General features: G+C 43.5%; 11 protein-coding genes across 18 annotated transcripts in view; 4 read left to right on the top strand and 7 right to left on the bottom strand.

Moving 5' to 3' along the window:
* The window catches only part of LOC120040733 (speckle-type POZ protein), a 100,582-nt gene extending 95,853 nt beyond the window's left edge, over positions 1-4,729 (bottom strand). The window contains exon 1 of the mRNA XM_038985783.1: positions 4,684-4,729. The gene's annotated coding sequence lies outside the window, so the exon portion shown is untranslated. The remainder of the gene's footprint in view (positions 1-4,683) is intronic.
* Positions 4,730-27,048: 22,319 nt separating this feature from the next.
* Positions 27,049-32,327, bottom strand: LOC120040720 (cytochrome c oxidase subunit NDUFA4-like). The gene is made up of 4 exons (XM_038985774.1): positions 32,175-32,327; positions 28,490-28,575; positions 28,243-28,303; positions 27,049-27,306 (listed from the first exon to the last, which is right to left on the bottom strand). The coding sequence occupies exons 1-4, from the start codon at positions 32,214-32,216 to the stop codon at positions 27,250-27,252; spliced, it is 246 nt and encodes an 81-aa protein (XP_038841702.1). The 5' UTR covers positions 32,217-32,327; the 3' UTR covers positions 27,049-27,249.
* A 3,831-nt stretch (positions 32,328-36,158) lies between these two features.
* LOC120040704 (solute carrier family 35 member B1-like) lies at positions 36,159-41,606 on the bottom strand. Its single transcript, XM_038985773.1, has 9 exons — positions 41,013-41,606; positions 40,390-40,493; positions 40,105-40,235; positions 39,971-40,001; positions 38,920-39,077; positions 38,657-38,783; positions 37,909-38,015; positions 37,537-37,690; positions 36,159-37,231 (listed from the first exon to the last, which is right to left on the bottom strand). The coding sequence occupies exons 1-9, from the start codon at positions 41,132-41,134 to the stop codon at positions 37,179-37,181; spliced, it is 987 nt and encodes a 328-aa protein (XP_038841701.1). The 5' UTR covers positions 41,135-41,606; the 3' UTR covers positions 36,159-37,178.
* Positions 41,607-50,304: 8,698 nt separating this feature from the next.
* Positions 50,305-53,940, bottom strand: LOC120044670 (protein FAM117A-like). The gene is made up of 7 exons (XM_038989345.1): positions 53,492-53,940; positions 52,702-52,797; positions 52,342-52,455; positions 51,742-51,849; positions 51,385-51,568; positions 51,143-51,296; positions 50,305-51,062 (listed from the first exon to the last, which is right to left on the bottom strand). The coding sequence occupies exons 1-7, from the start codon at positions 53,495-53,497 to the stop codon at positions 50,801-50,803; spliced, it is 924 nt and encodes a 307-aa protein (XP_038845273.1). The 5' UTR covers positions 53,498-53,940; the 3' UTR covers positions 50,305-50,800.
* A 7,258-nt stretch (positions 53,941-61,198) lies between these two features.
* On the bottom strand, positions 61,199-64,442 carry LOC120044069 (glycoprotein-N-acetylgalactosamine 3-beta-galactosyltransferase 1-like). The gene is made up of 4 exons (XM_038988657.1): positions 64,349-64,442; positions 63,961-64,243; positions 61,444-61,858; positions 61,199-61,339 (listed from the first exon to the last, which is right to left on the bottom strand). The coding sequence occupies exons 1-4, from the start codon at positions 64,440-64,442 to the stop codon at positions 61,199-61,201; spliced, it is 933 nt and encodes a 310-aa protein (XP_038844585.1).
* A 2,960-nt stretch (positions 64,443-67,402) lies between these two features.
* Positions 67,403-80,696, bottom strand: LOC120044669 (RUN domain-containing protein 3A-like). Its single transcript, XM_038989344.1, has 11 exons — positions 80,560-80,696; positions 71,635-71,750; positions 71,192-71,325; positions 70,965-71,050; positions 70,772-70,861; positions 70,602-70,682; positions 70,306-70,471; positions 68,789-68,946; positions 68,530-68,649; positions 67,995-68,086; positions 67,403-67,687 (listed from the first exon to the last, which is right to left on the bottom strand). Exons 1-11 carry the CDS (start codon positions 80,664-80,666, stop codon positions 67,545-67,547), a joined length of 1,293 nt encoding a protein of 430 aa, XP_038845272.1. The 5' UTR covers positions 80,667-80,696; the 3' UTR covers positions 67,403-67,544.
* Positions 80,697-81,208: 512 nt separating this feature from the next.
* LOC120044667 (E3 ubiquitin-protein ligase RNF113A-like) lies at positions 81,209-84,048 on the top strand. Of its 2 annotated transcripts, none has more exons than XM_038989343.1 (10): positions 81,209-81,328; positions 81,636-81,715; positions 81,803-81,901; positions 82,053-82,160; positions 82,317-82,426; positions 82,525-82,631; positions 82,759-82,848; positions 82,964-83,054; positions 83,145-83,251; positions 83,871-84,048. In XM_038989343.1, the coding sequence occupies exons 1-10, from the start codon at positions 81,226-81,228 to the stop codon at positions 83,936-83,938; spliced, it is 963 nt and encodes a 320-aa protein (XP_038845271.1). In that variant the 5' UTR covers positions 81,209-81,225; the 3' UTR covers positions 83,939-84,048. The 2 variants fall into 2 exon arrangements, with proteins under 2 accessions (XP_038845271.1, XP_038845270.1); XM_038989342.1 differs by having other exon boundaries at positions 82,961-83,054.
* A 25-nt stretch (positions 84,049-84,073) lies between these two features.
* Positions 84,074-92,458, bottom strand: LOC120040680 (STE20-related kinase adapter protein alpha-like). Of its 3 annotated transcripts, XM_038985757.1 has the most exons (12): positions 92,370-92,407; positions 91,967-92,046; positions 91,741-91,798; positions 87,035-87,137; positions 86,787-86,908; positions 86,403-86,511; positions 86,084-86,207; positions 85,837-86,008; positions 85,631-85,735; positions 85,266-85,516; positions 85,129-85,171; positions 84,074-85,052 (listed from the first exon to the last, which is right to left on the bottom strand). In XM_038985757.1, exons 4-12 carry the CDS (start codon positions 87,084-87,086, stop codon positions 84,897-84,899), a joined length of 1,134 nt encoding a protein of 377 aa, XP_038841685.1. In that variant the 5' UTR covers positions 87,087-87,137; positions 91,741-91,798; positions 91,967-92,046; positions 92,370-92,407; the 3' UTR covers positions 84,074-84,896. The 3 variants fall into 3 exon arrangements, with proteins under 3 accessions (XP_038841685.1, XP_038841683.1, XP_038841693.1); XM_038985755.1 differs by lacking the exon at positions 91,741-91,798 and having other exon boundaries at positions 92,370-92,458; XM_038985765.1 differs by lacking the exons at positions 85,129-85,171; positions 91,741-91,798 and having other exon boundaries at positions 84,893-85,052; positions 92,370-92,458.
* Positions 92,459-92,540: 82 nt separating this feature from the next.
* LOC120040651 (ATP-dependent RNA helicase DDX42-like) lies at positions 92,541-99,645 on the top strand. Of its 3 annotated transcripts, XM_038985742.1 has the most exons (18): positions 92,541-92,624; positions 93,057-93,302; positions 93,440-93,587; positions 93,739-93,800; positions 94,296-94,332; positions 94,946-95,098; positions 95,216-95,320; positions 95,468-95,587; positions 95,691-95,867; positions 95,960-96,088; positions 96,207-96,306; positions 96,423-96,470; positions 96,564-96,661; positions 96,826-97,102; positions 97,288-97,514; positions 97,617-97,727; positions 97,850-97,948; positions 98,064-98,732. In XM_038985742.1, exons 2-18 carry the CDS (start codon positions 93,064-93,066, stop codon positions 98,730-98,732), a joined length of 2,799 nt encoding a protein of 932 aa, XP_038841670.1. In that variant the 5' UTR covers positions 92,541-92,624; positions 93,057-93,063. The 3 variants fall into 3 exon arrangements, with proteins under 3 accessions (XP_038841670.1, XP_038841677.1, XP_038841671.1); XM_038985743.1 differs by lacking the exon at positions 92,541-92,624 and having other exon boundaries at positions 93,064-93,302; positions 98,064-99,645; XM_038985749.1 differs by lacking the exons at positions 93,739-93,800; positions 94,296-94,332 and having other exon boundaries at positions 98,064-99,645.
* Positions 99,646-109,670: 10,025 nt separating this feature from the next.
* Positions 109,671-123,910, top strand: LOC120040630 (LIM domain-containing protein 2-like). Of its 3 annotated transcripts, none has more exons than XM_038985722.1 (4): positions 109,671-109,840; positions 119,554-119,598; positions 119,938-120,074; positions 120,153-123,910. In XM_038985722.1, exons 1-4 carry the CDS (start codon positions 109,838-109,840, stop codon positions 120,310-120,312), a joined length of 345 nt encoding a protein of 114 aa, XP_038841650.1. In that variant the 5' UTR covers positions 109,671-109,837; the 3' UTR covers positions 120,313-123,910. The 3 variants fall into 3 exon arrangements, with proteins under 3 accessions (XP_038841650.1, XP_038841659.1, XP_038841642.1); XM_038985714.1 differs by lacking the exon at positions 109,671-109,840 and adding an exon at positions 117,031-119,456; XM_038985731.1 differs by lacking the exon at positions 119,554-119,598 and having other exon boundaries at positions 109,672-109,840.
* Positions 123,911-131,269: 7,359 nt separating this feature from the next.
* LOC120044068 (mitogen-activated protein kinase kinase kinase 3-like) overlaps positions 131,270-140,481 on the top strand; it is a 13,780-nt gene continuing 4,568 nt past the window's right edge. The window contains exons 1-13 of the mRNA XM_038988656.1: positions 131,270-131,440; positions 131,602-131,642; positions 132,065-132,164; positions 132,408-132,521; positions 132,741-132,879; positions 133,834-133,964; positions 134,068-134,141; positions 136,515-136,588; positions 137,639-137,734; positions 137,900-138,061; positions 138,290-138,438; positions 139,951-140,082; positions 140,222-140,351. Of these exons, the coding sequence (XP_038844584.1) occupies positions 131,270-131,440; positions 131,602-131,642; positions 132,065-132,164; positions 132,408-132,521; positions 132,741-132,879; positions 133,834-133,964; positions 134,068-134,141; positions 136,515-136,588; positions 137,639-137,734; positions 137,900-138,061; positions 138,290-138,438; positions 139,951-140,082; positions 140,222-140,351 (1,513 nt within the window). The remainder of the gene's footprint in view (positions 131,441-131,601; positions 131,643-132,064; positions 132,165-132,407; positions 132,522-132,740; positions 132,880-133,833; positions 133,965-134,067; positions 134,142-136,514; positions 136,589-137,638; positions 137,735-137,899; positions 138,062-138,289; positions 138,439-139,950; positions 140,083-140,221; positions 140,352-140,481) is intronic.

Below are 140,481 nucleotides of genomic sequence, written 5' to 3'. Positions count from 1 at the left end.
TTAAACATAGCTTGGAATTAATTGCAAAGACATTGACAACTCTGTATTTGTAGTTATCGGCAGTCACAGAGAGACAGATAAACCATTTGATTCTGTTTAGCGGAGATCTTCTGTGTTTAAAATGACGTGGGAGGGCATCTAACGGCGCACTTAGCTGTTCTACGAGTGGTCTGAGGCAAGCATTAAATTCCAAGCATTTTCAAGTGCAACGTTAATAATGATGGTTTGCGGAAAAAGCTTGGATTTAACTTCTTACGCCTGAGATCGGCTGAGATCCCGTTAACGGGATCGACTTGACAACAGCCAGTGAAAGCGCAGGGCACCAAATTCAAACAGAAATCTCATAATTACAATTCCTCAAACATACAAGTATTATACACCATTTTAAAGATAAAGTTGTTGTTAATCCCACCACAGTGTCCGATTTCAAAAAGGCTTTACGACGAAAGCATACCACGCGATTATGTTAGGTCAGTACCGAGTCACAGAAAAACACAGCCATTTTTCCAGCCAAAGAGAGGAGTCACAAAAAGCAGAAATAGAGATAAAATGAATCACTAACCTTTGATGATCTTCATCAGATGACACTCATAGGACTTCATGCGTGTTTTGTTCGATAAAGTTCATATTCATATCCAAAAATCTTAGTTTACATTGGCGCGTTGTGTTCAGTAATGTTTTGCCTCCAAAACATCCGGTGATTTTGCAGAGAGCCACATCAATTTACAGACATACTCATAATAAACATTTATAAAAGATACAAGTGCTTTACATGGAACTTTAGATAAACTTCTCCTTAGTGCAACCGCTGTGTCAGATTTCCAAAAAAACTTTACGGAAAAAGCACACCATACAATAATCTGAGTACGGCGCTCAGACACAAAAACAAGCCATACAGGTACCCGCCATGTTGTGGAGTCAACAAGTCAGAAATAGCATTATAAATATTCACTTACCTTTGATGATCTTCATCAGAATGCATTCCCAGGAATCCCAGTTCCACAATAAATGTTTTATGTCCAAATCAATCAATCAAATTTATTTTATATAGCCCTTCGTACATCAGCTAATATCTCAAAGTGCTGTACAGAAACCCAGCCTAAAACCCTAAACAGCAAGCAATACAGGTGTAGAAGCAAGGTGGCTAAGAAAAACTCCCTAGAAAGGCCAAAACCTAGGAAGAAACCTAGAGAAGAACCAGGCTATGAGGGGTGGCCAGTCCTCTTCTGGCTGTGCCGGGTGGAGATTATAACAGAACATGGCCAAGATGTTCAAATGTTCATAAATGACCAGCATGGTCAAATAATAATAATCACAGAAATCGAGGGTGTAGCAAGTCAGCACCTCAGGAGTAAATGTCAGTTGGCTTTTCATAGGCGATCATTAAGAGTATCTCTACCGCTCCTGCGGTCTCTAGAGAGTTGAAAACAGCAGGTTTACCTCCAAATACCTCCTTTTTGTTCGCGCGTTTAGTTAAAAAATCCAAATTCGCGCAGGCCAGACGAAAAGTCAAAAAATTCCATTACAGTTCGTAGAAACATGTTAAACGATGTATAGAATCAATCGTTATGATGTTTTTAACATAAATCTTAAATAATGTTTCAACCAGAGAATTCCTTTGTCTTTAGAAACTAAAAGGAACACAGCTACCTCTCACGGGGGTGCGCCTGAGACCCCTGACTCAATCAGCTCTCATTCCCTCATCCTTCACAGTGGAAGCATCAAACAAGGTTCTAAATACTGTTGACATCTAGTGGAAGCCTTAGGAAGTGCAATATGACCCCATAGACACTGTATATTGGATAGGCAAACCTACAAACCTCAGATTTCCCACTTCCTGGTTGGATTTTTTCTCAGGTTTTTGCCTGCCATATGAGTTATGTTATACTCACAGACATCATTCAAACAGTTTTAGAAACTTCAGTGTTTTCTATCCAAATCTACTAATAATATGTATATCTTAGCTTCTGGGCCTGAGTAGCAGGCAGGTTACTCTGGGCACCTTATTCATCCAAGCTACTCAATACTGCCCCCAGCCATAAGAAGTTAACAATGCTCCTACGAAGGCTCTAACGATGAACTTAGCCTTATGATGCTTTTGGGAAACAGGCCCTGGGTTTGTGTTTCACTTTAAAATGGATGCCATAATGTAATGGAAGAGCAGCAGGCTTGGTGTTAGTCTGGCTGAAAAATGGCCTGGCATCTCTTTATGGTGACTAAAAACATCCACTTCGTCTGTGTCACTCCTGCTCCTATCCTGTTATTCGAATGCAGGAACGAGCAGTGGAAAACCATTAGATACCGCCACTGTCTGCATCAGTCACACAAAATACATTTCATCCCACACATCCAAAACAGCCAATAGCACAGGCAGGCGTTTGCGACCCCAATCTATATTTCAATTTCCAACCTCTCAGCAAACTAATTCAATAGTTGTTGCATTCCCTCACAAGTAATCAGCATTGTGAGAAATGGGCTTCTTCTAAACTCTCTGTCTTCTGACTCACACACATTTACTGGAGCTGCACACACACACCTATTACCACCATTATCCACATATATACTTAACACAGGTGGAAAGACACAGTTACACAACTAAACTGCCTGGATGCACACTCCGGTGCTCTTCTCCTCATAGCTCTGTGGCCATGTGGAAGCTGAGGCAGGCGGGTATTAGCGACAAATTTAGGAGCTTAAACAGCGACAGCTTTACGATGCCTGAGCGGCCTCTACCACTCCATTGCTGTCAGATTACATTAGCTTGCCCTCCGCCATGCATTGGCTGTTATTCCTAGCACCTCGCGTAAATAAAACAAAGTGTTCTGTCCTATGGATGGTGAGGAGGGCCGGGGGATGGTGTGTAGAGTGCATCTCCGCTAAATCGAGTGCTGTCCAATTTAACATATCATAACATAGAATGGATGGAGTTGGCTGGGAAGTGATGGCTGGCTAGGAGTTTGTGTGCAGTGAAACGACTAGGTAGGCATTGCAGTACCGGTAACTTGTGAAGTGTTCCATCGCCAGTCATTGTCATGAAGGTATTGTGCAACGGAAATGTCTTTTACCATTTTGGCCTAATCACTGATTACAGCCTGACTTTAACTACGGAACAATGGAACCCTGTGCCTGCTCTGAGGATCCTTTCCCGTCAACGCAGTCTGGAAGCATGTACAAAATTTGTCTTCATACAGAGAAGCACATTCCTGTTGACAACCACAGGGTTTTCCTTACCGTTATGAGATGGCTGTCTCTCAGCACAGCCACACTGACTGGTGAGGCCAGCATGTCAAATCAAGGTAAGTACTCCAGTCAGACAAGTACTCCACTCACACCAAAATGACTTTCTCAGTTAAACAGCTGCCAAGATGAAGTCTCTGCACTCAAGCCACAACTAAACACCTGTCTGTCTTCAGACTTTCACAGGCCCCATTTTCCTCATCAATAGAGCCAAAACTCTCACTTACACTGAAATAGTGTAGGCCTATCAGTTTTGAGGTGTCTGTTGGAGCAGGTGTGTGGCAGGTGAATGAGTACTTCTAGTGCAGCTCCTTGAGGGCAGCTTTTAGGACTGGGACTGTAGTGGGTGTTCCAGTTGTTGTTATCTATGCTGTCTCAGAGCATACCTCACTAAACCACTCAGATGCTCAACTAAACTCCAACATTGCTCCCTCAGTTTCAACCTGCATGTGTTTACAATCTGGAAAAATGCTTAAGGACCACACAAGAATGATTGAGATTTCCCACAGCACTTCATGTACTAAAACTAATCTTGCCTCAACATTTTATTTGGTTAAATACCAGCTGTGCCCCAAAACGCCCACTTAAAAAACATCTGCCACTGGAATTCTCTCTGTCTGTGCGTGGTTAACCATATTGACAATTTCACAGTTTGCTCATCTTTAGGCAGGACCTTATTCTGCAATGCAGCAACCCCTCAGCCTGGCTCTTCACATTCTCTATGGAGCTCAGTTTCTGGCGAAGGACACTGTGCTGCACAACTCATGCAAACAAATACGGGAGACAAGTGATGGTCACTATTTGGCAGGATACAGGCAGTTGTGGGATGGTGGCTTCAGAGCAAATTGTGGGTTCATAATGTGGAAGGGAAAAAAATGCTTTTACTGAAGCACAGGGCCCCTGTGAGAATTACTCATGTACTCATTTCTAGGAATAACCCACCTCTTTCCCGCACACCAACTGCATAAAATGAATCTTTCCTTCACAAATGGTCAAGCTAAAACCAGCTGTCAAACCATTGTCAGACAAGCGCGAGGCAGCGTAGATTGGCTAGCTAACTAGCTCAGCTGGCTAAACAACTAGCTAGCAAGCTGGCTAAGTAGGAAACTACAACAAGTAGTTTCCTACATTTTAGCACGATTAGCTAATGTTTGGTAGACGATTTGTCCGGGCTTACTTCCAACGAGCTAGCTACCCCTCTGCTGGCTAGTTAACTAGCTAGCGAGCTAACGTTAGCTAGCTAAGTGTAGCTTGCTATCTCGAAAGTCAACAGTCGAGATTGTTGAGAAGGTAAAATAGATAGATACAAGTTGGCTAAGTGCCTTCCGTATTCCTGTTAGATACCAAACTCACACGTTCACTGGTGTTTGGTCTCAGAATGAAAGCAAGTACAAGCAAAGTTTAGAATTTTTTCAAAGCGATGTTTCCTTTTGTTTTAAAACTCACCTTTTTTCAGTCTGTTCCACGACAGGATAGGATTTTTTTTTGTCAGCACTGGCACTTTACATCCGGGTTATGCCTGTGACGAAAGCATGCACGCCCATGGCAATGTTTTGGTAAGCACGCGCGCTTTGTTATTTTAGCTAAATACTTTATTCATGAATGTACATGTCTTATTAATACATTTATTCATGTAAATATAAGAGTCAAAAACCTCTGTTTATTCTTTTTGAGAATTAAATTGAACATTAAATAAACACAATTCATTCTTCTCATAGCAACAACAAAAAACTATCAAGACACGCTATTTTTATAATGTATTGTCTATATTCCCCTCACTGTCGTTTGTAATTGTTTTTCTATATATTTTGAATTCGTTTAAAATAAAGTCAGTATGTGAAAAAGCCTGATAATACAGTCTTCTTCTTCCTCTTCTTCTTCTTCTTCTTCAATAAAATTACATAACAGGGGGTACCGGTCCGAGTCAATATGCTGGGATACAGGTTAGTCGAGGTCATTTGTACATATAGGTAGGGGTAAAGTGACTATGCATAAATAATAAACAGTGAAGAAGCAGCAGTGTAAAAACAGTGTAAATAGTCAGGGGAGTCATTTTATTAATTGTTCAGCAGTCTTATGGCTTGGGGGTAGAAGCTGTTAAGGAGCCTTTTGGACCTATACTTGGAGCTCCGGTACCGCTTGTTGTGCGGTAGCAGAGAGAACAGTCTATGACTAGGGTGACTGGAGTCTTTGACAATTTTTGGGGCCTTCCTCTGACACCGCCAAGTATATAGGTCCTGGATGGCAGGAATCTTGGACCCAGTGATGTATTGGGCCGTATGCACTGCCCTCTGTAGCACCTTACGGTCAGATTCTGAGCAATTGCCATATCAAGAGGTGATACAACCGGTCCGGATGCTCTCGATGGCCCAGTTGTAGAAATTTTGGGATCTGGGGACAAATGCCAAATCTTTTCAGTCTCCGAAGGGAGAAAAGGTGTTGTCGTGCCCTCTTCACGACTGTCGTGGTGTGTTTGGACCATGATAGTTTGTTGGTGATGTGGACACCAAGGAACTTGAAATTCTCGACCCGCTCCACTACAGCCCCATCAATGTTAAAGCGGGCCTGTTCGGCCCTCCTTTTCCTGTAGTCCACGATCATCTCCTTCATCTTCCTCACATTGAGGGGGAGGTTGTTATCCTGGCACCACACTGCCAGGTATCTGACCTCCTCCCTATAGGCTGTCTCATCGTTGTCTGTGATCAGGCCAGCCACTGTTGTGTCGTCAGCAAACTTAATGATGGTGTTGGAGTCGTGCTTAGCCACGCAGTCGTGGGTGAACATGGAGTGCAGGAGAGGGCTAAGCATGCACCCCTGAGGGGCCCCCATATGGAGGATCAGTGGGGCAGATATGTTGTTGCCTACCATTTACCACCTGGAAGCGGCCAGTCAGGAAGTCCAGGATCCAGTTGCAAAGGGGGGTATTTAGTCCCAGGGTCCTTAGCTTAGCGATGAGCTTTGTGGGCATTATGGTCTAGAACGATGAGCTGTAGTCAATGAACAGCATTCTCACATAGGTGTTCCTTTTGTCCAGGTGGGAAAGGGCAGTGTGGAGTGCGATTGAGATTGCGTAATCTGTGGATCTGTTGGGGCGGTATGCAAATTGGAGTGGGTCTAGGGTTTCCGGGATGATGTTGTTGATGTGAACCATGACCAGCCTTTCAAAGCACTTCATGGCTACCGACGTGAGTGCTATGGGGCGGTAGTCATTTTGTCTTACCTTCGCATTCTTGGGCTCAGGGACCATGGTGGTCTGCTTGAAACATGTAGGTATTACAGAGTCGGTCAGGGAGAGATTGAAAATGTCAGTGAAGACACTTGCCAGTAGGTCCACGCAAGCTCTGAGTACAAGCCCTGGTAATCCGTCTGGCCCCGCGGCCTTGTGAATGTTGACCTGTTTAAAAGTCTTGTTCACATCAGCTACGGAGAGCATGATCACACAGTCGTCCGGAACAGCTGGTGCTCTCATGCATGCTTCAGTGTTGCTTGCCTCAAAGCAAGCATAAAAGTAATTGAGCTCGTCTCGTAGACTCGCGTCACTGGGCAGCTTGCGACTGGGTTTCCCTTTGTAGTCCGTAGTAGTTTGCAAGCCCTGCCACGTCAGAGCCGGTGTAGTAGGATTCAATCTTAGTCCTGTATTGACGCTTTGCCTGTTTGAGGGTTGTCTGAGGGCATAGCGGGATTTATTATAAGTGTCCGGATTAGTGTTCCGCTCCTTGAAAGCAGCAGCTCTAGCCTTTAGCTCGGTGTGGATGTTGCCTGTAATCCGTGGCTTCTTGTTGGGATATGTATGTACGGTCACTGTGTGGGCGATGTTGTCGATGCACTTATTGATGAAGCCGGTGACTGAGGTGGTTTACTTCTCAATGCCATTGGATGAATTTCGGAACATATTCCAGTCTGTGCTACCAAAATAGTCCTGTAGCGTAGCATCCGCGTCATCTGACCACTTCCGCACTGAGCGAGTCACTGGTACTTCCTGCTTTAGTTTTTGCTTGTAAGCAGGAATCAGGAGGATAGAGTTATGGTTTTGCCAAATGGAGGGCGAGGGAGAGCTTTGTATGCATCTCTGTGTGTGGAGTAGAGGTGGTCTTGAGTTTTCCTTTCCTCTGGTTGCACATGTGACATGCTGGTAGAAATGAGGTAAAATAGATAGATATAAGTTTGCCTCCATTAAAGTACCCAGGCACTAGGAGCTCTGCTTCTGGATGAGCATTTTCTTGTTTGCTTATGGACTTATACAGCTCGTTGTGCCAGCATCGGTTTGTGGTGGTAAATAGATGGCTACAAAAAAGATAGATGAAATCTCTCTAGGTAGATAGTGTGGTCTACAGCTTATCATGAGGTACTCCACCTCAGGCAAGCAATACCTCAAGACTTCTTTAATATTAGACATTACGCACCAGCTGTTATTGACAAATAGACACACACCCCTGTCCCTCGTCTTACCAGATGTAGCTTCTCTATCCTGCCGATGCACCGAAAACCCAGCCAACTCTATATTATCCGTGTCGTTGTTCAGCCATGGCTCGGTGAAACATAAGATATTACAGTTTTTAATGTCCCGTTGGTAGGATAGTCTTGACCGTAGATAATCCAGTTTGTTTGCTAGTGATTGCACATTAGCCAACAGAACCGATGGTGGTGGCGATTTACTCACTAACCTACAAATCCTCACAAGGCACCCCGACCTTCGCCCCCTGTATTTTTTCTTCACGCGAATGATAGGGATTTGGGCCTGGTCTCCAGGAAGCAGTATATCCTTTGCGTCTGACTGATTAAATAAAACCCTTTGTCCAGTTCTAGGTGAGAAATCACTGTGTTGATGTCCAGAAGCTATTTTTGGTCATTAGAGACAGTAGCAGCAACTTTATTTAAAAAAACATTTATTTCACCTTTATTTAACCAGGTAGGCCAGTTGAGAACAAGTTCTCATTTACAACTGCAACCTGGTCAAGATAAAGCAAAGCAGTGCGACAAAAACAACAACACAGAGTTACACATAAACAAATGTACAGTCAATAACACAAAATAAAAGAAAAATAGAAAAATCTATGCACAGTGTGTGCAAATGTAGAAGAGTAGGGAGGTAGGCAATAAATAGGCCCAGAGGCAAAAATAATTACAATTTAGCATTAATACTGGAGTGATAGATGTGCAGATTATGAATGTGCAAGTAGAGATACTGGGGTGCAAAAAAGCAAGAGAGTAAGTAATAATATGTGGGTGAGGTAGTAACTTTATGTACAAAATAGCACAGTTGGTTAGGAGCCCGTAAAACGGCAGCCATCCCCTCATATAAGGAAATCAATCAATTGAAATGATTTCATTAGGCCCTAATCTATGGGTTTCATATGAATGGGAATACAGATATGCATCTGTTGGTCACACCATTTGCCTCATGCAGCGCAGCACATCTCCATCGCATAGAGTTTATCAGCCTGTTGATTGTGGCCTGTGAAATGTTGTCCCACTCCTCTTCAGTGGCTGTGTGAAGTTGCTGGATATTTGCAGGAACTGTAAAAAGCTGTCGTACATGTCGATCCAAAGCATCCTAAACATGCTCAATGGGTGACATGTCTAGTGAATATGCAGGCCATGGAAGAACTGGGACATTTTCAGCTACCAGGAATTGTTTTCAGATAATTGCGACATGGGACCGTGTATTATCATGCTGAAACAAGATGTTATGGTGGCAATGGGCCTCAGGATCTCCTCGGTATCTCTGTGCATTGAAATTGCCATTGATAAAATGCGATTGTGTTCGTTGTCCATAGCTTATGCCTGCCCATACCATAACCCCACCGTGGGGTACACTGTTCACAACATTGACATCAGCAAACCGCTCGCCCACACATGCCATACACCATGTCTGCCATCTGCCCGGTACAGTTGAAACCAGGATTCATCCGTGAAGAGCACACTTCTCCAGTGTGCCAGTGGCCATCGAAGGTGAGCATTTGCCCTGTTGAGGATGATGAGCACACAAATGAGCTTCCCTGAGACGGTTTCTGACAGTTTGTGCAGAAATTCTTCAGTTGTGCAAACCCACAGTTTCATCAGCTGTACGGGTGGCTCGTCTCAGACGATCCCGCAGGTGAAAAAGCCGGATGTGGAGGTCCTGGGCTGGCGTGGTTACACGTGGTCTACGGTTGTGAGGCCGGTTGGACATACTGTCAAACTGACATTGGAGGCAGCTTGTGGTACAGAAATGAACATTCAATTCTCTGGCAGCAGTTCTGGTGGACCTTCCCACAATTAGCATACCAATTGCACACTCCCTCAAAACTTGAGACCTCTGTGGCATTGTGTTTTGTGACAAAACTGCACATTTTAGTGTGGCCTTTAATTGTCCCAAGCACAAGGTGCACCTGTGTAATGACCATGCTGTTTAATCAGCTTCTTGATATGCCACACCAATCAATGGATTATCTTGGCAAAGAAGAAATGCTCACTAACAGGGATGAAAACAAACATGTGCACCACATTTGAGAGAAATAAGCTTTTTATGCATATGGAAGATTTCTGGGATCTTTTATTTTAGCTCATGAAACATGGAACCAACACTTTACATGTTGTGTTTATATTTTTGTTAGGTATAAAATAATCAAATAAATCCCTACTAACTTCTCGCACATGCTCCCCCCAAAATCCCTCCCAGGCCCCCCAATCCCATTCAACTTAATCTATATCATTCTGAGACAATCCACCTTTAGGATTATTCAACATGTCAGCAACCTTTTCCACAGTAACATTTGTTACCTCCAATAACTATTTTGCCATATCCACAATAACTTTCAACCTGGCATTTCTGCTTTCCACCACTGAAGTCGTGTTGATAACCTTACCAATGAAAGCTATGAAGTCAACTTTATTCATTATCAAAGTGTCCTTTGACAAAGCACATTCAAGAGCGCAAGATTTCTGAACAGGTCTTGAAACCATGTCAGGACCAGCAGAAGCACCAGCCCCGAAAGGAAGTCCATTTACTACAGGAGTTCGCACTGTAGTTCCACCAATCTGCATATGATACATCATGACTGATTCTATTTCTCTGAGCCTGTCTAGCCTCTCTCTTAATCGGATAGGGTGTAAATAAGGCCCTGTGTTCTCATCAAACCCCATCACAACTTTCCACTTCGACACATTTTTACTCTTACTTCCTACCTTATGGTGTCTTTATGCTTTCCATACTAGACGCTCCACTGCTTTCAGTATCATGATCTCTCTTCTTCCTATGTCTTTCCACTACAGACCATTCAGATCCTTGACCCTCATCCTTCCACTCCATATCATCAGAACTGTCACCCATAAAGATCGCATTCCAGCACAGCTGTTGCTTCCCCAACCTTTTCTCCATTTCCTCCACTTTTTCCTCACTACTCGCCGCCATTTGATCTCATTCCAGGGCCATGTTCATTACGAAAATGTTGTAGATAGAAATACCACAAATAGAGCTGATGTGATTCCTTATTCTAGATGTCAGAGAGGCATGTTTGTTCTATCTGAACGTTCCAAAACTTTGTGTCCTCCTGTACGTGGCCCTGGTGAAAACTGTTGAAGCAGAAAGTGACAATGTCACAGCGTTGAAATGAAAGATGTGATTTTCACAGACAGATTGCATATTATTTTGTGGACTTTAATCTTTCATGGATTATTCATCTTGAACTGAAGTTCTTAGATTCTATATTTGTGATCTTCTTCCAAGCAGTTGTCTACCGGGATATATGGTTTTGAAGGCAGAATAACTTTATAGAAATATAGTAAAGAAATGTAAAATATTTGTCAAGAAGAAAAAAGATAACTTTAAACATTTATTGAACTCTTACTAAAATAAAAAAATGCATTGGCACCAGCATTTGGATGTTGGCTTGAACATTTGTGATGTTCCCGAAACAATGGATATGTTTGCTCTTTCCCACTCATAGCAAGGGGAACAGCCTTGACAGGAATACCATTACATATTTCATTTGTGATTTTTACTACCAAGCATAACACACATGTTCATGAGTTATGCAAAATCCTTGTTATTCCAAGCCAATAGAATGCAGTCACCACATAGTAGTGTATTACCCTGTGACAGTGTCTGCTCAGTCTGCAGGGTTGGCACCATGTTCTCCGGAAGCTCCACTCTGAAGGAGTTTAATGCAATTATAAATAAATAAGCATGTGGTGGGGAAGAAGACGGGGCCCTTTGGGGACAAGCTGAGAGAAAATAGTGGAAGTTTAATTAAAGCTGCAAAACCATACTCCTACTCACACACACACACACACACACACACACACACACACACACACACACACACACACACACACACACACACACACACACACACACACACACACACACACACACACACACACACACACACACACACACACACACACACACACACACAAGCACACACACACATAGTGAAACACACAAGCAAACACATACTGGCGAAAAATCGTTATGTGTGCGTGCATGTGTGTGCTCATGGATGGGCTTTCATTATTTGTAGCATCTGGAGAATATCCTCTCATGTGGAGGCAAGAAGTGAAGGCAAGATTTCCGGGGGGCAGGTCAAGTGGTGGTACAGTCAGCGTGCTTCAGTTGTGCACTCCTATCCCCACACCATAAAAAGGCAGCACATTGTCTTTTTTTGCTCATGTTTTTTGCTCATGTTATTTGTGCATGTTTTTTGCTCATGTTTTTTTCTGGTGAATGATTGAACTGCCAGTCTCCCTGTAATTACCTGAGGGGTGTCAGGCGAACAAATGTGCAGCCAGTAAAATGTTGATGAGGGAGTATTGAATTTGCACTTTAATTAGAGTGCTTATAGAGTGTGGATTACACGTAGCACTCCAGGGTCACCGCTCTCACTCAATTACTTCACCAACCACACCATGGGAGGAGGGACAGCAGGGAGGGGGAACGGGAGGGTTAGGGTTAGGAGAGAGAAGGTACAGGAGGAAATAAGGAAGGTTGGATATGACAGGATGAGGGGCTGAGGTGCAGTTTAGGTCACTTAGTGGACTGTACTGAGGACATGTGAGGAGAGTGAGAATAAATAATAGATGGGGTAGGCAAAAGGAAGATCCTAAGAAATTAAGAGAATTATGAAACATTGAGCAGAGAGGAAGGTTGAATACATTCCCAGTGCACTTCTCTACGTTTTATTAAAAGCAAGTGGATACCAACCACTCAGTCCAACAGTGACTTTTTGTCTGTTGAAGTGTTTATCTCCCCATTTTCCATTTATGTGCTGTTTATTTACATAATTATCCTTAAAGTTGAAGAGTCTAGACTGAGGAGTCAGTAAAAAAGGAGAGTAAACAACAACATCAACCACAACAATGCGCTGGAGTCCCTGGGTAAATTCACAAATGGATTTATTGAGCCAATGAGTGAATATCTCCGGCCATTTAGAGTGGATTTGTCTGTTAGGCAGCGATAAACGACAGCTTGCCTTTCTTCGGATTAGCTCCTGAGTTCTGAAAAGGAGATTGTTGAAGGACGTGCTTATAGAGTAAACAAGGCAATGGCAAAAGGGAAAAATAAACTCATTTGATTGCTTGGCTGCACTTTAAAAGACAAAGCGAAATAATATGAATAATTAATTGTTACAGGTCATTATGGCGGGCTTTTACTGCTTAATTACTGTTTGTGTTGTTTACACAATCAAGACAGACTCAGATTAAAACATTTCAAAGGGATAACTTGAACAGAGGCAATACAGTGGCAAAAATCTGTTTAAAATTCTTCAGTCAAACTTATATCATAATATATCATCATTATTTTTTTTTTAAAGATATATTTTTTTGATATATCCCTACACAAAATGTGTGAACAGACACAGAGGAATGACTTGAAGCACATTAGCCTCCTGTACTAATTTAGAAAGTAATAGGCCTACAATGATATGTCCATTGTCCACATGCTTTGCATAATAATAATTAGAATGGGATTTGAGACCACAGATCAGAACAGATCAGATCTCTTTCTTTCTTTCTTTCTTTCTTTCTTTCTTTCTTTCTTTCTTTCTTTCTTTCTTTCTTTCTTTCTTTCTTTCTTTCTTTCTTTCTTTCTTTCTTTCTTTCTTTCTTTCTTTCTTTCTTTCTTTCTTTCTTTCTTTCTTTCTTTCTTTCTCTCTCTCTCTCTCTCTCTCTCTCTCTCTCTCTCTCTCTCTCTCTCTCTCTCTCTCGTCAACATAGAGGGCGTGTAGCCTTGTGTGTAGTCTTCCCACAGGCCCTGAAGGAATCTCTCCCACCGCACTCACATAATCACTTCAGACCCGGCTGCTTAGGCCAACATATCCACCGAGACTCACCAGCCCCTCGCTGCAGGCCAAGTCAGACCGCTGAGTGAAAAAATCAACTGTAAAGACAGAAACAAAAAACTACAAGTCAGACTCTGTCATTTAGATGCCTACTGTCACATGGTATTCTACTTTATTTCACTGTGGTTTGTATGGAAATGAATGCTGGACTTTAGGCCTACACTCAATGGATAATGCAGACTGTAAGACTAAATATCAGTGTGTGTTTGCTTGATCAGGCTTGTATCCTTGACTTCACTGCCAAGGAAATGAAAATATGCATAGAAAAAGCTCACAACGCCCAATCCACAGACTAAATGGGCTAAAACTCCCTTCAACGATATTAAAGGAGAGGGCTTTAATGGTGTGTTTAATGATTCCTTACTCTGGCAAATGGACTTTTTCAAAATCCCAACGCTGTTAGAAAGGGACTCTTTCTCCTCCAATTAGAGACGGTCCCACTATTCCAAACGGAGGTCGTTTTCGTTATTGAAAAGAAGAAATCAGTGCTGTTTGTGCTTGCTACCTCTCTTATGACGAGCTTGAAATGCATACTCAATCAGTCAGCCGAGTGGAAAAGAGTCCTGCAATGAAATGATTAAGTTGAAAAGATAGTTTGAACATTTCCAGAAAGGCCTCTTGAGGGCTGAGAGCATAACAAGATAGTTTGTGTGCTCTGGGACATTAGCATACATTTGTGGGAACCAGATTCTCAGTTTGCCCAAGATGGGAAGGGAATCTCTTCTAAATCCAACCAATATAATGCTTCCCAGATAGATGTCCTATTTGTTATTTCAGTTTTCTCCCCACATTGCTTGTCAAAGGAGCCAATTACTAATATCTTAATTAGCTACTAGGAGATGAAAAGTGAGGGAGAAATATTTGAAGTGGAAGCTGCTTGGACACAGTTAGGCTGTAGCCAGCACTATGCAATTGGAATGATAATTGCTTCATAAAGTCTGGAATAAAACAATTCTGCTATGATTGACTTCTCAGCAAGGTGAATCTCAGGGCTATGTGCCATATACTGTACCTGCACTGCTGCACTTCCAACTAAGACATTCTGGCACACAAGTCATGTTCTTCACACTGTTTAGCCCATACTGTATGTCTGCTCACTGCAGTAGATACCAATCAGCTCAGTATGGGTTTGTACTTGTCTTTATCAATCTGTCTTCCTGACATTGAAAGGGCGTAACGACACCGAGCCACAGGTCAATGCACTTTTTCTTCTCTTCCATCCCCAAATTAGGCCATTAGTGCAGCAGTGCTTATAGACAAACAGAAACTGCTGTGGCCTTTAAAGATGCCATCGACTTTTTAATGAAGTCTCATTAAGGCACTATGAAGTGATACAGAGTAAAGCCCATCCTATCTCAGTTGTGTGTTCAGAGATTCTGAGACACAGAGAATAGTGTGTTCTCATTTCAGTGTCGTAGAGAAGAGCTGAAACAGAAACATTTAACATCTCTGTCATCAGTGTCTTAGTAATACCTTATCATCTCCCAAAGCAATACTGACTTATCTTATTGCCGCTCCTTCTTCACTTCAGCCATCAATCACATTGTTGATTTGTAGAGAGAGAGAGAGAGATCAGAAATGCATGACCTGGATTTGGATAGCTTCAGACGTTGACTCCTCAGAGGCACAAATGGCCTTTGAATCCTTTGAATCCCAGTCTGTAGAGGAGTTATCCAGGGTCAAGGTGTTATTGGAAAACCTTCATAGACCTCACGCATGGGACAGGACACTGACCTCAAATCTTCATGCATAGTCTGAACGAGCAGGACCTGGATTGACCCATCATCACACATGTTACTGACAAATAGAGGGTTGGTAGGTTGGCAGGTAGCCTAACGGTTTGAGCATTGGGCCAGTAACCAAGAGGTCGCTGGTTCGAATACCTGAGCCGACAAGTTGAAAAACCTGTTGATGTGCTCTTGAGCAAGGCATTTTACCCAATTTGCTCCAGGTGCACCCTACTACTATGGCTGACCCTGTAAAACAACACATTTCACTGCACTTATCTGGTGTATATGAAAATAAAACACTTTTTGGGGGGGGGACACACTCCTAGGGCCATTCTCACATGACATCACCAGATCAAACTGTTCTACCTCCTCAAATCAACTGACAGACTGGGAATGGCTTCAGTCTTCTTTGTACAGCACATAATTCATATAGATGACACATATTCTCAGGCAGTGGTATATTAAAAACATGAAAGTATGACATTATTATATAAACGCTCGGCCCAAGAACCAATAATGAATATAATTGCATCCGTTCAGGCATTCAGAGGGGGGAGCTTCTTTTCATCCTGAAACAATCTCGAGCTCCAATAGTCAAAGACCTGCAGTCCCGTCTAGGACATTAGTTTCAACCAATCGTGGAAAGGCAAGAGAGAAGGTAATCGGGTTAGCCACTTAAAAGCAGCGCACCAGAAACTCTATTATTGGAAAAGTAATGGAGACCGACGTTTGTCTGTAAGCTTCGGCTGTTTGGTTAATTACAGATCTATGAACAACATTGGCACTCATTTACATACAGTATGCAAATTCAGAGCAGACCAGCAGAGCTGTTTCTGTCGCTGGTGGCATTTGTCTGGAGGAGAGAGAGAACGAGAGAAGGAAAGAGGGGAAGAGAGAAGAAACATGACATAGGTGGAAATGTTGAGAGAAAATGGAGAGATAGCAAGAAGAGATAGAGAAAGAGTCCTAACAGAGAGCCAGGCAGAGGAGACGAGATATTGAGATTCTCTGCAGTCTAACTGAAGTGTTGAGGAAGCAGTGGGAGGGGTAGGGCTTTGTCAACACAAGCCAGTTATACACACAGTCAGTGAATCAAGTGGGAATGACTTCACCTGAACACACACCAATTATCTGAGTTCTAAATATGACAAGACAAGACAACCACACTGGTAAACACAGTACAGGGAGGACAACCATATTGTCTATGCAGTTATGCTGAGACACTCAGTTTTGGCACATCATTTGAGTGTTTGTACTCAAACAATTACACATTCCATATGGTGACAGTTACAAGTTTCCTTTAAGTGTACTTCCCTAGCAAGTTCAAGGGGGCTCCTGTCACTGTGATGCTCAGGTGTGCACAGATGTTGCTTTGCATGAATCTGTGATCTGCTAGTGTTTGTAGCATTGCATGTTACTAATTCATTTAGACAGCGGGGGGACACGGGGAGCGGGTCCCTGGGGCTTTCTCTGCTTTACACACTGTATGCCACAAGCTGTCTGGGAGAGGGTAGGGGACAGGGTGCTGGTTGTGGTGTGGTGCGTGCCTTGAAACTGAACAGCTAGCAAACAAGTCACGTGTCTGCTGCTCTAATGAGTCACATGTCACTGCTCCATTGACGTCAGTGAACAGCGAGAGGCGTCCCATTTGGGGAGGCCTTTGCAGACAAATACTCTCCATCTCTCTCTCCATCTGACTCTCTGTCTTTCTCTCTCTCTCTCTCTCTCTGCCTCTTTCCCTCTCTCACACAAACACCGACTGAGTTTACACACTAATATCAATAAAATCCATGTCCCAAGTTGATGTCTTCCTCCTGACTGAAGCCTCCTCCCTCCTCCTGCTGATTTCCCCATCAGACTGCCCTAATTCACACAGTCTCCTGAGGAGCCATGAAAGTGCTACCTGTTTTGTCTGTGTTCTCTTCCCAGCTTTCCCCTCTCCTCCTCCCTCCACTGTACTGCTGAGGAGGACTGCCTGTGGATGCTGCTGGCGCTGGAGCTACAGTCCAGTAATTAATCTCTTCAGAGGACGAGTGAGATTCCAGATGGTCCGTCTCTAATGGTGTGTGTGTGTGTGTGTGTGTGGTGTGTGTGTGTGTGTGTGTGTGTGTGTGTGTGTGTGTGTGTGTGTGTGTGTGTGTGTGTGTGTGTGTGTGTGTGTGTGTGTGTGTGTGTGTGTGTGTGTGTGTGTGTGTGTGTGTGTGTGTGTGTGTGTTGTTTCATTGGATTATTAACTTCTGTTTAATGACCTCGCTCCACTTTGCCTAATCCACTTCCACATTGGAGCCATATGTGCGCCTACCTTGCGTCAACCCAACAACGGCACAGAGAGCAGAGTAAGGTTTGGAAGGAAGGGCTTCCTTAATCATCTGCTCTCAATCTCTTTTTGCCACTTCTCTGAGATTCCATATTGCGTGTGAGAAATTTCAGCACCATGGACAGCTCTGTCCCCTATTACATAGGCCCAATTATATAGCGAATGGAATTTAAACTGCGATGGAATAAATAATAGATAACCTGCTCTTTATGTCCCATTTTGTGTCTGTATGTTGATAGATGTCAGGGTTATTATGAGCAACTTGCAACAGAGGAATGTGGGTCTGTTGAACGCTCCTGACACACCGAGTCTTTCGCAAAATCAATAATCCAATATGTTCAGTCAGAGATAAAGGATGATCAGAAGATAGGTGCATCGGCCCCGAGAGAAGCTTACATCACGCGGGGCTTGCACATTACAGGAGAGGAACGGAAGGTGAGCCTGCCAAATAGACTCTCGCGGGAGTGTCAATCACATGCACTAATGATAACACGGGAGACAAATGAAGGCAATAACTTGCAATGGGATTAGACTTCCTATGAAAGTGCGGATATGGGCGATTTGGGGCATTTGTCTCCACTATATTGTGCAAATATGGCAGCAATACAGTAGGCTCATATGGTTAACGAGCCTGGTGCTTTAAAAATCAGGAATAGACCTACAATTATTAGCATGGTCCATCAGCTGTAACTCAACTCAGGTAAAACACACAGGGAGATGTTCATTGAAAATAAGTGATGTCACTTATGTAGACAGATTTCTAACAGAACACACAAGAAAAGCATATGGCTATGCTACTATTTAGTACTCGCTCCCATTTGCTGCTTAGCCTATTACCCTTTTCACACCACTGAGCCAAACCAAGCTGAGCCAAGCTGTACTAGGCTAGCCTGGTTGGTTACACATCCACCATATTCTTTTCAGTTGGCTAAACATAAGACCAGACTTCTTTGATATGTGGCCCAATATCCTCACGCGGAGAGATGATAAAATGGGGTTTTAGTTGGATGGTTGTTCTTCTGTGTGGTTAGGGGGGAAGCATGCGTATAAAAGCACCTGGGTGGCTGAAATAGCTTTATAAAACGACTGTCGGAATTCCGAATGTGATGCATCACAGCAGGCCCGGAGCGGAAAGTCAAAGGTGTATGCGGTAATCGCCTCAATAGCGCGCTTGGCCATTTCTTCAGTGTGATTGTGAGCTGAGCCGCGGCCCAACCATCTGCCGTCTCCCGGGACATTAGAGCAAACCAAGGTAGAAAATGAAAATGTTTCACCTCACTCACATATCAAACCACCCATGTGTCAATAAGACAGGGAGGATAGGCAAATATTTGTCACTGTAAGAGAGGTCAATGAGTTTAGAAAAGAGGTATAAGCACCTATCACCATAGGCATATGTTTTAAACGATTTAATGAGGATGACCATCACATCATAGGCATTTTTAAACAAATAATGTAATGTTGGGCCGTTGAATAAATGCTCTGCTGCACATCCATCAAGCGCTGAGTTTAGTGACCCAGCAGGGACACAATCAGTGCCAGGTCTGTCTGGGGGAATAGAGGCCCTAAGAAATCAGAGGCCATATTCGCACCATGTCACAATGTGTCGCTTAATGGACTACGTGACTGTGGATGCTATTGCTGAGGATATTTGCACGGACAAATGATTGTTTAGCTCTCCGGTTTTAGGAAAGCGTACATTTCGTGTCCCCCGTGTGGCGTCTGACCATAAACAGCAGTCTATGCACAGTGGTTTGGAAGTAGGCCTAGGTTATATCCCTGTCTCTCATCAGAATACTGCCAGCATGAATACTATATTCTGATAATCTCAACTCTGCCTCATGCACGTACAAATTTGTTAGGAAGGAAAAACTGATATGAAAGTCTAGACAAATAGTTTAGTTTATTTATTTGTTTTACATTTTCATATCATTGCCTCCAGGCTCCAGCTATAATGACCAGCATAGCTCACGATGAGTTTTCACTTTAGCTGTGCATAATGTTTTGGTTTTAAGCATGCTAGAAGTCTCCAGGTCTCATAACATTTTTGCTTTGACTATATGATTCAGTTTTCAATAAGTAACATCAACCTTGTGGACAAATTAAATCTGATATAACAAGGAGTTACACATCCATACTATTGAATGTCCAGTGTGTTATGGGGACCGGGGTAGCATACTACCAAAAACTACAGCAAGCTGATTTGTCTGTAGCTGTTGAGGCTGAGTTAATTGGCTACATACAGCCTAATCAGGTCTGGCTGATTGTCTGTTTTGAAAATTCCTCTCCAGCCTGTATCAATTTGTAACTAAATGGGAACGGTCCACCAGAGATGTATCAGAATTAGTCATGTTTTTTTCTCTCTCTCAGTCAAACACATCTGCGGTCACAGGTTCATTTCTGCAGTAGGCTGTAAGACAGGGGAAGGACAGAATGTGAATAGTGAATCCCAATGTGAAAACCTTGTGGTACCATTTAGAAGCACTTGAGCTCAGAATACAAAACCTAGTCCCAGTGTAGCAGAACACGACTCTTGTGTCCCAGCAGTGTTTGGGACGTTCACATAATTAAAATACAGTGGCTGGCATGTAGAAGATGTGACACCGCCCCCTAGGGCTAGCGTCATATATTGCACACACTCATATTCTCACAGTAGCAACATCTAGAAGAGCAAGAGCACTTCCCCTCTAACCTGGTGCTTTCTACAGATACTTTTACTCCAAATGTAGAAATTGTAGGTTATCACAAATAGCCCCAAAAATAATAACATCCTGGGTGAAGACACTTTGAGCTTAAACAGAATGAGGCAAAGCGGGAAGGAGAACTAGAGGATGTGATAGAGAAGATGAGGAGGAAGGAAAGTCAGATGCTGGGAGTGCTGGCAGCTGGTGGGGGTGGGCACGCCTGTCTGTGGCTCTCTCTGTCTCCCTCTGCTCTGCTGTGACTGTGGAGAAGGCGACAGATGGAGTCCGAAGGTTCTGCTCCAGTCCCAGCGCTGCTCCACCATTCTGACTGCTCAGGATGAGGGCCAGCAGCCAGGGGAACATGGTGGCCATGCCCAGCCCCGGGGGTCAACCGCTTACAGAGGGGTCGCCCTGCCTAGTCCTCACCTCTGCTGCCACACACACACACACACACACACACACACACACACACACACACACACACACACACACACACACACACACACACACACACACACACACACACACACACACACACACACACAGGAAATAACAACAAATCAATTATTCTGCCAAAGCAATCTGTGAATTCAAATCAAATATTATTTGTCACATGCTTCGTCGACAACAGGTGTACACTACCAGTGAAATGCTTACTGACGGGCCCTTCCCAACAATGCAGAGAGAGAAATAATTGTGATGAAGATGAATACCCTGTTGCATGTACTCCTATTAGAGAAGAGTGTTGTATATCTGTAAGGAAGTCTGTGTGTAGCTGGTGTATAGAAGTTAGGCGCAGGACAGCAGATATGAGTAAACAAACGTATTTTACTCAACATATAATAAATGCAATACAAAAACAGAGCCCACAATAACGGACCTTCCTACATAGAAACAAACACTCACAAACAAACATGGGGGAACAGAGGGTTAAATAATGAACAGGTAATTGGGGGATTGAAACCAGGTGTGTAAGACAAAGACAAAACAAATGGAAAACGAAAAGTGGATCGGCGATGGCTAGAAGGCCGGTGACGTTGACCGCCGAACGCTGCCCGAACAAGGAGAGGGACCGACTTCGGTGGAAGTCGTGACAATATCTTCGGAGGCCTATGCTTTTCACCCAAACTCACAGAATGTGTATGAATGTACATTCATTTTCATCAGCGGTCATGTTGAGAGCTACAGTAACATACCCAGCAATCCTCTGCAATAAGGCAATGGAACATTTCTGTCTGTGGTCCCCTATGACACCTTTGTACGCGTGGCTTGTGTGCACTGTGTGACAACATGATGAGAAGCCAGTCCTGACTCAGGAGGAACAGCATAGTGGGGTTCACTGGATTGTGTCAAAGCCCCAAGGCTGTGAAGTTGATGAGAGTAACTGTGTGATCTCTGTGCCACTGCTCATGTGGCAAATCAATGGAGAAGATCTTTACAGCCATACAGAGTGGAGTGTTATAAGACATAAACAAGCAAATGTTGCTTGATCTACTGGTCTTCCTATTAGCCTCATGCTCATTTGTTTATGTTCATGCCCTGGACACTAATTACTGGTACCAAGATAGCAACGTGGCATAAAAGATAACAGTCCAAAAACTGAAGGACAGAAGGAGAGACAAGTTACACATATTTCTAAATGTGTTTATTTTTTACTCTAGGGCTTCCTTAGACCTACATCTGTCTCCCTCCCCGTCAGAGGACATTTTGGTTCAGTCCTGTTCCAGTTTCTCCTGGAGTCTGCCTCAGTTGTGTGGGTGTCCGTGTTCATTAGCTACAGATCTGAATTATGAGTAAGGCCCCTTTTCTTATAGTCTTACAGCAGCAAAACTGTTGTTTCTCCTCACAGCAGTCCTTACATCTCCCGGGGGTGCTTTTGGAGCACATTATCAGATCTTCTTCTGTCCAGTTAAAAAGGTACAGTTGGCAAAAGCTCCCTCTCAGCATTAAAGAAAGAGTCCCAACTGAAATGTCTGTGATTTATATTAAGAGACAGGACTGAGGGAATCTCACTGGGTCTTAAAATTCTAGACTGTACCTCCTCAAGGCTCTGGCTGTTAGAGTGACAGACTGTGCTACGTAGATTGACCAGGGGGGCCAATGGGAGGGCCACAGATCCCTGACAACACTCTGGGGCTTTGCATGTCATGATGGGAGGTCAGTGACACAGCCTGTTGGGATCTGAAGGGATGGCGAGATCATGTGGACCTCGAAGTAGAAGTTTGAAAGACTCACAGGATTTCTGGTCACTCTTAGATATTGTGGTAATAAAGTAGAACATGTGGAAATGGATCCTGTCGTCCATAGGTTGAACCACTACACAAAATATAAAAATACATTGATGATTCTACAATTTTGCAATGGAAATACAAAGTCAGGCTGCCTACAAAGACATATGATCCGTCTCTCTCACCAGTTTACCATTATCAAGACAGACAAAGCCCTTCCATTATCAGTGAACATGAAATGAATCCTACGAGACCATTTCAGCAAATAATTCAGCCATTATCATTCATGACTCAATCACAGAGGAAATTGCCAGGGGAAGACATGCCATCAGCCTTCAGTAGAGGAGAAGAAAAGAGAAGAGTGATGTTGGGGAAAACAAAAGGAAGACAGACTGGTGTTATTGATAAAGATATTATGCTTGGCCAGAGACAGGGTGCTTTCTATTTGGGCTGGTGATGGTAGCAGAGGGGGGTAAGGTGTGTTGGGTGGTGGATGGTGGTGTGGCGCTAATCAGCTGCTGGCAAGCGTGTGAGCGGGCGGTCTCCTTGCGGCGAAACCCCAGGTCGAAAGCGGGTTTGAAGTTTAATGATGCCACCTGCCAGCCTTGCCAGTCTGCAAGTGCTAACGAGCTGGCAGCGCTGGTGGCTCGGGCCACAGCACCTGAAAATGCACCGTGTGTTTCAGGGGGGCGGGGTTCTACCAGGGCTGTTGAGGGGCCTGCTGGAGACCCAAGACGGCACGGAAGGCCCGCATCTCTTTGAAGAGCGCCCTCATTTCCATATTTCATTACGCACCGGTGACTGACAAGGCCCAGCCAGATGTTCTATTTTCAGCTATTTAAATTTTGACCTGCTTTCTTTCCACAGTTGAAGAAAAGATTAGATTAGATTTCAATCAACACACAGATGCCATGGATGATAAGAACTTGGATATAGATGTTTGTTTATCTGTTGTGGTTTTTTGTTGTCTATATTCTCCTATTGTATCTTACCCCTCTGAGTAAAGGTGTTGATAACACACAGACAGTAGCTGCCATTTAACTAAAGAATCAGGAAATGTTTCCAAAGTGACTAGGCACCTTAGACTCCAGCACAGTCTGTGATTCATTCCAATGGTATTTCCTTTGAATTGGCTGTTAAATTGCAGTGTCTGTACTCAATCTAACACTCAAAACTACATCGACAGCCTTGACCTTTCTGGGTGTCTGCAGCAAATGGCACTTTGTCAGAGGGAGTGAAGGAGCCCTAGGATCAATGTGATTGTCTTGGTATACAACAGCATTGACTTCACTCTGTATATATGCATGCCTATGGGTTTGTCTGTGCATGATTGAGTTGTATTAGATATACAAAATGATGGCAAAGGAAGAACGATAGTGATCAGTGGGAGAAAGGGAGCAGAGAAAGAGATTTCGACAGGAAAAATATAGCTAGGATAACCTCTCCACAACCTCGCCCCTTTTCTCTCTGAATGAACGAAACTAGGCCAAAGGAAGACAGGTATTTAGAAGAATCATGTTGGGTGACTATGAGAGTGATCATGTACGGAGTGGTAAACTACAGCTGCTTCTGGTCTGGGTGTGTAGGGTGCCTGTGAAACCACAGTTCTGGAGACAGAGAGGGCTGTCAACAGAGGAGCATATCCATCACTCTAATTTAATCAGGTTTTAGCACCGTCAGCCTGTAACTCAATCATGAGCCTGGTTTCCCCTTTAGCAGCCCCTGCCACCTGTCATCACCACACAGTGCGTGTCAGATAAGGGTGTGTCGTTGGTATTATACACTGGGGTCGGTACGGCACAGCTGTACGTGTGAGGGGTCACCTGCTGCCTGTCAAACCTAATTTGTAGTGCAATAAATCTTGATATACTGTACAGTTTATCATTAAAATCCACCTCATGATTCCTATTCTTCGTTGTTTTAATCGAATAATAATACACAGCACAAAGCACTGAAGCCATCTAAATCTCTAAATATCTCTGCAAAGATATCTAATATAAGATATTCATATCCCTGATTTACCAGAGGATCCTTCTACTAAGAATGCTATGATCCTGGGTAAACATTCATATAGCCAGAGAGAGAGTAGTGACTGTTCTGATAAAGATAGAAACCCCGGCTCTTTGCCTTAATGGGTTATAAATTGTCAAAGAAAACATGATTAATATCAGAAGACTAAATGTCATGTTTACTTCCGATTTGAAATTGCGGTTGAACTCTGTGAACCACAGTGATGTTGGGGGAATGAGCAAGGGAGGGAGGGGGGCATTGCAGAATTATTGCTGTTGTATATTGAAGCTGAAAACTAATGAAAGTGGGCTGGTGGCATGTGAACTATGTGACCACAGTGTTGCTGTGTTTACCAGTGAAACCACCGATTCGTAATACCTTCAGATTCACTACTCACCAAACATGGAGACAGATCTCTGTATTGTTCATGCTGTTATTGAAACCCTGCTAGCCTGTGTGTGCATGCATGTATTATCATGTGACTCAGATTGCCTGGGTGTCTGGGATTGGCATCAAATGCTGAGTGCCATCCAGTTATACATTATACCAGGCTAAACTGCTATGTAACCTAAACATGCCTGTGTGACAGAGCTAATGTCTTTCGAGTACAGACATGCAGTACCAGTCAAACGTTTGGACACACCTACTCATTCAAGGGTTTTTCTTAATTTTTTATTATTTTCTACATTGTAGAATAATAGTGAAGACATCAAAACTATGAAATAACACATATGGAATCCTGTAGTTACCAAGGCAAAGGGTGGCTACTTTGAAGAATCTCAAATATAAAATATATTTTGATTTGTTTAACACTTTTTTGGTTACTACATGATTCCATGTGTTATTTCATAGTTTTGATGTCTTCACTATTATTTTACAATGTAGAAATAGTACAAATAAATTGAGTAGGTGTGTCCAAACTTTTGACTGGTACTATAAATAAAAAATTATAAAACTTTGTCTGCATAGCATAAAGTACAAATTAATGTAAATATGTAATTAGTACCTGTGTGCACACACACAAACTGCGGTGGAAGCATTCCAAGTACCTACTCAGATTGTAAGAAAATATGAAGCAGGGGATAGGTATACGGGGCGGCAGGTAGCCTAGTGGTTAGAGTTGGGCCAGTAACCAAAAGGTTGCTGGACTGACTCCTGGAGCTGACATGGTAAAAATCTGTTGTTCTGCCCCTTTACAAGGCAGTTAACCCACTGTTCCCCAGTAGGCTGTTATTGTAAATAAGAATTTGTTCTTAACTGACTTGCCTCGTTAAAAAAAAAGAAGTTAATTCTAGATGGACAGTGTGTTGCTAGTCTTTGGTGTTGCTGGCCAATGTGACCAAGAGGTCAGGTGTCATGTGAAAAAGAGTAAAAATGCTGGCCAGTGGTTAAGGTGAGCCAGACCCCTTGAAGAATTCATGCAAACTTTTCTTTGTACAGTAGACTCACAGCCGGTTTCTCACTATTGACTGGTCTTCCAGTTCTAGGGAGCCGTCACCACGTAATAGAGGACCAATAATTTATATCCAATTTTATATTGTGACAATATTTTGTATGACTAAGCAGGTCTTACGGTCAGAAAAATACTCATGGCCTCAATTACAGTGGTCTCTGATAAAGCACAGAAAGTAGTCTTCAGATTAGTTTTCTACAACCTGAATATTTCAGCGTAATCAAAGGGGTTCTTTGTAAAACAAATTAAAGTTGTGAAGGAAACATTTCTCTCTCAACTGAAAGAATTATTGTATTTGAGACAAAGCCTGTTCCAACCTTTAAGAGGGTGGGGGACGTTCTATGTGGCGTTTTATTCCAATGTGAAGCCATCCTTGACATTTCCAGCGTTGTGTTCCCAGCCTGAGAAACGCCGTGTGACCTGATGACATTCACAAACTCATCAGGCAGAGCCATGACATTCTAGGAGAAACACCTCCGCACCAGTCTCCCTGAGAACCCGGTTTTATCTGCTCCATTTATTACTCGGGAACATTATCATTGCTTTATTGGTTGCTAATACAATGCCAACCTTTATAGTTTGTCTGTTATCCTTTACTCCCACCTGCCTGGTTTTAGTCAGTGAGTGATTGCAGACCTTCAGACAACATGGCCTATAATGGTGCAGTGCAGCCTTGAACAGATGGTCAGACCATGTGAAGATCTATCAAAGGCACACAGCACGCGCATGTCAAGGGCTCATCTGATAACTTGTGGGTGAGCATAAGCAGTACCAAGCATGTAGTCATACTGTAAGTTAAACACTGGACCGTAGTCAAGCGTATTATGATATACATGTATGCAGACAAAGCCGCCAGGCAGAAAAGGAGGGTACGGACGACAAAAGGTGTCATGAGGCAAAAACCAAGAGCAAAATATTGACAGTCAAGCTAGTGTGGGGAAACGAATTACTGACTTCATGATTTCAAACCAGAACAAACATATAACATGGTACCAGAATATCACGTTTTAGGATTAAATCAGTCCTGAACCCCTTTAAACACAGACTACAAATAAATAGACATAATTTTCTCTGTACACGGGAGAAAAGACTCCTTCACTTTATTGCTGCACAACCATGAGGTATGAGGGGAAAAAAGAGAGTCAAAGGGGACAGAACTTGTGCGGTTTAGCCTCTTTGCATCCACTGGTTTCAAGTTAGAGGTGTAAGGGAAGTCAGTGTTAGAATAAGTCATTTTTTTCCTCAAGCCTTTGGTGCAGCAGAAGAGTTTAGAAGTCAGGACCCTCTTTCTTCAGCTTGCTGTAGTCCATGTTCACTGAGTAAAACTATGAATGAAATAAAGGAACAATAAAGTTTAAGGACAAGACCATCAGAGATCAAATATTGATGAATAACAGCAGATATTCTAAGCAAAAACCTGCCTTTACCTTCCTTTTTTTTTTTTTTCTTTTTTTTTTTTTTTATAAATTTTATCCCATTTTCTCCCCAATTTTCGTGGTATCCAATCGCTAGTAATTACTATCTTGTCTCATCGCTACAACTCCCGTACGGGCTCAGGAGAGACGAAGGTCGAAAGCCATGCGTCCTCCGAAGGACAACCCAACCAAGCCGCACTGCTTCTTAACACAGCGCGCCTCCAACCCGGAAGCCAGCCGCACCAATGTGTCGGAGGAAACACCGTGTACCTGGCCCCCTTGGTTAGCGCGCACTGCGCCCGGCCCGCCACAGGAGTCGCTGGAGCGCGATGAGACAAGGATATCCCTACCGGCCAAACCCTCCCTAACCCGGACGACGCTATGCCAATTGCGCGTTGCCCCACGGACCTCCCGGTCGCGGCCGGCTGCGACAGAGCCTGGGCGCGAACCCAGAGACTCTGGTGGCGCAGTTAGCACTGCGATGCAGTGCCCTAGACCACTGCGCCACCCGGGAGGCCCTTTGCCTTTACTTTCTGAATCATTCCCAGGTTTGTTATTCAGTCAGTGATAAACTTGCTTTGTTGTTGTGACTGACAATTAGATTGGCTGATCAGATTACTTACTAAACTAACAGGATTATACTGTGTAATTAATTATACTATGGGATGAGTGGAATCAGACAGCTCAATGACATTTTTGGCTCAAGCCACTACATTAACATGTTCCCTCACTGCGCTGTACAACCTCTGCTCACTACCATGTGCGGCAGAGACCAAGTTTAATGCACTGACCATTGTTATACATTTATCCAGACATAACGGACCATCCTGTAAGTGAGTGACCTACCTTGTGCTGCTGTGTGGGTTCCGTCTTGTTCCATGGCTCGGGGTTGCCATTGCGATTCCAACTACAACATACATATTGAAATGAAAAGTTTAACTAATAGCAATATAACCGTCCTGCACATTGACACCGGCGTCTGACTTATGACTAAAACACTCAAGGTCAATCCAGTTTCTATGCGGTTCTCATTTCAGACGGTTTCCATTTGGACTGGAGCCTTATTAGCAGAGTGTTTTACAAGGGCCCTTACCTGACATGGGGTCCCATTGCCAGGCGCAAGAGATACGCTCCAGACATAACCGTCCCACCACCGATGAAGATGAAAAGGGGGACCAGCTGGAGGGAATAGAAAAGAGTTAGGGGGAACAATAGAGGACAGGGTAAGGTGGCAATCAAGGGAAATATGGCTGACCCCATTCAGTCAACTGGCCGATTGTTTGGTCGATAGATTTTTTTATGGCACAGTAGACACCCGTCTGATTCGTGCCCGTCTCAGTGGACTAATCCATTGCGGAGGCCGCTGGGGATGGCACAGTCCATCACACTAAGATGAGCATCGGCAACGCAAGGCACAGGTGCCGTGAGGGTATTAGAGAAAATGTTGAAAACAAATGAAATTCCATTTGTTTTCAATAAATGGCTACTGCTTTGGACCTGAAGCTGTTTGTGAGAGTATTCCTTAGGCCTATAGTATGTGTGAAGAAAATGTGTCTTAGGTATCATTTAAAAAATGTTGAGTGAAGAAGGTAAGTGTGGCTTAGATGTACAAGATTTGTGACTCTCCAGAATCTGCTCTCTACCGCCAATTTGTGTGCATTCATTGTTTCATAACTTCATTGTGGGAATTGGTTTACCCTGTGAGTGTCTTTCAAGTCATGATCACATAAACTCAGCAAAAAAAAGAAAACGTCCTCTCACTCAACTGCATTTATTTTCAGCAAACTTAACTTGTGTAAATATTTGTATTAGCATAAGATTCAACAACTGAGACAAACTGAATAGGTTCCACAGACATGTGACTGACAGAAATTGAATAATGTGTCCCTGAACAAGGGAGGGTCAAAAGTAACAGTCAGTATCTAGTGTGGCCACCAGCTGCAGTGCATCTCCTCCTCATGGACTGCACCAGATTTGCCAGTTCTTGCTGTGAGATGTTACCCCACTCTTCCACTAAGGCACCTACAAGTTCCCGGACATTTCTGTGGGGGAATGGCCCTAGCCCTCACACTCCGATCCAACAGGTCCCAGACGTGCTCAATGGGATTGAGATCTGGGCTCTTCGCTGGCCATGGCAGAACGCTGACATTCCTGCCTTGCTGGAAATCACGCACAGAATGAGCAGTATGGCTGGTGGCATTGTCATGCTGGAGGGTCATGTCAGGATGAGCCTGCAGGAAGGGTACCACATGAGGGAGGAGGATGTCTTCCCTGTAAAGCACAGTGTTGAGATTGCCTGCAATGACAACAAGCTCAGTCTGATGATGCTGTGACACACCTCCCCAGACCATGACGGACCCTCCACCTCCAAATCGATCCAACTCCTCCAGAGTACAGGCCTCGGTGTAACCCTCATTCCTTCGACGATAAACGCGAATCCAACCATCACCCCTGGTGAGACAAAACCACGACTCGTCAGTGAAGAGCACTTTGAGACGTTTTTCAGTCCTGTCTGGTCCAGTGACGGTGGGTTTGTGCCCATAGGCGACGTCGTTGCAGGTGATGTCTGGTGAGAACCTGCCATACAACAGGCCTACAAGCCCTCAGTACAGCCTCTCTCAGGCTATTGCAGACAGTCTGAGCACTTGGAGGGATTGTGCGTTCTTGGGCAGTTGTTGCCATCCTGTACCTGTCGCACAGATGTGATGTTTGGATGTTCCGATCCTGTGCAGGTGTTACACATGGTTTGCCACTGCGAGGACGATCAGCTGTCCTTCCGGTCTCCCTGTAGCACCGTCTTAGGCGGACATTGCAATTTATTGTCCTGGCCACATCTGCAGTCCTCATGCCTCCTTGCAGCATGCCTATGGCACATTTACGCAGATGAGCAGGGACCCTTGGCATCTTTCTTTTGGTGTTTTTCCAGTCAGTAGAAAGGCCTCTTTAGTGTCCTAGGTTTTCATAACTGTGACCATAATTGCCTACCTTCTGTAAGCTGTTAATGTGTAAACGACCGTTCCACAGATGCATGTTCATTAATTGTTTATGGTTCATTGAACAAGTATGGGAAACAGTGATTTACAATGAAGATCTGTGAAGTTATTTGGATTTTTACAAATTATCTTTGAAAGACAGGGTCCTGAAAAAGGGACGTTTATGACCAGTGGTACATTTTACGTTAATTCCAATAATTTCTAATCTATCTTTGTTTGTTTGGTTACGGTAATTTATGTTAATTCAATATATAATTATTAGTCGTTTTCATTGTCGGAGCGGACACTTTTGCAGAGCTCACAATTTATGCTACACTTGTTTCATTGCATTTACAAGTTTTATCAATTTATTAATTGTATTTTGTTTGGAGCGCTTCTGTCAATGTTGAGTAAGGACACACACCTGATTACACAGAAGTAAATCTATGCTACCTGGCCTACACGCAAATGTATGAATGTTCCCATTTGGGGATGTCCGATAGTATTTCTGACGGTCTTAACTCACCACCACTAATGAGCTTCTCAAAGTCTTTTTTTTCTTCCTCAAACAACAAGTCGAGTGTGTTTACTTTACATCCATTGAGAATGACAATAGTTAGTTCCTCACTGTATTCAAAAAATCTTTCCAGCTTGCTCACTTTCGATAACCAACGAGCCTCGGCGTGAAAATAATAAAGTAATGCTCTGATCCAGTGGCTCATTAAACTCTGAGGACCAAGAAGAGTTGATGCAGTTGCCAGTGCAAACTGTGGGGCAGACACAGTTAATACAATATTTCAAGTTCGTTGCAGACGTTGGAGAGATTAACGCTATTGAAGAACATGAAATGAACAAACCTCCATGCATAAACCAATGTGATTTACAGGATATTTATTTTTAATCAGGATATTATTTAATTGCAATGTTATTTGTTGGCTTTATGTTGATAATTTTTTACCTAGTTGGCAATACTAAACAAATACGTTATTGTAATGGAAATTAAACTGTTCCACGGAAATGTGCATGAAAACCATTACTGGTTAGATAAATTGTAAATTGGCACTCCACATGAAAAACACTCCCTACCCCTGGTGTAGCCTATTACCGGCAATTTCAGGAGCATAATGGCAGGACCGAGGAGGGTCGTCTATAACAATATTTAGTCAACTGGATTGCTTTTGTCCCCCCAAAAATACTTTCGCCAAAGTCCCGAGACTACAGTTACCCGATTTCCACATAATAAAACTTGATTAAAAATATATAAAGTACTTTCATAGCTAGTTAACCTTTTTCAAGAAAGGGCCACTGCACTGGCATAGTAACGTTATGTCCTCGGTTAACCGCCTCGTCCTTGACTGAGTTAAGGCCTTTTTTGGCAGGTCGCAATTCCAGCAACTAACCATCTAGCTAAACACGCTCGCTCCCTCCCTCCCTCCCTCTCACTTAAAGTGTAAATAATAGTAACTATACATTCAATTATTTTTGAGACCTTGCCCTTTCAAGTACATAACCCACACTGGCGCCAACTGGCTACAGTAGCTAACTAGTTAGCAAACAGGGCCGTTTAGGTCTGTGGTAAATGCCATCACTTGTCAATCAACGATCAATGCTACAAACACCATATCGTTATATTCAATCTTGTCATTTCCAAACACTCAACAATACATGACAAAAAGGCGACATTTGGGGGAAACGAGTAACATAGTAAAAATCGAGGTTAGCTTCGAAGTTAACGTTTGCACGACGCAATCCCCCCCCAAAAAATCTATACGATTTAGCACATTTCCCGATTTCACATGTACTTACTGCTGGGTGGCTTTTAAGTTGCCGGCTAACTGTGCTCAGCATTGTGAGGGTTTACTTCTCCCAATTTGTACAGATATAACCGGATTAATGTAGGCCTGGCCAGGCAGGAACTGAGCGTATTTTCAGATGCGTTTCAGAGATATCAATGATTTTTATAACTAACCCAAGATAGACCAGTCTGTCGTTTCCAATGGGAGCAGATGAACAAATCATAGTGGGTCGAACAAGCAAGGAGGTGGGAGCAAAGCACGAGCCAGTGAGATCCATTCGCCCTTGCACTCCTTCTAAACAATGCATTTTTTTTCTTTGGTAAAGTCTACAGATTCTAGTTTTGGAAACAGAAACCTGTATGGAGATAAAATGTTTCAGCGATGAGAAAATTTGCAGAATTTCGGCCATCTCGTTCAATCTCCTCCCACTGCCGGCCACTAAGCTTCCTCTGGTCACCATATTTGGTAGTGAGTGGAAATGACAACCGGATGCTTCACATTTATACATCCGGTGAAATATCTGTCTCATTGTTCTATCTGTGGAGATTCCTCACGCCCTTGAGTCCTCAACTCGTTCTTCTTCTTCTTTGGTGTGGTTTAACGGCGGTTGGCATCCATCCAATATATGTTGCATTACTGCCCCTAACTACGCTCGGGTCTAATCCCTTATACTTTACGGAACAAAATTAAATACAATAATATGAAGAAAAAACTGTCATCTAACCATTATAAACCCACCACCCAATTCCAATATTTAAAACCCTATCTGGACACCACCACTCAACACACCCTGTGACTCTTCTGAAGTAAAATCTCGTACACCCAAATAGTTCTCTGCAGCAGCCACCAGAACCTCTATTTTCTGGGACTTACGTTCCATCCCTGTGGTTGAAAACGATTGCTATAAACATTAAGAAGCCAATCTTACTGAAGCATATGTCACCCATAGGCCTATCCTTCTGTGCTGGCACAGATCTACTACTCACACGGATCCTCTCAGGATCCCTCCCCCTTGAATCATCTTCCTCTACTTTCTTCACTGCCTCAGCATACGACACCCTCTGCACTACTCTAATCCTGGTAACCTCAACCTGCCTCTCTCGCAACAGACACGTCTGATCCATGGGCACCCCTACAATTAACACGTAGCGCTTCTTTCCCCAATAGTACACATTCCTTTGTCTCATGTCCTTCTGCACACTTCTCACACCTAGGAACCTACCTCCTACACACTGCTGCCACGTGCCCATAAGCTTGACACCTGTAACAACCTAATGGATTCAGCACAAAAGCTTGTATGGGATAACTGAAATATCCTAACATCACTTTGTCAGGCAAAGACTCAACATCAAAACTCAAAAGAACAGATAATGACTCTTCTGTTTCACCACTCATGCCACCCTGTCTGAGTCGCACCAAACAAACACCGGGTATCTTCCCCTTCATCTGGTCCACATTCACATTTACCGCTACCCCAGTAATAACTCCTTTCAATGGCACCCTGTTCTTGAGAAAAAAACAAGTCACCACTCTTGTCCCCATTTGTCAGCTCTGACTGACAAAAATACAAATAATTATCACAAGCCCACTTCGGGTTATCTTCACTGACTCCACAGCACCCAACTCCATTTTCACCCACCCTGAAACCACATATGGATCAGCCAAAAAGCAGTGCCTACTTTCTCCAAAAATGTCACTCCTACTGTAACAGACTCATATTTATCCTGACCATCGGTACAAGGCTTAGGCTCCAAGAACCTCACCAAACCTGGTACCAAAAACTGGGCCACCTCTGGTAATTCGCCCTCATTCACTTCCATTTTGACTCCAGAACTGGATCCGGTGTACGGCTCACTCTGTTTGCACTTGCCACCAGCCTTCTTCGACCTACCATCTCCCTTTTTTTCGCCATCTTCAACAGATTCAATCTCACCCTCTGCCACACTCACTCTCTTCAACTGCCACCTCTCTCTTTCCCTCCATTCTGTGATGGCAATTTCCTGTATTACCAAATGAGGAGAGTTACAAACCACACACCAGTCAGAGTTATACTTAAACTTCATCTTTAATAATATGAGCTTTACAATAGCCCTTTGACTCTCAGATCAATTCAGTGTCTATAATGAATTCTGAGAGTCCCTACATAAGAATACAAAGATCTTTTATAGCCAAGATACACCCCTCTCAACTTACATGACGAACCACAGATCTTAGGAACAGTTCACAAAGTTTAAGATTTGTATGAAAGATATCTATAAAACATAGCAGACAGTTACTGCTGTGTCAACAGTTCTCATTGTAAAGACCAGTGTCCTACTCCAAACTGGAACCCGTCTCACCCTGGTACGGTATAGCACAAAAACATTAGCTTTACTATCTGGAATGCTCTTTAGGCTTTATTACCCAAAGACATCGTAAATCTCCTCTGTCAGTGCTATCTCATAGAGGCCCATCCTCAGTGGAACACACACACACAATAGTCGACAGAATCCTCTATTCTGTCGAATAAAACAATCATTCTGATGCAATACAAAGATTATAATATAATCTTACAAGCACTATAACATAATATGGCAATATTCCACGACAATTCTTCCACAGTATTCCATAAATACGTCTCCGTGTGATAATTTTGTCTCAGTATGTAAAATGTAATGAAATGTAATGTAATGTAATGTAATGAAATGTAAAAAATGTAATAAAATGTATGCACTCTACTGTAAGTCGCTCTGGATAAGAGCGTCTGCTAAATGACTAAAATGTAAATGTAAATGTATAATACTGCACTTCTCCTAACATACATCTCATTTTTTACCCTCTCAAGGGACTCACTTTCCTTCTCCCTTGATCAAAGTCTCCATTCCTCTCCTCAACAAAGTACAACATTTTACACTGCAGTTTTATTTTAATTTTCAACCAGTAGGCAGAGATGGTTTAGTTAATCCCACCACATAATATGTTTGTCATCTGGCAGTACATAAAGTACCTCAACCTACTAAAGCTTTTACCAGTCCAATTATATCTGATTATATTCAATCACTGATTAGCCTACTTCAAGGAAGGGAATAAGGAAGGATGCTTTTTCAAAGTATTTGAACAAGGCCTCAGTAAGTTTGAAGATGAATCCCACCAGTCATACAACAGAAGCATTCATGGGAGAATATTTGTAGAGGGATGTCAGATTACTTTCACTTGACTCTGTCTCACACACCTACAGTACTTTCAGTAATGACACTCCAGCGTCTTCAGGGGTAGACCAAGCTAGACTCAAACTAACCCTTCATCTGTTCATCCAATACCTGAGCCACTATGTCTAGCTGTCGGAAGCTCTTAACTAGGTGGGATGCAACACTATCCCCTGGGAAGCGCACAACGACATCATCCCACTTCTGATACCAACACAGCAATTTTGTTGGGTAGCCGACCGGGACTCAAACCTGCGTCCAAACCACTGCACCATCAGGTCCTCTGGTGTTGAACGAAGGAGTCTATAAAACAGTATAGTACTGTTCAACTACTGCTATTTGACAGCATTCTTGTATATTATAAGGGTGATGCTACATCAGAGAACAGCATCCTCACACTACATGTGTTGTAATTCATCTGTCTTTATCAGCAGGACCTTGGGATAGCTTGCCCAAACAGTGGGCTGGACAATTTAGTTTGTGTGCTCTGCCAGCGTCCTGCAGCTCACCCTGTTAATCAGATTGCCTCGCCAACATCTACCAACGTTAGTTTCCTCTGAATTGTATTTTCACAGAAAATTGGTCATTAACATCTCATAAGAGTTTCTGCACAGCCTGTCTATGATGCTGTGTGGGAAAGTTCCAACCAGTGAAGTAGACCTAATTTGATAGACTACAACGAACGAACCTTCCAAAAGTCTTTCAGTATTATGTAAAACAAATGCACTCCCATGACATGTATACATGATGCATTTATAATTTTGAGAAAGAACTAGGTCATTGTCAGCCTGGAGTTACAATCCTAGAACCATGGAAAACATGTTTAATTGTCATATCAAAACACAGATACAAGCCAAATCATGTCTCCTTCTGTTTAATTTCATCTGGTTTTAATTCTCTGGAAAATAATTGTACGTTGGCAGATTTTCATCCAGTTTGGCCAAAACTTTCAATAATAGCAATTTATTAAACATATAGCTAGGCTGATACCATATTATGGTTTCCCTTTTACTATGTATTCATGGCATATCCTACTTTCATTTTTAAAAAAGCAACAACATTTAGCTGTCAGATTGGCCATGAGTATCCTAAACAAATTGGTTCATTTACAGTATTTTATGTTTATTATTTCCATAATACAGAGAGGCTAGTTGTCTGCCAAGATAATAATGGAAATGAAGACTAACATCCTGAGTCAACTACATGGAAGTGTTAAAACTCCTCATCTACAGCATGTCAACTTTCAGAATCTTGTGCAGGTCTCAACAACTTGAGATCTGATAATAGAGCTTTACTTGGAAAACTTCTACTAACTGACAAGACAATCGACCCGTTTATTAGGGTGTTTTTCTGTAACCAATTTCTTTACTATGATTACAAATACCAGTGAAAACCAGGCATTCCTTGGTGATGAGTTCATGAGGTAAATCTTGGGAGCTGAGATTCATAGGCCTGTGTGGTTTAGTTGTAGTCCAAAGGGAGGAGCAGCCTCAACAACCACAAGGGATTTGACGTGCATGTTGTCATCTTTCCTCTGCCCACCCATCTCATTCTGCCCCATTTCCTCTTCATGTGGATGTGGTCTTGCAGTCTAAGTAGATGATGCTTGTCTGTCTTAGTAGGTTCAGGAGAATGGGGACGTTTGAAAACATAGGGGTTTCTTTCATGATTATGTAAAAAATAAAAAATAATAATATGGTAACTAACAATGACTCAGTGTATGTAGGTGTACTGCCTAGGCAGGATGTGGTAAGAAAATCAGAGAGATATAGATCTGTCCACTGGACTTTCAGTTTGTCAATTTTGCCATGACACATATTCCAGGTTCCTTAGTGTGTGGTCTTCTTTGGTGTCTTGCCAAATTTGGCATCAAACCCGAGACCTTAAATGAAAAAGCACAGGATACTATTAAGACAGTAGAGGTGTCTAGTCATCTCATCAACCAAAAAGAGACTTCACTACTAGTTGAGGCCTATGAGCTCTAATGGAACATTTCCATAAGCAGCTGAAGAGCAGCTCACTATTTCAACTATGAGGTGAAGCATAAAGTTACTACAGACACAGGAGCACATGGTCGAGGGGAGATGGCGAGCGAGCGAGTGTGAGAAAGAGAGAGAGATTGAAACAGAGAGATAGTCACAACATCAGAGAGATATTAAGAGTTAACAAGTTAATGTTGTTACTCACCAAGGAACACCAGGATAGTGCCGACCCACTGCATGGTGTTGAGGACGTTGCCGAACAGAAGGACAGAGCCCAGGATGGTAAAGAACTTCCGTGTGGTAGTGACGATGGAGCAGGTGAGAGGGCCGAAGTACACCACAGTCATGAAGATGAAGGTCTAAGAGAGGAAGAGGAGTGAACGACTGTTACTATAAAAGACCCTCTGCAATGAGAATGAGAGCAAAATAGCGGAAAAAAACCCACTGTAAACCACATACTGGCACTTATCCATAAGAATCACACGCATGTGAACCAATTAAAATGTATAATGTGATTTGCAGACATGGAAATGTTTTCCCTTTAACACACACACAGTCACACCCATGTGAGACCCACCTGGCCTAAAGCACTAGTTATTCCAAACAAAAGGATGTTCCAGAAGATGCTGGGGTGACGGTCTGTGAAGCTCAGGAAGTCCCATACCTCACCTGTCCACAACACCCCTGAAAGAAAAACACATGGGATCATTTACTGAAAGTGACACAATTCAGCATAAATTGACTAATTTTATCCTGCATGTAACAATTGCTTCTTTTTTTTTTTTATTCTTTTTTATTTAACCTTTATTTAACTAGGCTGCTTGATTCTTATTTTTTTATCTCAAGTTATAGGATTGGTTAGCCTTTTCTTCTGCTACAAATGGGGGGAGAAGCCAATTAATTACTTTAATTGTTTTGGAATCAAACCCATGCTGAGATTTGGTTCCATGACTTTATGGTGAAAATGCTTTATGGTGAAAATGCCTGTTCCAAAATCAAAATCAACAGTGGATTAAGGGCTCCCCCTACTGGTACAGAGCAGTAACAGCAGTTTGATTGGGTTGAATAGAACTGGGGAAGTGGGGACTGCTTTGGCCAAAACCGAAAAAAGGGTTTCTGATAAAAGTAAGGCTGTAGAAAAGCATGAGATTGGGACACTTAGACTGAGAAGGAAGATCTGAGATGAAGATATTTTATTGTATAAATAATGGTGTATTTAGTAGAGACGTGGAGCTGGCAGAGATAGAGATACAGAAGAAACACAAAGCAGAGAGATCAGACAAAGTGTATATTTTCACACTAGTGGGGGGAAACAGGTGTCTCACCTAGTCCCAGCACCAGGGTGGACCACATGTTGATGTTGAGCATCATGTGGTTGGCACTGGTCTGGAAGAGACTCCTCATGTGGTCCTGGGCCACACCAGTCAAACCGTCCATGGTCAGAGATAGCAGCTAGGATACAGGGAGAGAGAAGGTCACATTTACAAACCCACAGAGGCACAGACAGCAAATACACATATAGGCAGAGAGAAACACAGACCAGGTCACAGAGATAATACCACAGGCAGATGAGGACAGTTACACTCACCAACAGGATCTCCCCGAAGCCAAAAGCAGATTCTGTGGAAGTGACACTCTTGTTGGGTTTATAGAGGAACAGGGCCACCCCGCTGACGATCAACAGCACACACAGGTACTTGGCCAGTGGGTATTTCTTCCTCAGTACAAATACACCCAGAATCATCACTGTGGAACCAAAGGCAAAGGGATGTGAGGGGTGGTTATAAGCAGCAGCCATCACTGGTCTATTAGGTTGATGTGCACATAGAAAGACAAGTCAGTCAGGGGGTACAAACCATGGCTATGTAGATTAATGGGCTGCACGTGCTCAAGGGATAAGACTGGTCAGTGTATTACTATAGAACACACTAACCTTAGACAGTGTTTACATATTGCAACATACTGGGCGGGACAGAAGACTAGGCTCATGTACTTATTGTTAGCATGACACTTGCAGTCATAGGGTAGTCTACATGGGGAGTCAGAGACTCACAGCAGGTGCATGCAAATAGAATGTATGTTCATTAAACAGGGACACTGAGTTTGGAAGGGCTGATGGGATGTGTAGTTTAAAAAAGGTGCAATATGCAGAAATCACACAGATATTTCCTGGTTGCTAAAATTTTGTTTGTCAAATTTCAGTGTGTGACAAAACAAGCCATGTATAGAGTAAATAATCATTGTACCATACAAAACCGAAAGTAAAAGGTGCAAAAACAAAACTTAAGAATGGGAAGGATAGAAATAGTGCACATAGAACAGATACACCGCTTCTTAGACTGGCTTGCAATGATAATGACAAATCTATAACTCATATTTCAATGTGAATTTGATTCGGTCGCCCATAAAGTTACATATTGCAACTTTAAAAATGGCACTAGAAATGCAGATAAGGGAGTCCGGCTGACACTGAAACATGACACACTGCTGCAGTAAGAGGCCATGCAATAAAATAAGGCAAACTAACCCCTCAAACCTGCACTGGTTACCAAGCCAAAGGCTGCATATGACTTGTTAATTACATATTCAGGTGTTGAGAGTGGGGTCAGGATGAGCAATAATATAATTATTACACCTACCTGGGATGGGCTTACAAGACTTCCCCAACACCTGTGACAACAATAGAGAGGTTGTTTAGATATTAAAATAATAAAATATCACAACAAATTATGATGACACGGAGACACTGTATGGGCTGAGGGATAAGACTGACCTGTGTGGGGTAGTTGACATACTGTAGGGCAGAGTTGCTGGATACCATGGCTCCAAGATAAGATAGGGAACACACTCCATAGAGCCAGCTCTTGGTGTGGTCTGGTCTGGAACCCTCAAAAAACTGAATCACTAATGGGGAGGAGGCAGAGAAGAGATTATAATAAATGGAGATTCACTACCAACAGACCATTGAAATACCCATGGGGGGTAAGATATGTTGGAGATTACTGTGTTGGGCAGAAGGTGGAAGGCCACGACTGATGACTATGTGTGGTTTACTCACAGATCTTGGCAAACCCAGCATTGATGATGCATTGGATGAACACCAGCGTTGTGGCATAAACAAACTTCTCCTTCTTCTCCCCCTCACCATACTGTCCTCGGGTACTGGGTAAATCAGACAAACAGCATTATGACAATGTATCAGTGCAACCACTCATGTTAATCCAGAGTTAATCCACTTCTTATTACACATATAAGACAGGTGTGACACACAACAACACACAGGCCTTGATATTCAGCAAGGGAATTATTTGTTCATTAAACTGTGGAGTATCTGTAGCTATAAAAAGAGAATGAGAGGGCAGTAGTAGTCTGCTCTGGTTGACTACAGATACAAATCATCACTGGAAACAAGATGAGATTTCTCACCCTTGAGTGACATACCATTCAAGACATATCTACAGTATGTAGCAAGCTAATAACATAGGAATATAGTTTTTTGAACATTTTCAGCTCTGTGGAGATGGCTCGCCTACATTCAATAATGACATGAACTTGTTGCACTACAGCATCACCAACTAACATAGGTGCACAAAGAAACAGCCAATAAAAGCAATGTGCATTAAAAGCCTATGGTTTGAAATCAATGATGTCGCTCAGATGTCAGACCAGAAAACGACTTACATTGTCTCTTGTAATATGCCATAGTAAAAATAACAAACGAAGACTCCGAGAAAACAGACAATGAATCGTACACGCTCGTTCTGTAATAGCGAGGGCTTCCCCGCTCCCTTTCCTGCAGCCATGCTGTCCTCTAGCTGTCCGGGTATGGAAACCGATACAGATCCGATCCCCGTACCCCTCAAAGCAACGTCCCGCTCCACAATCCCAGATATCACAAGCCCGGAAATGGTGACGCTGTTACTCTAACTGGGCAGACAGTTGCTAATGTGACTACAGATCAGTCCGTGGTTCCTCTTCAAAGATTTAGCTAAATGTGCCTGTTAGCGAACTGACTTTGCTAGCTAGCTAACGTTAGTTAGCCAACGTTAGATTGGTGGGTTGGTTGTTAGCTAGCAATTAGCTAAATCCATCATTGTTGTCAATCCAGCTGTCGCAGTATAGTGTTGAATCTGGAATATGTGTCCTTAATTGCAGGTCTCTCGTACTAGCAAACGGTACTCCTGTCCCGATCCAGGTTATGTCAAAGGCATCCCATTCAGACAATTTCCCCCGTGGAAAGGATACCGGAGTGTAGTTGTTTTCATTGAGATACGTCAGAGAACAAGCTTGCTCAAAGACCTCAGTGATTCATTAAGAGCCCTCAACGGATATGCCTGAACTTGTAGCTACTATACCGTTCATATAATACAGTGCTGGTAGAACGCAGATGCTACAATTTTATAACTATACATGAACCATGGATTTGTTTTCTCATTTGAATCAACTTATATGCAGCATACAAGGTAGCTCGAAAATGTTCTTATTTTTGTTGATGTATCAAAATATTCAGCTGTAATATATATGTGATCTATACTCTTTGATTTATTGTTCATTTCAATGGGAGTCTACACAGACGACTATTGAAAACATTTGCGGGGCTTTCTCAAACTTGTCGCGTGTCTTTTTCGTACTGGGATGTGGATGGATTCTATTGGTCCAAATAAGGCAATAAACCACTAGATTCGGCCATTGAAACAGGCGGATTAGTGAAAAGGCGGGGCTTCTACTCCAGAGACACAGCTACACGTGTCAAAGGGAATTTTGACAACAATGAAATGCACCACCACATTTTAGCATTGTTCAATAATCATGACTGAACCCATTCACTATTGGTTTAATGTCCATTTATTGTTAGTGTGCACTGTCAAACTAAAAACATGTTTAAACAACTGCAATGCTTAAAACGTGAAATTATACAGGAAAGTAATGGAAGAACACTTACATGTTGGTGATACAATGTCATTTTACATCACAAAACAGTAAGGTAAAACGTATCTGAAGCTGGGGGAAAAGACAACTATGTCCAAATGACTCAGACTGTACCTTTACATCAGAAGAGAGCAGAGGTTCATGCTCATGCATGACACTACATGCATTTCAAACTGATATAGGAACAGCCACTATATTGTCATAAACATTGATCATCATCAACCTGAGCAAGGGATAGGTCAAGTCACAAAGTGAGTACTCACTAGGTATACTCACAAACCAACTGTAAAAACATTCTACTAGGCCCTAAATATGGGAAATGTCTATCATAATGAACAATTACTTCACAAACAGATTAAAAAACAATACATTCACCCCCATCAATGGGACAAGAGAATAGAAAGACAATATCCAAATTCATGATAAACATTGGGACCCAGAAATGGACATACCCCGTTCCATCTTTTGTCTTGCCCATTCACCCTCTGAATGGACACACCATGTCTCAAGGCTTAAAAATCCTTCTTTAACCTGTCTCCTCCCCTTCATCTACACATTTGAAGTGGATTTAACAAGTGACATCAATAAGAGATCATGGCTTTCACCTGGATAGTCTGTCATGTTTTGTATACCTCATGTATATGAATACATTACAATAAAAAAATGATACATTTTGCAATAAATTGAATATCTGATTTCCCACCAAAATGTCTGAACAATATCTGATTTGATAAAAAATTCTAAATGTTTGGAGTATCTTCATTCATTGTCCAACTGTTATACTTTTTTAAACCTTTTAACAATTTTGCTAACCCTTGCTAATTTATGGGAATGTTAAATAGACATATGGAAGTCTAATGAGCACTTAGGTATTGTGAACAAAAGTTCCATGAACTATATCTTGGGGAAGTGATCCAGAAGCCAAATTTTTTGTTCAGTTATGATCTCCTGCATGGTGTTCATGAAGCTGCCTTCCAATACCACATTTTATGTTGCATCCATACTGTATAATGTGTATTTTCCTACAGGTTTGTGTGATGGCAAAAATTGACATAATCCTAAATGTTTGTAGCAAAGATTATTGTTAAACTTTATGAATGTCATTATTTTTTTATGCAAAATGAGTGTGTCATAGGCCTACTAAGCAAAATCTCCATGATGAGTTGAGCACTTAGAAATGGTAGTAGATGTAGCTAGCTAGTATACTGACAGAGTCAGTACAATTCAGACATGCAGTATTAATAACTCACTGAGGCCCAATTAACTTGTTCAACTTTCAGTTAAAATGTTCATGAGAATACATACGTATTGTAAAGGGAGAATAATAATCAGGGTATGAATAACATATTTACTCTTTGGAGTGCCCACATACATATGGAGTATGGTAGTAACGTTAGGTGCAAGACGCACCGGTTTGTGTCAAGAACTGCAACGCTGCTGGGTTTTTCACACCCAAAAGTTTCCTTTGTGTATCAGGAAGGGTCCACCACCCAGAAGACATCCAGCACACTTGACACCTGTGGGAAGCATTCGCGTCGACATGGGCCAATATTCCTGAGGAACGCTTTGTACACCGTGTAGAGTCCATGCCCCGACGGGGGGGTTGATGTACATATTTTGTGTACATCACGCATTTTTTAAATATTTTGTGATAAAAAAATATCACTATATGTGCCTCAGTTGCATACATACACTGGGTGTATTTGCATACATCAATACATTTATATAAAGGGTAGGAACAGGGCCGCAATCAAAAATGCATTTAAAATCAAAACGCATGGCTCTAGATCACACCGATCAATGCATTCTTTACATTGTTCTTGAGACCATACATAATATCACTATAGTCCGAGTGTTCCTTTTCTGAAGTTGCTTTTATTTTAGCGCATCAAATGTGTAAATATTTACACTGCATTAAATCATTCATTTTTTTAAATTGCACAAAAATATCCACACCCACAATAATACAGTTATCTTTCTTGTGATGCAACTGTCGAGATGGTGCTTTAAATGCCTGACAAAGCGTTAGCTTTTTTATAGATGCAATGTAAAGCCAATGTATAACATTGAACCCATTTCAGCCAGTGTGTTTCACAGGACATTACAAACATTTCCGCGCTCGTTACATTAACAGGGAAAAAACGAATGGCACAAGCAAGAGTGGGAAAGAGTCACCAGAGTAAAATAAAAGCAATCAATCCAAGGAAATGACAAATGGGGTTTTACACCCCTCAAACATGACAAATGGGGTTTTACACCCCTCAAACATGACAAATGGGGTTTTACACCCCTCAAACACAGGAAATAGATGGCTGAAAAAGGAGAGATCCTTACTGTAGGTGTGCGGGGCATGCGTATTGCTACCATAAGTACTAGTGGTGTGCAGGTCAGCTGTGTGTTCGTTCACCCGTACCCTCCCGCAATTCTTAATAACCCATCCGCCATCGCCCCACTATATGTGATTAAAAACTTCTTAAGGATCTGCCACTTTTTTCCAAATTTCACCTAAAATGACATACCCAAATCTAACTACCTGTAGCTCAGGACCTAAAGCAAGGATATGCATATTATTGATACCATTTGAAAGGAAACACTTTGAAGTTTGTGGAAATGTGAAAAGAATTTCAGAGAATAACACATTAGACCTGGTTAAAGATAATACAAAGAAAAAAACATGCGTTTTTTGTATTTTGTTTTTGTACCATCATCTTTGAAATGCAATAGAAAGGCCATAATGTACAGTCGTGGCCAAAAGTTTTGAGAATGACACAAATATTATTTTACACAAAGTTTGCTGCTTCAGTGTCTTTAGATATTTTTGTCAGATGTTACTATGGAATACTGAAGTATAATTACAAGTATTTCATAAGTGTCAAAGGCTTTTATTGACAATTACATGAAGTTGATGCAAAGAGTCAATATTTGCAGTGTTGACCCTTCTTTTTCAAGACCTCTGCAATCCACCCTGGCATGCTGTCAATTAACTTCTGGGCCACATCCTGACTGATGGCAGCACATTCTTGCATAATCAATGCTTGGAGTTTGTCAGAATTTATAGGGTTTTGTTTGTCCACCCGCCTCTTGAGGATTGACCACAAGTTCTCAATGGGATTAAGGTCTGGGGAGTTTCCTGGCCATGGACCCAAAATATCGATATTCTGTTCCCCGAGCCACTTAGTTATCACTTTTGCCTTATGGCAAGGTGCTCCATCATGCTGGAAAAGGAATTGTTCGTCACCAAACTGTTCCTGGATGTTTGGGAGAAGTTGCTCTCGGAGGATGTGTTGGTACCATTCTTTATTCTTGGCTGTGTTCTTAGGCAAAATTGTGAGTGAGCCCACTTCCTTGGCTGATAAGCAACCCCACACATGAATGGTCTCAGGATGCTTTACTGTTGGCATGACACAGGACTGATGGTAGTACTCACCTTGTCTTCTCCGGACAAGCTTTTTTCCAGATGCCCCAAACAATCGGAAAGGGGATTCATCAGAGAAAATGACTTTACCCCAGTCCTCAGCAGTCCAATCCCTGTACCTTTTGCAGAATATCAGTCTGTCCCTGACGTTTTTCCTGGGGAGAAGTAGCTTCTTTGCTGCCCTTCTTGACACCAGGCCATCCTCCAAAAATCTTTGCCTCACTGTGCGTGCAGATGCACTCACACCTGCCTGCTGCCATTCCTGAGCAAGCTCTGTACTGGTGGTGCCCCGATCCCGCAGCTGAATCAACTTAAGGAGACGGTCCTGGCGCTTGCTGGACTTTCTTGGGCGCCCTGAAGCCTTCTTCACAACAATTGAACCGCCCTCCTTGAAGTTCTTGATGATCCGATAAATGGTTGATTTAGGTGCAATCTTACTGGCAGCAATATCCTTGCCTGTGAAGCCTTTTTTCTGCAAAGCAATGATGATGGCATGTGTTTCCTTGCAGGTAACCATGGTTGACAGAGGAAGAACAATGATTCCAAGCACCACCCTTCCTTTGAAACTTCCAGTCTGTTATTTGAACTCAATTAGCATGACAGAGTGATCTCCAGCCTTGTCCTCGTCAACACTCACACCTGTGTTAACGAGAGAATCACTGACATGATGTCAGCTGGTCCTTTTGTGGCAGAGCTGAAATGCAGTGGAAATGTTTTTGGGGGATTCAGTTAATTTGCATGGCAAAGAGGGACTTTGCAATTAATTGCAATTCATCTGATCACTCTTCATAACATTCTGGAGTATATGTAAATTGCCATCATACAAACTGAGGCAGCAGACTTTGTGAAAATTAATATTTGTGTCATTCTCAAAACTTTTGGCCACGACTGTATTATTCCAGCCCAGCGCAATTTAGATTTTGGCCACTAAACGGCAGCAATTTATGTGCAAAATTTTAGACTGATCCAATGAACCATTGCATTTATGTTCAAAATGTTGTATCAAGACTGCCCAAATGTGCCTAATTGGTTTATTAATAACTTTTTAAAGTTCAAAACTGTGCACTCTCCTCAAACAATAGCAGGGTTTTCTTTCACTGTAATAGCTACTGTAAATTGGACAGTGCAGTTAGATTAACAACAATTTAAGCTTTCTGCCAATATCAGATATGTCTATGTCCTGGGAAATGTTCTTGTTACTTACAACCTCATGCTAATCGCATTAGCCTACATTTGTTCAACCGGACCCACCGATCATGTAGAGGGAAATTCTGAGGCCCGTACTCAACCCGCAAATACAGAAAACACACTATAGGCCACAGTCAAACATGGCATAACAATTTTTTTGACAGTTGGTTCAGGATTTTTTTGTTGCCTGATTTCGATAGATACACTACATGGACAAAAGTATGTGGACACCTCAGTCGAACATCCCATTCCAAAATCCTGGGGATTAATATGGAATTGGTCCCCTATTTTCTGCTATAACAGCCTCCACTCTTCTGGGAAGGCTTTCCACTAGATGTTGTAACATTGCTGGAGGGACTTGATTCCATTCAGCCACAAGACCATTAGTGAGGTCGGTCACTGATGTTGGGCGATTAGGCCTGGCTCGCAGTCGGCGTTCCAATTATGTGCAGCTGCTTGGCCATGGAAAACCATTTCATGAAGCTCCCAATGAACAGTTCTTGTGCTGACGTTGCTTCCAGAGGCAGTTTGGAACTCGGTAGTGAGTGTTGCAACCAAGGACAAATGTTTTTTTACGCGCTTCAGAGGTCCCGTTCTTTGAGCTTGTGTGGCCTACCACTTCGCGGCTGAGCCGTTGTTGCTCTTAGTTGTTTCCACTTCACAATAACAGCACATACAGTTGACGGCAGCTCTAGCAGGTCAGAAATTTGATAAACTGAATTGTCGTATAGGTGGCATCTTATGACAGTGCCATGTTGAAAGTCACTGACCTCTTCATTAAAGCCATCCTTCCGCCAATGTTTGTCTATTTAGATTGCATGGCTGTGTGCTCGATTTTATACACCTGTCAGCAACGAGTGTGGCTGAAATAGCCAAATCCACTAATTTGAAGGGGTGCCCATATACTTTTGTATATATAGTGTGTTTCTGCTTATAATTTCTGACATTTTGGTAGGCTATTTGTTAGTCAACTTGTCTATAATTAGATACATGTAGCTTCTCTTTTGTCATTATAAACTCAGCAAAAAAAGAAACGTCCCTTTTTCAGGACCCTGTCTTTCAAAGATAACATGTAAAAATCCAAATAACTTCACAGATCTTCATTGTAAAGGGTTTAAACACTGTTTCCCATGCTTGTTCAATGAACCATAAACAATTCATGAACATGCACATGTGGAACGGTCATTAAGACACTAACAGCTTACAGACAGTAGGCAATTAAGGTCACAGTTATGAAAACTTAGGACACTAAAGAGGCCTTTCTAATGACTCTGAAAAACACCAAAAGAAAGATGCCCAGGGTCCCTGCTCATCTGCATGAACGTGCCTTAGGCATGCTGCAAGGAGGCATGAGGACTGCAGGTGTGGCCAGGGCAATAAATTGCAATGCCCGTACTGTGAGACGCCCAGGACAGCGCTACAGGGAGACAGGACGGACAGCTGATGGTCCTCGCAGTGGCAGACCACGTGTAACAACACCTGCACAGGATCGGTACATCCGAACATCACACCTGTGGGACAGGTACAGGATGGCAACAACAACTGCCCGAGTTACACCAGGAACGCACAATACCTCCATTAGTGCTCAGACTGTCAGCAGTAGGCTGAGAGAGGCTGGACTGAGGGCTTGTAGGCCTGTTGTAAGGCAGGTCCTCACTGGCAACAATGTCGCCTATGGGCACAAACCCACCATCGCTGGACCAGATAGGACTGGCAAAAAGTGCTCTTCACTGACGAGTCACGGTTATGTCTCACCAGGGGTGATGGTCAGATTTGCGTTTATCGTCGAAGGAATGAGCCTCTGGAGCGGGATTGATTTGGAGGTGGAGGGTCCATCTGGGGTCGGTGTGTTACAGCATCATCGGACTGAGCTTGTTGTCATTGCAGGCAATCTCAACGCTGTGCGTTACAGGGAAGACATCCTCCTCCCTCATGTGGTACCCTTCCTGCAGGCTCATCCTGACATGACCCTCTAGCATGACAATGCCACCAGCCATACTGCTCATTCTGTGCGTGATTTCCAGCAAGGCAGGAATGTCAGCGTTCTGCCATGGCCAGCGAAGAGCCCAGATCTCAATCCCATTGAGCACGTCTGGGACCTGTTGGATCGGAGTGTGAGGGCTAGGGCCATTCCCCCCAGAAATGTCCGGGAACTTGTAGGTGCCTTGGTGGAAGAGTGGGGTAACATCTCACAGCAAGAACTGGCAAATCCGGTGCAGTCCATGAGGAGGAGATGCACTGCAGTACTTAATGCAGCTGGTGGCCACACCAGCTACTGACTGTGACTTTTGATTTTGTTCAGGGACACATTTTTCCATTTCTGTTAGTCACATGTCTGTGGAACTTGTTCAGTTTGTGTCTCAGTTGTTGAATCTTATGTTCATACAAATATTTACACATGTTAAGTTTGCTGAAAATAAACTCAGTTGACAGTGAGAGGACGTTTCTTTTTGCTGAGTTTATGTTGCCCTAGAAGACTAAATAAACCCTTGCTCAACAGAATAATGTAATAGATGGAATGAATGCTTCAATCTAGTTGACATCGGTAAAGTTCTCTCTGTCATCTTCCGCGGAGCAAAGACATTTAAGGACAGGGGAGAAAATACAATAACGCAACAACAAAGATAATAAGGGTAAGATTTTCTGTCCAAATGACATCAGTTTGACCGGCTGCATGGGAAAAAAAGCTGTGAAAAAGACCCAACGTGTTTCTGATAAGATTTCAGCTTGGCTTTGATGCATTTTTTATGTGGTTGAAATACTATCAGCTTTTATGATGAAGACAGCACCTCTACAGATGTTATCTGAGCATTGCATTCTCTCAGGATGCATTAATAAATCATATTTCTCCACTCCTGTTCCAAATTTAGCCCTACATTCAGTGTATAATTTTACTGCAAGAAATGCTTAATTCTGCAGGAGTTATTATTAATAAGGCTATGTGAGAGGTTATAGACCTACACGTCAGTGCCCAGATTTCACAGTTCCCTTGACATGCCATTGGCCTATTTGAAGTCCCGTCTTGTGACTGTCAAGTTTGTATAGCGCCTCACAATCACACATAACATCACACATATCACACATAACACTGCCATCATCCTCTTTTACCACTTCACCAAATATTTTCCAAACATGACTTTTCTGTCCCTCCCTTCTCTTTGTTTTCAGCTCTCCTGTCGTAGCTTTCATCTTATTGAATTAGAACTTCAACAATGTCCTTTTTGCCTCCGTGGATTGATGTTAACTTTTTCTGCCTGTTCCCAAAAGTATTATTTGGCGATTGGCTGTGTGGGCTATTTGGCATGCCTACAGTTAAGCCCTGAAGATTAGGCTTATGCACTAATACCAGATAGCCTAAAATAATGAAAGATGAACCTCAATGTAGCCTTTATAAATCGCACAATAATTACACATTTATGGATTTTTAAGGTATTGTTTCTCTTTATTCAACCAGCCTGCCACCCACCTGCCACACAATATTTAATGTCTCTAAACCCGTCCACCCCGCGGATATAACCGCGGGGACTGCGGGTTATGAGTCAACCCGGGCATCACTAATTAGTACATCTCTGACTCCAAGCTCTAGCTATAACAAATATAAGGATATCAGAGCAAGGCCAAGTTGTGTAGAATAAAAATATGTCACACACAAACATCCGACAACTTATTTACCCCCCCTAACCAAGGGGGCAAGTGACAATCAAAGTACCCAGAGCAGCAAGTCCCTCTGAGAATCAGGATAGAACACCAATGACAGATTTGATCTGGATCTCACAGAGAACCCACTGTAGAGGTCTCTATTTTTGTTGATCTTAGTTGAATAGATCTGGAGGCTTGTCATAACAGTCCCTGACAAGGTGGTGGCAGCCATCTTGATTTAATCTCCTATTAGGATAAATCCATCCTCAGTAGTCTGAAAACAATCTCATCTCCACGGTCACATGGTGGTTGTGTCCTGGAGGGGTCCACTCATGAAGCCCCCAACCGAATGCCCAACTGTCTGGTAGGGGGCAGAGCCTTGACCTGAGCAGCCTGTGACAGGCGAGACTGACAGGCCGCGGAACAGGAGGTCCATAGAGGGCAGCAGGGGCTTGAGCAGACTGACAGGGCAGAAGGCAGAGCCTCCATGGGGAGTGAAATTCACCTTGTTGGGGTCAGGGCAGGATACCTGGAGGAGAGGCTCTCTCTGACAGGGAGACCTTGGTTTGAGGGACAGAAAGAGATGATTAGCCCAAATCATTTCTAATTACACCAAGTCTGTGTGTGTTTCAATACTCACATAGCCTCTTCACACACTACGCGTACTCGCTCACAGCCTTCAGGGGGCTCCCGCTGGAAGGAGTAGGTCTTGTTGGGACGAGGGGAGGAGGGCTGCAACAGGGAGGGGTCCAGAACTACTGGAGAGGGGCACACGGTCTCACAGTCCACAGGGTCTGCACAGAGAGGAAAAAACATGATTTAAAAAGTCCACTACGGTATTTTAGTCATTTAAGTCATTCAACAAACCATCCATTTACTCACCTGGCTCTCCCATGGGGCAGGGAGACTGAGATGGGGAGAGTAGAGCTGGGTTCAGGGCACAGGGAGACTCAGATGGAGAGAGCAAAGCAGAGTCGAATGAGGCAGGGGAGGGCTCACTCTGGGTACCACTGCTGCACCTCTGGGCAGGAACTGGGGCTCTGTGGCCATCTGGGACATCCAGGATCTAACAGGGGAACAGGGAGAGGGTACGGTGAGGTTATGGGACACTGGCCACTGGAGAGAAATAAGGTCTAATTGGCTGTCACTAGGGGGATCCAGTGGATCCATAGAGGGTTGAGATCATGGATCTAAGCCAGCCGGTACCCAAGCAGATAGGCTGTATTTAAACATGCTCACCTTGTGCTGGTCCTCAGGTGTCTCTGACACAAAGACCCCCTCCAGCTCCAGGTTCAGACCTTCCACACTGCGCCGCAGCCGAGGGGCCAACCTGCTCAGGGGCACCGTCTGGGGGTGGGTTCACCAAAGACACATGAAAATGGAGCACAGGAGTGTGTATGGTCTGATTTTATCTGTTCCACATAAAGGGGCTTGAGTGAGGGTTATGTACCAAAGGCCATCCAGCTACGCGTATGAGTACGAGTGTATTCATGTCAATATGCATTCCTGTCATAGCGGGCGATGGTGCAACCAGGCAGCTTGATGACACCAGCTCCTAAGAAAAGCAGTGCTGTTTTTCTAGCCCTGTTGCTAACGTCTCTCTACTCTGCCTGAGAAACTCAGGAGGCCAACCATCAGTGTTCTGTGTCAGTGAATACTCCGAACACCTCCTGGGTCCCACTGTCTGCATACATGATCTTACGTTACAGTCATCCAGGGGACATTCAAATGCAAAAATAACATTTTGAATTCAAGTAAACAAGTTGCAGTTTCAATAAGGACGGGTTCAGAGTGCAGATCAAATCCACAGTATTATGGGGAGGGCTGTATAGGACGTACCTGTGTAGCGCCTGGTACATGGCCTCCAGGTAGGGGGTGGTGGGGACGCTCATATCCCCCAGAGGGAGGGGCGTGTCGGGAGCGCTTCTGCAGCTGGTGCTTGAGCTTAACCACCTGAGGCCAAGTCATAGAGGGGAAGGACTTAGAAGAGAGGCTTGTCTTTCAGAGGAAAGAATGAGGGGAGGAATAATTAAACTGGGAGAGAAGGGTGTGACTGGCCGAGTCACCGCTGACAACAGGAGAGTAAAAATAATACCATCTCTGAGTTTTACTGGTATATTGTGAGAATGATGTTTGATTGACAAGCTCCTGGTTAAAGGACCTTTTTAGTAAACATTTACATTCAAAGGAAGTACTCACATCCCTCAAGTGTTCCGCGCTGCCCCATGATGCTGAGCGTTTGTGTCCACCAACAATTCTTCTTCCCCGAGTCTCCTCTGCCCAGGAGCTGGGAGTCTATGGAAGGAGCAGGGTTGTTATAGTAACCAGCCACACGTTGCTTATACAACTCTGCACAAAACACACACTTTCTGAAAAACTAAACTGACTTTAAAATATTTTTTTGCTGTGGAAACTTTGCTGATTGAATTGGAGTCAGACAGCATTATGTTCTTGACGATCATTTAACTACACAACTGGTAACTTTATCTACGAGTTCTAAGATTGACCTTTCAGTAGAACATTACAGAGCAATGAATCCGTTTTGCTCTTCTCTCGCTGTACAATTTACACCTTTGGAAGTGAAACATCACCCGAGCTACATGATTTGACTAGAGTACAGAAGTGGTGCCCTACAGCTGTCAGGCACACCTGCCAGTTACACAGCTGTGCAGAGGCAGACAGGCAGGCGAGGAGTAAACCACTGTTGCTGACAACACCCCCTACAAATGAGTAAAACAAAAACCACAGCGATGCAAATACAGAAGCGACACACGTCAGCTACATCAACAAAGACTACAACAGCACAGACACAGTTTAACATAAGTACACTGACAGCTGTATTCACACAGAATAGGAGACCGCCACAGAGTTTGGGTAATCAACAAGGTGACATCCTGTGCTGTCCCTCCTTCATTCATCACAACTGAGCTCCATGTCTTCACATGCAAGAGGAGGAGGAAGAAGAGAGAGGACAGTGGAGAGTTCCTACCGACATAGGCCCCACTCCTCTAATGCCCACAAGCCCTGGGGTGAGCGTTGCTGGCAGACGGGAGGATCTGGGTGTGTGGCGGTCTATCTGCTGAGCTGCCCTCCCTCGTCTCCACACTCCTGCTTCACACACAGCCTGGACAGGATCCTCTTGCTGATGCCCAATTTCTCCTCAACATCTATTCCTTTTTTCTGTTCTGCTGCCCCTAACTTAGCTATTTTCTCTGGGCCTCCTCTCCTCCAAATCAGGTTCCTCTCCGGGTCACGTTTCCCCAAAATGCAGTCTTCTCTCTGGGTCTAGTCTCCTAAAGCGCTCAGTCCTCTCACAGAGTTCCACACTGATGTCATGACGCACAGTAGTGTAACAGAGTCGGTCCCAGGCTATAAATGACAAAAAACCTTGACGCCATCTTCCGCCCTATCTGGTGGAGCCGTGGTCAGACATCATGGCTAAATGTGTCATGGAGGGACAGTCAGTTACCAACCCTGTCGGTGTAGTGTTACTGCTCCCTACTCCCCCCTCCTCCTCCCGTCCTCCACCAAACATGACCGGAGAGATCACGGGACACAGGGCTATAAAAAGATCAGGTCAAAAGGTGATGGAATGTTCTGGGTGTCTAACGCTTTGAATGCCAGTTCAGCCTCGTGTTTGATTTGATGTATATTTACTTTTAAATATTACAAAAGGGGTTTTGAACCTGTTACTACAAATTGTTTAGATTGTGTATCTCTTTAGTTTGTGGCAGAGGGGAACTCCCCCAAATACACAAGAAGCTGGTTGTATGTGAAAATGTGACAGTTTCATTACTGAAGAAAGGAGATAATGGCAGACAATAGGAGACAGTGATATCATCTTAAATAAAGCAATGAGGGGAGGGGGGGCGGGCTGTATAATGAGGTGGGGAGGGGTCTGTTCTGTACAATAGAGGGCAGGGGGTTTGTTCAGTATAAACTGTGTCAAGATTGAGGGCACAGTGGTGGAGTGTGGTTAGGTTAGCCCAGGCTTTGTGCACTAGATGGGGGGTGGATACAGTAGAGGGGGGGGGGGGGGGGGGGGGGTTGAGGTTGAAGAGAACAAAACAACTATTTCCAGTTGGCTGCCTTCCACTGCTCCTCAGCTTCAGAATGGAACTGCTAGACACCTGCAGCGCCAGCCTCAGATAGCTCACTTGGTCTTTATATTACAGAATAGGACAACAGTGTTTATAACACACATTTTCATAGATTAGAAGTCTGGCCATTGTAAGCAACAACGGTGACAAATTGAATGGGGAGCTACAAACGGCTTTTAAGCAATATCAATACAGGCTTGACAAGAGTATATTCCTCTCGGTTTCAGATCTATAGGAGTTAATGGATGTTAATGTTAAATTCACTTTTGGGCTGTGACTGAGTCCGGTGAGTTTACCTGTGTGGCCTTGTCATTGACACAGGTGACTCCTTGGCTCTCTGCCTCCTTGGGCCACCGGCCCTGCAGATATGGTCCAACAATTGTATCCAGGGACAGGGTGCGACGAATGGTCGGCTTTGGGGGGCGAGACTTGCTCCTGTCGCCTTAAGGAAACAGCCAAAAGAAATCACATTTACTGATATGAAACGTGTCTGCTTTATACTGTGAGTGTGTGAGGAGGTCAATATTTGTAACAGAAGACAGATGCTAATCTTGTATGGAGGGCTGTTTTGTGTGACGGTGCCCCAGTTTGACAGCATATTGGTCTGACAAACTCCATGCTCAGCCTACCGGTGCAACGTAGTTGGAACAAAAAGTCACATCATAAAGGAGGCTCAGAACTACTTTAGCACCAGCAGGAGTTCATAAAAAGGCCTCCCCCAGCACCCCCCCATCCCTCGCAGAGGTTTGGTTAGCTCGTAGTACAAGTAGGTGTGTATTGGCAGCTCTTTGTAAGTAATCTCTGGCAGGTGTGAGCCAAGCCACTGAGCCTACAGCAAAGCCATCCAAAGACATGTTGCACAAGACTGGCAACGATTCTACTCCTGAAACCTATTCCCCAACTCATACCACTTCCCTCCACCCCACTTCCCAGGGCAGACAGGATGTAGAAATATACACCACAGAACAAGCACTCGAGTTACTGGTGCATCATTACAGTGTACTGTTGAAACACACTGTGGAATTACAGGCCACAGGGCCTAAAACAAAGGTCCCTTTAAACCTCTATTGACATTGGCACATGAGGTCACAGAGGTAAGTAGTGTAATAGAATATTACACTCTTAAAACACCTTTAGAGAGTTCAGGATCAATTAGAGCTGGGGCAATAAAAAGAACACTTATCAAGGATATTTTACTGATTAAAATAATCACGATATGTAGCGTATACTAAAGCTATGTGATGTTTGATAGTTGTCACCAAAACTGATGCGTTAAATAGAAAATGTGCTTACTCTGGCTCTAGCCAACAGCTCAAAGATACAGTGCGGGTAGGGTGTTCTACACGATGAGATTAAAATGGATAAGAGCGAGAATATTTTATTTGTCAAACGGCAGTCAAGCATCAATCATGTCACCAGAACAATACCCTCTATTGCAATGGAGCATCAAGATCACCATGCACTTTCATCACCCTGTGAAGTTCAGAACTTATTTCATCGACTCTAAGTTCAATTCGATATGATGGTTATTCAGTGGAGGCTGGTGGGAGGAGCTATAGGAGGATGGGCTCATTGCAATGGCTGTAACAGAATTAATGGAACGGAGTCATACATGTGGTTTCCGTATATTTGATGTTTGATACTGTTCCATTTATACCGTTCCAGTCTTTACAATGAGCCCGTCCTCCTATAGCACCTCCCACCAGCCTCCACTGCGGTTATTATATCAATATTTGCTAAAAGGCATTTCCACCAGTATTTCTCACATAATACATTTTACTGACACAAAAAGATCCCACCATTTGAAACGAACAAATAACCTGTCGGCATTTATAAAATTGTAGCGAAACTACCTGTAGTGACTTGTTTTTTATATGGTACCACTTTAGTCGCATTAATACTGTGGATGGGAATGTGGTTAATCAAATCGTATTAGTCACGAGCCGAATACAACAGGTGTAGACCTCACAGTGCAATGCTTACTTACAAGTCCTTAACCAACAATGCAGTTTAAAAAAATATGAATAATAAATCAAAGTAACAACTACTTAAAGAGCAGCAGTAAAATAACAATAGCGAGACTATATACAGGGGGGTACCGGTACAGAGTCAATTTGCGGGTGCACCGGTTAGTCGAGGTAATATGTACATGTAGGTAGAGTTATTAAAGTGACTATGCATAGACGATAACAACAGAGAGTAGCAGCGGTGTAAGGGGGGGAATGCAAATAGCCTGGGTAGCCATTTGATTAGATGTTCAGCAGTCTCATGGCTTGGGGGTAGAAGCTGTTTAGAAGCCTCATGGACCTAGACTTGCCGCTCCGGTACCACTTGCCGTGCGGTAGCAGAGAGAACAGTCTATGACTAGGCTGGCTGGAGTGTTCCTCTGACACCGCCTGGTATAGAGGTCCTGGATGGCAGGAAGCTTGGCCCCGTTGATGTACTGGGCCGTTCGCACTACCCTCTGTAGTGCCTTGCGATCGGAGGCCGAGTAGTTGCAATACCAGGCAGTGATGCAACCAGTCAGGATGCTCTCGATGGTGCAGCTGTAGAACATTTTGAGGATCTGAGGATCCATGTCTCCTGGAATAGGTTTTGTTGTGCCCTCTTCACGACGGTCTTGGTGTGCTTGGACCATGTTAGTTTGTTGGTGATGTGGACACCAAGGAACTTGAAGCTCTCAACATGCTCCACTGCAGCCCCGTCGATGAGAATGGGGGCGTGCTCAGTCCTCTTTTTCCTGTAGTCCACATTCATCTCCTTTGTCTTGATCACGTTGAGAGGTTGTTGTCCTGGCACCACACGGCCATATCTCTGACCTCCTCCCTATAGGCTGTCTCGTTGTTGTCAGTGATCAGGCCTAACATTGTTGTGTGATCGGCAAATTTAATGGTGGTGTAGGAGTCGTGCCTGGTCATGCAGTCATGAGTAAACAGGGAGTACAGTAGTGGACTGAGCACGCACCCCTGAGGGGCCCCTGTGCTGAGGATCAGCGTTGCGGATGTGTTGTTACCTACCCTTACCACCTAGCGGTAGCGCGTCAGGAAGTCCAGGATCCAGTTGCAGAGGGAGGTGTTTAGTCCCAGGGTCCTTAGCTTATTGATGAGCTTTGAGGGCACTACGGTATTGAACGCTGAGCTGTAGTCAATGAATAGCATTCTCACATAGGTGTTCCTTTTACTGAGAACTCTTTATGATGCCATTCCAATCATTTGTGATGTAATAAAAAACATGGATGTAACTGACGGAGAACTATGTATATGATGATGTTCCAGTTATGTGGTGTAATAATGAATTGGAAAAAACATGACATTCTCAAATCAAGTAGCACATTTCTGCTTTTATAACACTTCATTTTATAGGGTCCTACAGAGACCCACATCAAAACACATGCTTGAGCAGGGTGGGGGATGGCTGATACATGGTGGAAATTAGGCTATATTCACTGAAAGTCGGTGGTCTGTTTAGAAAAATTGAGGCCAGAGGCTACTGCACGTAAAATAGACCCATGTAGCTAAGCAGTAAGATACTATAACAGTTCATCATAAAAAAATTGCCCACATACCCGTTAGACTAGTGATAGACAGCAATAACAATGCAAACTCTAGCGACATTCCCACCATAGTGTAATATTTGGCAAGTGACATTATTTGGCACCAAAATGAGAATTTTTATTTACCAGTCTTGGAATCTTTGCAGCGCGGTTGTGCTTTGTTGTGAAGCTGGAATGGGACAGTGGCTCGAAGTGGTTGTAGACAAGGGGTGCCACCCCGAGCCGCTTCACTTCTGCACGACATCCCCCCCAAGTGCAAAATGAAGCAGCCGAAAACACTTCGACTTCAGCAGGCAACCGTATCAACGTTCACAATCAGTAGTTTTAGCTACCTCTTCTTCAGTTTAAATTAGCCAGTATTTCAATATTTATTTATGATAAGTATCCAACATGGTTAGCTTCTTGCTAGCAGCCAGCCTTCTTTTGTGATGACCATGATTTCCTCCAACTTTTCTCTCGAACTAAAATAAATAAATCTCTAAAATATTAGCCCTGCATTTAGTTCACAATAAAACTATTAAATGCCCAACCTGATCATCCACCATTGGCTATTATAACTTTACTTTATGTAAAGTATCAGGCTACACAGTTGACAAAATATTGCCAAATCTTGTGCCTGACAACAGCTCAACTAACTAAATTCTCGTGTCCAATTTACTTACAAGTGGGCGAGGCGAATGACACATTCTTGATCTGGTTGGGTACTGAAAAATACGACTTAACTTCTATTGGTCATAAACTCTATCTATCTATCAAGGGTCTGCCCTCGAAAGTCATAATGTTCCCTCCCAGTTTATTAAATCTCAAACCTGCAGCGTACACCAGGGCCTCCCACTCCTATGCCCCCACAATACATTCACACACATTCCTCTTTAATGTTCGAACATTATGGGTTAAACTCCTTATCAACACAGATTTTAAAAAAATACAAAAGCAACATGCAACAATTTCAAAGATTTTAGTTTGTTAGTTCATATAAGGAAATCAGTCAATTAAAATAATTGAGTTAGGCCCTAATCTATTGATTTCCATGACTGGGAATACAGATATGCATTTGTTGTTCACAGATACCTTAAAAAAAAGGGCAGATGTGGATCAGAAAACCAGTCAATATCTGGTGTGACCATTTCCCTCACACAGAGCGACACATCTCCTTCGCATATAATTTTTCAGGCCTGTTACCCTACTCCTCTTCAATGGCTGTGCAAAGTTTCTGGATATTGGCGGGAACTGGAACACACTGCCGTATACGTCGATCCAGAGCATACCAAACAGGCTCAAAGGGTGACATGTCTGGTGAGTATGCAGGCCATGGAAGAACTGAGACAGTTTCAGCTTCCAGGAATTGTGTGCAGATCCTTGCGACATAGGGCCATGCATTATCATGATGAAATATGAGGTGGTGGTGGCAGCAGATGAACGGCATGACAATGGGCCTCAGGATCTCGTCACGGTATCTCTGTGCATTCAAATTGCCATCGATAAAATGCAAATGTGTTCGTTGTCCTTAGCTTATGCCTTCCCATACCATAACCCCACCGCCACCATGGGGTATTCTGTTCACAACATAGACATCAGCAAACCGTTCGCCCACACAACGTCATACACGCAGTCTGCACGGTACAGCTGAAACCGGGATTCATCCACGAAGAGCACACTTCTCCAGTGTGCCAGTGGCCATCGAAAGTGAGCATTTATCCACTGACGTCAGTTACGAAACCGAAATGCAGTCAGGTCAAGACCTTGGTGTGGACGACGTGTACTCAGATGAACTTCCCGAGATGGTTTCTGACAGTTTGAGCAGAAATTCTTCGGTTGGGCAAATCCAGTTTCATCAGCTGTCCGGTTGGTTGGTCTAAGACGAGCCCGCAGGTGAAGAAGCCGAATGTGGAGGTCCTGGGTTGGTGTGGTTACTCGTGGTCTGCGGTTGTGAAGCCGGTTGGACATTCTCTAGGACGACGTCGAGGTGGATAATAGTAAAGAAATTAACATTAAATTCTCTGGCACAGCTCTGGTGGACATTCCTGCAGTATGCATGGCAACTGCACGCTCCCTCAAAACTTGAGACATCTGTGGCATTGCGTTGTGTGACAAAACTGCACATTTTAGAATGGCATTTTATTGTCCCCAGCACAAGGTGCATTTGTATAATGATCATGTTGTTTAATAAGCTTCTTGATAATCATCCACCTGACAGGCGTGGCATATCTTGGAAAAGGAGGAATTCTCACTAACAGGGACGTAAACACATTTGTGCACAACATTTGAGAGAGAAGCTTTTTTGTGCATATGGAAAATGGCTGGGATCTTTTATTTCAGCTAATGAAACATGGGACCAACACTTTACATGTTGCGTTTATATTTTTGTTTAGTATAAAATTTATCAAGACATTGTCAATATTGGATAAACTTGAGTGTTAAAAAGGCCTATATACAAGCCAGAATGTTGAGTTCTGTTCAGATCTTGCAGCTTGCCCATCGATCTACCAAATTATGTTGGCTGATGCTGCTGAAGTAAGACATTGAAAATCAGAGCTCTTATCATATATTCTGAAAAAATATGATGCAAAAGACCTGCGTTGGAGAAGAAAACGTAAATCAAATGGCCAGTAACGCTTCAGTGATCTGCGGGCTCCAAAGGGCCTCTTAAAAAACAGTTCAAACTACCCGGGTTGAGGTTAAATTATTATTTATTTTTTAAATCGCACCCACCAATTTGGAACCTCAGCTAACATAGTATGTCACTGGAAGACAGTATTTGAACCATATAATTAGGAATTAAAATAGTATTTAATAGGATCTCTATGACTTTAATGACAGACTCAATGTATGAATACATACTGTAACTAGGCAAATATCCAGACTAGATCATGATGAATTGGTTTGAACTAGCATGGACCTTAAAGACTTTAGTAACAACATTGATTTTAATGTTTGCAAGACAACTCTTTACAAGAGAATGACATCAATTACGGTGCGAGCATGTATATTATTATTTATTATCAGTGATGTCACTGTCAAATCCATAGAAAGGGGTCTCTGCTTATTCCTCTCTGGTCTCACCCAGCTTTGGGCTGTGGCCACCCACTGGACTGAGATGGTACAGGAAGTAATCTAGCATGTACATTCTGACTGGCTCAACGTAATGGAAGGATACAGATGAATTGGAGCAACAGTCTGGACCCTGACAGAGAGGGAGAAAGGAAAAAAACAGATGAGCAGGAAGCTCAATGGCACTGAAGGGAGGTCATTTGATATGTGTTCTACTGAGAGTGTAGACCTACTTACCACTTTGGAAGGGTAATAGTTGTACTGGTGGAACCATTTGGGCAGTATGTCTTCAGTACAGAGAAGTTTACCCAGCCACAGGGGGTGGAAGGTTTCCCTGTGTTGGTGGTCTCTAGAGTCCCCTGCCGGGACTCCCAGCTTCTGGAGGCAGAAGCCCAGCAGTAGGTCCTCTGCAGAGGTGGACTTGGTGCAGGTTCCATGGTGCAGGGCCCTGACGTAGCGTCTCACAGACTCGCGACTCAGTACATAGCCAGCACCACCACTCATGTAGCCTTGATGGACAAAGCGGCGAAAACGTCTGCCCAGATACACAGGCTTGTCTGGGCTGAACCGAGACAGGAGCAGACGCAAGTTTTCCACAATTACATAGGTGTCATCATCAGCTTTGAGGAACCAGTCAGCCTTGTCTAGGTAACTGGAAATGGAGGGAAAGAGGAGGGGTCAAAGACTGAAGGTAGAGTTTGTCTCCTTCACCAGCACATACAAATAGTGCTTTCAGAACACATTCACACCCCTTGACCTTCCCAACATTTTGTTGTGTTACAGCCTGAATTTAGAATGGATTCATTTGAGATTTTGTGTTACTGGCTTACACACAACACCCCATAATGTCGAAGTGGAATTATTTTTTTTAGAAATCTATGACAAGACTTCATAATGGCTGTCTAGCAATGATCAACAATCAACAAAACTTAAAGATCTTTAAAAAAGAATAATGTACAAATATTGTACAATCCAGGTGTACAAAGTTCTTAGAGACTTACCCAGAAAAACTCACAGCTGTAGTCACTGCCAAATATGATTCTAACATGTATCGACTCCGGTGTGTGAATACTCATGTAAACGAGATAATGTTTTTAGAAATGTTTGCAAATTTATGGGACATTGTGTGTCGATGGGTGACCAAAAAAATGTCATCTTTACATAGGTCACCTGCCTGACAGTCTGCCATCAGCCCATCCATCCACATTGCACTACATACATTCAGTGCATTTGGAAAGTATTCAGACCTTCACTTTTTCTTACATCACAGCCTTATTCTAAAATTGATTAAATAGTTTATTTTCTCCATCAATCTACACACAATACTCCATCAAAAACAAAAACAATTTTTATACATTTTTGTAAATGTATAAAATATAAACTGTAATATTACATTTGCATAAGTATTCAGACCTGTTGTTGAAGCACCTTTGGCAGCAATTACAGTCTCGAGTCTTCTTGGGTACAAGCTTGGCACACCTGTATTTGGGGAGTATCTCACCTTCTTCTCTGCAGATCCTCTCAAGCTGTCAGGTTGGATGAGGAGCGTCGCTGCACAGCTATATTCATGTTCGATCAGGTTAAAGCCCAGGATCTGGCTAGGCCACTTAAGAGCATTGAGACTTGTCCCGAAGCCACTCCTGCATTGCATTGGCTGTGTGCTCAGGGCCTTTATCCTGTTGGAAGGTGAACTTTCGCCCCAGTCTGAGGTCCTGAGCGCTCTGGAGCAGGTTTTCATCAAGGATCTCTCTGTACTTTGCTCCGTTCATCTTTCCTTTCCCTCGATACTGACTAGTCTCCCTGTCCCTGCCGCTGAAAAAAATCCCCACAGCATGATGCTTCCATCAGACGTGACGCTTGGCATTCAGGCCAAAGAGTTCAATCTTGGTTTCATCAGACCAGGGAATCTTGTTTTTTCATGGTCTGAGAGTCCTTTAGGTGTCTTTTGGCAAACTTCAAGCGGGCTGTGTGTCTTTTACTGAGGAGTGGCTTCCGTCTGGCCACTCTACCATAAATAACTGATTGGAGTGTTGCAGAGATGGTTGTCATTCTGGAAGATTCTCCCATCTCCACAGTGGAACTCTGTCAGAGTGACCATCGGGTTCTTGGTCACCCCCGATTGCTCAGTTTGGCCAGGCGGCTAGCTCTAGTGAGAGTCTTGGTGGTTACAAACATCTTCCATTGAAGAACGATGGAGGCCACTGTGTTCTTGGGGAACTTCAATGCTGCAAAAATGTTGTGACCCTTTCCCAGATCTGTGCCTCGACACAATCCTATCTCAGAGCTCTACGGACAATTCCTACGAGTTCATAGCTTGGTTTTGCTCTGACATGCACTGTCAACTGTGGGACCTTATATAGACAGGTGTGTGCCTTTCCAAATCATGTCCAATCAATTGAATTTACCACAGGTGGACTCCAATCAAGTTGAAGAAACATCTCAAGGATAATCAATAGAAAGTCTCATAGCAAAGGGTACTTATGTAAATAAGGTGTTTCAGTTTAAGGTATTTGCAAACATTTCTAAAAACCTGTTTTCACTTTGTCATTATAGGATATTGTGTGTATATTTAATTTGATCAATTTTAGAATACAGCTGTAACAGAACAAAATGTGAAAAAATTGAAGGGGTCTGAATACTTTCCAAAATGCACTGTAGATCTCCCATACCACATGGATACTAGACCACCAGAATCATGTCCTCCATCAATGTGAGAGAGATTAGGAGAACATACTGGTGTTGTGGGAGCATTACCCGTCATGCAGTAAGTTGAAAGCGGCCATGGTCTTATTGTACAGGTTGGCCCGTCCCTCCTCTGTTGCCAGAGCCAGCACGGTCCCAGGGAACAGGAGGTCCGGCTTAGAGCTCATGAAGAGCAGTGTGTCACAGCGAGGCCCCCAGGTGTTCACTATGTGTTTAGCTCTGGTCCACAGAGTCTGGGGTGAGGTCAACACCCAGCAGAGCAGTCGACCCGAAGAGGGGGAGGGGTGCAATGGCGAGAGGACTGAGGCATTAGTGGCAACAGCAGAGTGGTGTACTGAGAGAGAGAGAGAGAGAGAGAGAGAGAGAGAGATAGATCATGTGGCTGAGTGTATTAGAGATATTCAGAGAGGTGTATAAAAATACTGTAGCTCCAATTTACCTGAAGGGAGCTCACCCATGAGGCTGCTGGTCCGTGAGGGCAAGAGCACTGTCTCCTGAGAGATCTGATATGCTCTGTAGTAAGCAATGGCCATGAAACAGAGACAGAACCCCAACACAAAGCCAGCACAGAACATAAAATCCAAGAGCCTGGAAGGCTTTGAAGTGGACTTGGACATAATCATCTGCACAAGACAAAATCATATTGTAAAAGTAATGTCTAGGTTTACAAAAAAGAGCATTAGCAGACGAAGTCAATCAAAAACCAATCTGGTTTATAAGAAGTTTCAACAAGGAGACACATCCAGCACAGAAAATGTCTAACTGACATCTTGGAGACTGGCCCTTTATATACTAATCAGACAACACCAAATGTTCTAGTCACAAACATGGGCCTTCAATTGTGTAGGCAATACCACACACACAGAAAAAAACAAAAAACGAAACGTCCCTCGTCTGTCACGAATGTTGAATGCAATTATTGGAACGTACTCTGCTGATTGTCCTGGGTGTTGGTCGTTCAGCTAGTCAGAATATGACAATGACAAAATATCCACAGGAAAGTATTAAACAGACTTCAAAACATGGCTCTGTGTGTTGCAATTAAGATGTGTTTGCCCATGACTGAACACACGAGATGGAAGTACATGCACACATAATACAAGGTATTTACATGGTTTTGTGCATGTGCCAAGTGCTAGAAATTTCTACTTCAGTACCGGTGCGCTAAAAAGTTGGGTAAACAATACTTTCCGATGGATATTTTGTCTCAAATTTCAAACGGCTGAAGGACCAACTGCACAGACAACCAATAGAGTAAGTTCAAATGTAATTTTATTCAACATTCTGGCTTGTAAGGAACATTACCACGATTCTGCAGTGCTTTGCTTCAGACTGTATACCAATAATTGGTATCAAAGTCTGATTTATTAAGCTATGGAAACACCAGCCCAAGAAGCTTGTAGTTAGTCCAAACAGAAGGCATTGACTTGGTCAGCTGCTACAGAATCACAGTGTCATAAATACAATACTACAGTGAATAATAAGTGTGTCCTTGTACATCGTCTGGCATCACCCACTATCAACAGATATGTTATGGATTATTATGATAAGTCTACTGACCATCAACTCACACCTTGAGTGTCACAAACACTGGAAGTCAAGTGTATTACAGAAAGGGAAAATATAAATATGCTAAACATAGTGTTAATCACTCTAAACTAAATATGAACTTTAGTGATCTAAATGTCCCATTACCAACATGCATAGACCTACAAATCAATCCTAAATCTTACATTTGGTTTTACAAAGTTCTATCAAACATACCAACCCTCTGCCTTCCAGAAACAGAACAATGAACTGATGTGACGGTTAATTGGACACCACCCCTGCAGACGCACTGCCCACCAATTGATTGATTGAGGACACATTAGTAAATGGACCACTAGATGGTAATATAGAGAACCTTGGACACATTCAATCCTGGGCCCAGTTTATCAAAAATTATCCTTCTGGATTTCACTTTATGTACAGGATTAAATGCATAGAAATATATTGAATAGAAAGGTATCCACATTCAAGACAATGATTTGTCCATTCTATTTATTCTATTTCTGTGCATTTAATCATATCCGATAGGCAAAATCTGGGCGATGGTCCTGCAGGTTTGCAGCACAATGTACTGAAATCAATTACTTTTTTCTTGGCCCAATAGCTTACTAACACACTTGTCTCAACTAATCAAGGGCTGCTTAAATGGAATCCTTTTGTTAGTAGAAAATCAACATGAGTGTTACAGATGTATACTGTTGAAACCAGTGGAGTAGTTGAGGGTAAACATACTTTAATAATGTTTACGCACTTTGCAGAGAAAAAAATACTCACTGAAAAGGGATTGACATAACAAAAATAAGGCAGTTTATTGCAACTAATAGCATAGGTCATTGAACAAAAATAACCAAATATGCATGTGTAAAAATAACAGAACACTTGATTTATAAAATCAGATTCATCAACAAAATATAAAAAGCAAAGTGACAACAAAACTGTTGATAGACAGACATAACCAATTGCTGCACACATGAACACATACTGAAACAGTAATGTCTGACTACTCAAGCAGGTCAATGATTTGGAGAGTCAGGCCATCCAAAACCCAGTATAATGGAGGAACAATGCCAATATCATTCAGCCACATGCATCAAATACACATCTAGCCACTATGTTAGCAACACTCAATCTGCATCCACTCACAAACACCTAAGAATAGCTGATGTTTTTGTTAGAATTCAGTTCAGCCTTCTCCTCCAAGTGTTCTGACTTAATCGCAAGTGCGTCATTCCAGTTTGTCTGTTATTTTGACAGGCAGGCAAGAGGATAGTATAGGCTGAGGCAGGGCTGGGACAGACTGACACACAGACAGTACAATGATCAGATGTGTCAGGTGCAGAGAAAGAGTTGGATAAGGATATCTAGAGGAGAGGAGAATTTAAATGGATAAATAAATATATACTTTTGGATAGTTTTGTAGCTTTGAATTGAGCTAGTTACATGTGTCCAAAAGGCATTACATACAAGCCAACATTTTGACATAGGAATTCACACACACACAACAGTGAAAGAGCAGGATGGACAGTGTGAGGATATGAGAGAGGGTGTGGGTGAGGGGCACTTTATAACTTTAATTTAATCAACACAAAAATCCAGAAATATTGAAGAGCTTTTTCCCTTCTAATCTTTGCAGACATGAAGCAGTGGGTTGAGTGGAGTTGGTTGAGAAGGGTTTGGTTGAGAAGGGTTTGGTTTAGAAGGGTTTGGTTGAGAAGGGTTTGGTTGAAAAGGGTTTGGTTGAAAAGGGTTTGGTTGAAAAGGGTTTGGTTGAAAAGGGTTTGGTTGAAAAGGGTTTGGTTGAAAGGGGTTTGGTTGAAAAGGGTTTGGTTGAAAAGGGTTTGGTTGAAAAGGGTTTGGTTGAAAAGGGTTTGGTTGAAAAGGGTTTGGTTGAAAAGGGTTTGGTTGAAAGGGGTTTGGTTGAAAGGGGTTTGGTTGAGAAGGGTTTGGTTGGTAACTGTGTTAATAGTGACAGTAGGTAGGTAGATGTTCATGATCTATTGAGTGTCTCCAGGTTGAGGCAGGCGGGTGGGGTTGGTTGGTTTTTGGCTTTGCGCTGGGCAGACAGAGCTCTGTTGGCATGGCGCCCCCTAGCTGGGAGAGAGTGCAGGGCTGGGTTCCATGCTGATGTTGACCAGACACTCACTGGACTTGAGGCTGGACATGGACTTACAGCTGGGGAGAGAGGCCAGAGAGCCACAGAGACCCAGCATAGAAGGGGTGTAGTCTTTTCCTACAGAGGAGAGAATAGACAAAACACAATAAGACTCTGTCCCTAAAGCACACTTTGGCTATCAGCATACCTTAAACACCCACACAAAATACACCATAGACACTGTTAAAACGTGCCTTTGTATGTGTGTGTTTGTGAGGACATGTGGATGCATTCTTCTAAGTGGGTTTCTGTTTCTGTGTGGTTTTGTGTTGGTGCATGTATGACAGTGGGTGACTCGGTTCACATATTTCTGCAGCATCAGTATGCATTGCTGTGCGTCTACAAATGTGTTTGTATAATGTACATTTATCTGTTGAGCACCAACCTGTATCTCCGTTCTGTTGCCCATCTGTCTTCTGGGAATCAGAGTTCAGACTGACGTCAGCTGAGAGCTGCTCCAAACTGTGGAAGCTTCTCCTGAAGGGATGAGTGACATCATGAAATACTGTTACAATAACATCTGTGTAGAAATCGCTTCGACATTTCTTGTTTGCTAAAATTATAAAAGTTTGCCTAATTTTAGTTTGTGACAAAACAAGTAAGTATAGTGTAGAGAATCATTGTACCATCTAAACCGCTGTGAAATATATTTTCCATAACCAAAACCAGCTGTTTGAAGATGCTGTACAAAACCGAAAGTAAAAGATGCAAAAATGAAACTTAAGAATGGGAAGCATAGAAATACCACACATAGAACAGATATGCACTTCTTATACTTCCTTTCAATGATAATGACATGTCTATATCACCCATTTCTATGTGAATTTGGTTGGGTCGCCCAAAAAGTTACATATTGCAGCTTTAAATGTACAGTATCACAAAATCACACACATATACACACACTCATACAGTAGATATACCTGCGGAAGAGCTTGACGTCCCCCTGGTTGTTGTAGCCTCGTATGGAGGGCCACTGGTTGACCAGAGGGATGGACAGATCCTTAGTCAGGAGGGAGGAATCACAGGGGATGAGGGCAGTGCTGGAAGGAACACGCTTGTGATTAACTCTTAACATCATCTGATATGTGATGTACTGCATTTGTGTGTGTCTGTTTAGGATGTTTGTATGTGTCCCCGTCAATGTATACTAGTGTGTGTGGATTTGTATACTGCTCTCACAGTTGTGCCTGCAGCTCCAGTACGATGGACTCCAGCTCCTTTTTCTCCTGCAGGCTCTGGACTCTGAGCTCCTCCAGCCTGGCACTCAGCTTCTTGTTCTCAGTCTCCACGTTCTTCAGCTGGGACTCCCGCAGACGCACCAGCTCCTCCAGGTAGCCCTGCAGCACAGACACAGGCACAGACTTAGACACAAAGTTAGAAGATAGGACTGGAGTGCATACAGATCGACTGTGTTCTGCATACCCCAAAAGTACATAAAGTTATTACTCTATATACAGTGCCTTCGGAAAGTATTCAGACCCCTTGACTTTTTCCACATTTTGTTACGTTACAGCCTGATTCTAAAATGGTTAAAATCAAATAAATTCCTCCTCAATCTACACACAATACACCATATTGACCAATTTTTTTAAATTTAGGCAATCTTAATTACATAAATATTCAGACCCTTTACTACGAAACTCGAAATTGTGCTCAGATGCATTCTGTTTCCATTGATCATCCTTGAGATGTTTCTACAACTTGATTGGTTTCCACTTGTCGTAAATTCAATTGATTGGACATGATTTGGAAAGGCTCACACCTGTCTACATAAGGTTCCACAGTGCAGAGCAAAAACCAAGCCATGAGGTCGAAGGAATTGTCCGTTGAGCTCAGAGACAGGACTGTGTCGAGGCACAGATCTGGGGAAGGGTACCAAAAAATGTCTGCAGCATTAAAGGCCCCCAAAAACACAGTGGCTTCCATCATTCTTAAATTGAAGAAGTTTAGAACCACCAAGACTCTTCCCTGAGCTGCCCGCCCGGCCAAACTGAGCAATCGAGGGAGAAGGGCCTTGGTTATGGAGGTGACCAAGAACCCGATGGTCACTCTGACAGAGCTCTAGAGTTCCTCTGTGAAGATAGGAGAACCTTCCAGAAGGACAACCATCTCTGCAGCACTTTACCAATGGAAGCCACCAGATGGAAGCCACTCCTCAGTAAAAGGCACATGACAGCCTGGAGCTTTTGGATTTTGCCAAAAGTCACCTAAAGTCTCTCAGACCATGAGAAACAAGATTATCTGGTCTGATGAAACCAAGATTGAACTATTTGGCCTGAATGCCAAGCGTTACGTCTGGAGGAAACCTGGCACCATCCCTACGGTGAAGCATGGTGGTGGCAGCATCCTGTTGTGGGTATGTTTTTCAGCAGCAGGGACTGGGAGACTGGTCAGGATTGAGGGAAAGATGAACGGAGCAAAGTACAGAGAGATCCTTGATGAAAACCTGCTACAGAGCGCTCAAGACCTCAGACTGGGATGAAGGTTCACCTTCCAACAGGACAACAACCCTAAGCACACAGCCAAGACAACGCAGGAGTGGCTTCGGGGACAAGTCTTGAAATGTCCTTGAGTGGCCCAGCCAGAGCCTGGACTTGAACACAATGGAACATCTCTGGAGAGACCTGAAAAGCTGGAAGAGATTCTATGCCCTATGTCTTTAGGAATGTAAGGTTATCAGGGGGTCAAAAGGTCACCTTCTGGGCGTACACGATCTTAAACCTCTGCTCCATCTTGCGACACTTGTTCCTCCAGCTCTCCTCGTCGGTGACCAGGGGGATGTAGGGGTGTTCTTGGACACTTTCGTCACTGGCACTGCTGTCCACACTGCACCGGTCATCCTCATCACTCAGGTAGTCATAGCTGTAAGCAGGGGACATATAGCAGGGGAGTTACACACCTTTACACACTGCTTATAGTCATTTGTATGGCTATGACTAAGCTACTGACTAGTATGACATATATTCGCAAAGTGGGCATGTGGTTGTCTCACCTCTGAGTGAACTTCAGGTAAGGTGTGAAGTCAATCACTGCAGGGGACTTCCCATCCAGCGCCTCCCCCTTCAAGCAAAAACTGGACAGAGAAAGAATTGTGAACTTTAAGATAACAATGTAACAAATAATAATGCTATGATTCTGCAGGCCTGAGTAATGCTGCCTCACCTGAAGTCTATGGCACTGAGGCCAATGAGCATGCCTGTCAGAACAGTGGCCTCCTCTCTCAGTATGATGGCTCCGTCATCATAGAACCTCCTGCAGTGCAAAGCCTTATGATTAGTTATGTTTTGCATGTTGTTTCTAAGGTAGCTTGGTAGTTAATAGGCAAGATGGGATACTATTTTGTGGTATATCTGACCTGGTTGTCCGTGTGTCCCTCAGGGCTGTGGCCACATACTCAGACAGACGCTTCTCCATCAGCGCCACACGGATCCATGCCCGACCCTGCAGGAAACAATGGAAGGAGAGAAAGAGAAAAAGAGAGAAAGAGGTGGGTCAGTGGGAACGAGAGCGTGAGTGCCAGCTAAGGGATTTTTTACTTTGAAGCTCTGGTGACACACACACAGAGATGATCCCCGTCCTTGCCTTGGCTCGTGAGGTGCTGATGTTCTCAATGTTTTCGATGCTGGCGATGCAGTTATTCTGCACCTTGCTGCACGCCAGCCGGATGTAGTCCCAGAAACTTCGCTGGCCATCTGAGATGAACCAGCTTCCTGGACCTGGTCCAAAGATAAAACACTGACAATGACTCCCATCTCCTACAACAGCCAACAGTGTCCCTGTCGCTCAACGCACCACAGCAGATTGGCTTTGCATCCAGCACTTTAGCTCAGTCAAAACAGATGGGCATGCCATGAGCTCATGTAAAAATCATTACATTTGCCTATTATATGTGTGACATTATCCATATTATGTGAATAGGTAAATAGTAACATTTGAAACTAGGGTAAGCCTTGAGGCTTCCGTATCCTGAATTAGAAGACCGAGAGACTGATGGACACTTCCATGTCCTGTACCTGCCATGTTACCTTTGAAGCGGTGGCTGAGGATGTGTTCCAAGATTGCAGCAAAGTTGACAAACTCCTCGGACGAGTCATCGATGGGCTCGGCTGTGTACTTTTCCAGGAGTGTCTTCACCGAGAATCTAAAAGAGAGGAGAAGAGATAGACAGAGGAATGAGAAACAAACAAGATAACTACGTACGTATTTGTGAAACTATTATATATGCAATAAAAATGCAAGTAGCAAAGAGGTACAGTATGTTGAAAGTAAAGAAATCATGTAAAAAAACAACAGTAGAAGCAGACAGGCAGAGACAAATATACTACTGTACTTGACTTGTGCTAAACAATAGCTGAGAGGAGTTCTTTGGGAGCAATGCCATCGAATGAATCTGAGGTCACCCCCAATTGTCTTGCGTGCAACACAATGTCCCCCTTCAGATGCTCCGCAAAGTGTCCGTGACAACAACACAATTAACCCCCTTGTCTCAACCAATGGCAGATGACACGGTTGTCGGCGTGGCAGCCTTTGTTCAGTATGGGCTCCCAGGTCCTGTCCGTCCCTTGGTCTGATCCCTGTAAGGAACCAGCCGGCATCAGAGTATGACCAAATACGACCCCCCCCCTACCCTCTCTATACACGGTGGTCCGATCTATTTAGGACAGCTGTAGTCACTGATTTAGTTTGGTTGATGACCTCAAGATTTCACTGCACATCCCACTGAGAGCTAAGCGCTAGAGGCTATGCTGTGCCTGCTGAGTGTAAGCTAAGAGAGAGTCCAGGCACAGACTAGGGCTGACTGCCTCTTGTTCCATGGGAAACACTAGCATCACCGAGGGCAAGACTGCCCTGGCAGTGGGAAAAACTTCCATAGCCAGGGGCAAGACCACGGTCGCGATGGGCAACACCTCCGTCTCCAGAGGAGTGACCACCACCTCCATGGGGGACTCCACCATCAGTAGGGAGAAGACCACAGTAGCTCTTGGCCGAGCTAGTTTCACCAGGGGAACCACCACCACCTCCTTCCGGAAGGCTCTGATGCCAAAGCGCAGGACCACCTAGAATAAATGGACAGGAGCTCAGACGCCAGGGCCAAGACTCCCAAATCAACCAGGACATCACAAAAAGACTTGACTGAAGAGGAGGAGTGGAAAGTCACCTTCCTGTCCAGCAAGACTAGCTTCACTAAGGGCAGGATCTTGATTCTGAAGACTAAGTATGCCATCTCCTGGGGCAAGTCCTCTGTCTCTTGGAGCAGAACCACCGTTACCCTGGGAAAGATCACTGTGACCATGGGAAAGACCTCCGTGACACGAGACCAGACCACCAGCTCTCTGACCACTCTCACCTTCACCCATGGAGAGAAGTCTGTGTCTGTGGTCAAATCCAGCCTCACTAGGGGCAGACAAACTACACGGAACATCTACTGGGATTTCCACCTGTGATTATTGTATACGGTTACACTCAAAACAGAGGGACTTTTATCTGCTCAGTTTCAGCAGGTCAGTAGTAGCTTAAATCATGTCCATTTGTAATAAATTATTCCATGTGTCTAATCAATGTGCAGCATTCTGCAGCTCGAGTGTCAATGAAGCATTCATGTTTTCAAAGAAAAACACTTAGCATGTCTTTCAAAATGAATCCCACATGATGAGAGTATTGTTAGGATGTGTTACAGATCTAACAGGCTTGAAATCAGATATTCAGATGTGTGACAGAGGAGATGAGGTTGGTGGTGTGTTGGCAGGAGGACACAGCTGTGTGTGGTGTATGTGGAGACACTGGACAGAGCATGTGTCATCATCAGTGTGCTGTTCAACAGAGAACCTCAACGGTAATTCCCTGAAGCAAAAATACAGTTTAAATGTCCCCATGTGTTATAAAACAACAATTGGATGCTGATTAAATTGGTCTGTTTCAAGGTTGAACGCATTACAATAACTATGCTATGTTCAGATTATAAGGACAGTCTTAAACTAGGAAATGCGTCTGTCATAACGGATTGATTGACGTAACCTGATGCTTATAAAATAACTGCTTCAACACTGCTTGGCTTGATTTTGTTTGTTTGCAAATTTGACTTATTATATAACATACAAGTAGTAGGAAACATATATGTACTGTCCTGAAGTGGAATAATGAATTATTTTCATACTAAAGGACAAGGACCATAGACAAATGCAATATAAGATTATCTGATCATCTCTAAATGGAATAAACAATTTTACGGACAGACACTTGGAAAAATCCTAAGAGCCACACCCATATTGGAGACTGAAGCCAAGAGGCACATTGCACATTTGAGAAGAGCGGTCATAGGCCATTGATGGAAAACATGAACTTACGTCAACATCCTTGCCTATATAATAATGTCTTACATTATATGTTTCATGATGCACATGTTCCATACAGCTTCACACAGAACCAAGGATTTACAATCAGGGGATATAGGCAACAATGCCGCAGGATCAAGTGATGTCACCACATATTGTCCTCTGGGCAACAATGTCTCCTTCAGCCTCGTCGTGGTGGTGATGGGACAATCGTTCCACTGTACCAAGCCCTCAGATAGGCTACAGCCACCTACGGCTGCCTCTGTCCATTCACAGGGACACATGGGTGGTATGTGGCCTTCCAGAGCCCACGTCTATAAGCTCAACGAAGGCATTATGTGACACGGGGGTAGCACTATCCACGCTTAGCATTCTGGTCTACTCTGGACTCTTGTTACTGTTACTATCACACCCAAGCTTTACTGAGCGGGGTGTGCTGCATGAGCGTGCAATGTGTCGCGCCGAGTGAACCCCAAAATCCACCACCTCAGCAGGGTCAGGAATTCAACCTTCTTCTCAATGGGCAACACCAGCATCACCGAGGGGAAGACGGCCCTCTCCCTGGGAAACACCATTATCAAGAGGGGCAAGACCAAGCTCACTGTGGGCAACTCGTCTATCACCAGGGGCAAGAAGACCACTTCTCTGGGCGCCTCCACCATCGCCAGTGCCAAGACCAAGCTCACTATGGGCAATGCATCCTTCAGCAGGGGCACCACCACCACCTCGTTTCGAAAAGCCTTTTTCGCCAAACGCAAGACCCTCTAGATGAGAGGGGACATCATTGGGTGGAGGGACTGGTGGCTAACTCAACAAAACGTAAAGACAACATACAACAACACCATCACAGGGGACACAAGGACATCACCGCAACATCTACACAGGCTATATCTAAACTGACTTCTAAAACACTGGATTATTTTGCTTTGGACCATTTTACTTTTTCGATCAAACAGGAATTTATCAAGGAAACAGGTCAGTGGTTTTAGAATTCTTAGATGTGTTCTACTCTACCCATGATTCCAGGTGAGTCTTTGAGTTATGTGTTGTGCAGAAGTCAATGTCTGTTGTACATGTTATTGTTAGACACCCTATTCAGTTGCCTAGAACAAAACTTTGAGAACATTTGGCCTGCTACATTGTTGCAATATTCTATGACAATTAGGCACTTTAGGTATTTCTGCAGTCCTGATATGTCAAGGAAATCCATAGTTAGCAAGATGGTCATCTCTGATTATCAGTAAAATCACTTTATGTGATTACATCAGAATCTAATACTGTGGTTGAATGATTAGAAATTGATCATGTATGCCTTAAATGCTAATGGATTGAGTGCCACAGTACGATATACTTGGTACGATTTGTCACTGAAAAACAACTGCCCAGCCTTAAAACAAACATCTTTTGTGCCCCCTCTCACTCCTCTTGGATCTCAGCCAAACCCACTCTCAGCTCTCTTCAAACGTCCTCTTGTTACCTTTCCTACTGTACTTACGTTCAGTTGTGCTCAATTTACAATACAATTTAGGATCAAGGTTCTCTAATTTGTCCAAAATTATCTCAGAAGATTAGGATTGACAGCTCTCAATCACAATTTTATCTCTTCCCCACTTTGTCTGACTAACTCTCTTCCTCATCGCCCCCCTCCCCTCTCCCTCTCCAGTCTTGGCCTAACCAGCAGGATCAGCTGACACTGGAGGATTCCTCCCTGGCCACGGCCATGTGAAGTGAACACTGTCTGTCTGATGGTGTGTTTCAGATTCTCTACTGGGTGTGTGCGCACCTGGAGGATCCCTCCCATAGGGGAGATGAGCTCAGCCAGGGGAGGAGATGCAAGCCCTGTGTCTATGCGCCATGCAATATCATGGGAGGAGATAGTATTAATTGACTTATTTGCTCTGACGGAGAGATTACAAACGTTATGACCAAAATAATGTGTCACATCAAGCAATATCGATAGATGGAAGGGTGTGCCTCACATCTCAGTGAAGTGAATGTGAAGGGAATGAGGAGCCAGGCAGGGTGTCTCATGGCCAGTGTATGTGCATTTGGAGGAGTAGAAAAATAGAGGTGCTGGGCTGGGAAGAACTGAAGGCATAATTCATAATAATGAACATGATGAGGGGATGTGATATGAAGGATATAGTATGTCACAGAGACAGTAGATATGGTAATAGAAGAGGAGGTAGGTGGGGAAAGGTTCAAGTGATATCTGAACTTGTATAATAGTGTATATATACTAATGTTAAGTGTTTGGTCCTGCTGGTAACGTTCACATTGCAATGCCAATGAACCTTGCTTATGTTTAGTAAGGCAGAGGTCATTTGTGCAATAATATGCTAGAAATATGTGAAAACAAGAGGATAATTAGGCTGAAAAGAACACCAATATTACGATCCTCATTTGTTATTCTAGGATGGCAGGCTCCGAGTGCTGCTTTAATGTGCACAATGAACAATGGGACAGCAACTTCTGAGTGGATGAGAAGGGTTTTTATGAGGAAAAAAGTAGAGCAGTTGAACCCTGAGAGAGAGAGAGAGAGGGGTGAAGAGTGGGACCATTTGTGGTGCTTTGCCATTGTTTAACACAAGAAAGGACACACTCAGAGTGAAGAACCATACTGTACAGTCCCTCACAGAACCCACATTCAAGTTTCAAAGTACTTTACAATCGTTGTGAAGCTGGTTCCACTTTATATGTCCTCCTCAGGATATTACAACAGAGACAGTAATGGAACATTCTCCCCAGCCACACCCAAAACAATTGAAGGCTTCAACATTCAAAATATGACTTGCTCTTTCTTCTCTTCTCATCCACTTTTATTTACAGGGAGCAAGGGTGCAATAGGGTAGGACCGCCAAATCTTTAACTATCTTATTTATGTTGTTTTCTTAGGTTCAACGTGTTGGCACCAACAGTGTTCATCCAGTCATGGACCTCGTCATGAGAGCTCTTAGGCCAGAATATGCAACAAAGTAATATATCAACTGGCCTGTAACAAGATTCCCTAGTGATAGCTGTTTCTCCTGGTTTGGCCTCTTTTCAATAAGGTAAAAATAGCAGCTATTGGTACAGTCCGTTTCTCTCAGATGAACCAAGTACAGATGACGCTCTGGTCCCGCCATGTTTTAAAAACATATGTAGCCCATAGCAACAGCTATACTGTTATGTAAGACTTTTCTTTTATGCTTGACATTTTATTATTATTCTGGCCGTGGTAAATACTTATAAATGAAAGCCAGCTTAAGGCATGAGTGGTATCTCCTTCAAAAGTTATTTTTTTCTCAGGACTTGAAAAGTTCATGGTGCCAAGTTCCAACGGAGACTTCTTCAGTCATTTTCAAACACACATCAAATTAGTACATGAATAGATGACTTTTCCACTTGGAGACTACCAGCTGGACCATACTGTATATCTATGACCTCTGCTGACTTAACTATTGACCTAAGACCTTTGACCCAGGGAAGCAACAATAGTTCCCTGTGATGTTGAGAGTATTTCCAGATTTCCGTCACTGTACTGTCTATTGCTGTGCATGGAAATCTCTGTCATCAAAATAAGTTCAGTCGATGAAACATGATGTAATGGGGAGGTCACTTTGACACATCAGATCACTGCATTTTAGAAGTCACTATATCTTGGCTTTGGTGTCGAAAACAGGGCCAACCCATGAGATGTGCCATCACAGAGTAGGCCTACTAGTATTACTGAGCCCTACTATATCAGTATAGCACTAAAACAACCATGTTAATGACTTGGAGGAAGAGCTTTGAATGGGAGTGTGATGCCAGTTTGGCAAAATCCATTATTATCCCTGATGACAAATTGACATGGGGATGAAGCACTGGGTCCAGCATTTCACCAAGGGTCAATGACACAGTAAACGGATTCAAATTCAGTAATCAAGAACAACTGGGTATGATAATAGAACATTCACAAATAGGCCTCAAGACAAGGATTTACTTCCAAAAAATGAAAAATAGGAAATCCAAACATGTTAATCTATGTGTGTCGATCTCTGGTAAATGTGTATGTTGTGATAGTGGAGGAAATGTTTTGTATTCAAATTGAATATATACACGTGCATTAGTGTTAGAAGAAGGATCATGCTTGGGCTGGTGTGCTAACTGAACACTAATTTGGGCTTCGTTGGGAGGGATGGCTAATGATCTGAAGATAACTGTGTCCATATCAGTCAAACCTTTTTCATGACTCCCTCCATTACTCTTGGCATTAGTCTGGAGCACAGATCCACCCTCTATTCTTTGCCCCAAGGCTGCCCTGCTCTGCCCTGCTGGTAGCCCTGCCTACACAATGAGACACACACAACATCAGCCTGACTATGCATAGCCAGAGGTCCTGAGGTCACAAACATTCACAACCTTTGTCAACTTGATCACCACCTGGGACAAGGGCTGTCATTGGCTGACACATGGAAGTGGTACACGTCTGTCTGGCAGGAAAAGAGGCCTCTATGACTTACAGCCCATCTTAGACTGCACAATACAAAAGGTAGACTTGACATCGACACAGATGCTTTCAGATATTCAAAGCCTGGGGAATACATGTATTACCCTTGCATTAAACTTAATTCATAGCTCTCATTGAAAAGTAATTCATGTCTTTCCCAGTAGAGAAAACTGTACGATTAGCATTACTGATGAAAAACTGTTGTGAACATTTTTTGTTTTGGTTTGTGTCCTGTGCCTGTGTCTTTAAATGTCTTGGATTAAATGTTCTTGGCACGGTCAGTGTCTGAAAAATGACCGAACTGCAACAAATGTCTCTTTGTTCTCTCGCTAATCCTTCTTGGAGTCTGAAGTCTGTGTCTTTGAAAACATTATTTATTTTTGGTCATGATCTATGTCTGTTCTATTACACTATGTTCCACTAAATGCAAACAGAACCCTTGACAGAGAGGTGCTGTAATAAAAAGTGCTTGATCGTGTTCCTGGAGTTTTCATTTGTCTCTTTATTCTTCTATCCAAGCAGCAAACAAACACTAAACTCAACATGTCATATCATGAGGATGTTGCCAATGTCGATGTCATGGGATTGGAAGGATGACAAGATATCCATGATTAGTAACAATGTCATGAACCATATAAGCCTACCAACACTACACATAGAATGCGTAACTCATTTTCTGCTCATTTCTTTGTCTAGAAATTATTTAGTGAGAGCACCAGGAGCTTGAGTGATGTCAATCCCGTTGGTCCTCTGTAGAACAATGCCTCCCTCAGGAGATAAAATGTTGTGTCCCTGACAGCAAGACAATAGGTCTCCTGGCCGCTCAGTGACAGCACACACTGGACACATACATGCCTCGTCTGATAGGTTCACGTCTCATCATGAGGGTGCCCACAGATAATATATTCACATTGCTAACATACAAGCTACAAGCCACAGACCCACACGTTTCTGAGGCAACAATCCAGTTGCTGTTCCTACTGGAGCTCCTTATATGAAGACAGGGATATAAACCATGATGACTCAGACGGACATGAGGACACACAGTGAAGAGGAAGCTTACAGTATAGATGCATAAGGACAAAGAGATAAGACACATTGGGTATTTCGCAAAAACACATATGCACTCTTGAAATAATTGTGAATATATATATATACAATTGAATATAGTATTATATTAATTTACATGACAAATGTTTATCATCATGAAGTATTCACATGAATGATGCCTTTACAAATAGGAATATTCTAGGATGGAGCACTGATGATACATTAGCCTACATTGGGTAAAACATAACTTCTCCTTCACCAAGTTATCAAATAGCATTCCCATGACAACCAGACACAGGGGTATGACTGCTATGCAAGTATATTATCAGCTGTAGGTATCAGTTACTCTGGTATAGATGAGCTGGCAAAAATGTTGTATGCCTATACTTTTTTCTGAGAACTCTCTCAGGCCACCGGGTGAAATTCCTCTGGGTGTTTTTAGTGCATAAGGAGTACAGCACAGCAGCATTCAATGACCATAATAAACATCCGATTTCACTGTGATGTCATTATCTTGGAGCAGCATTTCTATAAGCGGTAAATCATGTCCTCGTTTCAAGAAGGTTGTCGTCATTGCTACATCACCGACCTGGGCAATTCTGGTGGACCAATGCCCTCTCAAACATAGGCCTCACACACCCCATTTAATCCACTTTCCTTTCAAATAGGCCGACATAGCGGCGGAGACAGCGGGGTGTCCACCAAGGTGAAACCGCATATGTGGCTGTTTATTTATAAGGCGATCTGATTCTCTCTCACCGTTATTTACCAAGATTTTTTTTTTAAACATAAAACGTTTATCCATTTAAATTTCCCCAAGTAGTCTAATGTATAGGCTCCCACATTGCCCATAGCTGTGAAATATGTTGCCTTTTGTTTTTCTTTTCGTTTTCTTATGAGAATGTATGTTTGGGAACAAACAACACAGGACACAGAGCTGGCACTAACACTTAACTATTGCAGCCGCAAATTATTCGAACGCTTAAAGCATTGTAGCCTAAGACATTACACATTTATTTCCATGCATGCATTAACTAATATGTGTGGTTAACACATGACGTGCCAACCACACGAAACCTCTGCTCCCTTGTGTTTACCTGCATACGGTGATGAGATTTTTTCGCTCTACGCCGACGCTCCGAGAAGATGCCTTTTTCGATGTCAAACCCATAGCCATTGCTTTTCGGACACAGCCGGATTCCATTCAGCCGCGGTACGGAGCCTTCCGGTAGCCCAGCACCACCAAGACCCCTCCCTCCGCAGGCCTATGCCATATATTCCGGTGTCCTCAGTTCTCCGCGAGAAGCTGATGCTTAATTAGTGGGCTCTACGTTGACGCACAACGATGGAGTTGTGTAGGGTCGAGTTGTGCAGGGTGAATAGACAGAGAGTATAATTAAAATACCCTCTGCATCAAGATACCCAATGCACATACGTTGATTTAGCCTACATAAAATATCCCATCATTGAATAATCCTACATTTTATCATAATGTGCTTTGCGGTTTTATAACACTATAGAAAATGACTGACTATATAGGATATTATTTAGTTGCGCCACAACATATCTACAAATAATATGTAATAAAACAATTAGAAATTGGCATGAAATAAATGCTAATGTAGTCTACTTAATTGTATATGTTGTGCTGTAGGTAATTGGCCACAAGGTGGAATACTGTGCCAAATGATTGTGTGACTCCTCTACACTAGAGGTCACTCTAAAATCGTTACGTCACCATTTTTTTGTAAACAGAATGAAAGATGGCAGAGTCAGGGGAACCCAAGGCAACCTGTACTTTTCTATTTAAAAAATCTACCAAAAAATGCAACGCTCGGAAGAGAAAAGCCAGTGACAGCGACAAAGGTGAGCTACCGTGTTTAAGTCCAGCTCAGTGTTGTTTCAAAAGCTAACCAAAAAACTGCATTGTGCATGAAAACAATGGCTATTAGTAATAGTCCTCGAGCTAGCTATAGTAGCTAACTAACCTAGTTAGCTAACATTTGAAGTTTATTTAGTAAGGCATAAAGATTGGGCTAAGTAAAAACAAAACTACTGCCAACTATAAAACACCCAAGCCATGGAAATGATTGTGCAAGTGGCCGAGTACTGTAAACACGGAAATGTCCCACTCACATGCTGATGCTTGCCTCATTGGCTCCTCCATTGTCAGATGGCAACAGTGACGAAGACAAGAATGCCGTCGTCAGAAAAGAAAAAAAGACGGGTTCAGCAAACCCTATGATTCAAAGGGTAACGTCCCATGACTGACTACAAACGAATCAGTCTTTATACGAAACATTTTTTATAGTGTGAAATCATTATTCTCTTCCCCCCCAGACAAAAAAAGTAGAGAGAGAGGAGGTGTCATCTGCTGAAAGTGACGAGGAGAAAGAAAGAAAGAAAGTCACTGTCGCTTACAAGTCCACACGGTCAGCGGTGAGTAATTTTGAAAAAGACATCTCCTCTACCCATTAATCTATTAATTAATTCACCTATTAACAATGTTTTGTATTTATATTCTACCTACCCCTTTATTGCTCAGCCCCATATAAAGCTATCAATCTCGTCCTCCCTTCGCTGTGTTTAGAAACCAGAGGGGCCAGATGACATGGGAGCAACTGCAATCTATGAGCTGGACACAGCAAAGGACAATGATGCTCAGGCCATCTTTGAGAGGAGTCAAAAGATCCAGGAGGCAAGACATCTGTCTCTTGTTGGAGGAACTTTGTTTCCTTCGTGTATCTACATCTTAGTATTGTATCATTTGCATTCTTCCCCCAGTTTTATTGTAAATTGGGACAGCGTTGGTCCGCAAATGCTTAATAAGGGTCTCTATCCTCTCCCTCACCAGGAGCTGACCGGTAAAGAGGATGATAAGATCTACAGAGGAATGAACAACTACAAAAAGCACATTAAGCCCAAAGACTCCACCATGGGAAATGCATCCTCTGGCATGGTCAGGTGTGGATGCATGTTATGTGACAGAGTAAAGTTGAAATGTCTTGGGGAAAGTTTTAATAGTTTTTGCATCATCAGTGTTTTCTCTTTTCTTTTGTCAGGAAGGGCCCAATCCGGGCCCCAGAGCACCTGAGGGCCACAGTGAGGTGGGACTACCAGCCAGACATCTGTAAGGACTACAAAGAGACTGGCTTCTGTGGCTTTGGAGGTGAGTGGGACTTTGCTGGAAGGTTGCCTCCACCAATGTCGAGCTTTGCACAGGTCCTCTTCCAACTTGAATTAATCATCTGTGGAAGTCTCTGAAAGTCTCCTTTGTGTTTCTTTTCCCCTCTTAGACAGCTGCAAGTTCCTCCATGACCGCTCAGACTACAAACATGGCTGGCAGATTGAGAGGGAGCTGGACGAGGGGCGCTATGGGGCCAACGGTGAGTTCACAACAGGGGAGAAACACAGGGCTGTGTAGATTTAAGATTCATCAGATTAGAGAGTTGATGTGTGTGTGATACAACTGCTCAGTAATGTGTGGTCTGTATGTAGATGATGAGAACTACGAGGTGAGCAGTGACGAGGAGGACATGCCCTTCAAATGCTTCATCTGCCGAGAGTCCTTTAAGAACCCCGTCATCACCAAGTAAGACATTGCTCCTTAAGAACTCCTTCACCATTAATTGTGTGGAGAGAAACTTCCAGCTAATCAAACCACTCGTCTTCTCTCCCGCAGGTGTCGGCACTACTTCTGTGAGACCTGTGCTCTTCAGCACTACCGCAAGTCCCAGCGCTGCTATGTGTGTAATGTCCAGACCAACGGCGTCTTCAACCCAGCTAAAGGTGAGGATAATGCATCTCAATTACCATGGTCAGCGTAGTGGTATGGCATGTACATTAGGTAATGGCCTTGGATGGTCCACCAAAGCATCACTTTGCGCTAAGAAAACAAAACTAAAGCTACAGTAGTTTGTTGTTGACCATGGAGCTTATGTTGCCTGACTCCAAGATGAATTCCTCCTCTGCTCTATCATTTGCTACATACTTCAGTCTGAGACCGCAATCATTGAAGTCGTTTGTGGTGACTTTAAAATGAGTGGTGTTGTACAAAACAAGGTCATCAGCAATTGGATAATCTATAACCAGAGTACCAATGACACATTTTCTAAATGTTGCTTTACCCACGTGTGTTCTGGCCCAACCATAGGTTTCTGGGACCAATCAGACGGTCTAGAATGTATTTCCATTCTAGAAATCTTAGGGGAGGTACTCGGCTCCAGAAACTCATGTTCAGTGGCATTTGGCCGGAGCAAGGAGTTTTGGTAGACAGGCAAGAACTTATGCACATCGGGTAAAGGACTAGTCTATAGTCAGTCAAATAGAAAAAGCTCACTGCTCGAATATTCAGGCCTGTGGTGTTATTGAGCTCCAGGCAGTAGCCCTAAGTGTTTTCTCTCTACAGAGCTGGCAGCCAAGATCGCCAAACACCAAGCCATGCTAGACCAGCCACCCTCTGATGAAGAAGATTAGCAACCTACTGTAAATACAGTACCTGTCCAATTTCATCAGTGTCTGTCTCCGTGTTGTTTCATTGGGTCAATGTCAAGCCTTCCCGAAATAAAACTTGATTTTTAAATAGTTATTGACTGATTACTTACAATACAATGACAGTGAGAGCCCCGAGGTGAAAGGTATTTATTATCAAGTAAAATAGTTGACACTCCCAACACTCTCCCTTCGTGAAACAAGCACCATTGTAACATTCACTTTTTTGCAGGACATAAATGGCCAATAACAGGAAGGTTAATCAAATACATGGACCTGTTGGCACAGTCTAGTGTTAACTTGCTTTGCCATCTTCAGTTGAGGGTTTCAGGTAGAAACAGATTTTTTCTTCCCTCTCCTGTAAAACTGATGGTTCAGTATGAGAGCCTCTTCTCAGCTGTGAGGAAATGCAAACACTGTCTGGTTCGTGATAGCCTTGGACAAACTTCTGTAATCTTCCATCTGTTGTGCTGGCTAGATGGCTGATTGGATCAACCCTTGGTAATGCGGTCAGTTCCTGGTCTTTAATGTCAGATGGGTCAAGTACAGCTCAGATCAAATAAGGTAGTCTCCCTGCTTTACCTTTAATGGAACATCTCCATTGGCAAGTGAAAGAGCTGACTGGACATACTCCCCCATACGGTTCTTCGATGGGTCCAGAGCTTTAGTAGAATCTGGAGAGATGTGTGCGTGAGAGGAATTGGGTGTCAGTCAGTGCAAGGGTCTGTCTGCTCATGCATCTTTTAGACTAGAGCGATAGCAAGGAGGTGAGATGGAAGCTGGCTTTAACCCAGTCAAAGGGAGGAGAAACTGCTTAGTTTGAATTATTTGAATTATGGGCCATTTAATAAGAACAAAGCGTAAATCCAGTCCGAAGTCTTCTCAGAGCGTCTCCTGTTAACCTCTTGGTTACTACACACACCTCCTTCCTGTTCCTCTGTGGTCAGAAGTCCCAGTCATCCACATCCATGTGGCTGAGGCCAGACTCCAGGCTGGCCAGTCCAGAGGCAGCATCCTGAGGCTGGGTACTCTCAAAGCCCGTGATGGGCGTTACGGGCCGGAACAGCTCAGGCAGAGCCTCCGATGGCCGACGCTTGATCTAGGGAATGGAAAGAAATCTCATTGGGGTGACTGAAATGTTGTACATTGATGTTGAGGAACTAGATCCTACTGACCTGTTTGAAGAAGGAATGACCAATGAGAGCACTGGCTGAGGGTCTGAGTGGGGGGGGAAGGAAATAAACAATTAAATGAGCTAAAATTCATAAGACAATCAATGTGAGGACCAGCAGCCTAGCTTGGCATGGTTCACCTCTTCTCTGGGTCCCTCTGTAGACACAGCTCCACAAAAGCATGGAAGTGGGGAGAGAAGGTACGACTGTAGGGGTGGCTCCCCGAGGAGGAGGGCTCTCCGTTAGAGTGGTGGGCCCCTCCGGTGCTGGGGCCCTCACAGATCCCAGAGTCAGCCCCAGAGCGGGAGGGCTTCATGGTCAGCTCCTCTGGGGGGATGGTGGTAGTGTCCAACAGACAGGGGACTGTCCCGTTCAGCTTCTCCAGCAACATCTAGAGGACAGAGGGGAGAAAGAGGAATGGAGAGAGATACCAGTCAAGTGAGGGGCAGAATATAGATCTTTCAGAATAAAGGTAGGGTGAGGGGTTGATCAGGCCACTAGTCACCTGTGTGGCTGGCATGTCTTTGAAGGGCACATGTCCATTGGCTAGCTCACAGGCTGTGATGCCAAGACTGTAGATGTCTGACCGGAAGTCGTATCCCTGCAGATTCTGACATGCGCACACACCAGGGTTGACCGATAGAAACAAATGAAGGTATTATAGTTTAAAAGCAAGGTATTGTATGTTAGCCAGGTGTGGTATGGAGTTACCTGCTGCAGCACCTCTGGGCTGAGCCAGGGCAACACCTTGATGCTGTACTGGGGGAAGTCATGGACCACTCTGGCCCGCTGGCCGTGACGGATCAGACTGATGATGCTCCTCAGACCAGACATACACACCTGACCGTCTACCGAGATCAACACGTGGCTGGCCTTCACGCTCCTAAACACACACAATTAGACGCCATGTCACAATCCTGCATGAAAGGTCCTGGGCCTGTGTGTACTTTGTACTTACCGGTGTACATAGCCCATGTGGTGGATGTAGTCCAGGGCTTTGAGCATGCCCAGTAGGATGTAGGCGATAGCCAGCTCATTCATCCCATCAGTGAAGTGGCTGCTGATCAGGTCTCTGGCCGACCCTAGGGCATGTTAGACACTACATTAGTCAGTGAGAGAGCAGAGGACTGTGAATAGTAGGATTAGGTGGAGACAAATTACCTTAGTGTGGGAATGGTAACTAGAGTCCTCCGGTCTACATTTAGCTTTTGACTACATTTGACTAGGACCAGAGTGTTGTAGTGTTAGTCAGTGCTCTCCTGTCTGTGAATCCTCACCATAGGCCATGAAGGGAGAGATGACCCACAGCTCGTTCTCTGCTATGAAGATGCTCCTGTAGGGCAGGATGCTGGAGTGGTGGAACAGCTTAGATACATGGAGCTCAGCCTGAGAGAGAGACAGAGATTCGACTGGGTTAGGTTTAATGGACAGAGAGGGAGATTACATTGAGTTATGTAATATATGCAAATTAGACAGACAGAGATGGGAGGTTGGATTACATAACAGGTGATGTCATAAAGCAAGGGCTGAATGCATTCAGAGTGGAGGAGTGAAAGAGGGATATAAAGACAAGGATGATTTGACTGATGTCTGTCTGCCTGGCAAAGGGAAATGTGACAGATGGATGGTAGAATGATAGATGGATGGTGACAGGTCCAGACCTGCAGGTAGTTGACCATTTCATTGGTGCAGGACTCCAGGTCAATCCGACGGATTGCTACATGTTCCCCTGTGGGTCTGTATCTGGCAAGGTTGACGGTCATCAAGTCCTCCAGGCCTCGACCTAGCACAGCAAAACACACACACCAAATTAGACTATAGACAGGAGCACAAACAATGTATTCAACAACAAACACACAAGCGCCTTGGCAGCCAAGTCACTGGGGTTGGAAGCCTGAGACTGACTGACCTAGGATGGTCAGGAGCTCATAGGCGCTGCTGTCAGGGAGGAAGCTTCCCATGGTGTCCCGCCGTGGGACTGAGGTCAGGCTCTCGTGGCTGTCTTCATGGGCCTGGGGGGGAGAGGCGGCAGCAGGGAAGGAGTTAGCATTGGAAATGATAGCATATATTGGCCCTTAGTGTTGGGCTTTACTTGTGGCATTGTGAGAGTGGCCTGCACAGGCTCGATCAGACGTGATGGTTGATGCTAAATCATATACAGGCAGACTACAGAACGGAGTGTGTACGAGCAGTACTTGTGGAACTGAGTGGAGAACATCCAACTTCAGGTTTGAATTCTGTTGGTGGCAAATTATAAGCAAGAAGCTACATCATTTATGAATCATGCCTTCTCTAAACCTCATCACACCATAGTGCTTGAAATATTAACACTCATGGTAAGATACATGCAGAGTGGGTACCCAAAAATAATAATGTGTGTGTGTGTTCAGAGAGGAAGAGGCGAAGCAAGAGGTTGCACTCCCGCCAAAATGTGTCCAAAATGAGCCCAATGTGTTTCTATGGGCTTATTTTGGACTTAAGCTTGTTTCCTGCCTTCCCGCCTTTGGAACAATGACTCCCCTTGTTGTGCGGAGACGTGAGCATCTCGTGTATCATCTCAAAAGATGAAAATAGGGATCCAATAACAGTCTTAAAAGATACTCAGAAATAAAACTATTTTCACTGTCAAAATGTTTGACTGGGAAAAAATATGCAGGGCTCTATGCTAAAAAAAAAAATCTTTACAAGGAGCACATGCTCCTATGTTAAAATGTAGGAGCACAATGCAAAATATTTTAGGGATTATTGACAAGAATTGACAACAAAGACAAAATATTTTTTCCCCCCCGAGGGGCACTGGTGCTCCCAAATTAAAATTCCAGGTATCAGTAAAATATTTCGATGCATATGCGACCAAAATGGTACCACTGTAGAGCCCTGGTACGGGGTGTTGGCCTAAACATACGGTTGAAGTGGGAAGTTTACATACACTTAGGTTGCAGTCATTAAAACTCGTTTTCAACCACTAATTTCTTGGTAACAACCTATAATTTTGGCAAGTCGGTTAGGACATCTACTTTGTGCATGACACAAGTAATTTTTCCAACAATTGTTTACAGACAGATTATTTCACTGTTTCACAATTCCAGTGGGTCAGAAGTTTACATACGCTAAGTTGACTGTGTCTTTAAACAGCTTGGACAATTCCAGAAAATGATGGCTTTAGAAGCTTCTGATAGGCTAATTGACATCATTAAGTCAGTTGGAGGTGTACCTGTGGATGCATTTCAAAACCTAGCTTCAAACTCAGTGCCTCTTTGCTTGACATCATGGGAAAATCGAAAGAAATCAACCAAGACCTCAGAAAAGAAATTGTAGACCTCCACAAGTCTGGCTCATCCTTGGGAGCAATTTCCAAACGCATGAAGGTACCACGTTCATCTGTACAAACAATAGTACCATGGGACACGCAGCCGTCATACCACTCAGGAAGGAGACGCATTCTGTCTCCTAGAGATGAACGTACTTGTGCGAAAAGTGCAAATCAATCCCAGAACAGCAAAGGACATTGTGAAAATGCTGGAGGAAACAGGTACAAAAGTATCTATATCCACAGTAAAACGAGTCCTATATCAACATAACCTGAAAGGCACTCAGCAAGGAAGAAGCCAGTGCTCCAAAATGCCATAAAGCCAGACTACGGTTTGCAACTGCACATGGGGATAAAAATCATACTTTTTGGAAATATGTCCTCTGGTCTGAGGAAACAAAAATAGAACTGTTTGGCCATAATGAACATCGTTATGTTTGAAGGAAAAATGGGAAGGCTTGCAAGCCAAAGAACACCATCCCAACTGTGAAGCACGGGGGTGGCAGCATCATGTTGTGTGGGTGCTTTGCTGCAGGAGGGACTGGTGCACTTCACGAAATAGATGGCACCATGAAGAAGTAAAATTATGTGGATATATTGAAGCAACATCTCAAGACATCAGTCAGGAAGTTAAAGCTTGGTTGCAAATGGGTCTTCCAAATGGACAATGACCCCCCAAGCATACTGCCAAAGTTGTGGCAAAATGGCTTAAGGACAACAAAGTCAAGGTATTGGAGTGGCTATCACAAAGCCCTGACCTATATCCTATAGAAAATCTGTGGGCAGAACTGAAAAAGCGTGTGCGAGCAAGGAGGCCTACAAACCTGACTCAGTTACACCAGCTCTGTCAGGAGGAATGGGCCAGAATTCACCCAACATATTGTGGGAAGCTTGTGGAAGGCTACCAGAGACATTTGACCCAAGCTAAACAATTTAAAGGCAATGCTACCAAATACTGAGTGCATGAAAACTTCTAACCCACTGGGAATGTGATAAAAGAAATAAAAGCTGAAATAAATCATACTCTACTAATATTCTGACATTTCACATTCTTAAAATAAAGTGGTGATCCTAACTGACCTAAGACAGGGAATTTTTACTAGGATTAAATGTCAGGAATTGTGAAAAACTGAGTTTAAATGTATTTGGCTAAGGTGTATGCAAACTTCCAACCTCAACTAATAGTTTTTTTTTTTTTTTTTTTTTTTTTTTTTTTTAAATATGTAGTAAAAGCTTAATAACCATTTCTCTTATTTCCAGCCAGCATTGCGAGGTAGATGCCCATCACGTTAAATCACTCAGACGGGGTTGCCATGCGTTGCCAAAAATGGAACACATGGAACTCAATCCATTCCATTCAACTCCAGTTCACAACCATTGGTGGATCCAGAGATTTCCACAACAGTGACACATTAGACATGAACAAATAACCAGTTGCTCATACCCTCCCACCACCCACCTACATGCCCTCTGCTTTCTAGTAAGGGAGAAGTACAGTGAACAGGCAATAGACAGTGTCCACACTTAAACTACTTCACAAACATGAAACAGGCTTGGTCAAAATTAGTGAGGACTTTCAGTGAAGAACAACAGAAACCATAAATCAAATAGTAACACCATGTTAAGACCACACCGAAGTTCCTAAGGGCCCATTAAGGCCGGCTTTACAGGGAGATTATCTGTCAGCTGAGACCAAAAAGCCGTTTTCCGTGACAGCCGGAAAAGACAAGTGCAGGTCAATTAAGCCTGGTAATTACGGATGACCCATCATTTCCCACTCTAAAAGACAAACTGAGGTCAACTTTATGAATCAGGAAGGACTGTTTTGGTCTCTGGAGCAACCGATGGAGCCATCAGGTAACAAGTAGTATTAATGAGGTGATCCATCTGTCCACTTATACTGATCACATCTTTTTTTCATCAGACTTGACAACCTCAGTTGCTCTCTCCAACCCAACCATGTCTCATCAAGAGGACATCACTACTGTAAGCTCCACCAATCTCCCAACTCCCCCAATAGGAAACCCTGGTGGTGAAGTTGGATAGGCCTCAAAATACAAAGCACATACAGCACAGCATTGTGAATCAGATGCCCATGCACAAAAGCACACAGGGCTTGTGAATACATTCACTTTGGCTCCACCCTCACACACAGGCAGATGGAACGATCGAGAGCCGTAACTGGAGTACTGCACTTACTTTCCTGTGAGAGCTTCCCTGAGCTTGCTCTGTGGTAGAGAAACCACATCAATGACAAACACACACACAAGAGAAGGATATGTGTTTAGAGCAGCTCAGGAACCATTAGGTACACTGTAAGTGTAAAGTATAGCATGTGGTGTTTGTTGCAGGAGTCGGATCAATGCTGCTAGCTGGCTCCCATAACAAGGAGGATTCAGTTTAGGCTAATTAGATACCTCTGACGCATCTGTTAAATCAGTGAGGAATCTGAGGATTCAGTCTAGCGGGATTGAGTGATTATGCATTGCCATGGGAACAGGAAGCAGCCAAAACCAAACTTGAAATCAAGCGTATGAACGAACACAGAACAATTATGCAATGTGAGCTGAGCGCACAGAAATATGAAGATAATGCAAAGCTTGATAGTGAAGCCACCCCTCCCCAGCTATTCAGTTCCTCTCTATGTAAACCGATTCTTCAACCACTGATAAATTGACAGTGCTTTCCTGTCCTCATGTTAGTGTCTAATAAGACCCACATACTGTAGAAAACATCTCTTTGAACATGCCTCATCTCCACCACACTTGTTACCCTTAAAATATGATTTCCTTAATAAATACTTGACCTAGGTATCATGTCAACTTCGTATATACTACAAAGACCGACGGCGCAACAGAATATTAATCTGACATGCAGTATTCTGAGGCTGCACATTTACTGCATTGATCAAGTCTGTCAGACAAGGAGACATCACACCTGAACAAACTCTATTCATGGCACACATGTAAGGTACAGTGAGACACTTGACACCTGCAGAACATTGAAGCAAGCAGTAGCTCTTATGTGTCCTGAATCTATGTGGGAGACAGGTATCCAGCCACATATTGCCGAAGAACCAATGCCGATTGGATTCCAGTAGGTTTAAATTGTATTATGCGAATTGTTTGTTAGAGTGTGTTGCTTTTTAAAAACTGTGCAATGCAATATCTTGTTTTGAAAGCAAAGCTGCACTTATAGCTAGCAGGTTCTGTATGAGGGTTGGGCAACTTCATAGCTGATGATAGGTCTTGTGTGTAAGCAGCAGTTGATTGGGGAAGCCTTTTCAGCATAACCTTTGACCTTACCTCCAAAAAACTCAAAATCCCTCAGGCTCTCCACACTCAATTTCTCTGAGACCCAACGCTGGGATTGAGAGAGGGAGAAAGAAAGTGCAGATACCACAGGTCAATCACTTCTCCAATAACTGATCATTGCTGTGACACTGTAAGGATTCAGCACAAGTATTTGATATATTTTCTAGGCGGAGCGCTAACGCCAACGGGCAGGGGAGCGCTAACTGAGTTCACTCACCAGAAAAGACATGGATCTGTCGATTGTGGCAGCTAGAACCGCTGAAACCCCATCCAGAAAAAATCCCTCCAAAAGAAATACTAACACAGTAACAGAGGAAAGGAAACACGTTAACGTTACTTCGCTATGAACAAGACATGTAGCTAACTATAACCTGCCTATAGAATAATTTAAGTTGTAATGTTAATGTGAAAACCATTTCACAAATAGTATAATAGATAGGCCCAAAAACATTTTATTAGCAGGACTACTAGCTAACGTTAGCTAGCTACAGTAACATATAGCTATATAAAAAAAATATATAACTAACGTTAGCGTGGCTAGCTTACGCTATCTTTTTCATTACATTAAAAAACACAGATTAGCTAGGTAGCTATATAAACCACGATAGCTAGTAACCTACCTGTATGTTAATAACTTAAAAATTAGCTAGCTAGTATCTGGTGGAGCGAGTTGTTAGCTACCATTTTCAACAAACAACTATAATCGAAAAGGGGCGGTAACTAATGTCACATGTTTGCGTTGATTGGTTCGTTGTTGTGAGAAGCAATCCGTCGCGCGTAATCTACGTCTACACACGGTAATGACGCAAAACACTTTCGAGTCGCGCTGTGAGATTTGGCAGTGGTAAACAGATCTTTATTGGTGGTGAAAACAGGTAAATAAACAGTACATGAAACCATGAGGTTAGTTTATAGTGTATAACGTACACTAGGTTTAACTGATTTTGCAAATATCCTTTGACAAGCCATATTTGCTCAGTCAATCATTTGTCACACACCCACTTCTTCGTCGTGCTGCTGCGGCCCTAGAGAAGCGTAGCATGCTAACGTTAGCTAGTTTAATTTAGCCAATTAATGAGATCCAAACATTAGCTAGACACAGATTAATGCGATATTTTATATCTTCATTTGCCAGAAGCCACAGATAATCTTTGACATCCCCCAGACAGTGATTTACGAGATGATTAGCATTTAGCAGACGTTTGTGGGTGACACAAGGCCTGCGATGAATGGACTGGAATGCAACAGCAATGTACAACAGTCAAATACCAAATGTGATTATGGTTCTTTTCCCCTTATGTCTGTAGGACAGCTATGAACTGGAGCAAGGGTGGCCCAAGTGGTAAGCGAGGATTCGGGTTTGGAGGATTTTCCCTTGGTGGTGGTGGTGGTGGTGGTGGAGGAGGGGGAAAGAAAGAAGAACTGCGCGTGCCTCAGAAATCCCACACGTCCTTCGGAGGCGCAGGGACAGCTGGGGGTTATGGCAAGAACCAGCAACTCCCTGCATTCTACAAGATAGGAACAAAAAGAGCAAATTTTGATGAAGAGAATGCGTGAGTATAGACTTATCTTTCCTTTAGGGTTGGGTTTGGTGTGCTTCGTATGCTGTATGATCAACCAGTTATGCAGGATGTATTACATTGATTTCAATGACATTTGACTGGTGATAACGTTCCTAACCCATTTCCAGGTATTTTGAAGATGATGAAGAGGAGTCAAGCAGCACAGATTTGCCATATATCCCAGCTGAGAACTCCCCCACACGGCAACAATTCCAGTCTAGAGGGGGCTCAGACAGTGAGGATGATCCTCTGGATGCCTTCATGGCCCAAGTGGAGGTGAGTCAAGGATTCCCCTCTTAGACCTGGATCATGTAGGAATATACACATTTTCTCCGTAGTTTGTCTGTTTAAAATCTGGGGTTATTGTCACAGAGCTTTTGGGAAATATTGCAGGGGGGTATATTGTTCACCCTCTTGTCTGCTCTAGGACCAAGCAGCTAAAGACATGAAGAAACTGGAGGAAAAAGAGAAGGAAAAGAAGGTTGAAAAGTAAGATCCCTTCAATGTCTACCCTTTAAGCTTAGGTCCTTCAAAATTACCTTCTCAATAATATAAGCAAAAATATTATTAGCAAAGGCCCTATTCAAGGCCACCAGGCAGGCAGGTGTAGTACATTCTTCCCATGCACCTGTGTATTGATTTGCACATATTTCCATTGTAATTAGTCAAGTGTCAAAATTATTAATCTATTCTCATCCCAAAACTCTAGCATGTTATTAAGATACTGTAGATATAAAGTTCCCACTTCAACTGCAATCATTCACCACTGTGGAGCAAAGATATGTCTCATTTTAAATAATCTGTCTTGCCATTCAATTACCTTAAATTTCCCCAGTTGGTCCATACTGTAGGTAACTAATCAAGCCTGCCTTGCATGGCGACTTTGTAGGGAGGGGATAAGCGTGACATTAGACAGGTTGTGGGGAATCATGGGTGAACAAACGAGTCGCAGGGAAGTTTTTTTTTCTCCGCTTGTTTTTACAGGGGTATACGTGATGACATTGAAGAGGAAGATGAACAAGTAAGTGATCCATCCAACGTTCCTAATTTACTACTGATCAGAGAGCCTCCAGACCCCAACCTCCCCTCCCGACCCATCTATGGCCAAGTCTCACCACCTACCACATCTCTCGCTCTTTTTTTCTCTCTTTGACTCTCGCTCTCTCACACTATGCTAACAAACCCAATTGCAGGTTGAATCCTTCGCCCTATCCTTCTTGGATATCTACATGCATACTTGTGATGTCAATTATATATATTTTTTTTAATATACCCATGCCTAAACTAAGCATGTTGATTAATAGTTTATCATCTCTTTTCAAATATGCCATACTGTAATGAATGTTTGCTATTAACTGTTGCTGTTCTTACTACTTTGTGAAGGGGGGTTATAAAATCTGACACTGATCAATTTCAGCCCGAATAACGCAAAGACTGGTTTAAACTGAGTGTTAAAACATAAAATGGCTTAGACTCCGACATTGATATGGGCGATCATCAGAGCATTTTGCCATTGACTGTATTTGAATGTAAATCCCCCGGTTATGAGAGTGGTAAGAGTGCCTGCATGAATGTGTGCTACATTAGGCGTTTAAGCTGACTCTGGTTGACTCATGCGGCTGTGCTCTGTGCAGGAAGCCTACTTCCGCTACATGGCAGAGAATCCCACAGCTGGGCTTACCGCAGAGGACGAGGATGAGAACATAGACTACGACAGTGATGGGAATCCCATTGCCCCCACCACTAAGAAGATCATCATGCCCCTGCCCCCGATGGACCACTCTGAGGTAACAGCTGCATACTGCACCTATCTGAGCCAAGAGGCAGGAAGTTATATCTTATCTTGTCAATTGGAGTTTTTATTTTAGTGTCTGAGGTCCTACATTTATGTCATCCCCTTATAGATTGACTACCCACCTTTTGAGAGGAACTTCTACAACGAGCATGAGGAGCTTCTCAGCCTGACAGGCACAGAGGTGTTTGAGCTGAGACACAAACTCAACCTGCGGGTAAGTGTCCGGAGAAGGACACAACCACATCTAAACCCAACCACACAATCCTAGCCAACATACCACTTAGACAACTGTTGTATGATCCCATTGTCTCTTTAACCGAAAGCCTCTTGTCTATTTATTTTGCTTCATTGACTTTGGCAGGTGTCTGGTGCCGCCCCTCCTAAACTCTCCACCAGCTTCGCCCACTTTGGGTTTGATGAGCAGCTGATGCACATAATCCGCAAGTCGGAGTACACTCAGCCAACACCTATTCAGTGCCAGGTACCTAAGCAGCTTGTTTCCTAGGTCTTTCTTTTTGGTACTTTCATATTGCTTTAGTAGAAAATAGGCCTCACCTGTATTTTCTTCCCCATCTGTCCTGTAGGGAGTTCCCATTGCCCTGAGTGGACGTGACATGATTGGCATTGCGAAGACGGGTAGTGGCAAGACTGCAGCCTTCATCTGGCCCATGCTAGTTCACATCATGGACCAGAAGGAACTGGAGACTGGAGAGGGGCCCATCGCAGTCATCGTGTGCCCCACCAGGGAGCTCTGTCAGCAGGTAAGACAGCCAGGGAGAGATGGGTCAGGAACAAAACATTTCCATGACAAAAAGTTGATTCGGCCCGTGAAAATGATGGTTGTGCTCCCTAGATCCACGCGGAGTGTAAGCGTTTTGGGAAAGCCTACTCCCTGCGCTCGGTGGCAGTGTATGGAGGCGGCAGCATGTGGGAGCAGGCCAAGGCTCTTCAGGAGGGGGCAGAGATAGTTGTGTGCACCCCGGTAAGAGCTCTAGTTGACAATCACTGTGGTAGACTGTGTTTAGTCTTTATGTATTGGAGGAAAATAATCCCCTGAGGTCATTTCACTTATTGGGTTGTGTATGTTGTTCTTCACACAGGGTCGTCTGATTGACCATGTGAAAAAGAAGGCCACCTCTCTGCAGAGAGTGACATACCTGGTGTTTGATGAGGCAGATAGAATGTTTGATATGGGCTTTGGTAAGTTGGCTTTCCCTTATTTATTTTGTTCCCAATGACCACTAGGCCCAGAAGATTGTTCACTGAAGTTGGTTTGACACCTATTTATATCATATACTTTTGGAAACTTTTTTCAGAGTATCAAGTGAGATCCATTGCCAGCCATGTCCGACCTGATCGACAGAGTAAGTGTGTGAATGTGTGCATGTCCACTTGTTAGAGGCTTTAGATAAGACAACCCCGTCCTATGAACCTTAACTTTACTCCTGTCCTCACAGCTCTTCTGTTCAGCGCCACCTTCCGTAAGAAGATTGAGAGGCTGGCTAGAGATATCCTGGTGGACCCCATCCGCGTGGTGCAGGGAGACATCGGGGAGGTCAGACCAGTGGCTCTTCTAACACCATCTGATTGCCACTTCTGTCATTTATTTAAAGTTCTACATTGCCAGAACAGTCAACCAGCTGGTGGCAGAACATTTTCTGAACATTTTCTGGAGTTTAGTCATCTAATGCTCTTCAATCCTCCATCCTTCCTCCCCAGGCCAATGAGGATGTGACCCAGGTAGTGGAGATCATGCCCAGTGGGGTGGAGAAGTGGGGCTGGCTGACCCGCCGCCTGGTGGAGTTTACCTCCTCTGGCTCTGTACTTATCTTCGTCACCAAGAAGGCCAACTGTGACGAGCTGGCCACCAACCTGACCCAGGAGGGCCACAGCCTGGGCCTGCTGCACGGAGACATGGACCAGAGTGAGAGGAACAAGGTCATCGCTGACTTCAAGAAGAAGAGTCTGCCCGTGCTGGTGGCCACCGATGTGGCAGGTGAGGTGGGGGTGGGCTGCAGACGAGGGGGTGGGGAATGAATGTGGCACAACGTTCCAATCATCAGAGATCTGTGTATGATTACACAGACACTGACAATGATTTGATTGTTTTTGCCTGAATTCCAGTGCTCCTACATACTTGTCATTCTATCATTCACTGCTTCTTTGTCATTTCCTCCCTAGCTCGTGGTCTGGATATCCCTTCAATACGCACCGTAGTGAACTATGACGTGGCTCGGGACATCGACACACACACACACCGAATTGGCCGAACAGGTCGTGCTGGAGAAAAGGGTGTTGCCTACACCCTTCTCACCAGTAAAGACACATCATTTGCAGGAGACCTTGTGCGTAACCTGGAGGGAGCCAATCAAAGCGTCTCTAAGGAACTGATGGACTTGGCAATGCAGGTAAGCCATTCTACATGTCCCTGACTGACCATTGAGGACGGCTATGGAAAGGTTCATTTTATATGATGTCTTTTCTGACCTCCTTTGATGTATTCCTCTCAGAATCCCTGGTTCAGGAAATCACGCTTCAAGGGCGGCAAAGGGAAGAAGCTAAACATTGGAGGAGGTGGTCTGGGTTACAGAGAGAGGCCAGGATTGGGAGCTGAAAGTTCTGTGAGTTGGCCATGTCTATTTGTAACATAAATTGTGTTATTTGTAGTGTTTTATCTTGTTGGTAGATCAGTGGCATAATAGTGTAACTCTTGGTGATTGTTGACATTTTGTTGTTTATCCAGGAGCGTAGTGGTGGTGCTGCCATGGGTAACTATGAGGGCTACAGCAAGCCTACCGGAGCCATGGGAGACCGCATGTCAGCAATGAAGTCAGCCTTCCAGGTAATTAAACTGTCACTCACTATCTATTCTGTTAGCTTTAAATTATCCCTTTTTATCATGAATTATTTCTGTACGTCTAGAAGTCCCTCTTTAATCGTTGTCTATTTTTCCCCAGTCTCAGTATAAGAACCACTTTGTTGCGGCGTCCGGCATGGTTCCTAAACTCACCACTAAGTCCAGTAGCTCTTCAGGCTGGACCAGCGCTGGAAGTCTGAGCTCCGTCCCCACCGGGGCCCCTGAGGGCCCAGACCGGCCCCGTGAGCCCCCCTCCTTAGCCATGGCCCCTCCAGCAGCCCTCGGCATGGGCACCAAGATGGCAGGCTTCACCAGCGCCGGCTCCCTGAGCTCTGTGTCAGACAGCCAGGCCACTGCTCCTCAGGGGTATGCCGCACCACCCTCACCCAGGGAAGGGCCCCGTGACAGACATGGTGATGACAGGAGTCGCCATGGAGATGGCCACTATCGTGACAGGAGAGACAGGAGCGAGCGGCACAGTGGCGGGGGAGAGCGGGAGCGCTATGGGGAGCGGGACCGCCACGCAGACCGCGACAGATACGGGGACAAGGATCGCCATGGCAGCAGCGGGCGCCATGGCGATAGTCGTAATGGAGACGGAAGTAGAAGGGACAGAGAGCGAGACGATTGTAGAGGTGACAGGGAGAGTGGAGACAGGGCAGGGAGTGAAGGAAGGGGGGACAGAGCTGAGGGGAAAGGAGACCGAGAGGAAGACAGCTTTGCAGTCCCAGATCCACCAAAACGCAAAAAGAGTAGGTGGGACAACTAAAACACAAAACACATCACCTGAAAAGCAACCAACCAACTGTTCTTAGATGAGCATGCCTAGTCTGTAGATGCACAGCTGGTCATTTCAGCTGAAACATGCACAGAATTTAAGGGTTAATGTGTGAACCGACCCTACTGCGCGGTCTAAATGCAAGGGGAAAGACATGCTATCCTGCATTGGTTGGGGATTCAGTAACATGGCTCCTGATTGTCAGCTTGTCTGAAGAAGTGTTGAGATTTTGGATAGAGTTCCACTCTACTGTGCATGGAGAAAGAAATCTACTGTAAATATACCATCCAGATAGTTTTAACCTCACCATAAGTGAGATGGTCAATCTTTCTGGTCAATAGAAGGGAGCAGTGGAGCTGTTATGCAGTCCTGACGCCACAGAAAACACCTGTGATTGAGATGTCTGTTGTATTCTTACGTCCTTTCTCACTGGACACCCCCGTCGTTCTAGTTAAACTCTTAGCCCTGAGTAACCCAACACAGCCCTATTGGACTAAATGTGAGTGTATATTATCAACCCACGTTAATGACAGATCTCTCTTTTTTTTTTATATATATAAGTGTACTACTTCCTGTGAATCCATCTGTGTTTGTGAACTTTGCAGCTTGTATTCACTTCTTCGTAAAGTGCCTCTGTGTCACTTAGGTGTTTTTTATGCTTTTGAAAGTGGAGTGTCTGTAAAATTTATTTGTTAATTTTTGTGTGAGGCTACGCTTGAGTTCATTCACAGGAGGATGTCAAGTATTTTTGATTAAAAAAATGTCTTTGGCAGTTTATTTTGTTTGTCTATAGTTTCCTTTTCTGTTTGTAATTTGTCAATGGCAGTTCTATAAGTGTGCATTCTAAACTTAGCTGCATCTGACACAGAAGTTCTGAACTGTAATAAACATAAATTCACTTGGTCCCACATTTGTCAACACTCACTACGTTTTGACACCTGATATTGTAGAAGTGGTTATATGCTAGTGAAAAACTGAACTCTCAAACTCCATAACATTCTGTTTCAAAAGCTTCCATTTTGGAATCGGCTTCTGTCTTGAAAATGACTAGTCTTAGGCATGACAGTACCCGTGAGGTTCTCTGTTATAAATATCTGTAATTTGCACACAAGATGTGACACGAGCAGCTGTCATTGTGAGGATATAATTGGCAATTCCTTTTTGCATTTAACCCTTGAGGCATTTTTGCTCCTCGGTGGACATGTAACTTCCATAGACAATAGGGTTAAGACTGAGTAGATACATGTGAAAAAACAATGGTCTAATTTTTGTTAATAAAATGTGGTTTTTAGTCGTGTCTTTTTGGGTGGTTTGTAGGGTACCTTTTTAGAAGGTATCCATAGCCAGCCACAACTCTTAGTGCATCTCTATCCTCACACATATGGAGAATCTCAATTGCAATCTCCTTGTATGTGCTCTCCTTACCGCCACCTTATACCCATTGGATGAGAAATCCAGAGGTCCCTCCCCTCTGATCTTCTCTTCCAATGGGTTTTGAGGAAGAGGGAGGGCGTGAGGAGTATGCAATTGAGAGAAGGCCGTGTGAGAAAGAATGCCACCACCCGGAAGAGAGTGGTATTCCTGGTGTTTTAGCTAGCAGATCCGACCCACTTGCTTACAGCTTAACTAGAGTAGGACAGGCCTCCTGTTTAGATTAGCACACTCTGCTGGTTACTGGTGTTTGTGAGGCAGATAGAATGTATGATATTGGTTTTGGTAAGTTGACTGTCTTTACTTTACCAAAGACTGGTCTGTATTTTGTCACCTATTTATATATTCTTTTGGTATCCTTTTTCGGAGTATCAAGTGAGGTTCAACGCCAGCCAATGCCTGATCGACAGAGTAAGTGTGTGCCTGTGTAAGGAAGAATCTTAATTGTATACTCCTCGCGTCCCCTCCTCTTCGGTGGGGTTTAACGGCAGTTGGCATCCAATATGTTGCCTTACCGCCCCCATTATACTTTGTGATAGAAAATACTAAATAAAATAAAAACACCCTTCAACTAACCCTCCACTCATTAAAAACCCACTAGCCCATTCCACTACTTTGACCCTATCTGCTCCTACACCATGCCAATGGCCTGAGAGGACGGGACACCACCACTCAACACACTAACTCTTCTGAAGTCAAATCTCATACAACCAAATACTTCTCTGCAGCTGCCACCAGAACATTTATTTTTTGTTACTGAAGTATATATCACTTGTTGGCCTATCCCTCTTTGCTGGCACAGATCTCCTACTCACAGGGATCCTGCCAGGATCCCTCACCCTTGACCCATCCTCCTCTACTTTCTTCACAGCCTCAGCTTATGACACCTTCTACACTACTCTGACTCTGGCCACCTCAACCTGCCTCTCTCGCACCGGACACTTCCAATCCCTAGCAACATGGGCACCTCTACAGTTGCACACACCACTTTTCCCACAGAATCTACACAATCCTCTGTCCCATGCCCTCCTGCACACTTCCCACGTCTTGGAATCTCCCTCCTACACACTGGTGTGACGTGGCACCTGAAACACTGCAGTGGATTCGGCACGAAAGCTCTAACAGGATAACTGATATATCGTAACATGACTTTGGCAGGTAAAGATTCTGATTCAAAAGGACAGACTGTGACACCTCTGTTTTCGCCTCCTTCCCAAAACCCATTAGAAGAGGTCAGAGAGGAGGGACCCTTTGCTTTCTCATCCAATGAGTTTTGAGGAGAGAGGACTCGAGGAGTATGCAATTGAGATTCTCCCTATGTGCCCATGTACACTTGTTAAAGGCACAGGGTGCATTTACACAGGCAGCTCCATTCAGATTTTTTTCTCTCACTAATTGGTCTTTTGACCAATCAGATCAGCAATGAAAAAGAGCTGATGTGAAAATATTTGATTGGTGATTGGTTAAAAGACCCAATTAATGCAAAAAATATCATAATTGGGTTGCCTGTCTAAACGCAGCCTTAGTGTACAAAACCCCACCTACCTGGGGTGGAGTCTGCTACTTATTGGTCGCCACACACCTCAGTCAATGTAATCAACCAAATCACGTACACCTGAAAGAGGCGGGACTACCTCTTTAAATATCCCCACCTGCAATAACTAGCCCCTTTCAAACCAAACCAGCAATGAACACTTACCCATAAATGAAGCCATAAAGACCAAGCCTGTTTTAAAATGTCCAAAGGCTACCATCTCCCTGTTATCTTGAAGACCTACCCATTGTGTTAACTCCCACCAAGCCGAATCAGACTTTAAGCTGTTTTGTATGGTGCCAAAACCTGGGATGGTAACACAATGGGGGGGGAGTGTAGCAGCATACCAAGCAGCCACCCCGGCCTACCAAGTGGCCAATAAAGCATCCTACCAGGAGGCCTACCAAGCGCCGTACCATATGGTCTCCTAAATGACCTGCCAATTGGCTACCCGCAGGCTACCTGCTACCCCCGCCGCAGGCTACCAGCTACACCCCGCCAAGGCGCTCTCCTTCCAGTGGTCAGTGTACCAAACCCCCCAGAGCGCTCCTCCTCCAGCTAGTTGCAGCCTACAGTACATTCAGAAAGTATTCATACCCCTTGACCTATTCCACATTTAGTTGTTATTCAAAACAGGTGAGGATTTTTTTTCTACCTTTGGCACCGACTACAGCTGAATCTTTCTGGGTAAGTCTCTAAGAGCTTTCTACACCTGGATTGTGCAACATTTACCTATATTCTCTTCAAAATTCTTCGAGCTCTGTCAAATTGGTTTTCAGGTCTTGCCATAGATTTTCAAGTAGATTTAAGTTAAAACTTTAACTCGGCCACTCCGGAACAGTCACTGTCTTATTGGTAAGCAACTCCAGTGTAGATTTGGCCTTGTTTTTTAGGTTATTGTCCTGCTGAAAAGTGAATTCATCTCCCAGGGTCTTGTGGAACGCAGACTGAACCATATTTTCCTCTAGGATTTTGCCTGTGCTTAGTTCAGTTATAAAGGATTGGTTTCCCGCCTGCGGGACAGTTGAGCTAACGTAGGCTAATGTGATTAGCATGAGGTTGTAAGTAAAAAGAGAATTTCCCAGGACGTAGACATTTCTGATATTGGCAGAAAGCTTAAATTATTGTTAATCTAACTGCACTGTCCAATTTACAGTCGCTATTACAGTGAAATAATAACATACTATTGTTTGAGGAGAGTGCACAGTTCTGAACTTGAAAATGTATTAAAAAACCAATTAGGCACATTTGGGCAGTCTTGATACAACATTTTGAAAAGAAATACAATAGTTCATTGGATCAGTCAAAAACTTTGCACATATACTGCTGCCAACTAGTGTCCAAAATCTAAATTGCGCCTGGGCTGGAATAATACATTATGGCCTTTCTCTTGCATTTCAAAGATGATGGTTAAAAAAAAAAATGTAACATGTTTTTTCTTTGTATTATCTTTTACCAGATCTAATGTGTTATATTCTCCTACATTAATTTAACATTTCCAAACTTCAGTGTTTCCTTTCAAATGGTATCAAGAATATGCATATCCTTACTTCAGGTCCTGAGCTACAGGCAGTTAGATTTGGGTATGTCATTTTAGGTGAGAATGTAAAAAAAGGGTCCTCACGATGACAAGCATACCCATACGATGATGCAGCCACCACTATGCTTGAACATATGGCGTGGTACTTGGTAAAGTATTGGATTTTCCTCAAACATAACACTTTGTATTCAAAACAAAGTTAATTAGTTTGCCACTTTTTTTGCTGTATTACTTTAGTGCCTTGTTGCAAACAGGATGCATGTTCTGGAATATTGTTTTATTCTCTACAGGCTTCCTTCTCTAAACTGTCAATTAGGGTTAGTATTGTGGAGAAACTACAATGTTGTTGATCCATCTATAGTTTCTTCTATCAAACCCATTATACTCTGGAACTGTTTTATAGTCACCGTTGGCTTCATGGTGAAATCTCTGAGTTGTTTCCTTCCTCTCAGGCAACTGATTGGGAAGGACACCTGTATCTTTGCAGTGACTGCTGTGTATTGATACCGTCCAAAGTATACAGGTTGATCCAGAGCATCCCAAACATGCTCAATGGGAAACATGTCTGGTGAGTATGCAGGTCGTGGAAGAACTGTGACATTATAAGCTTCCAGGAATTGTGTACAGATCCTTGACATGGGGCTGTGTATTATCATGCTGAAACATGAGGTGATGGCGGCGGATGAATGGCACAACAATGGGCCTCAGGATTGGCATTCAAATTGCCATCAATAAAATGCAATTGTGTTCGTTATGCCTGCCCAAACCACAACCGCCGCAATGGGGTACTCTGTTCACAACGTTGACATCAGCAAACTGCTCACCCACATAATGTCATACACGTGGTCTGCGGTTGTAAGGCCGGTTGGACGTATTGCCAAATTCTCTCAAAACGACAAGAGAGAAAATTGAGAGAGAAAGAATTAGAGGGAGCATACTTAAATTCACAAAGGACACCGAACGAGACAGGAGAAATACTCCAGATATAACAAACTGAACCTAGCCCCCCGACACAAACTATTGCAGCATAAATACTGGAGGCTGACGCAGTAGGGGTTGGGAGACACCTTGGCCCTGTCCGACGATCCCCATGGACAGGGCCAAACAGGCAGGATATAACCCCACCCACTTTGCCAAAGCACAGCCCCCACACCACTAGAGGGATACGTTCAACCACCAACTTACCATCCTGAGACAAGGCCGAGTATAGCCCACAAAGATCTTCCCCCCGGCACGAACCCGAGGGGGGCGCCAACCCGGACAGGAAGATCATGTCAGTGACTCAACCCACTCAAGTGATGCATGGAAGTGCACCAGTAAGCCAGTGATGCAGCCGCCGTAATAGGGTTAGAGGCAGAGAATCCCAGTGGAGAGATGGGAACCGGCCAGGCAGAGACAGCAAGGGCGGTTCGTCGCTCCAGTGCCTTTCTGTTCAGCTTCACACCCCTCGGCCAGACTTACTGAAGAGATGAGTCTTCAATAAAGACTTAAAGGTCGAGACAGTCTGCATCTCTGACAAGGATAGGCAGACCATTCCATAAAATTGAAGCTCTATAGGAGAAAGCCCTGCCTCCAGCTGTTTGCTTAGAAATTCTAGGGACAGTAAGGAGGCCTGTGTCTTGTGACCGTAGCGTACGTGTAGGTATGTATGGCAGGACCAAATCGTAAAGGTAGGTAGGAGCAAGCCCATGTAATGCTTTGTAGGTTAGCAGTAAAACCTTGAAATCAGCCCTAGCCTTAACAGGAAGCCAGTGTAGAGGCTAGCACTGGAGTAATATGATAAAAAATGTTGGTTCTAGTCAAGATTCTAGCAGCCGTGTTTAGCACTAACTGAAGTTTATTTAGTGCTTTATCCGGGTAGCTGGAAAGTAGTGCATTGCAGTAGTCTAATCTAGAAGTGACAAAAGCATGGATTAATTTTTCAGCATAATTTTTGGACAGAAAGTTTCTGATTTTTGCAATGTATCGAAGACGGAAAAAGGCTGTCCTTGAAATATTCTTGATATGTTCGTCAAAAGAGAGATCAGGGTCCAGAGTAACGCCGAGGTCCTTCAGTTTTTTTTTGAGGTGACTGTACAACCATCAAGATTAAGTGTCAGATCCAACAGAAGATCTTTGTTTCTTGGGACCGAGAACAAGCATCTCTGTTTTGTCCGAGTTTAAAAGTAAAACATTTGTCGCTGTCCACTTATGTCTTAAACATTGGCTTCCAGGGTGGGTAATTTTTGGGCTTCACCATGTTTCATTGAAATGTACGGCTGTGTCGTCCGCAAAGCAGTGAAAGTTAACATTGTTTCCAAATGACATCACCAAGAGGTAAAATAATAGTGGACATAAAACGGAACCTTGAGGAACACCGAAATGTACAGTTGATTTGTCAGAGGACAAACCATCCACAGAGACAAACATATCTTTCCGACATAAGATCTAAACCAGGCCAAAACTTGTCCGTGTAGACCAATTTGGGTTTCCAATCTCTCCAAAAGAATGTGGTGATCGATGGTATCAAAAGCAGTACTAAGGTCTAGGAGCACGAGGACAGATGCAGAGCCTTGGTCTGACGCCATTAAATGTAATTTACCACCTTCACGAGTGCAGTCTCAGTGCTATGATGGGGTCTAAAACCAGACTGAAGTGTTTCATATACATTATTTGTCTTCAGGAAGGCAGTGAGTTGCTGCGCAACAGCTTTTTCTCAAATTTTTGAGAGGAATGGGAGATTCGATAAGGCCAAAAGTTTTTTATATTTTCTGGGTCAAGGTTTGGCTTTTTCAAGAGAGGCTTTATTACGGCCACTTTTAATGAGTTTGGTACATATCTGGTGGATAGGGAGCTGTTTATTATATTCAACATAGGAGGGCAAAGGAAGCAGCTCTTTCAGTAGTTTAGTTGGAATAGGGTCCAGTATGCAGCTTGAAGGTTTAGAGGCCAAGACTATTTTCATCAATGTGTCAAGAGATATAGTATGAAAAACTTGAGTGTCTCTCTTGATCATAGGTCCTGGCAGTGTTGTGCAGACTCAGGACAACTGAGCTTTGGAGAAATACGCCGATTTAAAGAGGAGTCTAATGATCATGATCTTTTCGTCAAAGAAGTGTGCTCTTCATGGATGAATCCCGGTTTCAACTGTACCGGGCAGATGCTAGACAGTGTGTTTGGTGTTGTGTGGGTGAGCGGTTTGCTGACGTAAGCATGGTGAACGGAGTGCCTCATAGTGGTGGTGTGGTTATGGTATGGGCAGGCATAAACTACGGACAATCTATGGATTTCCAGTTATGTGAAATCCATAGATTAGGGCCTAATGTATTTATATTAACTGATATCCTTATATGAACTGTAACTCAGTACAATCTTTGAAATTGTTGCATGTTGTGTTTATATTTTTGTTTGGTGTATATCAAAAATGTACTTCATTTTTTTAATGAATATTACTAACCGATTAAACTAATTTTGGCCAAGGGATCCACGGAATAAATTTAGAGGGTGTAATACAATGTAATATTATTAATTTACAATATATGTTCTTAACCCTGGGCAACATGGGCCTGGGAGGCTCACAGGAATATTGGTATCCACAGTTCTCTGCCAATTATACATTTTTCAACTCAATACTTGTATTCCCCCACCCATTATTTTTTTTTACATGAATGCACTGTAAGTTTAGCTTTAAAACTGCTAAGTTTTCTCTTTTGCAGGATATTAGCTTTAAATCTGCAACAACAACATCTCTTTGCCACATGGCAATCTGTAGAATTTCAGAAATTTAGCATAAACTGCTAAATGTTCTCTCCGATGCCAAGAGATGGGCCTTTCAAATCTTCCTTCCATGGGCATGAGACGTGCGTTGTCTGGCCATTCACTGCCCGAAGTCATAGTAAAACTCCTTGTATGCTGTTGCCATCTCACTAGAGTTGTGTTCAGATTGTGGGGATCCCTGATGAATTTGCTAATTTAAGGGGTCCATGGCCCCAAAAAGTTTGCGAATCCCTGATTTAACTTATTGCCATGCATACTTTTGCACTTTACTCGTTTGCTAATCGAATAGCGTTGTAGCATCTAAACCCTTTTGTTCAAGTGGATTTAATTTAGTGCCCATGTCGATAAGCTTTGCAGAGCTACCCATGGCTTTACCTCCCACCCGTCCTTTTATTTTGCATTTAGAAAAGACAACCCCATCTTATGAACCTAAACATCACTCTTGTCCTTTCAGCTCTTTTGTTCAGCTCCGTGAGATTGAGAAGTTGGCCAAAGATATTCTGGTGGACTCATCCGTGTGGTGCAGGGAGACAGAGGTAAGAGCCGTGGCTCTTCTGATTGCAAATTCTACCAGATTATGTAGTGAGTCATTCACTGCACTGGATGGCTCCAGCAAAACCCTTGGTGACAGACTCCTCATTGAAGTAACTAAACACCCCACTGCTGTGCTTTCTGAATGTTAGCAGGATTCATAGTCAATGGTGCACTAATACCAATACTCAGTATTCAAATACAGGGTGAAAAACTAGCTGGATGGATGACAGGAAAAAGGTGGTGGACACGGGCTGCTTCTGCTTTTACTAAGTGACATTCATGTGTTTGTTTCCAAAGACCTTGTGTAAAGTACCAGTTTTTATTTTCATCGTACCAGTAACTCTTTCTTAATGCAGCCACACAACACCTCTGATCTGCAGCCTTACATACAATCTATCTGATACTCATCGAGCCAACATCAATGTGTTACGTGCAATACTATTGCAGGCATTGACATAGACCTGCAGGGTCTTCAGACTTGAGTCTCCTCAAAAATAGTTAGTTAGAGCGTACAGTGTGTCTGATACTGAAAGTAATGTGTGTACAGGCCACTGGGCTCTGGTATAAAACATTGTAAATGATCCCACACCACCACCAACAACCATAATGCAATCACAATAACCCCCCAATGGATGGTAGGTGTTTTCCAGTCTCAAGAGTAACAACCCCAACCCTTTTCTCTCAGTACAGAATAGCCTATACACCATCCCCCACTTAGACCCACACACCCTTCTACTTCTAGTGTGATGAAGGCCTCTCAACATCTGTTTTCAATAACTGGACTCTGGGTCACCCTTGACTCCACACAAAATGCACTTACATGGACCTAACAGTTAATGAAGACATCAGCAGCAAACGACACAGCCATTTCACACAACTCTTTAGTCTTTTTTTAAATTACCATACACAACCAATTGCTTTCATGGTATTTTAAGCGCTACTATTATCATGCTCAACTTTTGCATGCATGTCATATTTAAACACAGGTTTCCATCACAAAGCCAACTGTTGGCAAGACTGGGCATAACAGACTTGTGCTGTGAATGTTAGTTACGCTGAGCAGGAATTAAGGGTTGAGTGTGCTATTCTTCGAGCTATTACAAATTATTTGAATTCGGCAGGATTTCTCAGCCTCTTAAATGTGGAACTTGTTCTATGCTGGGCCACAGGCCAAAGAGTGGTTCATACCTACCTACCCAGGCATAAACCTCAACAGTCAATGGACTTTGGACAGAAATGTGCTGAGACTTGTTACATGTACAGTGCACTTTGGGTTCTTTGTCATCTGCAGCACACAAAACATTAGTGGCAGTGCAGTCAAACTGTGAGCCAGCAGCATACCACCCTGCATACCACTGTTGGCTTGCTTCTGAAGCTAAGCAGGGTTGGTCCTGGTCAGTCCCTGGATGGGAGACCAGATGCTGCTGGAAGTGGTGTTGGAGGGCCAGTAGGAGGCACTCTTTCCTCTGGTCTAAAAAATATCCCAATGCCCCAGGGCAGTGATTGGGGACACTGCCCTGTGTAGGGTGCCGTCTTTCGGATGGGACGTTAAACGGGTGTCCTGACTCTCTGAGGTCATTAAAGATCCCATGGCACTTATCGTAAGAGTAGGGGTGTTAACCCCGGTGTCCTGGCTAAATTCCCAATCTGGCCCTCAAACCATCATGGTCACCTAATAATCCCCAGTTTACAATTGGCTCATTCATCCCCCTCCTCTCCCCTGTAACTATTCCCCAGGTCGTTGCTGCAAATGAGAACGTGTTCTCAGTCAACTTACCTGGTAAAATAACGGTAAAATAAAATAAAATAAAAATGTGTAGATTAGTCAAAAGGTGTTTCCCCATGTACTGTATGTATTGATTTGTTAATATATTTTTTAAAGAGTCGAAAGGTGCTTTTTTTAACCCTGTCAGCAAAAGGGATGACAATTAGTTGTGATGTATGCATATTCATGTGTTAGTTTCTTTTTTATTTGAAACCTAGGACTGATTTACACTGTTAATCTTTTTTGAATCCCTTTTTCAAAAGAATTACCGTTTCAGTACAGGGAGGTGGGTTAAGAGAGCGGGGTGGGGTGAAGGAGAGAGACCCGGGGGGCGACTAGAACCAATAGCGTGCAACATCCTGCTAATATAAAGAACAAAAAAAAACGACTCTCGAAAAACAAGAGCAGGGGAGCCAAGCTGAGGTAACTCGCCGGGTCTGTAGGAAGAATCCTGACAGCAGAAATCGGGGAAACGAATGAGAAAGCAATCGATCACCAAATTGTCTTTGTATTTAAACGTTGACTAAAGTACACAGATGGTAAGTGCTTCTCGGCCATTTCTCGCGGTTCTTGTACAGAGATGGCTAGCTAGCGACAGCATACCCTCTCTCCCCCCTCCCTCTCCTTTTGTGATGAGGTGATGTCCACTCGATGCTAACTCGCTAGCTACCAAGGTTGCTAGCCACCCATTCCGTTTTTTGGTGGAATGACTCATGTTTACCCTGTTGTTCTGTTTTTAAATAGGGCAAAAACGTGCAATGTAACGTTATTTTATTGCACTGTTCCAACTTGCCATCTCTATTTTTTTTGTTGCACGCTAATTAATCAATCCGGCATTATGTACGGCATTGTGCAGCTACCCAGCATTGCACTCAAAATGAGTATCTCGAACGATCCATATTTACTGGTTACGTTAGCTTGCGAGCTAGCGCAATAGCGGAGCACTGTTCTCACTGGTTGAGGCTTTGTTTTATGTTATGCCTCAAGTGAAGCTTTAAACAGTCATATTGTCTGTCATGTTTTAGGTTAAAGTGCACTTGATTAACGTTAGTTTGATCATTCTGATGTAGAATCAGAAGGAAATGTGCACTGTCGATCGCCTTTGTTGGTTTTCTCAACAGATTGTGGCTGTGCATAGTATAAATGTTTTTATTTTGACAATTTATGAAGTTAACGCCTGCCAATCATATACATATACATCACTCAGTTTGGCTTCAGAAGCGCTCTCTGGCTGGCTGAAAATCTTAATGTCTACGTACTGTTATTACCTAATCATGCCAGCCATTAGTTGGTGCACAGAACCTGGCGTCTCTCCCCTGTTACATAAAGTGCTGTGGAAGGGATTCTGGTGTGGTGGGCGCAAGGCGGTTAAGAACTGGAAAGCAATGAGCCGACCGCATCTTTGCAAGCCAACGCTGTGTCATGGTGAACAGTATTAGCCTAGAAATGCATCAATTATATCATATCTTTATTTATTGTAACACCCCTGTGAATTATCTGGCTCCCTGCGAGCTCATGACAGTAGCAGCATGGCCCAGCAGTAGCAGAGTGGGTAAAGTACCTATTTCAAATGGTCTTCTCTTCCATTCCCGCATAATGTTCTCCGAGTTGAGACCTTGGAGAACACATTTACAGCGCTGTCTGCGGTCTTGCCAGACCAGCTCTATCAAATCAAGACGCCGATCTCCATAATTACTGCCTTGGCATATGATCATTTTCGTTTACCGCCACTTTGTGGGTACAGACTGGGGATCTGTAGATGTGTTGTCTGTAATTTTGGCCCAGTGTTTGCCGAGGATTGACACATGGTTTGAAGACAGATTTACGTCAATGCTGGCGGATTTGTGGGGCAAGCTTCTGTGGCGAGACGACGTTTGTTCTGAGTGATGGACTTCTGCGTCTACTTGTATTGACACCTAGGCTGCATTGAGAATTGCACCTGCAGTTTGCTTGAAACATTTCCATTGTACAGCCATATGCACCATTGCCCAATGACTTGTCAAAGGCACATACTGCCTCTGTCTGAGGGAAGGCTTTGGTCACAATGTAAAATGTGTTCATTACATTACTTGCAGGTCCAATTGAAGTAACCATATAGTGCACATGTTTCATTTACACAACTATGGGAAATGTTTACACTTTTTTTTTGAGGGAACAGTTCCAAATGCACTTCATTGAGCTTTCCTCCATAGCTGGCGGGTCCTCATGGTGTCAGTTTTTTTTTTTTACAGACGTCACAGAGACGGTCTGTTGGGATGGTGTAGCTGACAGTACCTAACTACAGTCATTGGACAAGGAGTGCAAAAAGAGAACGGTCAGGTGCTGTATGTTTTAGGTGCAGATCAATGGAGGGTGTGAGTGGGAGATGCATCAGCTGTTGTGTGCTAGATAGAAGAGGACTATGAATGAGTAAAGGTAGGGAGCCAAAGCTGCCCAGTTGGTTATGGCCATTTTAGCTAGCCTAATGGTACAGTTAAATTATTCATAGTTTTTGATACCTCAGTCTTTGAGTCAGGGTATCATTGAACAATAGCCTGACATAAGATGAACTAAGACATGGTCTAATGACAAATGCCATTCCCTTGTAGATTGCATTTTAACAATTCATGTTTTTTGAAACATTTAATTTGATTCAGTCATTATGTAGCGCACTTGGGTAGAAGTCGCAAATATAGTTAACTAGCAATGAACCATAGTCGGGAAATAAACATGTCCGAAATAGTCCAATCATTGTTTTTAATGCCCTGGAGGGATGTAAGACTTCATTCACACAGCATTATGGGATTTATCCCAGCTGGACAAACTGTGCACACTGCCCAGTAAAAAATGTAACATTTTCCACAGCAACCTCGCCTCACGTGAGAATGACAGCAGCAAAGTGTCTACATGTGCAGTATATACTGTGGGCAACCTGGTTTACTGAGGAATGCCTACTGCATCACACACACCCACTTTTCATATCTTGGGATGCGTAGGCTTAAAAGTTCATGCTTTTGCCTCCTGCCTCTGCTGTCACACCGCCTGACACACCTTCTGCCCCCTTTGCCTTTTATCTTACGCTGTAGTTGTAAAATCTCCCATGTTTTGTGAAATTCCAATGGAATGGTAGACTTCAGATTTGCATGTGTTTTGGTCAACGCGATGGGACCCGTCTTCCTGAATTCCTGTCCCTCCACAGGCTTTGGTTGCGCAACTTTCTCTTCTCTGTGGGATACGTCGTATCAGGTCTGAGGTTTGACGCTGAGGGCTGTTTTTTGAGTGACTTCATTAAATGCATGATCAGCGGCTTCTCGCTGGGTCACTACATGCTAAAGTCAATAGAGCGCAATATTGTTAAAGGCTGACCTCGAGCCAAAGGTTGTGGGTTTAAATCTCAGATTAAACATTTCTCGTTCACCTTTTTGAGACGGGATGTCCGTAAAATGTTTGGTTATGCCAGTGGGAATGTGTGAAAGCTGAGTAGATGTTATTCAGAGGTTTTCCTTAGACAATCTTGACCCCTGTTTTTCAGTCTCAGCTGTTACCTCCCTAGACAGGTTTCACATCCGTGATTATGGCATTGAGGCTCTCTGTTACTAGTCATATAAGGACAACCTCTCTCACCGCAGCCTCACAGGAAATGGCCTCCCCTGACGTGTGTAAGTGAAGAAAGACTTTTCAACTGACAGAGGTCGGAAAGAAACCTGCTAATTTAGTGGTTTTACAGCCTCGATACTGCTTCACTTATTTGTTAGCTGAGGCTTGTTCATTGGACATGGTGGCCTTGTTTCAGATCCACCTGTGACCAAAAAAGTCCACTGACTTTCCCTTCTCACCCCAGTACCATCCATCTCTAGCTACTTAGCTGTGAAATCGCCTTAACATACTGCACTATCAATTTAGGTGTTTACAATCTCACCATGTTTAACCTGCAGATCGATGTGCCTCAGAGTGGAGACTGACATTCACAACTGCAGATATAACAGTGCAAAAGTTGTCCATGCTTCGTCAATGGGCCACGCGTCCGATTCTGGGACAAGGAGTGCTCTCCTTCAAGGAGTGACTAGGAGTCTATTTGGCTCCAGTAAAAAAAAAAAAATGAATTGGCACGAATGGCTCAATGCAACTAGTCTGGGTAGTCATTTGAATAGATGTTCAGGAGTCTTATGGCTTGGGGGTAGAAGCTGTTTAGAAGCCTCTTGGGCCTAGACCTGGCGCTCCGGTACCGCTTGCTGTGCAGTAGCAGAGAGAACAGTCTATGACTAGGGTGGCTGGACTCTTTGACTATTTTTAGGGCCTTCCTCTCACACTGCCTTGTATAGAAGTGCCTTGCGGTCATAGGCCGAGCAGTTGCCATACCAGGCAGTGATGCAACCAGTCAGGATGCTCTCAATGGTGCAGCTGTAGAACCTTATGAGGATCTGAGGACCCGTGCCAAATCTTTTCAGTCTTCTGAGGGGGAATAGGTTTTGTCATGCCCTCTTCACGACTGTCTTGGTGTGCTTGGACCATGTTAGTTTGTTGGTGATGTGGACACCAAGGAACTTGAAGCTCTCGACCTGCTAAACTGCAGCCCCGTCGATGAGAACGGGGGGTGTGCTCGGCTCTCATTTTCCTGTAGTCCTCAATCATCTCCTTTGTCTTGATCACGTTGAGGGAGAGGTTGTTGTCCTGGCACCACAAGGCCATGTCTCTGACCTTCTCCCTATAGGCTGTCTCGTCGTTGTCAGTGATCAGGCCTACCATTGTTGTGCCTGGCCACGCAGTCATGAGTGAACAGGGAGTACAGGAGGGGACTGAGCACGCACCCCTGAGGGGCCCCTGTGTTGAGGATCAGCTTGGTGGATGTGTTGTTACCTACCCTTATTACCTGGGGGTGGCCCGTCAGGAAGTCCAGGATCCAGTTGCAAAGGGAGGTGTTTAGTCCCAGGGTCCTTAGCTTATTGATGAGCTTTGAGGGCACTACGGTATTGAACGCTGTGCTGTAGTCAATGAATAGCATTCTCACGTAGGTGTTCCTTTTGTCCAGTGTGGAGTGCATTAGAGGTTGGGCCGGTATGCAAATGGAGTGGGTCTAGGGTTTCTGGGATGATGGTGTTGATGTGAGCCATGTCCAGCCTTTCAAAGAACTTCATGGCTACAGACATGAGTGCTACGGGTCTGTAGTCATTTAGGAAAGTTGCCTTGGTGTTCTTGGGCACAGGCACTATGGTGGTCTGCTTAAAACATGTTGGTATTACACACGTGGACAGGGAGAGGTTGAAAATGTCAGTAAAGACACTTGCCAGTTGGTCAGCGCATGCTCGCAGTACACATCCTGGTAATCTGTCTGGCCATGCGGCCTTGTGAATGATGACCTGTCTAAAGGTCTTACTCACATCAGCTGCAGAGCGCATGATCAGTCTTCTGGAACAGCTGGTGCTCTCATGCATGTTTCAGTGCCATTTGCCTCGCAGCGAGCATAAAGTAGTTTAGCTCGTGTCACTGGGCAGCTCTCGACTGTGCTTCCCTTTGTAGTCTGTAATGGTTTGAAAGTCCTGCCAAATCTGACGAGCGTCAGAGCCGGTGTACTACGATTCAATCTTAGTCCTGTATTGACGCTTTGCCTGTTTGATGGTTTGTCGGCGGGCATAGCAGGATTTCATAAGCTTCCGGGGGTAGAGTCCCACTCCTTGAAAGTGGCAGCTTTAGCTCAGTGCGGATGTTGCCTGTAATCCATGGCTTCAGGTTGGGGTATGTACGTACGGTCACTGTGGGGACGACGTCATTGATGCACTTATTGATGAATCCAATGACTGATATAGTGTATTCCTCAATGCCATTGGAGGAATCCCGGAACATATTCCAGTCTGTGCTAGCAAAACTCCTGTAGCTTAGCATCTGCTTCATCTGACCACTTTTTACATTTTTATTGATCTAGTCACTGGTGCTTTCTGCTTTCTGCTTTCCCCCCCCCCCCCCTCTGGTTGCACATTTAACATGCTAAGACTGATTTAAGTTTCCCTGCATTAAAGTCCCCGGCTACTAGGAGCGCCGCCTCTGGGTGAGCTTTTTTCTTGTTTGCTTATGACGGAATACAGCTCATTCAATGCTGTCTTAGTGCCAGCCTCTGACTGTGGTGGTATATAAACAGCTGTGAAAAATACAGACAAACTCTCTAGGTAGATAGTGTGGTCTACAGCTTATCATGAGATACTCTACCTCAGGCAAGCAATAGCTCGAGACTTCCTTAGATATCGTGCACCAGCTGTTATTTACAAAAATACAAAGTACGCCGCCCCTTCTTACCAGACGCCGCTGTTCTATCCTGCCGGTACAGCGTATAACTAGCCAGTTGTATGTTGATGGTGTCGTCGTTCAGCCACTACTCCATGAAGTATAAGATGTTAGTTTTAATGTCCCGTTGGTAGTTTAATCTTCAGCGTAACTTGTCAATTTTATTCTCCAGAGATTGCACGTTTGCTAGCAGAATGGAAGGAAGTGGGGGTTTATTCGATCGCCTACAAATTCTCAGAAGGCAGTCTGCCCTTTGGCCACCTTCTCTGCCTCTTCATGCAAATCACGGGGATCTGGACCTGTTCCCGAGAAAGCAGTATATTGTTCGCGTCGGGCTTGTCAGAATCGTTAAAGGGAAAAAAAAGGATTCTGCCTGTCCATGCTGAGTAATCGTGGTCCTGATGTCCAGTTCTTTTCGGTCATAAGAGACTAGTGGGAACATTATGTACTAAATAAAAAAAGCAAGCAAACTAACAAAATAAACAATTGGTTGGGGGGATGTATAACGTCTACCATTTTTTTCATGGTGCCGTTCACCCATTCTGAATATAACATTCAGAATGGGTGGCCCTTTAATTAACAGGCTGGTGTAGTCGTAGTGCATTTATGTTTATTTTCCATCCCTCGGTCTCATCAAGGGGTGCAGGTCAGCGTTCTAAAAATAAGATGCGCAGAGAGACTAACTGAAATTAATGGCCACTGACTTCTTTCAACATCTAGGGCCAGTTTCACTACTATGTGTACGTTACCGTAAGAACACTGGGTGACCTCTCGCTCCGTGTGTGTGTGTCACACAGCCTGGGGTGAAAAGTTAGGAAAAGGAAAAGTTAAGGAAACTTACCAGCACCAAGTCCCTTAGCCTTTCTACTCTAGATGGAAACATTGATGTCCCATGACTGTTAATATTCCTGACTGTAGCTGTAACCTTTCTAAAAGGGGCAGATTTAGGCTAGTTATCTCTGTATAAACATACGCAAATATTGGACAGAGGTCTGGCTTATGCTTTCTAATGCTGACCGTTTCAAAGTTGTAAATGGAATTCATAGACGATGCTTACCCGTGCAAGCACGCACTTGATGCTCCCAACCCTTCCCTCAATACTTTTATTAGGGAAGAGCTAGCCCCAGTGTGGTTTCCCTGGGCCTGAACAGACATCCCCTGGTGAAGGCCTCTTTCTTCGAAGCAGGTTGCTGTCACCCACAGACCCCCTGCCATTGTTGGGGTGGTCTGAGCTCCAGGGGAACAGGCAATGGGATTTATCATTGTAATGAGATTAGGAGCTCCTCATCAGAGCGGGAGAGTCTCAACCTGATCTGACTGTGGGTGTAGCACAGCAGGGCCTAACTGCTGCATGGAAGAATCTCAAATGCAGTAAGTGTGGCCTACCTGAAACTCAAACAGAGATGTGGTGTGAATAAATGACAGGTAAGAGACTGAATTTTAAAGTTGCTAACGGTGGGAGCCTGATCTAGCAAAAGTTATTTTCTCTCTGGCTGGAGACTTTAGTAAGTGGTTCCAACTTCAAACTAATCTAAATGGGTACACCAAATTGTAATTGAATTACCATGTGTTAATCTAATGGGAAGCCTGCATCTAGCCTACTGTTTTTGAGCACATTTAGTTGTGTGCATGGTTGGCACACCACAATGTTCATATTGTCCCTCTGTCCTTCTCACCATTTAAGGAGAGGTTTGGTCTGTGCACACATCATTCCCTGTGGTAGTTATCTGCTGTAATCAGCCTGTGCTCTAAGCCCAGTGGGGGGGGCAGTTAGCTGTAGCAGGCTCCCCACAGGGACTCTTAAAGTATGTGTCATCACTACTTCCTGCCACAAAGTCAGTTTTTGGTCGGCTGTCAGTGGCGTGTCTTCATGTACAAATAAGGCAAAAGAAGACAGATGGCACCAGCCATGTAGAAGCCTTCCAGGACTGACTGCCTGCCTGCCATGGAATCTATTCTTGTTTTCATTATCTTTTAGTGGCTATGGCGATTCTGGGCTTCAGTTTTATCTTGTGCAGCCTGAATTGGTGATTAACTTTTCTGTAAGGTACTGTACGTTGCATGCTGTGCTAAAACAGGAAACCATTGCCTTTTTGAAGCAGTTTATCTTATGACATATGAGGCTCCTGTTGAGTGTTACTCATGGTTGCTCTCTTGTTGCAACAGGAAGTTAGTTTACCATGCAACCAACCAAGCAGTGCACCCTGTACCCTACCCAAATATGAGAATGAAGGAGACTTGGTGAGGAGGAAGATGGTCCGGATGGTGATTGCATCTACAGGAAGTTGCAGTCCATCAGACATTCCGTTCTCACAAACTAAGGCAACACCCCAGCTTCCTCAGTCATTCAGTTTAAAGATATCTGACATGATTTTCACATCAGGGTTCAGTAGTGAGTGGGCGACAGTTACGCCAATGCAAAAATTACTCATTTGATCATTTCAATTTAAGACTACCAATTGGATTCCCAAAGTCTCTGTTAACTGTATCTGTGCACATGCTAGGTGATGTGTAAGGGCTTTTGGGGAGCTCTTCTTTGACCCTAATGGCTGCCAGTTGTGAAGTGCAACATGATTGGATCAGTGGCTGATGGGTTTCACACTCAACCGCTTGTAACGGCTCAACATTATTTCAGTTAAATTGAGTTTTTCGGGCCGTTCCAACGCATTCTAATTGAGCAGACCAATGAGGAGCTGGATTTGTAGTGAACAACCCATTTCCCTGTGGATCAGTGCTCTGTGTCCTCTCCCCTTCAATGTGTGTGAATGTAGCCGAAATGTCCCTTTCTGCTGCACAGGCTTCATGAAAGGGCTGTGGCGAGAATGTGGTGGCGCACAGTTGTCTGTCAAATGAGGAGCCCCCCCTCTGACTACTACCACCAATCTCCTTACATAACAGTCAGGGTTTAGATGTCTGCAGTGGACTTTCCCAGAGAGCAGTCTGGCCTGCACACAAGCGGACACAGCCTTTTCAGTGCGTCTGCCTAAATGCGTGTGTCTGTGTGTCTGTCTGCTAATTGACCTGCTAGTCCAGCTTCAGGGCGTGGACGTCAATGTGGAGAAATTGCTGAAGCCTGTCGGTCACATAGTTTTGAAGTATAGTTCTTCACCAGGCGTGTTGGGAGCCAGGTGTGACCGCTTTGACCAATTGCTTGACCCATGTCTGTCCTGTGGACGTTCAGACTTTTGTGACCTAGTTTCAAACCAACTCTAAGCCACTCCACAATGATCTGCTAGGTCAACATCTGTTAGCAATATGGCAGACAATATGATACCTATCCTGCCCTCATGGGAGTCAGTGCCAACAGTAGGATCAAGGAGTTTGTGTATGTTGAAAGTAACTTGTTTGTGTACGGTATAATGCAGTTGTCATGGATAGGAATGAGTGTTCAGGGTCTCTCTGTAGAGTCAAGTTGAAGCAGGAAGTCCATGGATGTTGTCAGAGCATAGGGCTTTGGAGCCACGAGTAGAGACATGAGACAGGCCTCCATTACATAAGCCCTTTAGTTCTATAGACCTGAATGGTGCTCTCTGTAAAGGCCAAGCTCTCACACTGAACTGTTGTAAGGTTTGTGAACAAATGTTTTTTTATTGACTTGAAGTTGTACATCAGAATTCCAGCTTAGTGATTTAGTGTAACACTGGCATTGGTTGCTTTTTTAAACCGCTGTGCTGTGTGCAAGTCGAGAGCATCCTACGGATGTCCGTAACATCACGCTTGGGGTTAATATTTGAAATGGTTGTGCTACCCTGTGTGTTCAGTGTACCTACTCACATGTCCAGACAGAAGGTAGCTGACCTGCCCTCTGGGGAGTACAGTACACTGACAGATGGAGCTGCCGGGAGGGAGAGAGCGGGAGTGGGGAAACTACTGAGATGAAAGAAGGATATTATGGACACGGTATTGTCAATATAACAGGGGAAATCCTGAATGCTCACACTTCTGTTGTAATAACACTAAATAGGAAAGTACTGAGGTTTACTCATTTTTATTCCAGGACAACAGAAATGCCCCTGAAGATAAACCTGTCCAGCGCTCCAAAGTAAATATACCTCCATTATCACCCCCCCCCCCCCCCCCCCCCCTTGTCCCAGTTTCAACCCAGTAGGACATTATCTTTTAATCACTATCCTTCTCCATTACCTGTCTGTCTGGCCCAGTGTGTCTCACCCTACTGACCTTTACTCAGATGTCATTTAAACGTCATGCATAATGGGACCCCAGTTTATATACCAGTATATGTTTTCACATACACTCAACAGCAACTCCATTCGAGAGATTGGTTATAGACAACTGAGCAAGTTGAGATGATGCTGCATTTATCCATTGAAACACATGTTTGAAGCCATAGTAACGGTGTGGTTTTTGTTCATGTGCGTAGTCCTTCAGCTTCAAGACACCGAGGGAGGTGTGCTCGTCATGTGAGAAGACCGTCTACCCCATGGAGAGATTGGTGGCTAACAACCTGATATTCCACTCGGCCTGTTTCTGCTGCAAACACTGCAACACCAAACTCAGGTGAGACTCTCTCACTCACTCACTCCATATCAGACTGTGTTGTTGTTTTGTTTATATTCTGCCCCTCCCTCCCTGCAGCCTGGGCACATTTGCTGCCCTTTCGGGTGATTTCTACTGCAAGCCGCACTTCCAGCAGCTCTTCAAGAGCAAAGGCAACTATGATGAGGGCTTTGGCCGCAAGCAGCACAAGGAGCTTTGGACCTCCAAGGAGGGAGAGAACATAACAAAGACTGCGTAGCCACGCCTGTCTGTCCCAACCCTTCTCCCACGGGAAAGGCTATACGGACACTCCTGACCTGCAAACCCACTTTTATTTTCAGAATTGGTAACGGTCGGGGTTAGTTTTAGATTTTGGGTAGTTTTGCAGGTCAGCAGTATCCTGCTGGTATTTCCCATCTTATCCCCAAAGCTGCCTCTTCTCCACCTCCAACATGTCATAAAGAGCACCAACATGTCATGAGGGGTGCAGTCAACGCTCCTGTGCGCTCGCTCCACATCATGGAAGACAGACACACCCACTATGACTGGCCAGTCACGCCCCTGTTGCTCGACATTTTATTTAGTGGGGTGTTTATTACTTTCATTTGGTTTTAGTATCATTTTACATTTGCTCTTCTGAAATTGTTGATTGTGACCAAACTGCTTATTCACAAACCAGTGGTATGTTTTTGCTGTCTGTTTGAGGACTACATTATCATTGTTTTCTTGTTTATTTTTCGGATAAATTTGCACCCTTTTGACGCAACAGACGCAAGGACCGTATGCTCAGGTGAACATATGGTAAGAGAAGCTGGAGTTCACTCTAAGCTGTAGCGCATACTCAGGTCAACCATACTGAGCTAGGTTCATTAGCAACTTTGTATTTTATGACCTCTTTTTAGTTCCATATAGTCAATTAAATCTAACACCAATTTTAACGGCCGGGTCCTCTGCATTGCGGTAGCACCGGCGGAAGCCAATTTGTGAGTTTGTCAGGGTTCACTTATCTGAGAAACAAACACGGTACTGTGAAACTGTCACACATTCTCTCTCTCTCTGGGTACAGTTCGTTGAATTCTGTCTTACTGTTCAAATGTTTTTTTGCTCCTATGATCTGAATGGCTGCTAGGTTTCAGTTCTGCATGTTTGTCCTGTATGAGTCTTAGCTGTCATATCTTTAGTCTGTACTGCCCTCCTGTGTTCTGGATGACTTTTTACAACTAATCCGCTTCATTGACTCTTAATCTCACTTTACTGGTTTTAAAATGCACTCTTTGCTCTGTTATTTGCTCGGTTTGAATGTCATGCGATAAGTTGCTCTCACTCGTAGAGGCTTTTTTGTCTTTATTCTGAATGAGAAGTATCTCATAGGTGTTTGTACATAGCTTGTGCTTAGTGAACATATCGCACTATACTGTGCACATATGACCATGCATGTTGACCAGACAAGTCAATGTTAGATTGGCAGGGAATATAGCCTAATAGGAAACCACAACTGTCACGCTAATATCCCCTGCTGCTTCCTGTCCATGCAGAGCTGTCTGTTCATGTGCTAAGTTGGTGTGTAAAACTAAGCGGGACTTTTGGATCTTTCAAGACAACTGTGAACTCTGGTGGGGCAACAATGTCAATTCCTGATGTCTGTTATCTGCCAATTGGGAAAGTCAGCTCTTGAAAGAGGCCAGAGTTCCTGACGCAGAATTATGAGTTGGATGACCGTTTGGAGAGAAAAAATCCCATCCAGCTTTTTTTTTTTTTTGAGTTCCCTGTTGTCTTGAATGCTTGAAAGTCTGAGAATTCCGTGTTCTGAATGCGGCAGAAATTCACATATGACTGGGATGTCCTGAGAAGGCCAAAAGTGAAATCACATAATGTAAAAAAATATATATATTATCGTGCTTCTCCGGTGACATCAGATCTGCGAACATAAATATATTTTATTTTTTATTTTATAAATGCCACAGGGCTTTCTTGTCTCGACTGCATCATGTGATTCTGAGCAGAGGTGGTGGATTTGTGAAGATGGTTCACTTCAGGCTGTTTACCATTGGGGGAAAACGTCAGTTTCAGTCTGCTGAACAGGGTGGATCTCCCATCGACACCAATGTGATAGATAGCAGCTGCGTCTGGTCTACTTTATTGACTAATGTTACCAGAAAATGAGGGCGTGGGATGTCTCCCTGCTTCTTCATCTCTGATTTTGAGCACCAGGACCTAGTACTATATGAGGGGTAGGCGCTAACAGGGAATGTTGTTTGACCTGGGGCATGTTCAGGGGAATTCCTACGGAGTGCGTAAAGCCCAGGCCTACAGTGCCCTGAACCTCAGAGTAGCGCCTCCTGGTGGGAGAAGAGCGGTAGGAAATGCTTGAGTCAGTTCAGCAAATCCCAGTCAAGGCTTGAGATATTACATATCACACAATTGTCAATAAACACGTTTGCCCCCAGTAATTTCTTCTGTATGGCTTTTACTAATTTTTTTAAGATGTGGGAGTGGCCTCGGGATGAAACTGTTGTGCAACAGGTATTTTTAGGTTGGAATGTTCTAAAGCGACACCTGCTTTGGCCAACAAACTCAATAGACAAGATTTTATTTTCTTCATTCTTGCTTTGGAATGAGACTAAAGCCATTGAATTACATCATTTGGGAAGTATTCAATGCCACAACACTTGATTGACACAATGTATATTGTGATGGAAAGTTTACTGTGAATTATATACTGGGTAGTTCGAGCCCTGCATGCTGATTGGCTGAAAGCCGTGGTATATCAGACCGCATACCACGGGTATGACAAATCTATTTTTACTGATCTAATTACATTGGTAACCAGTTTATAATAGCAATAAGGCGCCTTGGGGGTTTGTGCTATGTTGGGCATATACCACACCTCGGGCTTCATTGCTTAATTAGAGCATGCTGTGCAGAATAGAAAATAAAATGTTACTTTTTGATAAGTAAAGCCTTAAAAATAAATGGCAAAAACCATGGCCCAACATTATTGCTTTTCAAAACAAATTTTATTTGTAATTTTTTTTGAGTGCACATACCTTTCTCCCTGTTCCAGCCTATCCCCTGTGAATGAAAATAATCCTTCTGCTTGTTTTCCACTTAGTCCTTGTGGTGGATATGAGTGGCTTAACTCAGCCAGAAGTTTACGTACCCGCTCATCCTCCACTCTCTTGAATGGTTTTCATTTTGTCATTACATTTCCTCAAGTTGTAAAGTTATCTATTTGTTTTTAAAATGTTGTAACGGTCCTCGAGATCACCCAGAATGCTTTGTAACCAAGAACATCATATCAAATAACACTGTGTCCGTATCGTCTGTTATGTGTGAGGAGTGTGCCAAGGTACAATGGCGTTATCCTGTGAATAAACATTCTTTGTATAGAGAAACAAACGGAAAGAAAGAAGGTACTTTTCCATACTGGTGCCAGGAGGTTCAGGTCTATGAGAGTTGTGTGACTGTGTGTGTTCTGCGAGTCATGTAGTTGTGTGCAAAATTGGATGTAGACTTAACATTTATTTTTCAATGCAGGTGTCACTGTTGTCAAAATGTAAATGTATGCATTTAAAAACAAAAACATTCTGTATAACTTGACCTGTGGATGGTGGCCTTACAAGCAAAAGGACGTTTTGGCTCTTACTCGTCTTTCACCTCTACTCTCTTCTTCTTTTGGATTATTACTCCAGTTAAATTGTGTTGTAGAAGAACATGATAATAATGTGATTTGTCCCAACCTACACATACACACAATCAAATGTATTTTGTTCAATCATTTTCTTTCAGTAGTTTATTTTAGTTTTTTTTTACATGCTTTTGGAAAAATAAATGAAGATGCTGGTGTTGATAAGTGAGGTGGTTGTCTTTATTACATGAGTAAATGCAGTGCATATTTGATACTAGTCATTTGTTGGGTAAATAGTAGGCCTTTTTTATGAATTGTATAGGAGCTAGTGTGTTTCATATATACTGTTATAGACTCTTTCAGATGCTCAACAACAGGAGTTGTTTTAGTTCAAGGTGCCTGAAGAAAACAGAATAGAGCATCAATATTGTCTCCTACTGGTACAGATGTGTTATCTTAATTCGACCAGTTCCCTCACAGGAAAAAATAATAATCCTGCAGCAACAGGACATTTTTATTATTAAATGGATAATGAGTGGACATTATTTGTAGGGGTTGATACACATATAGGATCTTAATTTGATCACCCTGTTGGAGGATAAATGTAAAATGTCTAGTGTATTTGAGATTTTAAAAGGATTCTGAAGTTTGTCATTTCCACTTTGAAATTTCAGACTTGATTTGACATTAAACACTATAAAGTATGGCTTTTGTGGCATCATTCATCAAGTCTTGCTGGCCCTATAGTTCTATGGAATAATCTACACTCACACAAACTATATTACAGCCCTGGGTGCAGATTTGTAAGACCCTATATTGAATTGAATGTGTCAAATGTCACTGAAGTTCATGAGTTCAGTCAAGTTGAAGTCAAATGCCATATACTTTTAATTAAGGATGATATTTGGTCTTCATAATGGTATCTGCTCATGGTATTTGTTGTCAGCACTCTGTCTAAAAAGTCCTTATGTGATGGAGAACGCATAAGTGAAATTTGTAGGCCTTTACCTTTCATGCAGCCTACGTCATCAATGTACGTGTGGATGGTCGCAAGTCTGGTTTTGAGCTTCGTCTCTCCCGAGCCCGTACGGGAGTTGTAGCGATGAGACAAGATAGTAATTACTAGCGATTGGATACCACGAAAAATTGGGGAGAAAGGGGGATAAAATTTAAAATAAAAAAAAATAAAAAAAGTCTGGTTTTGAGCGCGCCATTAATATTGTGCGCGCTACCAGGAGCAAGAAATCGACAGAGGAACAGCGCGCCCCCGAGAAAAGCACGGAGTCGTTTTAGTTACTGTATGCTTTACCCAAATGGAACACAAATCTGAGTTATTATGATTCACCTTTGCCCATGACCAACCACTGCATTCAGAATATTGAATCATAAGCCTACAAAGCATTGGGAATATACACCGTTTTCTCGTTTTGTAAGAAGCGTTCTATAGGGGTTCCGGTGACGGATTGTTTTTTCTGTCAGGAAATTGGTTGCATTAAAAATACATTTTACTTTATGTCGGTGAGCATCAGGATCTGAATTTATGGAATATCTTTCGCTCAAGTCTTCTGAACAGTTGGTGCATGTTTATCACTTCTATTGCACAAAGAAAGCACAGTTTTTTCCACTTTTGTTGAGTTCTACCACTGCACCGCGGAGATGGTAAAAGTTCAGTTATGCGCACAATATATTTTCTCGATAAAACCATCCGATCATAACTTGTTATTGATGCAAATGTATTAATTGTGTGTGGTCAACTATGTGTTACATCTGCCTCCTATAATTTTACACCATTATTCCGAAAATAATAGTCTGCTTTCGTATTTGAATCTTCATCTCCCATCCACCATGTTGTGTGTTGAATTACATTTTTTTCACCTGGTTTCTTTGTTATAAAAAGTCTGGTGCCTGTTTGCAGTTTATGGATTAATAATAATAATTCTGTATAGAGATGGAACAATACAGTTTGGAGAGAAAAATGGCATAGAACAAAAACTAAAAATCTGCAAATTTAGCAGGAAAAGAGGCCATCAAAATCACGGAAATCGCTTCGTCCTTTTCCTTTGGTGTACTGTTACACTGTTGCAAATGGATTTCATAAAGGCAACACGGTTATTGTTACATCTTTTGTGTTAGTTCACCCTTTCCATGCTGACAAAATGTCACTGGGAAATATTGATTACTGAATAGAGAGAATTATGATGGCCTATGTTCGTTTTTTGTATTCTAGCGTGTAAGTTGGGCTTCTTGTTCCACAATGAAATGCCATCGGACGTTTTTCTTTTTTGATAAAGTTTGGAAATATGGGCAAGTTGTCGAACGTTTTTGTGGCGACGGAAGGTTGACACTTTTCTTTTTGGTCACTTTCTGAGCGCAGTCTAATGTATCGGATTTTGGACTATATTTCTGTTAAATTAATTTGGCATTAGAGAAATCCAAATGTATACGTATACAGTGACGATCTCGATGTGACGACATTGTGTTTTCTAGGCCTACTGCTCATTAGAATTTATATTTACTGGCTAGTGCGTAACAAACTTTCGTGGACCAGCGCGCGCACTAGTGCCCCCGCACCTGGGGGCAACCCCGCCATGGCGCCCTCATCCCTCTGTATCTCGGTGTGGTTGTGTGAGTGAATCAACAACACAGACTGGGGATCAAAGCTGAGGATGATGCTCTGGAGATAACGGTTCAAACTGACGCTGCAGCATCTCTCCTGAGCGACCCAGTTAGAAGTTGAACCAGGATCCCGCTAGAGGGAACGGCTCTCATCTTCCAGACAGAGGTTAATCATCAGGGCAACAGCACAGGTGAGAGCTCATGCATATTCAACACATCACATCACAGAACAATTTCAAAAGGAATCCAACCTATTGAAACACTCACACCCTTATATGCTGAATATGTCTAAAGGACTCCACTCAATAAGCTCCTCTCAAAGTGATATCATTTATTTTTTTATCAAATTAATGAATAGTTAAGTGTCCTTATGCCTCTTAAGGCCTAGTTGTACATCAACTGTAATTCTCATAGCCTAGAGTTTCTCTCCTTCCTCTATGACATTACTTGATCAATTGGACAGTCCCCAGTTCCGGTCCCCCAAGTCAAAGTGAATTACTCCCTAAAAAGCAATGATGAAAACCAGCAGACACTGTGGCCCACAAGAACTGGAGTTTAGAATGATACAGATGTAGGATCTTAATTTAAGCCAGTTTACTACAGCAGGAAAATTACCCTGCGCCAACAGAAAAAGTGAATTATTATGTGGATTGTTACAATCTGTAACTTTTTGGGTGACCCAACCAAATTCACATAGAAATCTGAGTTATATATCTGTCATTCTCATTGAAAGCAAGTCTAAGAAGCGGTAGATCTGTTCAATGTGCACTATTTCTATGCTTCCCATTCTCTTGTTTTTTTTTGCTTCTTTAAACTTTTGGTTTTGTACACCAGCTTCAAACAGCTGAAAATACAATATTTCTGGTTATTGAAAATATATTTCACACTGGTTTAGATGGTACAATGATTCTCTACACATTACATTGCTTGTTTTGCCACATAAACTGAAGTTAGGCGAACTATTCGATTTTTAAAAACCAGAAAATGGCTGAGCAATTTCTGCATATTGCTCCTTTAATGGACATTTCTGTAGTGGTTGATACATTTTTCGTTAGGGCAAAACAAGTCTGACCTTTCAAAGTGGAAATTACAAATTTTAGAAGACTTCTTAAAACTGAAATACACTGCAAGTTTGCATTCCCTGCAGTGCAGGAAAATTCTCAGCAACAGAAGAGTGATCAAATTAAGATCCTACATCTGAACCAGTACAGGACAGTTCTATGCATGCAATTTTGTCCAACTAACGTTTTGCAAGGGAATTTTCCTCCCTACAGAACTTAGTGGATGCATAAAGTTATGGAGAAATGACAAAGCATTGTGCAATATTATGATTCTGAACTTTCCCTTGATCCTCTGCCTCTTCTCTTTCCCCTCTGCCATTACTCCTGGAGGTGGTAGTCAATCCATAAGTGGGGTTCCAGCTAACTCTGCTGGGAGGCTGTTTTGGATCTTTATTTTTGTTTTGTTGAACAAAAAACTTGGCAGACGGTACTCTGAGTTGCACCACTAGGCCGCACTACAAACTTTTATGGCAAGTTTTTACTCAAGCCTTGCAGTGCAGCTGTGAACATAGCAGGTCACACCAACCCAGAGCACTTGAGCATGTTAAGCAAGGAGAGACGTGAGGCCAGGGACTGCTCAGGGTTTTTTGGATGTAAGGCACTGAGACAGAGCAAGGGCCGTGGTTGGGAAAAACAGCCTTAGACTAAACACCTAAAAGCAGGCAGAGAGAAGTGGAGGGAGGAAAATCCATGTAAATCCGGTGAGTCCTGGAAATGCGATGCAAGTAAAATAAAGGGGGCACAGCTGACTGGGCTGGCAGTGTACGGCCTCTCTCCTCGCTGAATTCCCCACATTCCTCTGTGAAGGTAATTAAAATCAGGAGAGCGGGGGAGCAGAACGACGGACCTGAGAGGCCAGTCAATGTATAACAGAGATAGATAAGATGTTTGGTTGGTGTGTCCTGAAGCTATCTGCGACCCTGGGATTTCACTCCATGTTTTTATAGGAGGAGGGAGGGCCAATGGTAGTAGGCCTTTGGTTTGGGGGTACAAAGGGTAGACACATTTAGTGTTTCTCTTGGGTGAGGAGAATGTGAGTGTGGCGAGGGGGCCAGATGGACATACCCGGCATTCCAGTTAGTGATTATTACCCAGAATTCCAAAGGGCCACTGAAGCGCTTCAGGTGCTGTTGCTGTTGCCCGTTTATACTTCCACCCCTCTTCATCATACCACTCTACCTCCTCAGCCACTCACCTCCCATCTTCATCCTCCTCTCTTTCCTGTTGTTTGTGAGGCAGGGGCAGGGTTGACATTTGGCACATGTGCAGTAGTGTATTTTTTACAAGAATGCTCAATCAGCAGCACACCTGTTTCATTCCATTTCAACATCAGTCCTCTCAGATTCTAATAACAATACATTTCATTCGGTTAATATATTTCACTCACCTTAGGGTCCAATGTGTTTCTCTGAATTTATAAATGAACTTAGAGTTGAGTTACAGTGTGCTAACCCCCCTGGGCAAAGTAGCCAGGCATGCTCAGGTCATTGGGAGGTGACTGGTGATAACTGCTGTGTTGACACTAGTGCCTTCTGGATTGGGTTCCTCTCCTGACCGGCTCTATTTGGATCAATAATAGAACAATATTGATCAGAGAGACCAGAGAAGATTGAGGGGCTGACCTTATAAAAAATAGGAACAGCAGTGCTTTGGGCAACACTTTACCTCACATAGGCAGTATTCTCTGATGATGAATCCAGTTTGTGTAATAAAAGGAAGTAACGAAACTATATAGTAATAACTAGCATAGCTAAATGATATTGTGCTCCCCTTCTGAGCACTATATCGGTGAGTCCTCAATATCTTTTTGTATTTACTAAGTTGTTACAGTGTAATAAGACCAATGCTATTGTGCTGATTGTTACTGTAGTGTAAGGCCCATATATGTGTCTGGTCCACTTTAGGTAAAGAGAATACTAAAATACCCTTTCACGTACCAAAGAAAGCACACATTTTCCAAGCACACTAATCTCTGCTGAATTAAAGTCTTATCGTTGTGTCAGTGTTTTTTTTAAATTCTAGGGTTTCTTTGTCATAGATATGGCAACGTACTCCGCTAAAGGACATATGAGAATCTCTAATGCTGTTGTCTTCTTGGATACATTATACACCTTAATACTTGACCTTGTCAGGGGGTAATGGTAAATCAGGGAAAAATTTATACCTGGCACAACTCTGTCATCCTTTTTAATAGAATAATGCCCTCTTAACATTAACAGTGGAGTTATGACGTGGTTGAGTGAGTGTTTTATGGCTCATGCAGTCGGAGAAGTTTAAAGCTGTCAGAATATTCACAGTAAAACTTTTTCATGTGCTTTGTGCCAGATCTGTCAGTGCCAGTGGAGCTCAAGTTTCAGACCTTTACAACTCTCACTTTTTCTCATGTGCAAAGTTTCTCTCTGTCACACACACACACACGCACGCACGCACGCACGCACGCACGCACACACACACACACACACACACACACACACACACACACACACACACACACACACAGCTCCAGTGCTCCCAGAAAAGTCATTTTAGTTTATGTTCCATGCTTTCCTTGAGAAATGGATGGTACTTCAGGAATGACATTTTCTTATATACATTCTCCATGCACCCTATCTTTAAATGCATTACAAACCACTTAGTATGTTTATATCAAAGATGAACAGAATGTTTTTTAAGGACTGATGATGTCGTACACTTCACACTCAAAGATAATATATTGCCAGTGCTACAAAATATGTTGAACATAAAGATGATGAATATGATGATGACTTGTGAATTTGATGTCAACTGCAGCTTAGGTTCTGAAATATATTCCCCATGTTAACATATTGGTGCATTCCCTGCAGGATGTTGATGGGTGGCACTGCAGAGTGAGGAGTCTGAAGATCTGAAGATCTCTGAAGGTGGTTGGCTTAGACAGCGCTCACACACACATCGCCAAAATGAGTGAGTTCTTTGTGTTGATTATGATGATGTTGGAACACACTTGAAACCCTCACAATATTACATCTCATAAATGTACACTCAGATGAACACACACACACACACACACACACACACACACACACACACACACACACACACACACACACACACACACACACACACACACACACACACACACACACACTATTCACCAGCCCCGGGCCTGTGTGAGTTGAGTTGAGCTGATTTTCCAGACGCTGGCCGGGCCAGCAGGTGAAGGATTGATTTTCAGTGTTATGGAGACGGGGCTCTGGTTCTCTCTCCTGCCCTACTGCTGTGTGATGTCTGTCCAAACTACATGAGGGGAATATTTCCCTTCGTGAGCTAACACAGCCAATGCAGAGATCACTCAGAGATCAAACATCGGAATAGAAATATCAAAAACTCTGCAGTCTGTCCTCTAACGGGCTCCATTACCCTGTCGCTAGCTGAACACTCTCAATGTGGGTTTATATAAAAACACTGCAGTCTGTCCTCTCACGGGCTCCATTACCCTGTCGCTAGCTGAACACTCTCAATGTGGGTTTATATAAAAACACTGCAGTCTGTCCTCTCACGGGCTCCATTACCCTGTCGCTAGCTGAACACTCTCAATGTGGGTTTATATAAAAACACTGCAGTCTGTCCTCTCACGGGCTCCATTACCCTGTCGCTAGCTGAACACTCTCAATGTGGGTTTATATAAAAACACTGCAGTCTGTCCTCTCACGGGCTCCATTACCCTGTCGCTAGCTGAACACTCTCAATGTGGGTTTATATAAAAACACTGCAGTCTGTCCTCTCACGGGCTCCATTACCCTGTCGCTAGCTGAACACTCTCAATGTGGGTTTATATAAAAACACACATTTTCTGTGTACACAACTAGAAGCGGGATTTATATGGCTATACGCGCACACACACACACACAATTACACTTCAATTTGATCTCATGGTAAATGTGTGTTTCCACCAACCGTTCTCCCCTACAGATGAGCGCCAGGCTCTCCATTCCATAATGAAGGACCTAGTGGCCCTCCAGATGACGAGGCGCCAGCCTGGGCCCTCTTATGACACGGGGAAACCCAAGACTCTGCCCAACCCTGCCCCTGCTAAGAGACAGGTAAACCATCTACCACCCCACTCAGTCAACAACACACACTCTCCTCAGACAGGCAGGTCATCATCATCTCTACATGACATCTTGTTTCCCTTCATGACCCCATCATGACCCTGTGACCTCCCATGAACCCTCTTGACGGGGCTTCTTCTTTACTCCCTCAGGACGATGTCAGAATAAAGTTTGAGTTCAGTGGAGAGAGGAGGTGAGTGGGTTTTCTTGTTTTTGGATGTGTGTCTTTGTGTGTGTGTGTGTGTGTGTGTCTTTGTTTGTGTGTGTGTGTGCGTGTGTGCTTGTTTTATCACGTCTTTGTCTGTGAGAAGAGCATGGTCAGCTCGGCTCAAATGCACTCCAGATCTCCAGTCAGAATGGTATGTGAAGCGGAGAATGGAAAGGGAAAGGACTGTGGTTTAGCTGTGGCAGCCAGCAGAAACCACAGCTATGTTAGGTGTGCTTAGAGGAATCTGCACACACTGGAAACGGAATATGTTTGTAAAAGTGTGTGTGCACGCTTATGTTGCAGATCTAAAGAGGATATAGTTTCCAGACCGAAACACTTTTTTTCCTTCTGTCTGTTTGTCTGTCCATCTAACCCACTGTTTATCTCCATCTTTTTTATTTGTGTAGGATACTGATGTTTGGGAGGCCTGTGCAGTTTGAAGAAATCCAGCAGAAGGTCAAGACTGTCTTTGGCCAACAGCTAGACTTGCACTATATGAACAATGAGGTACAGCTAACCCCACATCTCTTTCTCTGCATTTCTCACCTACAAACACTCTCTCAGACAAACACCAACACAATGCATACACACACAAACACTGGCCCTCACAGCAACCCACTTGATGTAGGTAACATTTACGGCCAGTTTCCTGGACATTTAGTCCTAAGTACTAAGATGCATGTTTAATGGATATTCTCCCTTAGTGTCTCTGTGTTTTGGTTGAGTCATCTCTGTGTGCTGTGTTTCCAGCTGTCCATCCCTCTACGTGGTCAGGACGACCTGGACAAGGCCATTGACCTGCTGGACCGCAGCTCCAAGATTAAGAGTATCAAGATCTTGCTGCTGACGCAGGAGCAGTGCAATGTACTACACACACACACACACACACACACACACACACACACACACACACACACACACACACACACACACACACACACACACACACACACATAAATACACAGACATACAGAAATAAACACACACATTAATCAATAAAATGTTATTAAAATCATATGTAATGGGGTAGTGTGTACAGTCTATATGTGGAGACTGACCACACCCCTCTCATCCCATCCCTAGGCCTCCCCATCCCCCTCTCCCTCTCCCTCCTCCCACCACACGGTGAGTAAGCAGGTGAGGATCAAAGCCTCCCAGTCCACGGGTGATGTCAGCACGGTGTACCAGCCCTCCGAGCCCAGGGGGCGCCACCTCTCCACCAGTGAGTATGAACAAGCAGATTCAACTCATAGCTGCTTCCTCTATTCTTCTGCCTTTGCTTTCAACATCCTCTTTCTCCATTTCTGTCGCTATAACTTTTTTTTACAATAGCAAGGGAAGGGTAGTGGTATCTCTCAATATGGAGAGATAGTAATGTTGTATATTGTCTGGTTTGGTGTTTGTCATGTCTTGCTCTCTTAACTAATTTATTTTGCTAGCTTTCTCTTTGTCTCTCTCCCCCCCACTCTCTCATTTCCACCCCCCTTCTCTCTAGCTGCTGTTATTTCTCTGGCTTCCCCTCTTAGCAGTAGGTCCTCTTCCTCTTCCTGTCAACCATCACTGGCTGCTCTACAATGGCCTGCTGGCCACAAGCCAATCAGATTTAGAGACACTATTAGCATGGCGGGTCAATGTCCTGGTTTTAGAAACACTGGCTGTTTTGGGAGAGGGTTGAAATTAGTGCTGTGTGAGGGAAACTGGACAAATCCTAAATTCTCTGCAGATCCACCACCTGAGGCAGAGTTACATTTCAAACAATCACATTATTAATGTTGGAGAGAGAGAGAGAGAGAGAGAGAGAGAGATCATATCTGTTATCAGTGTTAGGGATGTATCTTCTTTTCTCCCACATAATCCATTGTTTAACTTTTTTTTTTGTGTCTATTTTTTTCATTTAGCAGATGCTCTTATCCAAAGCAATTAGGATTAAGTTCCTTGCTCAAGGGCACATTGACAGATTTTTCACCTAGTCTGCTCAGGGATTCGAACCCACGACCTTTCGGTTACTGGCCCAAACACTTTTAACCACTAGGCTACCTGTCATTGATCTTGGTACACCAGAATCCCATTATCTCATGTATCTCATGTATTGATTTCCATTGGTTTAGAACAGTGTAATATGGCCAAGTCACAGTCCTATTTCTTATCCTCCTCCTCCTCCTCTCTCCCGTCCCAGGCTCTCAGAACACAGGCCGTAGCTCCCCCCCTCCTGGCTATGTCCCTGAGCGGCAGCAGAGGATCGCCCGCCAGGGCTCCTACACCAGCATCAACAGTGAGGGAGAGTTCATCCCAGAGAGCGACCAGTGTGTGAGTCATTGCACTGTACACAAACAAGTGCGCAGACACACACAAACACACAAACACACACACACACACACCATAGGGCTAATACTGTGTCTCCTCTCCCTAGGTGCTGGACCCCTGGAGCAGTGCAGAGAACTCTGTCTCAGGAAGCTGCCAGTCGCTGGACAGTAGCTCAGACAGGTGAGTGCAGGACTCTACCCCACATTCTACCCAGGGGGGAAAGTAAGCCAGTACGGTCTGGTGCGGCGTCCCGGCAAAATAAATAGTGAGGGTACTCCGTACTGGTAAAACATGAGCCTATCACTATTAACACAAAATGGCAAGAAAAGTATAGGCTATTATGGCATTATAAAACATGACCTAATGTCAGCTACATGAAAAATTAGTGAATTGACTTGAAACCGGGTGGTATACGCCCAAATTGTGTTGTGGTTCGAGGAGAACACTTACATGCCTTGGAGATGAGAGGTCGAGACCGAAACACGGGAGGACAAGGTGGAGATGAGTGGCCAAGACCGAGGCACGCGACCAACAGTGGATGCATCAATTCAGGCTCCAAGTTTAGGCCTAATGACAACGTCATTAGAATACATGTAGGTGTTTTGTAACAGATGTCTCTTTCCATTCATCAGTGCACTGTTGGGATTTGGATGCTGGAATTATTTTGTGAGTGGACGAACGTGTACTGTTAGCCTACAGGACCGCTTTTTTGAAGTGATTATTTGTTTGACAATCAGATGAAAACATGACTGGTTGTGTTTATACCACATTAAAAGGCATAGGCGGTGTGTCCATAAGGCTAGGGGAAGCTTTCACTGAAGTAAATTGAGTTAAATTCCCAAAATGATATAGCCTAATTAGCCTACTCCTGTCTATACAGAAATAAATTAAATCATAAAAATAGGCTACTAAACCAGAAAGCATGATTTGGCCACAGAGGATCATTAGCTTCTTTTTGTTTTGTATAGCCTACAGTTGGAAGGGCCCGCAATTTGGGCAGCATGTGGCAAATACCACATTTGAGTTGCAACTGTCAGTGAAAAGCAGAGAGACCCAGGCAGACGTTTGGAAAGCAAATGGCTATATCTGTGAAGAGATTGAGCAAACAGTAGCCTATCTTTTTTTAACTCGGCAGGTCAGTTAAGAACCAGTTATTATTTACAATGACAGCCTTGGGACAGGGGGTAAACTGCCTTGTTCAGGGGTAAAACAACAGATTATTACTTTGTCAGCTCGGGGATTCAATCCACCAATCTTTCGGTTACTGGCCCAACGCTCTAACCACTAGGCTACCTGCCACTCTTATTGGCACAAGTGGAGAACATCGTCCATATCCCCGGTCAGTCTGCATATTCACTTTATTATTGGGTCAGTGACATTTTTGTTTGTTTTTGGACAATCATTTCCTCCTCCAGGTTAGATGTACTATATTGTATTTTATGTTTCCCCTTTTTGTAGGCCCATTATATGGATCAGACAACGTTGTTTTAATTGATCAGGTTGTCAGTTTCAGCAGAGTAGGCTACCCTGTAATTTTTGTTGTATAAAAAAAATATTCTGCTAATGTCACCAGTCATAAAAAGTGTAGTGGAATTGCATGAAAGGCCAACATTTTCCTGTGCATGGAAAGTGTATCTGATAAGTGTATCTGAAAGTGTATCTGAAAAGTGTATCTGATATAGCCTATAGTCTAGGCTTACTCTATCCATTACGCACTGCATTGAAGTATTTTTTATGAACATTTATTTTTATATTATTCGCTAAAATTATGACTATCCAATCTAATCATCACATTAGGAATAGTAGGCTATCTTTAATAAGTCTGCAAATGTGAGGATGGATGGAATGTTTATTATAAAGGTACATTTTTATGGTGAAAATTAGCTTCCCCAAACTTGAAACCCATGTGCTGCCTATGTTAATAGGTCTCCCGAGTGGTGCAGTGGTCTAAGGCACTCCATCGCAGAGCTTGAGGCTTCACTACAGACCCGGGTTTGATCCCAGGCTGTGTCACAGCCTGCAGTGACTGGGAGACCCTTGAGGTGGTGCACAAATGGCCCTGCGTCGTCCGGGTTAGCGGAGGGTTTGGCCAGCCGGTATTTCCTTGTCCCATTGCATTCTAGTGACTCTTTGTGGCAGGCCGAGCGCCTTCAAGCTGGACAGTGTTTCCTCTTCCGGGTTAAGCCAGCAGTGTGGTTAGGCAGGGTCTTGTTTCGACCGTCGCCTTTTCCGAGTTCGTAGGGGAGTTGCAGCGATGGGACTACCAATTGGGGATAATTATACATTTAAAAAAACAGGTATAACATGTTAAAAGTGATATGACAAATCTTTACAGAGATCATATTTGAAATTAATAAGGATTCTATATGTAATTATATAATTACACCTATAAAAAGTGTGTGCGCGATACCGGTAAGAAATTAAATCTACTTTTACCCCTGATTCTACCTCACACGTACACAATACTTGTACACAATACTTGACTTTGGTTAAGTATGTATTTTGAGGAAGTGATCAACACCTCTCACTCTCTTTATTTGTCCTTCCTCCCAGCCCCTCCCTGAGGAAGTCACGCATGCACCGAGCCAAGAGCTACCCTGATAACCGGCAGCAGGAGAACGTCTCAGGTGGGTGCCCAGGAGGAATCCTGATATCACTACATAAGATATAGATCCTCACTGTAACGGAAAACTGTAATTTATACAGTAATTTGAGGTATTATCAACAGTAAAAAACATTGGAAGTTTTACTGTAGCATACTGTAAATTATGGGAAATTTGTTGTATTTCGAATGGTACTGTAATTCCACCCCACGAATACAGTACCATACTGTATCTTTAGAGCGCCAAAAACCTTATGACCACTAGTGGGTGCATGGTATTGTTGTCTCGGGCTTATTACTATATTTTGAGGCGTGCCTTGTAAGAGGCTATATTTGTTGCACCCGTGAGTGAGAATGCTGTACCAAATTTACTCTTATGTGGTTAAAGTGGCCCATCAATAAAAAATGTATAAGGGCAGTTTGGAGTGGCAGCAAATGGTTGAGCATTTTGCCATGTCCTTTTGGTCTGTTTTGACCTGTAGTCGCTGCCAGTTTGGAAGCCTTTGTTAAGGCCTCTAGAAGTGCAAGTGATATAAAGCACCAAATATGAATTAATATGCTGTAATGTGTAAACACTTAGCAGCCAACCTGCTTGCACCAATCCCATGTAATTTCAGTAAAATACTGTCATCCACGTATTCATTAATTCATTCCGATTACGGTAGCATTTAGTTTTTTACAGTATAATACAGTCAATTTTATGATATTTTACTTTGTGTCAGTACACAGTACTTGCTTTGATTCTGTATTCATATTACATCAGGTGTACGGTAATATGAAATACAGAATTTTACTTTCATCCGAGCTGCCTGTAAGCTACTGTCAAATTCCCGGTAACCCCTTTACAGTGCTGGCAAGAGAGCCGCTCTCAAGCCCCTTAGCAACAGGCCTAAACCACAATGCAGCTCCTAGCAACAAAGCAACAACGTAGTCCCAAGCAACAGCACAGAGAAACAAGGCAGCTCTTAGCAGCAGAGCCTCACGTGAATGCTGTATGACTGAGCTGAGTCTGAATCCTGTTGTAGTCTAACCTTCACCCTCTCTCTCGCTCTCTTTACTCCTTCCTCCCTCTCAGACCGGGAGAACCATGTGTATGATAAGGTGGTGGGGAAGGGAGGGACATACCCCCGCAGGTACCATGTCTCCCTGCATCACAAGGACCATAGTGAAGGTAGGGGCACTTTTCACTGTTCCTCTCACCAAACCACTTTGTGCCATATTACTTTGTATTTGACCTTTTCCCTGACCCCTCTCTTGAACCATCTCCTCCTTCTCTTGGTCTCTTGGTTCTTCTCTCATCACTCCTTCACCCTCAACTCTCCTCTCATCCCCCCAGGTCGGAGAACGTTCCCGCGGATCCGTCGCCCCCAGGGTAACCTGTTCACCCTGGTGCCCTCACGGCGCTCCCTCAACGGCAGCGAGGAGAGTCTGGGCAGCTGGCAGCTAGTGGACAAGCAGGGCAGGCTCCGCCCACAGGAGCGCCCTGTCGCCCACAAGTGTGAGTCCCGACCCTGCCTCTTCATCTTATATTTACATATATTACACATATTTTACATATATTTTATAGTTATTAGAGATTTCATAATAATACATCTATTTTTGTATCCTACACATTTTAAATAAGGGAATTAGTTTGTATGCTGAATGCAGTGTGTTTTGAGAGTATGGTGTCATGTTTGCTATATGGAGAGGATGATATGTATGGTGTATGCCCCTCCCTCCACAGCCCCCAGTGCTCCAATGACATGGAGGCGGGGCAAGCTGCTGGGTCAGGGGGCGTTTGGGAGGGTTTACCTGTGTTACGATGTGGACACGGGACGGGAGCTGGCCGCCAAGCAGGTGGTGTTTGACCCGGACAGTCCTGACACCAGCAAGGTGAGACAGCAGGGGATGCCGGAACAGTATGCTACTACACAGATTGTTTTCTGCTTTTATATCAAAGTCTACTGTTCACAGCCAGGCTACTGTAATGTATTTATGCCAAGATGACTCAGACTCCCCAGCCTGAAGGAGAACTCTGTATGACTTGAGTTCCCGTGTATTGTTAAAGATTGGTGCAGAGAGGCTTAGCCTGGAGCACCTTTAGCCTGGAGCAATGCCAAGAATGAGGTAATGTGTTCAGCAAGCTACTTTACTCTTAAGAGGCGATTGTGGAGGAATGCAGTATGGTGCTGTGTTTAACCTGACTGAGTTTTACTAGCTAATTGTTGGTCAACTGTCTTAAGCACAAAAGGCGCTATTCAACGATCTGTGGTCAGGAATCAGATAAACTCTCTGAATCACTAACATAGTCACATCCTGACTGAGTGCTCATCTCTGTCTCTGAGAGCAATGAACTTTGAGGAGATTCAAGGGACTTTCTTTCCTTTCTCTCTCCCCCCTCTTTAATGTCTTTTCCTGTCTGCCACAGAGAAAACATGCACGGTCACTTCCTGTATCTGAGTGGAGTATTTGCAGGGGGGTGAGGAGGGGGAGAGTAGCAGAGCCAGCTTTGCCTTGGCCTCCAATCACCCCTTAAACTCCACTGTCTCTTTTGCGCTCTCCCTCTCGCTCCTATTCTCTCTCTCCCATTCTCTCTCTCTCTCTCTCTCTCTCTCTCTCTCGCTCTCTCTCTGTCTCTCTCTCTCTCTCTCTCTGTCTCTCTGTCTCTCTCTCTTTCTCTCTCTCTCTCTCTCTCTCTCTCTCTGTCTCTCTCTCTCTCTCTCTCTGTCTCTCTCTCTCTCTCTCTCTCTCTCTCTCTGTCTCTCTCTCTCTCTCTGTGTCTCTCTGTCTCTCTGTCTCTCTCTCTCTCTCTCTTTCTCTCTCTCTCTCTCTCTCTCTCTCTCTCTCTCTCTCTGTCTCTCTCTCTCTCTCTGTCTCTCTGTCTCTCTTTCTCTCTGTCTCTGGCCCCCCAGCCTGCAGCGGATGTTAATCTGTTGTTGTTTTTTTTATCTATTTAGTGGGTCTTTGTGTTGTGGATACTTTGTATATATCTCCATTTCCCTCTTCCGCTCTCTCTCTCTGTGATGTGATCGCTGTGGCCATATTCTCTGAGGTAAACAGAGGAACTGCTTTTGAGGAACTGGACAGTTACCGCTAATGTCCTATTTGCAGAGAGAGCTGGTCTGTGTGTCTGAAATGCTTTTTCCATTTGTCAGATTTTTTAGTTGTCTTTGTATAGCTTTTGGTGGACAGATGACTCATTCATATCATGTAATGTTGAGGATTTTTTGTTGTTGTCGAGTAGAACAACCCTCAACCTGTTGTTCCCTGTCTGTCTGTCTGTCTGTCTGTCTGTCTGTCTGTCTGTCTGTCTGTCTGTCTGTCTGTCTGTCTGTCTGTCTGTCTGTCTGTCTGTCTGTCTGTCTGTCTGTCTGTCTGTCTGTCTGTCTGTCTGTCTGTCTGTAGGAGGTGAGTGCTCTGGAGTGTGAGATCCAGTTGTTAAAGAACCTCCACCACGAACGCATCGTCCAGTACTACGGCTGTCTGAGGGACCACAACGAAAAGACCCTCACCATCTTCATGGAGTACATGCCGGGGGTCAGTCTATTCTTCACACATCGGCTCAGGGCTGGAGTGTTGTGGGTTAAAGGGTATCTGTGGTGTTCAGTCCTGGACTGTGTCCCAGTCTCTCCAGGGAATAGGATTATAAACCATGCACTTCCTTCTTGTCTTTCAGGGTTCAGTCAAAGACCAGTTGAAGGCCTACGGGGCGCTGACGGAAAACGTGACGCGGAAGTACACACGGCAGATCCTGGAGGGCATGTCCTATCTGCACAGCAACATGATCGTTCACCGTGACATCAAAGGTAGTTATGTCAACACGCTGCTCAGATGGCCATTTGTAGTAAAGATAGTGAACTAAATGGCTATAGACTTCCAGACTCAAGCACAAGGACCTACAAGCTACATTTAAAATACAAGGAAGATGGTTGGGTG

Source organism: Salvelinus namaycush, chromosome 3 (assembly GCF_016432855.1).
Source record: "Salvelinus namaycush isolate Seneca chromosome 3, SaNama_1.0, whole genome shotgun sequence".
In the NCBI taxonomy this organism is placed as follows: Eukaryota; Metazoa; Chordata; class Actinopteri; order Salmoniformes; family Salmonidae; genus Salvelinus; species Salvelinus namaycush.
Note: the sequence above shows the minus strand (reverse complement) of the source record. Positions and strands in the feature narration are given on the sequence as shown.

What these genes read in the sequence shown, in the direction of transcription:
- LOC120040704 (XM_038985773.1), bottom strand. Translation starts at nt 41,134, where the DNA reads ATGGCTGCAGGAAAGGGAGCGGGGAAGCCCTCGCTATTACAGAACGAG. An exon ending in TGCTGGGTTTGCCAAGATCT is followed by an intron (nt 40,236 to 40,389) that starts GTGAGTAAACCA and finishes CCTCCCCATTAG; the next exon opens with TGATTCAGTTTTTTGAGGGT. An exon ending in CACCCTGGTGCTGGGACTAG is followed by an intron (nt 38,016 to 38,656) that starts GTGAGACACCTG and finishes TTTTTCTTTCAG; the next exon opens with GGGTGTTGTGGACAGGTGAG.
- LOC120040680 (XM_038985755.1), bottom strand. An exon ending in CTCTCCCTTCATGGCCTATG is followed by an intron (nt 86,208 to 86,402) that starts GTGAGGATTCAC and finishes AACATGCCCTAG; the next exon opens with GGTCGGCCAGAGACCTGATC. An exon ending in GTCATTCCTTCTTCAAACAG is followed by an intron (nt 85,053 to 85,128) that starts GTCAGTAGGATC and finishes TCCATTCCCTAG; the next exon opens with ATCAAGCGTCGGCCATCGGA.
- LOC120040651 (XM_038985743.1), top strand. Translation starts at nt 93,064, where the DNA reads ATGAACTGGAGCAAGGGTGGCCCAAGTGGTAAGCGAGGATTCGGGTTT. An exon ending in AAGGAAAAGAAGGTTGAAAA is followed by an intron (nt 93,801 to 94,295) that starts GTAAGATCCCTT and finishes TTGTTTTTACAG; the next exon opens with GGGTATACGTGATGACATTG. An exon ending in TGTCCGACCTGATCGACAGA is followed by an intron (nt 96,471 to 96,563) that starts GTAAGTGTGTGA and finishes CTGTCCTCACAG; the next exon opens with CTCTTCTGTTCAGCGCCACC.
- LOC120040630 (XM_038985714.1), top strand. An exon ending in AACCTGTCCAGCGCTCCAAA is followed by an intron (nt 119,599 to 119,937) that starts GTAAATATACCT and finishes TCATGTGCGTAG; the next exon opens with TCCTTCAGCTTCAAGACACC. An exon ending in CACTGCAACACCAAACTCAG is followed by an intron (nt 120,075 to 120,152) that starts GTGAGACTCTCT and finishes CCCTCCCTGCAG; the next exon opens with CCTGGGCACATTTGCTGCCC.
- LOC120044667 (XM_038989342.1), top strand. Translation starts at nt 81,226, where the DNA reads ATGGCAGAGTCAGGGGAACCCAAGGCAACCTGTACTTTTCTATTTAAA. An exon ending in CAAACCCTATGATTCAAAGG is followed by an intron (nt 81,716 to 81,802) that starts GTAACGTCCCAT and finishes CTTCCCCCCCAG; the next exon opens with ACAAAAAAAGTAGAGAGAGA. An exon ending in AAGAACCCCGTCATCACCAA is followed by an intron (nt 83,055 to 83,144) that starts GTAAGACATTGC and finishes TCTCTCCCGCAG; the next exon opens with GTGTCGGCACTACTTCTGTG.
- LOC120044069 (XM_038988657.1), bottom strand. Translation starts at nt 64,442, where the DNA reads ATGGCCATTGCTTACTACAGAGCATATCAGATCTCTCAGGAGACAGTG. An exon ending in CATGGGTGAGCTCCCTTCAG is followed by an intron (nt 64,244 to 64,348) that starts GTAAATTGGAGC and finishes TCTCTCTCTCAG; the next exon opens with TACACCACTCTGCTGTTGCC. An exon ending in TTCAACTTACTGCATGACGG is followed by an intron (nt 61,859 to 63,960) that starts GTAATGCTCCCA and finishes CTCCATTTCCAG; the next exon opens with TTACCTAGACAAGGCTGACT.
- LOC120040720 (XM_038985774.1), bottom strand. Translation starts at nt 32,216, where the DNA reads ATGCTGAGCACAGTTAGCCGGCAACTTAAAAGCCACCCAGCA. An exon ending in GCAATGGGACCCCATGTCAG is followed by an intron (nt 28,304 to 28,489) that starts GTAAGGGCCCTT and finishes TGTATGTTGTAG; the next exon opens with TTGGAATCGCAATGGCAACC. An exon ending in AACCCACACAGCAGCACAAG is followed by an intron (nt 27,307 to 28,242) that starts GTAGGTCACTCA and finishes TTTCATTCATAG; the next exon opens with TTTTACTCAGTGAACATGGA.
- LOC120044670 (XM_038989345.1), bottom strand. An exon ending in ATGTACCAGGCGCTACACAG is followed by an intron (nt 51,850 to 52,341) that starts GTACGTCCTATA and finishes ACCCACCCCCAG; the next exon opens with ACGGTGCCCCTGAGCAGGTT. An exon ending in CACCTGAGGACCAGCACAAG is followed by an intron (nt 51,569 to 51,741) that starts GTGAGCATGTTT and finishes TTCCCCTGTTAG; the next exon opens with ATCCTGGATGTCCCAGATGG.
- LOC120044669 (XM_038989344.1), bottom strand. Translation starts at nt 80,666, where the DNA reads ATGGAATCCGGCTGTGTCCGAAAAGCAATGGCTATGGGTTTGACATCG. An exon ending in TACCTGAAGTTCACTCAGAG is followed by an intron (nt 70,472 to 70,601) that starts GTGAGACAACCA and finishes CCCTGCTTACAG; the next exon opens with CTATGACTACCTGAGTGATG. An exon ending in GCAACAGAACGGAGATACAG is followed by an intron (nt 67,688 to 67,994) that starts GTTGGTGCTCAA and finishes TCTCCTCTGTAG; the next exon opens with GAAAAGACTACACCCCTTCT.